Raw genomic sequence first — 109075 nt, forward strand, 5'->3', positions numbered from 1 at the left:
ACTGGCTGACCTGTTACATGTGCGCTTGGCAGCTGAAGACATCTGTGTTGGTCCCATGTTCATATGTGCTGCATTGCTGAGAAAAATTATGTTTTAATATATGTAAATTAGCCTCTAATAGCAACGGGGGCGTTGCTGTAAGCCGTGTACCGGGGTGGGCTCCCCAGGATACAGCGAAGTCACAGACAAGAAAAGCGACACTGACACCAGCTTTATATGCAAGAACAGAAACTTTACTTTAACAATAGTGAAAACACAACAATATAAGTATACACAGACTAAGTTATACCCCAGGCCCACAGTCACCGTCACTGTCCGAGGGACAGGCCTAGCCCGATGGTGCACACAGCAGAGCCTGCAAGTCGTGCTGTGCTGCTAAAGAGGACACACCTAGCCAGTGGCGGACGCATCAGAGCCTGCAAGTCAAATACTGCGCCGTAGTCCAGTACAGAAAGGCCTAGCAAAACATATAACCCTAACCATCTAACTACTATAATGGCCTAGGCTAGTCTCTGTTACTTCAGGCGCCACACAGTAGAATACAATCAGTAACCAGATGTACTGACCTGCGTCCGTTCTGGGCCAGAGGATGCCGCTTACCCGGGATGGCCACCAACCTCTCAGCAACCGTGCGGCCTTGCTTGATAATAAAACTGCCCACACGCTGTACACTGTCTTCTCTCTTTCAAAGAGCCGGATCCAGTAAGGGGACAACAGCTAATCTCCTTCCTCTGCTTCTACATTCACTCCCGGACATCCGCAAGCCAGGATGGAATCGGATTCAGTCTCTCAAAGAACATTGCTTCCACCATGTCAGATCAGCACTTCCTGGTTTTCAGAAGCAGCAAGCATGAGTCATCATCTGCTTTACATATGCAGATCCCAGAGTGTGCTGACTGTGCTGCAAAACAGTGGCCTCTAGTGCCCGGAATGCCAAATGACAGCTCCAATACAAATTAAACATGAACATTATACAGGCAGAGTTTATCCACAATCTCACATTGCCATTACACCTACAGGCTCCGCTCTCTCTGCAACTGCTGCTCCCTCTCCACATGAAGATGTGGCAGTTGCAAAAAGAGCTGAGCATCTAGGTGTAACGGCAACGCCCCCGTTCCTCCTAGGGGCTAATTTTTATATAATAAAACATCATTGTTCTCAGCAATGCAGACACATATGAACATGGGACCAACACAGATGCCTTCAGCTGCTCAGCGCACATGGAACAGGTCAGTTTCAGGGGTACAAATCTGCTGAAAGATGCCCTTTAAAACCTCATCCACATCGCTGTTACTGTAAAACACTGCAGATATTTGCAGGCAATGCTGCTGTGTTTATGCCACATGTGGATATGCCCTCTGGGCATAGAAAACGGCAACAGCTTATTAGAAATGTACCATAATGTTCCCATGAGCAGGACTCAGACGGTAACCTGGCAGTAGTGTAGCCTCAGGCTTTGGGTCAGTACCTTCAAGCACTGATACCTCTGCACAGAAGCCAGATATTAATATGTTTTTTATTGTGCCTTGGCTGCAATACTTTTTCCTTTAAAATGCAGAAAGGTATTTTGTATTTACTCAGCATGGGGGGGGGGGGGTTGACTCCCGACCCCCATTTAAAATGCAATGCAAAATAACTGTAAATCTGTATATTCTTTGTATTTACATGAATCATTAAATCCCTTGTGTTCACTGACGGAGAGAGGCTAAATGTCCCTAAAAATACACACATGGGGAAGCTATCATACATGTACACTAACGTGCCCTATTTCATTTTCCTATGGTGCTACATTTTTATATATCATCCAGTGGAATGAAGATTATTTTAGCTTTACTGTCAATGTGTCTGGCAGAAAATCTGATTTAATAAATAATTTGTTAAGGAAAAAAGAAAAAAATTCAGGATTTGTATTTGTAAACTGGTCGCATTTGTAACATAAATTTCTGTGACAATCACAGCCGGATCATTCACCATAAGGAATAATATAAATCACAGGTGGCTGCAAGTTGCATGGCATTTTTAAAATGTTTGCACTGAATGATGCTGGGATGCGACACCAGACACAGCCCACCGACAGGAGTGGCAAAACAGCAGATCCACTATTCTTATCTCATAGGGTCTGAACAGGGGCAAACATAATCACCACACAAGCCAAGCAAATGTTTGGGGCTCCAGAGATCAGGGGGCCTTGGCGAAAGGGTGGACATACTGCCTGTGCCTAGAGGAGGGTCCTTCCCAGTGGTAGAGAAACACAAGAAATGCCCAGGCTGTACAGCTAAGGCTACTTTCACACTTGCAGCAGAGGATTCTGGCTAGGGTTGCCACCTTTTCTTCAAGCCAAACCCGAACAGAAGGGAGGGAGGGCCCCCTTCCAGGCCCCGCCCATGCCCCGCCTCCAGCCACGCCCATGCCCCACCTCCACCCACACCCATGTCCCGCCTCCACCTCTGGTCGCTGTCACACCGCGATCGTTAAGCCCCTGAAGAGGCTCATTAGCATATTATAAGTCTTTATTTTAAGAGAACGGCGGCAGTGGCCGGCAGGGAGTTATAAAACATACTGTTATGTACTGCTGACATCAGCCCATCGCTAATGTCAGTCAGCTACATAACATAACGTATTTTCTGATGATTGACAGATTCAGAAACCTGTTTAAAGGGCTTCTACCACCAGAAATACCGTTATGTAGCTGACTGATATAGCGATGCGCTAATGTCAGCACTACATAACAGTATGTTTCTAACATTAGTCCCTGCAGCCGTTTTTGCTAAAAAAAACACTTATTATATGCTAATGAGCCTCTAGGTGCTATGTGGGCGTAAAATCAGCACCTAGAGGCTCCGTCCACTCACCCATTATCCTGCCCAGGTCCTGTGTTCTGCCCGCCCAGCTCCTCTTGATTGATGAAACTGTTCCCTGCATCGATGGCAAAATCCTGCGCCTGCGCCGTTCACTTCTGTCTTTGGCGCAGGCGCAGTGAGTGAATGATGTGATCCTGGTGTCGGATTCCTCACTGCGCTTGCGCCGACTACGTCACAGTGAGGAAGTCGGCACCAGGAGAGCGGCCCTCACTCACTGCGCCTGCGCTGAAGACATAGTGAACGACACAGGCGCAGGATTTTGTCAACGCTGCTGCGAACCGTCACATCAATCAAGAGGATCTGGGCGGGCAGAACAGGGGACCTGGGCGGGATAATGGGTGAGTGGACGGAGCCTCTAGGTGCTGATTTTACGCCCACATAGCACCTAGAGGCTCATTAGCATATAATAAAAGTGCATTTTTAGCAAAAACGGCTGCAGGGACTAATGTTAGAAACATACTGTTATGTAGTGCTGACATTAGCGCATCGCTCATGTCAGTCAGCTACATAACAGTATTTCTGGTGGTAGAAGCCCTTTAATAGCTGTTACATTTACACACTTCAAATGTTTTATATACCTTTTTAGAAGTGTCTATCTAGGACAGGTGTCAGGACTGTCTTGGTCACTGCAGGCAGGGCACAGTGGGCACTGGGCTGGGCACTACTTGGGCAGGCTGCTGGAGCTGGACTGGAGAAGAAGAATGATTTCAATTCTCCCTCCCTGCCTCTCTCTCTCTGATGTCACTTCCTGTGTGGACCTGACTTCCTTATCAGAGAGAAGGAGGGAGGGACTGGGAGGCAGAGGAGGAGCGAGGGAGACTGAAGCTGCTGAACAGTGAGTGAACACAGCGCTGCCTGGCATCACTGTAGTGTGTAGACTAGAGGAGGGAGGAGGGACTGGGAGGCAGGGGAGGAGCGAGGAGGAGGGAGGAGACCGGAGACTGAACAGTTAGTGAGCCGCTACACTGCCTGGCATCACAGTAGTGTAGACTAGAGGAGGGAGGAGGGGGAGGCTCGGCAGCGCTGCGCTCAGCTGATCACCCGGCCGCCGCAGTGAGTGACTGAATAATCCTGTGCCCGGGTCTGAGAAAGGCTTGTACCCGGGCACAGGATTACAAACCCGGACTGTCCGGGTCAATCCCGGACGGGTGGCAACCCTAATTCTGGCAGGCAGTTCCGTCGCTAGAACCGCCTGCTGGATCCAGACGCAAACTGATGGCATTTGAGAGACGGATCTTGATCTGGATCCATCGGACAAATGCATTGAAATACCGGATCCGTCTCTCCAGTGTCATCCGGAAAAACGGATCCGGTATAATTTTTTTTTAGCATTTTTAAAAGGTCGGCACTAATACACTTCAATATAAATTAATGCCGGATCCGGCATTCCGGCATGTGATCAGTATTTTTGGCCAGAGAGAAAACTGCAGCATGCTGCGCTATTTATTCCGTCCAAAAAACGTTAGAGGGACTGAACTGATGCATCCTGAACGGATTGCTCTCCATTCAGAATGCATTAGGATAAATCTGATCAGTTTTTTCCCGGTATTAAGCCCCCTAGGACAGAACTCAATACCGGAAAACAAAAACACTAGTGTGAAAGTACCCTAAGGCCAGTTTCACCCTAGCGTTAGACATTTCCGGCAGGCTGTTCCGGCAGGGAGCAGCCTGCCGAAGATGTCTTGATACGGCACTGCCAGATGCTACCTGAACCCCGACGGAGATATCGCTGCAACCCGGCAAACATGCAGAGAATTGGCTGGATGAAAACCGATGTGCGCAGTATTTTCATCCAGCCGATTCTCTCAGGTTGCGACCGGATCTCTGCCAGTCCCCATTATAGTGAATGTGGCCAGACACCGATGAGGTTGCTTCTGGCAATTCCGGAATGCAGAGAGATTCGGGGAATGAAAGGGATGATTACCACGTCCTATTGATTATGCCGGCTGAGGGGTTCCTCCTGCAGATTCTTCTCCCTGGCATCAGCCACCATGTGACAGTACAAAGCGCTCTTGGTTACAGTAACAGCACCACTACGTTAAAATATGAACAGTGTGCCTGCCCTTAAGACACAGGCAGGTAACTAGACATGTATATAGACGATAGGCGTAGCGTCCAGACAGCCATGTCACCAATAACTTTTTGTCTAAGGGAGTAAGGCTAGCCAAAAGGCAAAATGTGATTAGCAGATGGACCCCTTGCTGTGACATGTAATTTCACACTCTTCCAGTCTTGCGACCAATGAACAGAATGGGGGTCTGAATGTAATGTGCGGACCACTGGCGAGGTATCAGGCATAAAAGAAGGGAGTGGGGGCTGCAGCAAAGATAGTGGTAGTAGTATTCATGGTGGCAATCATTCGCCAGCTCACCCAGTGAAGGGACAGGCGCACCTCTTCAGTCCCCTCCGGGCACACCCTGGTTTGGAAGTCTCCTACCTGTTGGTGGTTGGGGTGCCTTAGATGTTAGAGATGTTGTTGTAAGGTTCAAGGTGATGGTATACAATGATGAGGCTGGTTCTTTACTGGCAATAAATGGTGGCAAAGTTAAAATACATATCCACACAGTAACAGTCTCAGGTTTTACCATGCATGGACTGGCAAGTATTACACATCCTATGGTCTTCACTATTCTTACAGTTCTAGGGGATGTAAATATGGTCGATAGCCCTAGTTGTTATCTCTCTGTGAAAATCATCCAGCATATTCCTTACTTTTGCTCTCTGATCCAGCCAGAGGGGAGAAATATATTTTTCCTTTTCACTAACTCTCTCTTCTTATAAAGATATGCACTACAAATATCCAACTGTAGGGTGTAGTCCTTTAGCAGATCTGCAGTCTGTCTCCAAAGTATGCCTGGATTTCTAAAGCCTTCTATTTCCCCAGACAAGTTGGCTATGGATTCAAAAGACTCTAGACAGATTACCTCCACAGTCTGTTTATCACACACCACCTCTCAATGGATGATATGCTCCAGAATATGCCTCACTTGCTTCCTCAGAGATTAGTAGAAGCCTCTCTCTTATATGGGGGGGTCAGAATATTGTGATGCAAAGAAATTTTTTTTTTTTTTTATTGTTTGTTAAGTATTAAAATACAATAAATAAAAAAACTATATAAATGTAGCATTGCTGGAATCCTACAGACCCAGAGAATGAAGGGAAGGGGTCAATATAAACCCATTGCCCCTTGCAGACACGCAGCTCCCAGCACTGGCGGGGTCACATAGCATTATATTGATTTATGATGCTATGTAACCCTTACAGTTCTGGAATGTTTTGAATAACACCGGCAGCATTACGTCAGTGTCATCTAATACATTCCAGAACTGTAGGGGTTACATAGCATCATAAATCAATATAATGCTATGTGACCCCGTCAGTGCTGGAAGGTCAGTGCCGGGAGCTGCACTGTGGACTCGCAGCGTGACAAACGCTTGTCTGGAAGGGGCCTAAAACTATGGTGGAATTGCATTTTTTTCCCCCTAATTTCACTGCATTTGGATTTTTTTTCCAGCTTGCCACTACATCATAGGCATTATAAAATGGTGCAATTAGAAAGTACAACTTTTCCCGCAAAAAAACAAGCCTTCATACAGCTATGTGAACGGAAAAAAATTAAAAAGTTATGGCTCCTGGAAGGCAAGGAATAAAAAATGAACACACAAAAATGGAAAATCACCCTGTCCTTAAGGAGTTAAATATCTTTGAAAACGAAATGGCTAAATGTTTTATTTCAAGTTACTCTCTTAGAATCTGGGTTTCCTAGCCTTGCAGTATGACTCACTACATGAACTCTTTGTGAAGAGCAGAAAAGAGTTGGCATGTAGCATTCACCGCATTATTGTCCATAGTCTTTGTTACAGGTCCTGTTCTCATTTTTTCCACAGCGCTGTCGTAATCAGTGCTGGGTCAGCAGATTCTAATCAGAAGAAAAGGAGTCAGTTTAACAATACATAAAAAGTCTCGTAAAAGTAAAAACACCTGTAATTCAATGACTGGGGTTTAGCAGCAGATATACAAGGGGTTGTCACGGCAGTAAAAATATACATACAATAGTCTTTACAATCAGATATGGAAATAATGTGTATTCAATCACGACTTTGGCCATCTAATCTCTAGCTAGAAGTTTATTGCTGAAGCAGAAGTCTCCCCCTGCTGCTGTCTGCTCGACTTGTCCATAGCATAATATATCCTGTATAAGAATTGCGCTTGCACAGGATATATTGGGGAGAGTTACAGAATTCCAGTCAAGTATATCTTAAAGGGAGCCTATCAGTTGGTTTGGGGCCACTAAACCACCAGTACACTGTTGTGCAGCTGGGATTAAGGGTTCCAAATCTGCCCATAGCAATCTGTTCGGCAAAAAGAATGAAAATGAAATTTGGACTTACCATTAGAAGAGTCTTAGAATCTTCTCCATTGTGGTGATACAGTTGAATATCGCAAAAGGGCACAAGAGCCCAAGGTTCACCCTCACAGGCCATATTATGAGGCAGTGTACAAACTGTGCAGGGATGCAGGCATCTCAGGCTGGAGAAGGCCTGTGTCCTGCATTGCCGATGATGCCATTGCCACCATGGAACGGGATTCAGTTTTTTTTTTTCTTTCCTTGGCCACCTAGGCAACATACTACTGGTGGCACTACAGGGGGAATTATTATTGCTGGACGCAGTATTGGGGCAGTGTTACTACTGGGGGCACTATTATCACAGGGTCCACTGCAGGAGGTGCATTATTACTACTGGGACACTATTTTTTCTGCAGTATAGTATTTAGGGGCATACCAAGCATAGTTTTTGGGGTGGTAGCAGGATGGGGACTGCGTGTTTAGAAGGTGGGGAGAATGATAGAAAAGTGAGAAACCCAAGATGCTTGTGTGGCAAACTCTGCCACAAGAGACATTTCTTAAAGAAGTCATCCTGGTGGTCTGGGCCAAATGGAGGAGATGAGGAAAGAAAATTTCATCCTGGATTAAATAGGTATGTAGTGCTGTATTTGATTATTCATATATTGTAACAGAAAAATTGATAAAGGAAAAATAATACTTTTTCATAATTTTCAGTTTTTCCTTCAATATTTTTATATTACCGGTATATGTCATTTAATGGCACAAAAGAAAGGTTTAATGTGTCCTGTGAAAAATATCAAATACATGCAGTAGGACCATTGTGAAAATTGAAAAATTGGCCTGGTAAAAAAGGGGGGCAATGAAGCGGTTAATTACTGGAGAGCACTGGAGGACGACAAAGTGGCAGCTGTTGGGGAGATGTGGGAGTTGTGTTTTTGGGACAGTATTTTGTGCTACACTGTGGTATTTGGTTCTGCTGAGGCAGCATTATGTGCTGCACGATGGCATTGCTGGCCCCATGTTCTGTCAACATGAGCCCACTTTTAGGGTCTATTCACACATCCGCAAAATGGGTCCGCATCTCATTCATTTTCAATGGGGCTGGAATGTGCTGTCCGCATCCGCGGATCCGCACTTCCGCATCCGTGCTACTGTTTCCGCAAAAAAATAGAACATGTCCTATTCTTATCCACAATTGCAGACAAGATTAGGCATTTTCTATTATAGTGCCAGAGATGTGCGGTCCGCAAATTGAGGAATGCACATTGCCGGTGTCCATGTTTTTTCTTTTTTTTTGTCTTACGGATGTGTGAATGGACCCTTATTGGGTTTTCTTCCCAGGGCCATGAATACAACACCCGAGCCTCCTGCAGTTCATCACAAGTTACAACACCATAACTTTGGTTGTGATAAGATCCGGGAGTAGCCTCCATAAAATGGCACAAAAAAGTGCAATGATTTTTGGTGTGGCTGAAAGACAAGACCAAACAAGCGTTTGCTTATTTATATTATTTATTGCCGCCACCTTTTACACAGGCAATTATCGGGAACAAGCGTTTATACAAACACTTGTCCCTCATAATCAACCTGATAATTGGTCTGTGTAAAAGAACCTTTACATAGGGAGAGGGAAGGATCTAATTATTTCTACTCCCTGCAGCCTGTTGGCGCTTCCCCCACTGGCCTCATCACACAATGCCTAATGTGACCTCCTATTAAGGGCTCATGCACACAAACACATTTTCTTTCCGTGTCCGCTCTTTTTTTTTTTTTTTTTTTTTTACAGGTCAGCAAAAAAAATAAAAATTTTTATATAAAGTTACTCCGTGTGCATTCCATTTTCGTATGTCCATTATGCAACTAAAATAGAACATGTCCTACTATGCATTATAGACAAAGATAGGACTGTTCTATTAGGGACCGGACGTCATACGTATTTTCTGCGGACCGCAAAATACATACGGTTGTGTACATGAGCCCGAAGACAGAAGAAAGATGTGGAAAGGATCCGGCAAGAGCAAGACAAGGATCAGCCATGTCCTACTGATCTAAACTGGACATGCACACCAGAAGATGAATGATGGTGGGAAAAGTAAGGAAAAAGATAAACATGAGGATAGAGTAAACCCACAGAGAAAAAATGAGCGCTCACTGAAGATGTAGAGGAGAGGAGACTTGGGCTATTTCACATTAGCGTTTTCAATTTTGCCATTGAGATCCGTCATAGGATCTCAAAAGCGGAAGAAAACGCTTCAGTTTTGTCCCCATTCATTGCAAATGGGGACAAAACTGAACTGAATGAAACAGAATGTACCAAAATGCATTTAGTTCCGTTTGGTTGCGTCCCCATTGCGGACAGAAAAATGCTGTGGTGAGGAGCAAGACGCATCCGTTCTGACACACAACGTAAGTCAATGGGGACGGACCAGTTTTCTCTGACACAATAGAAAACAGATCCTTCCCCAGTTGACTTTCAATGGTTTTCAAGACGGATCCGTCATGGCTATAGAAGACATAATACAACCGGATCCGTTCATGACAGATGCATGCGGTTGTATTATTGTAACGGAAGCGTTTTGCAGATCAATTAATGATCTGCAAAAACGCTAATGTGAAAGTAGCCTAATATGGGACCAGAGTGCTCCCTGAGGAAACCGATATCTAGTGGACCACCACTGATAGGAGTGCTGCCAACACCGCCTTTATCCATGTCACAATGACCATAAAATGAGCAAGCAGAAATGGAGTATGGTCCACGGAATATAGGAAAAAAAAAAAAAAAGACAGCAGAAGCAAAAAAGCATGAAGGGAACAAGTCTGAGGCAACCCTTCTAAGGGCTCATGCACACAAATTATTTTCTTTCCGTATTTTTTGTGGATCCGTTTTTTTTTTGCGGACTGGAAAATACATGCATGAGCTCTAAGGAATATAGGCAAGAAGAGACCTTACAGGAATTATATTTAGGTATGGGATGTCTGGAATGTCGCGGAACAGAGAAACGCTATGGCTGTGACAAACACAGACTTCCCCACTGGCGACAACAGAGGATTTTCACCGGCAGCCGGACTAGTAGGAGGCACCCTAGGGCACCCACTGGAGATATACCGGCATGCAAGTAAAAACAGATGCAAGGTTGCAGAAAATGGACTGAATCTGCTTTCTCCACGTATCCTGGCTGAGGCCTGACCATCATGAAAAAGATAATCCTGATAAACCCGAGTTTGAGGATGAAAAATGATGACTAGAAGCCTGAAAACAAACAGATATTTGATCAATGTATGTTTTGTAAGATGGCTGTCACCAACTTACCTGTCCATGGCAACTGAGCGCTCGCTCACCTCCTCCCTGTAGTGCAAACACACTGGGGGAGATTTTGTGATTTACTGTAGGTGTGTATTTAATGCGAGCCGCCCGGACTAGATTGCCCCTGCTTAACAGAGCATGCCTCCGCGTCCCACGTGGTTGCTTTCGTCTCTTACTGCTCGCTCACTAACTCCAGGTGGTCTCTTGCTCCCTGCTTCAGATGTATCAGGTATATCACAGCCTGAATTTGGTGCGCCTCCAAATATTTAATTTGCATCGAATTGGGGGACTATAATGGCAATGTATATGCCTGCATATTGGGCTACTTTCAACACTTGCGTTCCGTGCGGATCCGTCTGGTATCTGAACAGACGGATCCGCACCTATAATGCAAACGCTTGCATTCGTTCAGAATGGATCCGTCTGCATTATTAGACAGCTTTTTGAGATACTACGAACTGTGTACATAACTGCCCCCTGCTGCCTGGCAGCACCCCATCTCTTACAAGGGGCTGTGATCCACACAATTAACCCCTCAGGTGCCGCACCTGAGGGGTTAATTGTGCGGATCATAGCCCCCTGTAAGAGATCAGGTGCTGCCATGCAGCAGGGGGCCAGACCCCCCTCCCCAGTTTTAAATTCATTGGTGGCCAGTGCGGCTCCCCCTCCCTCCCCAGTATTAAATTCATTGGTGGCCAGTGCGGCCGCCCCTCCCTCCCCAGTGTTAAATTAATTGGTGGCCAGTGCGGCCAATCCCCCCCTCCCTCCCCAGTATTAAATTCATTGGTGGCCAGTGCGCCCCCCCCCCCCTCCCCCCCTCCCTCCCCAGTATTAAATTCATTGGTGGCCAGTGCAGCCCCCCCTCTCCCCCCCATCATTGGTGGCAGCGGAGAGGGGTCTGGCCCCCTGGCAGCACCTGATCTCTTACAGGGGGCTATGATCCGCACAATTAACCCCTCAGGTGCGGCACCTGAGGGGTTAATTGTGTGGATCATAGCCCCCTGTAAGAGATCGGGTGGTGCCAGGCAGCAGTTATGTACACAGTTCTTAGTATATTCTAACTTGAAGCGTCCCCATCACCATGGGAACGCCTCTGTGTTAGAATATACTGTCGGATCTGAGTTTTCACAATGTGAAAACTCAGATCTGAAAAAGCTGTCTAATAATGCAGACGGATCCGTTCTGAACGGATGCAAGCGTTTGCATTATAGGTGCGGATCATTCTGTTCAGATACCAGACGGATGCGCACCGAACGCAAGTGTGAAAGTAGCCGAATATGCGGGCATATACATTGCCATTATAGTCCCCCAATTCGATGCAAATGAAATATTTGGGGGCGAACCAAATTCGGGCTGTGATATACCTGATACATCTGAAGCAGGGAACAAGAGACCACCTGGAGTTAGTGAGCCAGCAGTAAGAGACGAAAGCAACCACGTGGGACGCGAAGTCCCAGTTTAATCGCTGGGGCTCCGATCGGTTACCATGGCAGCCAGAACGCTACTGCAGTTCTGGCTGCCATGGTTACTCAGCAATGTTAGAAGCATTATACTCACCTGCGCTGTCTGTGACCGGCCGGGCGCTCCTCCTACTGGTAAGCGAAAGGTCTGTGCGGCGCATTGCTTATAGCACAGACCTGTCACTTACCAGTAGGAGGAGCGACCGGACGGCCATAGACAGCGCAGTTAAGTATAATGCTTCTAAAATTCGGAACTCTCCGCTGCCACCATTGATTGGAAGGGGGGGGCGCACTGGCCACCAATGAATGTAATACTGTGGAGGGAGGGGGGGGGGGGGGGCGCACATGAATTTAATACTGAGGAGGGAGGGGGGCCCGCACTGGCCACCAATTAATTTAATACTGGGGAAGGAGGGGGGTCTGGCCCCTGCTGCCTGGCAGCACCCGATCAGGGGGTGAGATCCGCACAATTAACCCCTCAGGTGCGGCACATGAGGAATTAATTGTGCTGATCTCAGCCCCATGTAAGAGATCGGGTGCTGCCAGGCAGCAGGGGGCAGTCATGTACACAGTTCTTTTAGTATATTCTAACTTGAAGCATCCCCATCACTATGGGAACGCCTCTGTGTTAGAATATACTGTCGGATCTGAGTTTTCAGAACTAACTCAAATCCGATGGTATATTCTAACAGAGGCGTTCCCATGGTGATGGGGACGCTTCAAGTTAAAATATACCATCGGATTGGAGAAAACTTCAATACGATGGTATATTAATAGGGACTCCTGACTTTACATTGAAAATCAATGGGGGACGGATCCGTTTGCAATTGCACCATATTGTGTCAACGTCAAACGGATCAGTCTCCATTGAATTTTATTGTAAGTCTGGACGGCCAGGCGGACACGAAAACGCTGCAAGCTGCATTCGGGTGTCCGCCTGCTGAGCGGAACGGAGGCCAAACTGAGCCAGACTGATGCATTCTGAGCGGATCCGCATCCACTCAGAATGCATTGGGGCTGTACGGACCCGTTTGTGAGAGCCTTCAAACGGAACTCACAAGCGGAACCCCGAACGCAAGTGTGAAAGTAGCCTTAGATTAACTGCTAAATGCGTTTCGGCGTGTCCTCACTCCATCAGTGGCTTAGATAGAGGGCTAATGATGCCTTAATTTATTTTAAACCCTTCAAATTGGGGGCGTATTGAACATGATTGGATCCATATGTTGGTCATATCCAAAACCCTATAATGGATCCTATATCGAACATTGGGATTTATCAGAACAAAAGTACATATCTTATCCATTATTATTGTTCTTATACTAATCAACCAACTAGATATATAAAAAAATTGTGGGTCAAATATATCTAGCTCATACAAATGGAGAGGAAAGTTTATATTTAAAAAAAAAAAAAAAAAAAAAAAATAATTATAAAAAACGCATCTGCGACTTCCTTGTGTTTTTTTTATACATAACGGCGGTTTTTTTTAGGTATAGATGTCTTCCTGCCCATACATGCTGCATCATGTCAAATTTTGTCTCTCTAATTGCTAATTGTTATTATAGATGTCGTATTGCCCAAAACTCTTTAGGGATCAGGAAAAGTGTCAATTATATTTTATACCATTAGGTTATAATAATTATTTTCCATATTTACTTATTTTCCTATTTTATATGATGTGTAATTAATGGGTTGGCAGCCATCTTGATTAATTCTTCCCTAAGATATGGGTTTCCTAATGAAGCCTACATTTCCTATCATGTCTGGCTTTGCAAAGACAGAGGGGGCAGAGTCTCAACTCGCCATACTGCTCTGTATCCTCTAAGGCAGCCATGACAGATTCAGGTAAGAACTGCGGAGTGCACTGTGGGGGGGCCACTAGACAGCAAGAGCCACGGCCTTTCACACTCGCGTTTGGTGCGGATCCATCATGGATCTGCACAGACGGATCCGTTCAGATAATACAACCGTCTGCATCTATTCAGAACAGATCCGTTTGTATTATCTTTAACATAGACAAGACGGATCCGTCATGAACTCCATTGAAAGTCAATGGAGGAGGGATCCGTTTTCTATGCAAGCAGTGTTTTGGTGTCCGCCTCCAAAGCGGAATGGAGACAGAACGGAGGCAAACTGATGTATTCTGAGCGGATCCTTTTCCATTCAGAATACATTAGGGCAAAACTGATCCGTTTTGGACCACTTGTGACAGCCCTGAACGGATCTCACAAACGGAAAGCCAAAACACCAGTGTGAAAGTAGCCTTAGTTGGAGAGGCTTGGGTCTAGAAAGGAGCTGGTGCGACCAGTTTCCGTCACAGCAGCTTTAGACCCAGCAAGAGATGGAGAGCAAGAGAAGGAAGAGGTTGCCAGACATGGGGCCTTACAGACCGCAGCCTCCATTAGTTTAACCTAATTTAAAAAAAAAAAAAAAAAAAAAACATTTTGTGGGGTGAAATTGGCAAAAAAAGAAAAACAAAAGAAGGCAATTCCGCCAAGATTTTAACTTTTATGACATTCACTGTACGTGAAAAGTGACCTTATTCTGTGGCGGAGTAAGATTATGGCAATACCAATTTATATAGTTTCTATTATGTTTTACTACATTGCATTGTCAGAATGGCAGCCATCAATTTTTTTTAGATTGCTGTGTGAGTACTTGTTTTTTGTGGGGCAAACTAGATTTAATCGCACCATTTTGGGGTACATATGACTTTTTGATCACGTTACTCATTAGACATGTGGTCTTCTGATCGCTTGTTCCATACAACACAATCAAATACTATTGTAGTCTTAGGGATGCTGTAAGCCTGCTTTTCAGGCAATTAGCCATGACAGCCCTGGGAACTCTCACAAAGTCCCAGGCTGTCAAAGCAACCCCAACATACAGTTTTGTTGTGGTGCAGAACACCGCACTGGATCCAGGCAAAAGAGAAGGAAACCCCCACCAGCCAGGTATGTGGGCCAAGGTGGGAAAGGATGCTGGACACGAGGCCCGGTGGATCACAAACTGCTGCGGCCTCTATTAGTCTAATAGAACGGGTCAGAAGCAGGATCAGGAAGGCAGTTAAGGGAAGGTGGGGACGTGCTCCTTGCATTTTCGTACCACCGTGCCTTCTGAGCTAGGGAACAAACAGTGGGTTTAATGACCTGCTGGTCTCCCTGCTTGCTCGTGGGGTCTGCTGCCAGTATTCCCAGGGAAAAAAAAAAAAAAAGCAAAAATGTAGATTAAGGCCTCATGCACACGACCGTTGTGTGCATCCGTGGCAGTTGTGCCGTTTTCAGTTTTTTTTCGCGGACCCATTGACTTTCAATGGGTCCGTGGAAAAATCGGAAAATGCACCGTTTTGCAGCCGAGGCCGTGATCCGTGTATCCTGTCCGTCAAAAAAATAGGACCTGTCCTATTTTTTTGACGGACAACGGTTCACGGACCCATTCAAGTCAATGGGTTCGTGAAAGGACACGGATGCACACAAGATTGGCATCCGTGTCCGTGATCCGTGGCCGTAGGTTGCTTTCATACAGACGGATCCGAAGATCCGTCTGCATAAAAGCTTTTTCTGATCTAAGTTTTCACTTCGTGAAAACTCATTTCCGACAGTATATTCTAACACAGAAGCGTTCCCATGGTGATGGGGACGCTTCTAGTTAGAATACACTGCAAACTTTGTACAAGACTGCCCCCTGCTGCCTGGCACCACCCGATCTCTTACAGGGGGATATGATAGCACAATTAACCCCTTCAGGTGCGGCACCTAAAGGGGTTAATTGTACTATCATATTCCCCTGTAAGAGATCAGGGCTGCCAGGCAGCAGGGGGCAGACCCCCCCCCCCCCCCAGGTTGAATATCGTTGGTGGCACAGTGTGCGCCCACCATCGCCCCCCCCCCCTCTATTGTAATAAATCGTTGGTGGCACAGTGTGCGCCCACCATCGCCCCCCCCCCCTCTATTGTAATAAATCGTTGGTGGCACAGTGTGCGCCCACCATCGGCCCCCCCTCTCTCTATAGTAGTAACAACCATTGGTGGCAGTGTGCGGCCTCCCATTCCCCCCCCCCATCATTGGTGGCAGCGGAGTTCCGATCGGAGTCCCAGTTTAATCGCTGGGGCTCCGATCGGTAACCATGGCAACCAGGAAGCTACTGCAGCCCTGGTTGCCATGGTTACTTAGCAATAGTACAACAGTAGAAGATTCATACTTACCTGCTTGCTGCTGCGATGTCTGTGACCGGCCGGGAGCTCCTCCTACTGGTAAGTGACAGTTCTTTAGCAATGCGCCGCACAGACCTTTCACTTACCAGTAGGTGGAGCTCCTGGCCGGTCACAGACATCGCAGCAGCAAGCAGGTAAGTATGAATCTTCTACAATTGTACTATTGCTAAGTAACCATGGCAACCAGGGATGCAGTAGCTTCCTGGTTGCCATGGTTACCGATCGGAGCCCCAGCGATTAAACTGGGACTCCGATCGGAACTCCGCTGCCACCAATGGTTGTTACTACTATAGAGAGAGGGGGGCCGATGGTGGGCGCACACTGTGCCACCAACGATTTTTAACTATAGAGGGAGGAAGGGGGGGGGGGGGGGGATGGTGGGCGCACACTGTGCCACCAACGATTTATTACAATAGAGGGAGGGGGGGGGGGGGGGGCGATGGTGGGCGCACACTGTGCCACTAACAATTTATAACAATAGAGGGAGGAAGGGGGGGGCCCTAAGGTGGGCGCACACTGTGCCACCAACGATATTCAAACTGGGGAGGGGGGTCTGCCCCTGCTGCCTGGCAGCCCTGATCTCTTACAGGGGGATATGATAGAACAATTAACCCCTTCAGGTGCGGCACCTGAGGAGTTAATTGTGCTGATCACGGCCCCCTGTAAGAGATCGGGTGCTGCCAGGCAGCAGGGGGCAGTCATGTACACAGTTTTTCAGTATATTCTAACCTGAAGCGTCCCCATCACCATGGGAACGCCTCTGTGTTAGAATATACTGTCGGAAATGAGTTTCACGATGTAGCTCATATCCGACAGTATATTCTAACGTAGAGGCGTTCCCATGGTGATGGGGACGCTTCAAGTTATGTTCGGGTGTCCGCCTGGCCGTGCGGAGGCAAGCGGATCCGTCCAGACTTATAATGTAAGTCAATGGGGACGGATCCGTTTGAAGATGACACACTGTGGCTCAATTTTCAAACGGATCCGTCCCCCATTGACTTTCAATGTAAAGTCTGGACGGATCCGTCTGAGGCCATTTTCACACTTAGAAATGTTTTAACAATATAATGCAGACGGATCCGCTCTGAACGGAGCCACCGTCTGCATTATGAACACAAGTGTGAAAGTAAAGGGACTCCTGACTTTACATTGAAAGTCAATGGGGACGGATCCGTTTGCAATTGCACCATATTGTGTCAACGTCAAACGGATCCGTCCCCATTGACTTGCATTGTAATTCAGGACGGATCCGTTTGGCTCCGCACGGCCGTGGATCCTCCAAAAATCAAGGAAGACCCACGGACGAAAAAACGGTCACGTATCACGGACCCCGTTTTTGCGGACCGTGAAAAAAAACTGTCGTGTGCATGAGGCCTAACTCAGTGTCCTCCGGATGGGTATAGCTGATAGGAGAAGCTAACATTTTTTCTGATCAGTTTCACCTCCAAATAGCAGCAGATACACCCATGGTCTTCTTTATCCATGAATGACATGGGTAAGAAATTCTACATCCAGAAAATGCCGTTTGGGAAAAAATTGCCACAAAAAATAAAATAAAAATAAATAAGTAAATCTATAGACTTTTCAGCACTTTTCTATAGACACCAACATCTGGCCACAGTATCTGACAAAAAACATTTCCCTATTGCCATAAAAAAGGCTGCTGTGTGTGATCAGCTTTCATCTAGAATCTGAAACAATCCCTCCTATTCAAGACAGGAGTTAAAATTTCAATGATTGACAGAATTGACCAAGAAAAGCAATGTAAACAATTAAAAATTGCATTTTAATTCTACAAATGTACAAGAGTGAAAAATAAATACGTCAAAGACGTCAGTCCCTGCTCAGGTCTCAAGGTCCTCCTCTGGAATGAAGCAAACATTCATGGTATGATGTGGTAGTAGACACATCTGATATCGTACAGGGGTGTTTGCTGGGGCTTGGATCCCAAGTCCTCAATATTATGTACTCAAATCAGAAAATAAAGTCACTTTCTTATCCAGCACACTTAGAACTTGAGGCTGAAGCCAGGCCCTGCGGCAGAGGCCCCCTGATTAGTGGTGGTTAGGTGAAACCCAGTTTCCTTGAGGTCATCATCCCCCTGAAATAAAAAGAACAGGATATTACAAATGGAGGCCAATGCAAACAAGTGCATCATGTACAAGTGCTCCATCACATCCACTGCCAATGCTTATTTTGTAAAAAGAAAATTGAATACATATAAAACAAAAACTGTAGGGCTAAGCTGCTTACGGCTACAACATCTCCACATTTTCTTCCCCGCCTTCCAAGACCCATGACATTTATATGTTTTACCACTTTCACAAAAACAAAAACTTTAATTGTTTTCTGTCTCCATAGTCTGAAACTATTTATTTTTAAGTAGGAAAAACTGTAATTTTATTGGCATTTGATAATTTTTTTACTAAAATTGAAGAAGGTGAAGAAACCATTTGCCTTTTTTTTGTTAGTTTTTTTTTGGACAGTGTTCACCTTGCGAGATAATGTGACATTGTAACATTTTGGACATTTTCTAACTTTGCAATGCCATGAGAACCACTTGCAACCCTGACTGCATTTTTGGGGCGACTGGTGAACAGAGGGAGCCCCTTTCCTGTTTAACCGCTGAGATGCCGCAGTTGCTATTAACTGTGTAAACAGGGATCTGCTGCCCAGAAAGAATGAAACTGTATGGGGGATGAGCGATCAAATAATTCTGATCAGCAGGCAATTAATCGGGAACAAATGGTTGATTCCCAATAATTACCAGCTGAGGCAATTAGCTGGATTTGTTGTGTCCCTTGGCAAATGAATGCATTGTAGGGTACACTTTCCAATACACAAATCCAAAAGGTATACTGATGCATACAAGCCCAACGTATGTCAAAAGAACACTCTTGCTGGGTGCAGCCTATGGGTATGTCCATTGTGTGCAATAGCAGCTTTTCTAATGCACATGCTTATGGCCATGGCAGTCACAACATAGGACACGAATTCTAAGTCACCTGTCAGACTTTGTCACGCTACTGACACCTGTTTATTGTAATATTCCATATTATGTGGGACACTACCCTAGTACATCTGGTAAGAATTCAGCTGTCATGGATTCCTAAAGTCCACATTAACGTTCCCATTACAATAGGCAGGTAAAACTAGATTTTTGTACTCATCGTAAAATCTGTTTCTCTTCCATTCATTGGGGGACACAGGCTTGACCATGGTTATAGCTGTTGCCGCTAGGAGGCGGACACTAAGCACGCAGTGTAAGCTCCTCCATCTTCAGCTATATCCCTTCTTACAGGGACTAAGCTAATCAGTTTAGTGCAAAAGCAGTAGGAGAAGCCAGACATAAGAAAATCACATTATGTGCAAACCCAGAACCACACAGGCCCGAAAAGGCCCATAAACAAAAAACTGAGGGGGAGCTGTGTCCCCCAATGAACAGAAGAGAAACAGCTTTTACGGCGAGTACAAAAATCTAGTTTTCTCATCCGTCTCATTGGGGGACACAGACATTGACTATGGGACGTTACAGAGAAGTCCCTGGGGGTGGGCTTAACTACAACCCCCCTGCCAATCAGAGAACCGCTGTTTGCAAAACTCTATGCCCCAAAGAAGCGTCAGAAGATGCAAAAGGTGTGCACCCTGTAAAACGAAGAAAAACGTATGCAAAGATGACCGAGGTTTCCGCCTTGCACACCCTGAAGGGCCGAAGCCCTGTGATGTATCGCCCCAGAGGCTCCCACTGCCCGAGCCGAATCAGCAGTCACCCAGAAGAGCGGGGCCTGGTCCCTAACGCGGTACGCTTCCACAATAGCCGAAGTAATCCATCTGGAAATGGAAGTCTTTGACGCTGCCAGCCCTCGTCTCGGCCGCTCTGGAATCACGAACAGGGAATCCGTCCGCCTAAAAGATGCCGTCTGGGACAGATAGATACGAACTGCACGCACCAGATCCAGAGTATGGAGCGACTGTTCTCAATAATGAAGCATTATCTGCCGCAAAGCATGAGAGCCATAGGGTATGTTGAATAGCCACCAACAAGGCTGACGAGTGAGCCATAAACCTGTCCGCGTCCGAAGATGCTTCACGGATATATGCACTGGCATGCGAGAGCTGCAGGGCCACATCTGCAAGTTCCTCCGATGGGACTCCCGACTCAAGACCCTGACGTAAGTTATTTGCCCACTCCCCCATAGCCTTGCTCACCCATCTAAAAGGTAAACACCAGCTGCAGCGCTGTGCCCACTGCTTCCAAGGCAGATTTTGCAAACACTTCCAGCTTCTTATGTTTGATATCAGAAAAAGAAGCCCCATCTGCCATTGGTAAGGTAGTATGTTTAGCCAAGCAGGAAACTGGCGGGTCCACTATAGGTGGAGCCGACCATTTCTTAGACCTCCTGTATACGAACGTTTGCGCCCCGTGGCAGTGCTGCAGGCCGCAATGCATGAACACCGACCGTTAGGCAGCCGCAGTGGATCGCGGACCCATTCACTTTAATGGGTCCGCAATCCGCCCGTTCCGCAAAAAGATAGGACACGTTTTATCTTTTTGCGGAACGGAAGTACAGGACGAAACCACACGGAAGCACTATGTAGTGCCTCCGTTCCGCATCTCTGGATTTGCGGACCCATTGAAGTGAATGGATCTGCATCAGTGATGCAGATGGCCCACGGAACTTCGCCCGTGTATTGCGTATCCGCAAATTAAGTCCACAATACGGCAACGGGCAGCACACGTTCGTGTGCAGGAGCCTTAGTCAAATCCTCCGGAAAAGGATAAAGGACGTTAAAGCGTTTTGGCAACATAAAACGTCTATCTGGAAAATTCCACTCCTTGGAGAGAAAAGAATCAAAACTCCTGGTGGTTGGGGAAACACTTGTGCGAGCGACGGGATTTTTTAAAAGGAAAAACCCGAGCTTGCAGATGATAAAGGAGCGGGATCTTCAAACTGCAATATCTCAATAACTACCGTAATTAAAGGGAGTCTTTCACCGAATATGACCATTACAGACCACTCAGATCAGGTTCTCCATTCCTTTCCCCAGATTACTATGGTACCTTTCATATTGCAGTCCATCGCCGATTTGCTCCCAAAAATACTTTTATTCCATATGGTAATTAGGTTCTGAAGGTGTCCAGGGGCGGCGTTCATGCGGCCGGTGCCCAGGCCCCTGGGCGGTTTGCTTACCAAATCACTCCTCTTTCACCCCTCTGGCCCGCCCTTGTTAATTCTGATTACCCCCTCCTCTCTGTCTGAAATCCCGCGTCCTAGCAGCTCCACACATTCCCGGCGCGTGCGCACTGCATTGCCCATTATGGGCAGAGGAACAGGGACTTTCAACGCGCATGCGCCAGCCTGCACAACCCGATGCAGCCGGCGGAGGCATGGGATTTCAGTGTGGTGAGACAACATCCTCATCTGACCCTCTCTCCTTGGAACATGCCTCTTCAGCTGAGGACATGTCGGAGTGAGACTCTCTAGCAGGAGGAGGAGAGGCCGAGGACACAGGAGACACAGGGGAGGAAGTTCTGGTCCGTTTTGTGTGGTGGCCGCGATGGGCACGAGCCCCATGATACCCAGTCGGACGGACCGGTCAGAGGACTGCCTTGCCAACAAACGCCCCAATATATCCACAATAGCTTTTTTGGTATTGGAGACATCCAATACTACCCTAGACAGGGAATGCGCCCATTCCGATTCTTCCGTAGGTTGGGCAGCGGGAAGCAATGGGTCCGGAGTCAACCTGCTTGATGACGGGGCAGCACGCGCAAAGCAGAGGGAGTCTGACTGAGGGGATGGAAATTTTGCGCGACATGATGCGCAGGCAAAATGGCGCACCAACGGGACCAGCCTGCTTCGAGAACTGGGGCCTAGGTTCAGACATAATGACACCCCTGTCACCCCAATGAGGCAAATAGGAAGGTTAGGCCCTGCAAGAAGGGACAAACAACACTTACCCAGCCTGTGTCCCTTCAAACACCAGTCACACCCTCATTTCCCACCAGGAGCTTTAAATATCCGGAAATGGGGGGTGAACACAAGGTAGCCGCAGCAGACGCGCGGAGTGTACAAAGAAAGCAGCCACCCCCTTGCTGCAGCAGCGTCCCAGGTATGTGAGCCCTTAAAGGAGATTGCTGCCCAAGTCCCACGTGGGGAGGAGAGAATACTGGCTGGGGTCCTGGAGGGGGGCACTGGAGGCAGTACTGAGGGGTGCACTACTCCTACTCCCCTGTCCCCCCGACTCCAGCCGGATGCCCACCTTTGGTGGGTGGCCCCTTGGTGAGAGACGCTACACCGGAACAGAGGGGACTTTCGCTGGGGCGGCCATGGTGATGCGCTTGCTGGCGGGAGACAGAGGTTTTTACAGGGACCTCTGGCCCTCCTTTTCTTCTAGATAGTGGGAACGAGCAGGGGGTTTGGGTGACCCTCTGGTCTCCCGTCTCCTGGGTGGGAGTGCAGGCAGTTTTTACCTGGACTGCCTGAAGCTTCCGCTAAATATTTTAAAAAAAGACAAAATTTGTAAATCAGCAGACCTGCAACACAGGAAGGTCTGCCTCCTAAAACTGATTAGCTTGGACCCTGCAGGAATGGATATAGCTGAAGAGGGAGGAGCTTATACTGTGTGCTTAGTGTCCGCCTCCTAGCGGCAACAGCTATACCCATGGTCAATTGGTCAATGCCCGTGTCCCCCAATGAGACGGATGAGAAAGGTCCTTTACAAACATTAGCACATCATCATTCTCCCCACGTGAAAGCTCAGTTTGCCCATGTGATCTATACTCAAAGTAAGAACTACATTAACAAGCTCACCAGCTGAGCGTAACCGAGTCCCCCTTCTGGGGGGCGAGGGCTTGTGCCACGTTTCACCCTCTGCTGTTCACTTTTTGCTGGCCAGGTAGGAAACATGGATGGGTCAATTGGCAGAGGAGTCTCACAGAAATATTCATGTTTTAAGCCGTCTTCTGCAGTAATTCTTTTTGCGGGGCAGTAGGTCAGGAACCTGAAGGAAACAGAACACATCATTTTTGGGGTGGTAAAAGGAACCAGCCACTACACCTCTCCAGACCTCCTCCATTATAAATGGCGTTCAATGTCACATGCAACTTTTTATTTAAGAAAAAAAATAAAAAAATAATGAAAAATGAAATACTCACTTGTTCATGAGGTCAAATCCTTGGTCTGAGAGCAGAGCTCCAAATCTCTTCCGGAGGTTGTTGTAAGGATATTCAGAAAAGGTCATTTTCTTCACTGCTGGAAGCTCGTTATAACCGGGCCATATCTTCTCACTTGGGGTTCCAAGATCCTAGAAAATAAATTTGTTACAACTGACCGATAGGAATTGCAAAGCCAATGTGGGTACATGGATAACGTATCCCTCATGCTTCCCACCAAAAAAGCAACTGTGCACCATTAGATACAATAGGGTGATTTGCTAGTCACAAGAATTACCGTTTACACTAACATCGTGAAAAGGTGCATGTAACAAGACTGCTATAAATTCAGCCTCCTACACACATTGCACAACTTAAGTACAGAATGCAAATTATTGGAGATGTTTTCTCACCAACATATCATAGTGGTGTCTGACCACTGGGACCCTCTTCCACTAGGCCAAAATGGCAGGACTAGGAAAGTGAGGTGCAACGTCATTGTTTGTTGACTCATCTCGTCTTTTACCAGATGGCTTCATGGGTTGCCATTACAGTCAACGCCCAAAGCAGAGCCAACAGAAGATGAAGTGGTACAGCGCTTTCGTAGCCCTGCCACCACTTTTTACTAGTGGTCAGAGTCGGTTACAGTGGTTAGATTCCTGCTGATAAATGTCACAGTGTTGGTGGTGCAAAAACCCCTTTCAAAACAATCAAAGCCAACTTTACCTTAAATATCTTGTTGATTTGATCAATCTCAGATTTTCCTGGAAAGAGAGGCTTTTGTGTCAGAAGTTCTCCAAATATACAGCCCACGGACCACATGTCTATGGCTGTGGAGTATTCCTGTGTAGAAGATTTAAAAAATTTATGAAAATAATATGCTCCCGATTGTAAAACCTTCATGCTCAAACCACAAACAAAGCCCTGTGTAGTCCGATCCTGCCTCTTGCTAACACACATTCGGTGGGGTAGCAAAAAACGAGATTTTTGTATAACTTACCAGTAAAATCTCTTTCTCGCTCTTTCCTTGGGGGACACAGAAGACCTTGGGTATAGCTCATCTCCATAGGAGGCGTGACACTAAGTGAAAACTGTTAAGCCCCTCCTCCACAGCTATACCCTCAGCCTGGAGAGAGAGACTGCCAGTTGCGTGTCCAAGCAGTGAGAAAAGGCAAAGTCCAACAAGGAACCAACAAGCCAACTACCCAACGGGTAACAAAAACTCGGAAAACGCACAGAGAAAAAACAATTAATGGGTGGGTGCTGTGTCCCCCAAGGAAAGAGCGAGAAAGAGATTTTACTGGTAAGTTATACAAAAATCTCGTTTTCTCGCCCAGTTTCCTTGGGGGACACAGAAGACCTTGGGACGTTCAAAAGCAGTCCAAAAGGGGGAGGGACCACAGCACCAAGGAGAAGCACCCGAAAGGCATCAATGAACCGCCGCCTGTAAACCCAGGCGGGGTAAGGCAGCATCTGCCAAAGTCAGAGTATGCACCCTGTAGAACTCAGTAAGACGTGCAAGGCAGACCTGTGGCCGCCGTGCCCAAATGCACGGCCGAAGCCCAATGCCTCCGGCCCAGGAGGCACCGACCGCTCTGGTGAAAGGAACGGTGACACCAAAGACAGAATCCTGCCCTAGGTGCGGTAACCTCAGCAATAGCCAATCTGATCAAGCGGAGGAAAACCACCCTGGAGTCTGTCAACCCTATGCACAGACCTCCTGGAACCCCAAGAGGCCGAACGACTGCAAGAGTCGGAGATCTCCAAGTAAAAAACGGCCAGGCCCAAACAACGTCCAAATAGGCGAGGTGTTGAAGCGAAAGGCAACACCACCTTCAGAAGGAAGGAAGGAAGAAACGAGATGCAGAACAGCCCTGTCCTGGAAAAGACAGAAAGCTCGTAACAAAAAAAGGAGGCCATGCCGGCACCCGTCAGAGACACGACTGATACGGAACACAACCGTACAGGACAGAAGGATAGAGAGAACTCCTGTAACGGCTCCAAGGGCAAGATTGGAGCGCCGAGAGCTCAGGATATAGTCCCCAGGGCGGTACCGAAGGACAGTACAGAGGAACCAAAGAGCCACTCCGAGGAAGAAGGTCTTGGCAGGCCCAGAGGGCCGGGAACGCTGGAAGAGGAAGAACAGCGCCGACACTTGACACCTCAACTAAAAGACAGAACCACGGGGAAAGAACTTCAGAGTGGGGAATGCACAGCTTCCCACAGAACCCCAGACAAAAAACCCTAAGTCTTACGACAGATCCTGGACGAGACACAGCCAGGAGTGGACAGCAGTGAACCCGCTGGAGTCGCCTGGCAAGCAGGCGAAAACCCAATGAGAACAGGCGCAGACCAGTAACACGGGCAGGGTTGACAACCCTCCTCGGAGGGTTGACAAAACTAGCCCCGTCGGCCCTCGAACAACGTTGACCCGCATCCACCCGAATGGGGGAGCAGAAGGACAGATGGAAAGAACCCAAAGGATCCGCCAGATGCCAGGAGAAGGCAGGCTAAAGTCCATGCTGATGTAACCACGTTGTACAGCCCCTGTGTGGGATCAAAGGACAATCTGAACCGAAAAGGTAGTCCCCCCAAGTTATCGAGAAGGTAAGTCTACATCAGGACCATCGTCTTAGAACGGGCCACGCAATCTGCACCCAGCGGGAGGACAGAACGCGGTAGACTCGGTAAATAAGCACACAGCTAATACAGCCAGCGTGAACAAGGGAGACAGTACGAGGCCAAAAAGAACACCGGAACCATCCACAGGAACAACCATGCTCACCCCAGAGGGGAGGACAGTGAAAACACAGCCTCCGAAGTCTGGCGGGAAGCCACATCGGAGTGATCTGTATAGAGCGGGAGCCAAACAAAGCCGGCGAAAAGAGGCAGTCGAGACAGAGGCCGACATAACACCCTCCAACCGAAAGGAGGAGGAGTGGGCAACAGGGAAGCCATAGGACAGCTCAAAAGCAGAACCCGCTACACTGTGAGACGCCCGGTCCACCGCATCGCAGAAGGCGAATACCTTGAAGAACCCAAGGCGGAGGTCCTCCGGACCTGGGTAATCCAGCACCCAAGAGAAGTTGGGTGACCGTCCCGAGAAGAGCAGCCCGAACCCGGTAGCAGATCAGACAGAAGCGTAGAGGCGCCAAGAGGAAGGACTCATACCACACTGCATCCGAAGAGGAGGAAATTGCGGCAGGCAAGGGAACCGCAGTCCTGCCAGCGCCAATGAAGAATTCGAGAGGCGCCGCAGACAACAGCACTCTCGACCATGTGACCACTAGCGCAGGGAAGCAATGCTGCAGAAGGACGCAAAGGGCATGCATCTAGGACCCACGAACACTCCCTGGAATGAAAGGCCAACTAAATGAATGAGCACCACCCAGCTCGGTGCAGCAGAGAGAAATAGAGCCTGTCCGGTCAGGAGGACAGAATGAACTCCCTAGGGACGAGTGCAAGGCTGGCGGCAAGCATCGTCTCCCAAGAAACAAAGGTATGCCGCAGGAAGCAGGTGAGGCATACGAACGAGCAGCCCCGCAAGCAGCGAGAAGGCCAACCCACCTAGAAAAAAGGGGGGCTCGTCCCAGAGCGCCACAGCATGTACGGAATCGCAAAGTGCAACCTGAAAGGGAGTTATGCACAAAACCAGTATAGCATGCGATGGAACGCAATCAGTCCACCCCGAAAGGGGGGAAATTGTACCTGGCCAACTGCAGTTGGCAAGAGTGCAAAGACCCGTCCCAAAAGGGAGTGATGCCTAAGGCCGAACCTACTTCAGAGAAGCAGGACATACCCTATAAACCAGCAGGAACGCAGGAGGTCCACCTAGTGAAAGGGGAACATGCACAGGGGCATCCTAGCATTAAATGAGTGTGCAATAATACACCCAACACTGAACTCAGCGAGAGAGTAACTACTCTGCCAATGAATGGGGACATGTACAAGTCCAGCCCAGCCATATAAGGACAGCCGTGAATCCCATGAGCGTGCCAAATTCTGCCCTGAAGTGAGAGGTGGTCACGCACAAGGCCAGCACCGTATCCAATGGAAGTGCAAGCGTTCCACCCATGTTAGAGGGCCATTCTCATGGCCAGCAATGTATCCGGTGAGAGTGTAGCACACTGCCCAGAAAAAAGGGGGTAAAGCACATGGCCAGCATCTCCTCCAGGGAGAGTGCGAGCACACCGCCATGCATGGGAGTCATACACATGGCCAGCAACGTACTGGCGAGAGACAAACACAGTCACTAAGAACGCGTGCATGTCGCCTGAGGAAGGAAGGCATGCCCCTGGCTGGCAGCGAATCCAGCAAGAGTGCGTACACCGCCTACGGAAGAGGGGTCATGCCTATGGCCGACAGCGGATCCAGCGAGAGTGCAAGCACCCTGCCATGTATGGGGCACATGCACGTGGCCAGCAACGTACCTGCAAGGAAAGACCCAAAGACAGAGGGATGTATGTATGCTGCCTGAGGGAAGGAGGCATACCCAAGGCCGGCAGGGAATCCAATGAGAGTGCAGCATACCGCCTAAGAAATGGCCGGCAGCGCAACCAGTGAGAGTGCAGCACAATAACATAGTACATAAGTACATCATAGCACATCAGCGAGAGTGCAGCATAATAACATAGTACATAAGTACATCATAGCACATCAGCGAGAGTGCAGCATAATAACATAGTACATAAGTACATCATAGCACATCAGCGAGAGTGCAGCATTCCGCCTATGGAAGGGGGTCGTGCACATAGCCAGTACCGTATCCGGTGAAAGTGCAGTATCCCGCCTAAAAAAGGGGGGCATGCACATGATCGGCAACAGATCCAGTGAGAGTGCTGCGTTCCGCCCAGGAAGGGGGTCACGCACATGGCCGGCAGCGAATCCAGTGAGTGCAGCGTTCCGCCCACGGAAGGGGGTCACGCACATGGCCGGCAGCAAATCCAGAGAGTGCAGCGTTCCGCTTATGGAAGGGGGTCGTGCACAAGGCCAGCACCGTATCCGGTGAAGGTGCAGCATTCCGCCTAAGAAGGGGGTCATGCACATGGCCAGCCAGGGAGAGTGCAGTAGCCCGCCTAGGAGGGGGGGGGATGCACATGGCAGGCACCATAACTGGAGAGATGATGAATGCTGCCTACAGAGGGCCGAATGCACTTGGCCAGCGCCGTATCCTGGAAGAGGCAAGAAAACCGCCTAAAAGGGGAAATGCCCTAGCAGCGACGCAGGCTGGGAGCGCAACACCATGCCTGCCTGTGGAAAGAGGTCATGCAGACATGCAGCATTACTGATGAGGCTGCAGCGTCAAGCGCAGCCCAATAGAAATCATGATCTATTATTTTTATTTCATTTCATTTTTTTTTTTTTTTATTATTATTTAAACTCAGCCTCTGAGGCTAAAGGGGAGCCACCATATAGGGGCCCTGAGAGACAGAGAAAAAAGGGGGGCCAACTATACAGACCCATTTTTGGGAGCCGGCCTGCACCCAAAGGGTTAACAGGGATCCGGCCTGGAGGGCGGCGTGCGATCCCCTGGGGGCGGAGGAACCTCCAGGCGGGAAAATTCGCGCCTGGAGAAGTTCCCGCCCCCTCCACCAGAGGCCGGAATATTGCGGCCTAGTAGGGGGCTAAATTGCGGCGCCCGGCCCGTCACACCGCCGGGACCTGCGGCGGAACGGCGCTTCAAACCGGCCGCGGGAGCCCACCCCGCGGGCCGGTCGGGATTGCGGCCCAGCAGGCCGAAGCCTGGGACCAAAGTAGCGGAGCCCCGCCGACCGCCACCTGCTGGGGCATAGCCCAATGCCGGCCGCGGGAGCCCACCCCGCCGGCCAGAAGAGACAGGGGCCCGGAATGGCGGTTTGCCGGCGCGGGAGCCCACCCGGCCGGCCGGAAGAGAATGGTGGAAGTAAGGGGGCCTGGAATGGCGGACCGCCGCGGAGCCTAAAATCTTTTGCGGCGCCCGGCCGCACCGGATATATTAGTGCTGACCGGACCGGTGCCCGTGATGGGTCAGGGGCAGCAAGGCGCGGGCCCTCTGGCCCTGAAGCAGTGGCCGGTAAGAGGGAGGGGGACCCTGAGACCGGGTCTGTGAGGGTGGGAAGCCTGCCTAACCCCTACGTCAGGGGCAGCTAGGTGCGAACCTCTGCAGCTCCCCAGGCATTCTTCTTGCAGGAAGAAGGGTGCCAATGTCCTATGGGAGCAGAATGTCGCCCTGTGGCAGCCAGGGGCCAGCCTAGGGCTAGCAGGGACAAAAGGGTCCAGAGGCCCTGTCAGTATGGGGGTCAGGCACGCAGGAGACCGGGGTGGGGTGAGGGGGGGGGGGGACGTAGGGCTGGAGAAGCCAATCTCTCACCATAGCCGTCTTCACCCTCGGTCCGTTCCAGCAGGGTCGCCCCTTCAGCTACTGGCACCGTAGTGGCAGGACGCTGGAAGAGGGACTTGGCGTGCGGGCGACCCTTGTGCTGGCGGGATGTAGGGGAGCTGGGCTGCCCTGATCCACCTTGCCTTCTGTGGGGGAGGCAGCAGTGCGGATGACCGGCACTGGCGCAGCTCGACCCCGGGAGAAACAGAGAGGTCTAGTGCGTCTCTGTTGTCCCTGATGTTCTGGAACAAAAAGAAAAGAAAAAAGTAAAAATCAAAAATTAAAACAAGGAGAAAACAGCCCTGCAGAGCAGGGAGTGTCTTGCCTCCTTGGACACTAAGCAAAAACTGGCAGTCTCTCTCTCCAGGCTGAGGGTATAGCTGTGGAGGAGGGGCTTAACAGTTTTCACTTAGTGTCACGCCTCCTATGGAGATGAGCTATACCCAAGGTCTTCTGTGTCCCCCAAGGAAACTGGGCGAGAAAGTAGGGGAGAAAAGGAAGAGAGACTAAATTGGCTAAATAAAAATTTGCAAAGTTGCTTCATATTTTAAAGCAATAAAAAAAACTAGTTGCAATGGTGGACATGTGCCATCAGTCTTTGAGTGCATGTTACCTTAGCGCCAAGCAGAAGTTCTGGAGCTCGATACCACAAGGTGACCACAATGGGAGTATAAGGCTTTAAAGGAGAGCCATATTCACGGGCTAAACCAAAATCTCCAACCTGAAAAGAAGACATCCAATTAAATAAACGCATCTAGGACAGTGAGATGGCGAAAAGACGGGTAGGTCCCACATACCAGTGAAATATCATTAAACCTATCCCGTTAATAAAGCATGCCCAAATAAGTATATCAAATTCTAGAGCAGTGACTAGAATTAATAGTACACCCACTTTTGTCTTTGATAGGAAACACTGATGTTCTTTGCTATCAAAGTTTGTATTCTTCTTCATCTACACATCAGGGAATCCTGCAAATAGCACTTTGCCTCCTTTCAGCTCTGCCTAACTTTTTTCCAGGAGGCTGCACGGAGATGAGACAATTTATTTAACGTGGATGGATGCCCTACCTTTAATATACCGGCATGACTGAGTAGTAAATTGGAGGTCTTCAGGTCCCTGTGCAGAATCCAGTTGTCATGCAGGTGACGGACACCCCTTAAAAGCTGAATCATTAGTGTCTTCACTTCACCTGAGGAGGGAGGAAATGGTAAAATGATGGTCATTTGCTTTTCACTTTGCTAAAATGAAATCTGGTTGAAATAAATGGTTGACTACTAAGTAGTAACAGATGTCAGCTGGAAAAACACAAGAGGAGAAAACTTCATGGAGGGATTAAAACATGTCCAAGAGTTTAAGGAATTGAATTTCAATTCCGAGAACTTTTTAAAACCTGTTCTGGTTTTACAAGGGCATCAGAGCTAAACTGTGGGACGTTCAAATTTGTGTAGATGGAGGAGGATTGTGACAAATAACAGTGAGTGGACCTCTGGCAGTGAAAGAGGGGGTGACAGATGATCATAATCACCAGGTATCCTAGAGGGCTTAGTGAACTAGACAAGATCTGCTTTACCTGTAGAAAAATTGGATATATTCCCCCTTAGGCCTCATGCACACGGACCGTTGTGTGCATCCGTGGCCGTTGTGCCGTTTTCCGTTTTTTTTTGCGGACCCATTGACTTTCAATGGGTCCGTGGAAAAATCGGAAACTGCACCGTTTGGCAGTCGCATCCGTGATCCGTTTTTCCTGGCCGTGAAAAAAATATGACCTGTCCTACTTTTTTCACGGCCAACGGTTCACGGACCCATTCAAGTCAATGGGTCCGTGAAAATCACGGATGCACACAAGATTGTCATCCGTGTCCGTGATCCGTGTCCGTTTTTTCCTATCATTTCAATGGCAAACTTGACTTAGATTTTTTTTTTCTTTTTTCATGTCCGTGGATCCTCCAAAAAACAAGGAAGACCCACGGACGAAAAAACGGTCACGGATCACGGACCAACGGAACCCCGTTTTGCGGACAGTGAAAAAATACTGTGAAAAAATACTGTCGTGTGCATGAGGCCTTAGGCAGAGTTCACACTTCAGTGATTTGATCAGTTATTGTGAGCCAAAACTAGGTGCAGGTCAAAAACGCAGAACAGGTGCAGATCTTTCCATTACACCTTATGTCTGAGTAGGCTTCACTACTGGTTTTGGCTCAAAATAACTGATGGAAATAATTGACCAAATAACTGAAGTGTGAACTTACTGTTCACTATTTAAATTGACAATGAAATAGAAATGTCAATTTACCAGGGTCATCCATGATTACAAAAACATGACAGCATCAGATCGGTCTTTGGGTTTTGTCTAGGATTGCAGCTCCACTGTTGTGATTAAAGCTGAGCTGCAATACCACACACAACCTGGTGACATGTGTGGCGCTGCGTCTAGGAGAAATCATTCCTGTTCTTCTAATTTTGGGCAACCTCTAAAGATAATGTATCGTGTGATTATGAGGGCAGCCATCTGATCTGCAGTTATGGTTTGTGTAGATGCTGTTTGCCGCCCTAGGTTTGGGATGTGACATCTGATTTCACTTGCAGTACCGACTGGATCTCTACACGCCATTCTCCTAATCAGACGATCCATCCATGTAGAGGTTTGTCTCTGTGCACCTCTAACTATCATTCCAGTTCATCTTGTTCTTCCAACCCCCGAGACACAGAACACTGAACATGATGCGGACATCTTGACGAAGTGATAAACCAAGGTCTCTGAGTTTATTCTGTCCCTCAGTCTGTGACAAGTGGAGATAACTGGCACGTCAAGGAAAAGGAGGCAACGCACAATCATCCCACACGACTTGATCTGATTTTTGAGGTTTCATGTGGCTAAAAGATTTTGCTTTCAATCTGGCTTTTATGCTGCTCCCTCATGCCACAGATTGGAGCCAGGTGCTTGAAATTGTAATCATCTGCAGATCATAGTGAAACCTGCTACTGCATCGGTTTGCATGATCTTGCGGCTTGACATTCCTGGTGTTGCAATTTCAGTGTTGAGGTGCACAGTCCCCTGTGCCCAGGTGATGGTGAATATCCTATTATCCTCTTCCTTCACGTTACATAGAGGCTCTAGACAGGGATGTCCCATCTTCCCATTGCTTGACGGATTCAGCATATCTGGGAATCGGGATAGGCTCTCGGGAGAATTGTATAGGGCTGTACACTGACGGCATGGCTTTATTTAGGGCCATCATAAACCAGTTTGGTGATTTCTCAACTCCTGATCAATTGGCAAAAGTCATACTTCATGCCCTCACATAGAAATAATTGTGGCTGCGATGTGGAGTTTTGTGGCTTACAGGTGACTAACCATTCTATGTATCTAGGGGTTAATATAACATGTGATAGTTCCTTATCTTGTGACTTGAATAGTCACCCTTTATTAAAGTATCAGAGTTTTTTTTTTTTTTTACCATTTCGAGGTTACTGCCTCTTTCTGTGGCCCGTACGAGCAACCTACTGAAAATTATAGCGCTTTGCAAAACGTTATATAGCCAAGTGCATGCTGAAACTTTGGTACATAAACATTTTTTCCCTAGTTAAGGGCTCACACTAACTCCTTGGTCAGTTTTTTCCATTAGTTTTTGTGAGATAAAACCAGGTGCAGATCTTTCCATTACACCTCATCTCTGAGTAGGTTTCACTACTGGCTTTGGCTCACAATAACTGAAGTGTGAACTCAGCCTGTGTCTTCATCATTCATATGGGGATAAGGTAGACTTACCATGCTCCAAAGGCCTAGACGGGGGGCTGCCTTGCCTGGTTTATTTTTGGATTACTGTCCCGAATGCCAGTCTCATGAATGACGAGAGAAGTAACTGACTTCCTGTCCTGTGTCAGTTGGAGTGTGCTGTTCCAGCCTTTATTCTTGTATTCTACAATTGTTGTGTTTGCATTATATCATCATTTACTATGTTGTGTAACGCTGCCACCCTGTGGTTATTCTTATAATACCATTTATAGTGTGTTATGTAAATTTCCATTGCATTGCTCTCCTCCCTCTTTTGTGACATCACATCCTCTGTAAGGTCCTTCGTACTTCCTCTTTGTCGCAGACCTTCAAGATGGTGAGAGCTATTCTTTTTGACCTCTAATATCCTCTAGCATACCCTCATTTCCCTGCATTTGTTTCCAAGGCAAATCAATAAATGATCAAAGCTTCACCATTGTATTCTCCTCACTGGATCATCACATGCAACTGGTGCCTATATCTGGAGATATTAGTGAGTTCAGCTATCTACCATTGCTTGTACAGGGGCTATCACTCACAACCAATCAGGGGATAATCTCTAACGTACATCTGTGGCAGAATATGGAGATCAGAGTGCTGATCACATGACACAGCTGAGGATCAGATGCGAGGTTATAACTCACAAATGCAGTCACTGGTACGAAGATTACCTTCGCTACAGTTCACATCACGTAACTTTTTATCAGGTCAGAGAATAAAAAAAAGTTTAAACGGCGATCGTTTCCACTCATTATTGTATTTGCTATTCTTTAGGTTTGTCATATCTTATTTTGTGGAATAGGTAGATACCTGTGAAGAACTATACGACTGCTTTTGTGACATACAGATGTTGATGACCTCACAGCATGCCATTAATGTCTGGACTTTTGAAATGTTACTTGATATCTTTTGGCTCTGTGAATCTATTCTTTAGGATTTTTATGTAAGATTTGGTATATTTTGTAGTTTCAAGATTCTGTTTTCAATAAACCTATAAATATTGGAAATCAGGTCTCAGGAACTTCCCGTTATTGAGACCTGAATTCCAATATTTATAGATTTTTTTTTTAAGTTCAGAGGCTAAAGACACACAGAACAGAAAATAATTCTTTAATTAACTCACCAGGTAGGAAAGGTTGTTTCATGGTCTCCATTAGGCTCTTCAAATCGTGCTCCACATAGTTCATTACAATGTAAATTTTGTCCATATTACTCCCAACAACAATTTCCTGTGCGGAAAGAAGAGAAGCTGTAGTAGCAGAATGAACAGAGCCATCTTCCAGCCATACCTCTCAATAGTATGTTAACCCTTACATGTATGGAAAGATACTAAAAAGGGTTCCCACATGACAAATGTTTACTCCATGCTGACCAGATATAAAGTTTGAATTGTAAGGGGTCTTATATATCCCATAAACAGGGAGGCTTCTCCCCTATTGCCTGGGCTGTCACTCTCCAATATGGTCAATAGAAGATAAAGAAAGGACTGAACCATGCTTCACTGTCTGCCTCATCTCCCATAGATTTGTATGGACAGTGCAGTGACTGTGTGTAACCACTTTTATGCAGGAAATGAGGAGGTGCCAACGGTTGGACCATAACCGTATCATGGGAAAAACCCCTGAAGTAAAATTTAGCCAAGGCAATAAATAACCTATGAAGAATATGAGTATATGTAATATTGCTACCACAAGACATTTGAACTCAAACACACTCCATATTCTGTACATATAATTCCAGCTGCCACCATAAGTAATGGTCTGTAATAGCAGCAATCTGGAAGTGGTTGAGACTAGGAACCAATGGCCATCATTAAAATGTGGGGAAAGGAAAATAAATAAAAATAGCACAAAAAAACCAAACCAATTACTAACACGAGTTGATCAGTACCCTTTCAGATGCTTACCCGGACCCTGACAATATTGTCATGCTGGGCTTTCAATATGGTGTTGATCTCTCGAAGGGATGTTATAGGGAATCCTTCCTTCTCTTTTTCCATTTTTAACCTCTTGAGAGCAACAATTTCATCTAGAAAACAATATAATAAAAAAAAACAAATAAGTGCAATGTCCTAAAATGATACTGCTACACAGTGACTCTGACAAACAGTCTAAATGGTTTTGCCTAAAATAGAACAGTGTCCACAAGTGGGCAAGGTTTAAAGACACGGGGGTCATTTATCATCCAGAAATACGCAGATATTAGGCATATTTCTGGGGCAGATTGTGGCGCAAATCTGCGACTTTTCCCCTGCTTATGCTAGATCTAAAAAAGTGGTTTGTGGCGTGGGCGGGGAAGGGAACAGGTAGGCCGGCCCGTCTCATTCATAATTTTCTACGCCTGTTTTAGGCCTAGAAAATGGTCTAAATGTAAGACAGCAAGGAGGCCGTCTTATATTTAGACCAGCGCTGGATGGGTCAAAGTTATGTAGCGGCCTGCCTTAAATGCCGGTCTTAATAAATGAGCCCCACAGTTTTCTAAGATGGTACCACATATGCACATACACAGTTTCTGAATTGATTTAGCTTAAAGAGATAGAGTTGCATTTACTAACAAATACATATGCACATCACAAAGGTTTACCGACCTGTCTTTTTGTCCTTTGCTCTGTACACAACTCCATAGGTTCCTTCCTCGATCCGATTCAGGCACTGAAACTCCTCCACACTGCGGCAGCCCTGGAGAAAAAAAAAAAAAAAGAAAAAGCAAAACCATTAATTGATAAAAGCAATACATTAGCCCCAAAAAAGCTTGTTTTACATGTGTGTCCCTCATTTTACCTGCAGTGCCGGAAGATATTTAGGCAATTCCTGCTTCAACTCAACAGGTGATATGACCGGAGAATCAGGGACATAGTCACCATCCGTCTGAGCATTTGAATGTGGGCTAGCGTTCCTAATTTCTTCTTCCTCTTCTTCTTCCTCCTCACTTTCAGCAGAATCGTGATCAAATCTGGACTCTGTAACTGCAAAATAAACAGAGTTTCTGACAAAGCTACAATGCTGAATGTGTTAATGTAGTAAGGAGAATCTGTCAGTAGTGTTGGGGCTCATGGACACAACTTTATATATTTTGCGGTCCGCAAAAAAAACAGATGACTTCCGTGTGACGTCCATGTTGCATCCGTTTTTTTTGTAACAATGCCTGTCTTTGTCTGCAAAATGGACAAGAATAGGACATGTTCTATTTTTTTTGTGGAACGGACACATGGACACAAAATTCACACTGAGTCATTTCTTTTTCTTTTCAAGTCCCATTGAAATGAATTGTTATGTATACGGACGTTTAAAAAAAAAAAACGCAAATAGAGAAAAAAAAAGTTTGGGTGCATGAGCCTTTATGGTGCTGAGGGCGAACTTTCCTCCTTGTACTGGGTTCTAGGGGTAAACCTTCTGCTGGGTCCCCTTCTTTGATGTTCTCTAAAGTGAACACAGTAAAATGATTTTTTTTCCCTCAAAACCTTGGCCTCTCACTGGCCCTTGGTCCCGCTCCGGTCCCCAGCCCCCTCACCTTCCTCCAGGCCCGGTGATACTCCAGCGCTTGCAGGACTCCTTGGGCGTCGGTACGCCCGTTCCTGGTCTCCTCTGTTCAGGGGGCAAGATCCCTCTGACACCCCTGCTCCCTCCATGCGCTGCTCTCCCAGCCGGAAGTTCTTCCGATCGGCCGCACCTGTACGCGGGTCCCCGACTCTGCGGCGTACTATGCTCCTGTTTTGGGCTTAGTTCCCATCGCCCTATAGCAGTGCCCCACGTTCAGGCTTACACTGTGTCCGCTCTACAGCTACAGCAGACCCAGTGGCACAATGGATAGGTGGCGTGCTTGCCCTACCACTAGCTACTTACGACTAGGATACTGTCCATCCTGTAGCATTACCCCCTTCCATAGGTGGAGTACTTGCACTGGATAGTCCCCTGCATAACGTAAACGGAACGGATCAGTTTTGCAGCCCATAGACTTCTATTACGAGGGAATGAATAACGGAATGCCTCTAAAGGCATTTCGTTATGCATTTAGTCATAGAATTGAGTTATGGTCTGTGGTAACGGAATCCATAATGCAATTCACCTTTTACCAACAAACTAAGTGTGAACGAATTTCATAAGCGGAAATTCGCTCATCTCTAGATACTGTACATCTTGTACCATTACCCTCCTTCCATAGGCAGAGTATTGGCACCATCACTGGATGATATATTCCCAGTAGCATTGCCCTCCTTCCATAGTGGGTGTATTTACACTTCCACTGGGTACTGTACATTCTGTGACATTATCCTCATTCCATGGAGTAATTGCGCTACCACTGGATCCACTACAGACTGTAGCATTACTCTCCTTCCTTAGGCAGCGTAATTGCACTTCCACCGGAGAACATATGTTATGTCGCATTACCGCTTTTGTAGGCGGAGTACTTGCACTAATCCTGGTTATCTTCTGTCCGGTTGGATTTCCACCTTCTATAGGTGGACTAGTTGCACCACAATTGCACACTGTAGATCCTGTGGCATTACCCTCCTTCTATTGACAGTAGTTGCACAACCAGTATGGTCATCTGTCGGGTTTCCCTCTTTCAGTCAGCAGAGTAACTCCACTACCACTGGAAACTTTTTATCCTGTTACATTATCCGTCTTTCTTAGGTGGAGATGGGTACCACACCTGCATACTGTAAGATCCTGTAGCATTACCTTCCTTCCATCCACGGGGTAGTTCCACAACCAGTGGTACTTGTTCCACCAGTGGATACCGTACATCTTGTCGGGCTCCCCTCTTTCCATGGGCAGGGTATTCCCACTACCTCTGGAATCTTTCGCCCTATCGCATTATCCCCTTGTCGCATTCTATCCCATTCCAAGGGTGGTCTACTTGCTAGACACAGACAATCGCCTTACCCCCCATCCATCATAGGCGGCATTTTGGCATTACCACGGGATACTGTGACTTCTTTCACACTATCCTTTTCCTCAGGTAGTCATTGTACGGATTGGGGTTGGGCATCTACGTGGCAGACTGTCTTTCCATGGTGTTGACCCATGACATGTCTCTCTTCGTGCCTTGAGTTCCCATGCAGAGGATTCTAATTTTGTTGCTTTTCCTTGGCACGCTCGGCATCCACACTCCTTCAGAAGGTGGAACGTCTGCATGGGTTGCCAGTTTTCTTCTTTCCCCGGTGGAGTATTGCGCTACCAACAGTTCATGTTGGCTACTGCTGTTTAACCTAATTTTCAGGTGGAGTCTACCCTCTGGAGAGGCCATGGGTAGTCTTTACGCTGGCCGTAGATTTTTAGGCTACTCCTGTTCCGTGGCTACTACTATGTGACCCCTTCCCAGGGGGAGTTTTTGCTTTCATCCTTTAAATGCAGTCACTGGTTCTGGCTTACAGGACACATTGTCAGTGGGCGTGGCACTGGAGGTTCTTGCCACATCCCCTTCCTCCATGTGGGCTATCGACCATGGCATTTCGTGTGGTTTTCTGCAACACATTTACCAGGCATGGTATGTATGGTGTTCCTGAGGTGTTGGCTGATAGGTTCACTTATTTCTTATGGCGCTGGTCAAATGCCCATACCAAGCCATGCTACATATGATGGGTTTGCTCACTTCTGGTGGGCGGTAGTGCGTTTTTCTGTACCTGACATAACCTACCGATTTCTGTGGTGCTGGTTAGCGCCTTGTTCCCTTCACATGTCCTGCATTGCCTCTACATTCTGCAACAGTGACAGCATCAGCGTTCCCTCCTTGTGAAAGTTTGGGTATGTACTTATCCAGTTTGCCTCTGTGAGTTGTCTGCACCGCTTCCCTCTCCGGGTACAGTGGTCATACTGTCCTTGTTGTCACCACTTACACTAGTTCTATATCAGCCTCTTCTACTTCTCCCCTTCCGCAAGGCGAGTAATTGCACTTCCCCAGATACTGTTTCTGCTTGCTTGGCCAGTTTCCATAGCCGTTTGGTTCTTGTAGGCCTCCTTTCTGCTGGGGAGTATCTGCACAGGTAGTATGGTTCAGTTACAGCTTTTTTTCTGGGACTTTGTGGCGTTAGACGTCCGCACTCCCTTCCTGGTGCAGTATTTATCCCATATCTGGTTCCAGTCTGGCCGTTTTGTAGATTCCCCTCATTGCATCATTCTCTTCTTTAGGTGGAGTTGGTCCGCAGTGGCGGTCGATAGTGTCTGATGGGTTTATGCAACTTTTATGTTTTCAGACATGTACGTTGTTTCTACCTGTTCCCTTCACCTTGATACTTTTTCTTTAGATTCAGGTTAGGTCTGCCAGTTCAGACAGCTTGTCTCTTCTCTTGTTATGGAGCTTAAGGTCCTCCTCTCCATGCCTCCGCTTACCACATTGTCATTCTCCTTGAAGAACATTCTTATGAGAAACCCCTTGGTCGTAGGTCTAATCCCTGGGTAGACTTTTCCTACCAGGTTACTTAATTTTTTTTGCGTGTTTTTGGGGTCAGGTCCACTGCCTTGTTCTCATTGTGTCTTTTCTCTCCCTCGATATTCTTTTCTTGTGGGCCATGGTCATGCCTGACATCCAGGTTCTCTACCCTGAATTTGTTAATGGTTCTGCTGGAGTGTTCTTCTCCTTTGACAGCCTGGTATGGAGTTGGGGGTTGTGCTTTCTGACACCTCTACTTCTTCCCCCAAGATCTTCCCCCAAGATTTGTCACGTCCGCAGTTTTCTGGCCCATGGTATCTTAGACACCATTTTCAGTTTGTTTTCTTCTCATGCCATGACTGTTGAGCACTCTAGGGGGGGGTCTTTTCCTGGGGTGCTAGTACTTGGGCAACACCTTCCTTAGAAGTCTTCTGGGCCCAGGCTATGTTTTCTCTCTCCGGTATATTCCATAGTCGCCCTGTTTGTTCTGGCGCCTGACTTGTTTTCATTCTTGTCCAACTTGTGAATATTCAGTGTGCTCTTCACTTCTTCCGAAGTCTCCTAAGCGGTGGCTTATGTCCCCGGGCTGTTGTTGTTCTGCCAATCCGGGGGATTCTGGGTATTCACACGCTCTCTGGCTGGCCTTTCTGGGAATGGCTCTTCCTGTCCTTTTTCAGGGGTCCAGGCGTGTCCTCCCTCCACAATTCTGCGTGGGGCCTTATGACAGGCCTTAAAATCGTTCTGGTCTTGTTCCCTTCCCATGGTACTGCTCATTAACATCCCATGGTCTTCTGTGTCCCCCAATGATACGACCGAGAAAGTAAGATTTTTGTCTTACCTGTAAAATACTTTTCTCGCTGAGTTCATTGGGGACACAGCTTCCACCCCATAAGTACATTGTTAGTTCTCCTTGATGGGTCCCTCCGATTCTTGATTCTGACCCATCTTCGCCTTTCTAACTTTTTATTATTTGCTGTTGGCTTCTCCTGGCTGCTCCTACTGCTTTTGTACAAACGGATTAGCTCAGTGTCTGCAGAAGGGGTATAGCTGAGGTGAGGAGCTAAAACATTTTTGCTTAGTGTCGCCTCCTAGTGGCAGCAGCTATACCCATGGTCTTCTGTGTCCCCCCAATGAACTCAGCGAGAAAAGGATTTTACAGGTAAGGCTACTTTCACACTAGCGTTCGGGCGGATCCGTTCTGAACGGATCCGCTCATAATAATGCAGACGGAGGCTCCGTTCAGAACGGATCCGTCTGCATTATATTAGCAAAAAAAAGCTAAGTGTGAAAATAGCCTGGGACGGATCCGTCCAGACTTTCAATGTAAAGTCAATGGGGGACGGATCCGCTTGAAGATTGAGCCACATTGTGGCATCTTCAAACGGATCCGTCCCCATTGACTTACATTGAAAGTCTGGACGGATCCGCACGGATCCGCACGCCTCCGAACGGCCAGGCGGACACCCGAACGCTGCAAGCAGCGTTCAGCTGTCCGCCTGTCCGTGCGGAGGCGAGCGGAGCGGAGGCTGAACGCCGCCAGACTGATGCAGTCTGAGCGGATCCGCCTCCATTCAGACTGCATCAGGGCTGGACGGCTGCGTTCGGGTCCGCTCGTGAGCTCCTTCAAACGGAGCTCACGAACGGAAACCCGAACGCTAGTGTGAAAGTAGCCTAAGACAAAAATCCTACTATTGAACAGCTCCAGCGCAGTACGAGTTGGCGTTTGGTGGCGTTATTTCCATCCCAATTTTACTTGCACAACCGCCTCTCTGTAATCTAATACTAACTTACCCTGCCTCTGTGTATTTACCCATCAGGATTCTTTTGTATGTCCTGACGCTTAGAACTCTTTAGGGGCAGATTTACTAATACGGTCACTTTTTACACTGTCTAACAATACAAATCACAGTCTTAATATTAGACAAATTTACTATACTGGCGCATAGACCTTTGTAAATTTGAAGTATCGTAAATCATGCAGCAGATTTACGCTAGAATTCCGATCGAGCGCCAAAAATTTGTTCATGCACCAAACTGTTTAGTCTAAGTTTACGCCACCTATAAGTTGAGGTAGTTTCATTCCAAAAATGAGGCAAAATTTTGCTGCACTGAGAAGCATTTAGGCCATGCCACTTTCCTGTGAAGCCACGCCCCTTGTCAGCCAAGGCATCTTAAAGGGGTTGTGCAAGAATGAGTGGGCAAATCCTCTGCACTTCACCGGACCAGTAAAGGGAAGCTTACTTACCACTCGCTCTTCTCCTGGTCTGTAATGCTTCGCTGGGCTCCCAACCTGTCAAAATCCTGTTTGACATCACCACAACCAATCACTGACCTTGACCGGGACCAGATGCCCTTGCGTCATGTGACCATTTGTCATGACTTAAGGGGAGCTGGTCACCACCGCGGACAGTAATTGGCTGCGGCGATGTCAAACCAGATGTTGACATCGAAGGAGCCCAGGCCTGGAGAAGGAACAGGGAGCCAGCACTGGGAAGCAGGTAAGCTTCCATTTACAGGTCCAGTAAAGTGGGGGAAGGTGGGGGTGTAAAGCTTGCCAATACTTCCCCGTTCTTGCACAACCCCTTTAAGCGGCAGTTTGAAAATGTATGACTATAAAACGTCCGGGAGGTGGATCTCTATCGCTGAATGGACGTTTCTGAACGTCCATTCAGAGACGGAGGCTGCACACTAATCGTGCAGCTGCAGAGCGGGTTGCCCGCTGTCAGTGACAGCAGGGCAACCCTTAGAGAAGGCAGGGACAGTTCCCAGGTGTCCCTGCCTTCTAGATCACTGTATACACAGCGCTCACATGCGACTGCCAGGGCAGGGGGAGTGCAGGAGCTGTCAGGTCTTCTACAGACCCCGATCAGCCCTGCACTGAGGCTGTACAGCGCTGTATTCTGCTGTACAGCCTCTCTGGGGGGTGTATTTCCCCTGTAACTGCCCCAGGATAAATCAATAGTGGGAAAAAAAAAAGTGAAGTTAAAAGTCCCCCAGAGGTCTTGTATGACCTTATGGGGGACGCAAAGTGTAAAATAAAAAATAAAAATAGCACCAATCAAACTGTCACCTCATCCCGTAAAAATTTGACCCTAACTAAGACAAATCGGTCAAAAAATAAAATAAAAAAATACGGCTCTCAGACTATTGAGACACTGAAACATAATTTTTTGGGGTTTCAAAAATGCTATTATTGTATAAAACCTAAATATATAAGAAAAAGTATACATATTAGGTATCGCCACGATCGTAACGATCTGCTCTATAAAAATGTCACATAACCTAACCCCTCAGGTGAACGTTGCAAAAAATAAAATAAAAACTGTGCTACAACCACCAATTTTTTGGTCACCTTGCCCCATAAAGTGTTATAATGAATGATTAAAATATCAAATGTACCCAAAAATGGCACCAATAAAAACGTCAACTCTTCCTGCAAAACGAGCCCTTGCACGTCTTATGCAAGGGCTCGTTTTTTGCAGGAATCGGCCTAAAAAAATCGGCATAAAAAAAACTTTAAATATATAATATGGCGTTCAGATTATGGAGAGACAAAAAACGAGATTTTTGTATAACTTACCAGTAAAATCTCTTTCTCGCTCTTTCCTTGGGGGACACAGAAGACCTTGGGTATAGCTCATCTCCATAGGAGGCGTGACACTAAGTGAAAACTGTTAAGCCCCTCCTCCACAGCTATACCCTCAGCCTGGAGAGAGAGGCTGCCAGTTGCGTGTCCAAGTAGTGAAAAAAAGGCAAAGTCCAAAAGTGGAACCAACAAGCCAACTACCCAACGGGTAAAACAACTCGGAAACCGTGTAGAGAAAAAACAAAGAATGGGTGGGTGCTGTGTCCCCCAAGGAAAGAGCGAGAAAGAGATTTTACTGGTAAGTTATACAAAAATCTCGTTTTCTCGCCCAGTTTCCTTGGGGGACACAGAAGACCTTGGGACGTTCAAAAGCAGTCCAAAAGGGGGAGGGACCACAGCACCAAGGCGAATCACCCGAAGGCATCAAGAAACCGCCGCCCGCAGACCAGGCGGCCCAAGGCAGCATCTGCCGAAGCCAGAGTATGCACCCTGTAGAACGCTGTAAGGCAGACCAGTGACCGCCGCGCACAGACGCATGGCCGAAACCAAATGCCACCGGCCCAGGAGGCACCGACCGCTCCGGTGAAACGAACGGTGACACCAAAAGCAGAACCCTGCCCTTGGTGCGGTAACCACAGCAACAACCACTGTGAGAAAGCGGAGGAAAGCCACCCCGGAGGCCACCAACCCGTTGTGCGGACCTCCTGGAAAACCAAGAGACCGAACGTCGACAAGAGTCGGAGATCTCCAAGTAAAAACCGCAAGGCCCAAACAACTCCCAAATCGGTGAAGTGTCCGTTCCCGGGGGTGGGAAGGGGAGGACGAAAGCCCCGTTAAAATGAAAGACAAACACCACCTTCAGAAGGAAGGAAGAGACGGGATGGAGAACAGCCCTGTCCCGAGGAAAGAGAAGGCTCGGAACAAGAAGGGCCGCCACCCAGGCACCCGCCAGAGACACGACGGCTACGGAAACATAACCGTACAGGACAGAAGGAGTAGAGAGAACTCCTGTAACGGCTCCAAGGGAAAGATTGGAGCGCCAAGAGCCCAGTATGCAATGCCCAGGGCGGTACCCAGGGGCAGTACGAGGGAACCCCAAAGCCGCTCCACGGAAAAGGGCCCTGACAGGCCCAGAGGGCCGGGGAACGCCGAAAGGGGAAGGACAGCGCTGACACTTGACACTTCAAGCAACAGAGTCCCAGTCCCAGATCCAGGTCGGACTGGAGAAAGACAGAACCATGGAGAGAGAAAGGCAGAGTGGAGGAACGCCCAGCTTCCCACAGAACCCCCGGTAAAACCCCTAAGTCCTACAACAGATCCTGGACAAAACACGGCCAGGAGCGAACACTAGCGAGCCCGCTAGAGTCGCCTGGGCAAGCGGGTGAAACCCAATGTGAACAGGCGCAGACCAGTAACACGGGCAGAACGGTCGGCAAAACTGGTCCCGTCGGCCCCCGAGCAACGTAGTCCTGTAACCACCCGGAGTGGGGGAGCAGAAGGACAGACGGAAGGAACCGAAGGGTCCGCCCAGCAACCGCCAGGACAAGACAGGCTAAAGTCCATGCCGATGTAGCCACCACAGGAAGACGTCCTACAGTCCCGGTGTGGGAGATCTAATGACAATCTCGACCGAATGGGGGTCCTCCCAAGTTACAGCCAGAGTGAACAAGGGAGACAGCACGAGGCCAAGAGGAACATCAGAACCATCCACATGAACAACCAAGCTCTCCCCAGAGGGGAGGGCAGCGAAGGAACAGCCACTGAAGCGCAGGCCGGGGCAAAAGCCACATCGGAGGGAGCCGAGCCAAACCGAGTGGGAGCCAAGCAGAGCCGGCGAAAAAAGGCAGTCGAGACAGAGGCCGGCATAACACCCTACAACTGAAAGGAGGAGTGGGCAACAGGGAAGCCATAGGACAGCTCAAAGGCAGAACCCCGCTCACCGAGACGCCCGGTTCACTGCCACGCAGAAGGCGAGTACCCTGAAGAACCCAAGGTGGAGGTCCTACGGACCTGGGTAAGTGAGCACCCAAGAGCAGCTGGGTGACCATCCCGAGAAAAGCGGCCCGAACCCGGTAGCGGACCAGCCTAAAGCGCAGAGGGGGCGCCAAAAGAAAAAACTCATACTGCACGACACCCGAAGAGGAGGAAAAACAGTAGCAGGCGAGGGAACAGCAGTCCCGCCAGAGCTAACGCAGAAATCGAGTGGCACTGCAAACGGCACTCTCGACCCAGTGACCACTTGCGCCGGGAAGCGAGTGCACGGGAGAACGAAAGGGTACGTATCAAAGAACCACGAACACTCCCCAGGTGGAAAGGCCAACGGACATGGTGGATGCCGAAACAACGGGACCACAATATACAGGCCAAACCAGAAAACGAGCACCACCCAGCTCGGCGAAGTAGAGAGCAAGTAGAGCCCATCTACTCATATCTAAAGAATACACCTTTGAATACAGCAGGCATACTTGTAATGCTTGTATGACAGCACCCAAGGGTTATACAGGTGGACAGAATGATCTCTTTAGAGAAGAGTGCAAGGCCCGTGACAGCACCACATCCCAAGAGAAAAAAGGGTATGTCGCAGGAGGAAGTGAGGCATACGTACGAACAGCCCCGCAAGCAGTGAGAAGGCCAACCCACCTATGGGAGGAGAAGGCATACACGGCCCAAACAACGGACAGAGCGCACCAGAAAATTCCGCTCACTGCAAAAAAAAAAATAGTCACCCAGTGAAGGGGATCAGCCACAGAGCCCAACAGTATCAACGGAAGTGCAAAGTGCAACCTGAAAGGGAGTGATGCACAAGACATCAGTATGGCATGCGATGGGAACGCAGGCAGGCCCCCCAGAAAAGGGGGAAATGCATCTGGCAACACTGCAGCTGGTAAGAATGCAAAGGCCCGTCCCAAAGGGGGGTTGCCCAAGGCCAGTAACAACTTCAGAGAAGTAGAACATACCATAGTTCGCCCAGAAGGTGACTAATCACATGGCCGCACAGTACCCAGCGGGAACGCAGGAGGTCCGCCCAGAGAAAGGGGGACATGCACGGGGTTATCTTACCATAAAGCGAGTGCGCAATAACCCACCTAACACCGAATACTGTGAGAGTGCAACTACTCCACAACGAAGGAGAACAAGCAAGAATCCCGCACAGCATTTCAAGGACAGCCATGGGTCACGTGAGGGTGCAAATTCTTGCCCATGGATGAGGTGGGCCGTGTATGGCCCGCAACATATCCGGCGAAAGAGCAGTATTCCACCCAGAAAGGGGCGGGTAATGCACACGGCCGTCATCGCATCCAGCAAAAATGCAAGCACCCCGCCAAGGATGCGGGACATGCACATGGCCAGCAACGCACTGGCGAGAAAACAACCACAGTCAGTGGCGTTGTGCATATGCCGCCTGAGGAAAGGATACATGCTCATTGCTGGCAGCGATTCCAGTGAGTGCAGCACACCACCCAAGGAAGGTGTCGTGCACATGGCCGGCAGCGAATCCAGTGATAGTGCAGCAAACCACCTATGGAAGGAGTTCATGCACATGGCCGGCAGCAAATCCAGAGAGAGTGCAGCATTCCGCCTATGGACGGAGGTCATGCGTATGGCCGGCAGCGAATCCAGAAAGTGCAGCATTCCGCCTATGGAAGGAGGCAATGCACATGGCCGGCTCATGCATATGGCCGGCAGCGAATCCAGCGAGAGTGCAGCGTTCTGCCCATGGACGGAGGTCATGCATATGGCCGGCAGCGAATCCAGAGAGAGGGAGCGCAGCAGCCCTCCTTTGGACGGAGGTCATGCGTATGACCAGCAGCGAAGCCAGAGAGAGTGCAACATTCCACCTATGGAAGGAGGTCATGCATAAGGCCGTAGCGAACCCAGCGAGAGTACAGCATTCCGCCTATGGAAGGAGGTCATGCATATGGCCGTAGCGAACCCAGCGAGAGTGCAGCGTTCCGCCTATGGAAGGAGGTCATGCATATGGCCGTAGCGAATCCAGCGAGAGTGCAGCGTCCCGTCTATGGAAGGGGGTCACGCATATGGCCGTAGCAAACCCAGCGAGAGTGCAGCGTTCCGCCTATGGAAGGGGGTCGTGCACATGGTCAGCATCGTATGCGGTAAAAGGGCAGTATTCCGCCTACAGAAGGGGGTCATGCACAAGGCCAGCCCGCAGCCAGAGAGAGTGCAGTATGCCGCCTATAATGGGGGGTCATGCACATGGCCAGTACCGTGACTGGAGAAGGCGACTAATTCTGCCTATAGAAAAGGGCGGCCTGCACCTGGCCAGCGCCGTATCCCAGGAGAGGGCAAGGGTCCGCCTAGAAGGGGAACATGTATACCTGGCCAGTGCCACGGAGCGCAACATGCCGCCTATGGAATAGGGGCAGGCATACGGCCAGCGCTCTAAGGTCAGGCTGTAGCATCCTGCGCAGCCAACAAAAAAAAATACAGATACCTCATATATATATACACACATACTGTTAATTCTTATATTATTTCTGTATTTATGTTTTTTATTTAATTTTATTAAAAAATATATATATATATATATATATATTTTTTTTTTTTTTTTTTATTTTTTTTTTTATTTATTATTCTAAAACACAGCCTCTTTGAGGCAGGAAGGGGCCACCATATAAGGGCACAGCCTCTTTGAGAGGCTAGCCATCCTAGGGTCTCCTCCAGATGGGAGCCGTCGGCATCCAAGAGGTTAACAGGGATCCGACCTGAGAGCGGTGCAGCGATGCCCTGGGGGCGGGGGGACCTCCGGCGGGAAGAATTCGCGCCTGGAGAGTGCCCGCCCCCTCCAATCGAGGCCGGAAATTTGCGGCCTACTAGGCCGCGAAGCCGGGGCCTAAATTTTCGCGGCCGCGAAGCCGGGGCCTAAATTTTCGCGGTGCCCGGAGGTACCGGCCGGGACCTGGAGGGAGCGGAGCGGCGCGTGCATAATACCGGCCGCGGGAGCCCACCCCGCGGGCCGGAACAGTCAGGGGGCCCGGGAAGGAGCTGGAAAGAATCTTTCTGCGGCGCCCGGCCGACCGGAAACAAGGGCCCTACGCTGCAGCCGTCAGGAGAGGGCCTCTGGCCCTGAGCAGCGCACCGGTAAGGCGATAGGGGGAGGGGGGGGGGGAACCCTGTGACCGGGTGCCCGTATAGAGGCAGCTCCCTGGGCGGCATGATAGGGACGCCAGCATAACCCCTCAGTGGGCACCTATTGTGGAGGGGAGGAGAGGGAGCTAATAAAACAAGCTAGGATGGGGCCAGCCTAGGACCAGCAGGGACCAATATGGGGGTCAGTCACGCAGGAGACCTGGGTGGGGGGAGGGGGTCGTAGGGCTGGAGAAGCCACTCTCTCACCACAGCCGTCTTCACCCTCGGTCCGTTCCAGCAGGGTCGCCCCTTCAGCTACTGGCACCGTAGTGGCAGGACGCTGGAAGAGGGACTTGGCGTGCGGGCGACCCTTGCACTGGCGGGATGCAGGGGAGCTGGGCTGCCCTGGTCCACCTTGCCTTCTGTGGGGGAGGCAGCAGTGCGGATGACCGGCACTGGCGCAGCTCAACCCCGGGAGAAACAGAGAGGTCTAGTGCGACTCTGTTGTCCCGTAATGTCTGGAACAAAAAGAAAAGAAAAAGTAAAAATCAAAATTAAAAACAAGGAGAAAACAGCCCTGCAGTAGCAGGGAGTGTCTTGCCTCCTTGGACACTAAGCAAAAACTGGCAGCCTCTCTCTCCAGGCTGAGGGTATAGCTGTGGAGGAGGGGCTTAACAGTTTTCACTTAGTGTCACGCCTCCTATGGAGATGAGCTATACCCAAGGTCTTCTGTGTCCCCCAAGGAAACTGGGCGAGAAACTTCTTTTTTTTTTTAATGCTTTATGTTATGTTATGTTATGTAAAACTGAAACAAAGAAAGTAAATCTATTTGATATCATTGCGTCGGTAACAACCTACTCTATAAAAATAACACATGATCTACCCTGTCAGATGGATGTTGTAAAAAATAAAAACAGCGCCAAAAACAGAAATTTTTGGGTTACCTTGCCTCACAAAAAACGTAATATAGAGCAATTAAAAATAATATGTAGCCCAAAATTGTACCGATAATACTGGCATCTTATCCCCTAGCTTCCAAAATGGGGTACATTTTGGGGAGTTGCTACTGTAAGGGTGCATCAGGGGGGCTTCAAATGGGACATGGTATGTAAGGCTATATTGCACACGACCGTTGTGTGTTTTGCGGTCTGCAAATTGCTGATCCGCAAAACACGAACGGCACGGACAGCCTTTAATATAACTGCCTATTCTTGTCTACAAAGCGCGGACAAGAATAGGACAGGTTATATTTTTTTTTGCAGACCACGGAATGGAGCAACGGATGCGGACAGCACATGGAGTGCTGTCCGCATCTTTAGCGGCCCTATTGAAGTGAATGTGTCCGGACCCGAGCCACCAAAACTGCGGCTCGGATACGGACCAAAACAATGTCCGTGTGCATGAGGCCTAAAAACCGGTCCAGCAAAATCTGCCTTCCAAAGACCATATGGTGTTCCTTTCCTTCTGCGCCCTGCCATGTGCCCTTATATCGGTTTATGACCGCAGAACCAGGGTAAAAAATAAAAATAAAAATAAAAGTTGGGTTTGGCTGTTGGATGGATTAAAATGGAAAATCTGCCAAAAGAGTGAAATTTTAAAATTTGTAAAATCAGTTTTAAGTAACTTGAGGGGTGTAGATTCTACAGTGGGGTCATGTATGGGGGGGTATCCACTATGTAAGCCCCACAAAGTGACTTCAGACCTGAACTGGCCCTTAAAAAGTGGGTTTTGGCAATTATCTGAAAAATTTACAGAATTGTTTCTAAAATGCTAAGCGTTCTAACGTCCTAAAAAAAAAAAAAATATATATATAAAAAAATAAATAAAAATATGACATTTACAAAATGATGCCAACATAAAGTAGACATATGGGGAATGTTAAGTAATAAATATTTTAGGAGGTATCACTTTCTATTTTAAAAGCAGAGAAATTGAAATTTTGAAGATCAACCAAGACTTACCAATAGGAACGTGAATCCCGTTCTCCCTTTCATCTTCCTCACTCATCTCTTCATCACTGACCTCCTCTGCAAAATAACAAGGTTACTTACATGAATTGTGAACCTACCAACATTTCTTTACCAAAACAGGCTGCCAGAAAACGAGCAAAAGACAGTTCTTAGTCAAGATTGTGTAGGTCATGTCAAAACGGACAGTTTGTTCCCACAGATGTTCAATAAAATGACCCTTTCCAATGTTTCCAAGCTGCGTTTTGTAGAAGTGAGGTCCCTGTAGTAGCTACACACACATTATTACCTGCAGTCTGTTCTGATGCAGCCTCTGAATTGCTTCCAGTCTCTTCCTCATCTTCCTCCTCTTCTTCCTCCTCCTCCTCTTCCTCGGCTTCCTCTGATACCTCAGAGCTGGTCTCCTCTTCCTCCTCTGACCCAGACGCAGAGCCTGCTGAAATTAGATTACAAAAGAATGGTCAAGACTTAATACAGGCAAAGGTAAAACAGAAGAGTTGTCACAGATTGGTAGAAGCCGGGTAGCTTACAAACGGCACTGACAATAGAATCGTACCTGTTAAAATGATCTAAAACATTTGATGATGTGAACCGTGTACAGAGCCGTGCAGCGACATAATTGTCATAGTAGGTCATAGCCCATAAAGCGACCAACACTTAGCAACTGAGATTTTCAGCTACTCAGGTTTGTGTAGGAGGACGAAGTACGCAATAAGCATGGCCGAAAAATAAGCTGCCATTTCTCCATAATTTACTGTTCGCACTTCGATCTATCACACTGCTATACTGCCTTAACCCCTTCTCGCCTGTATACATTTTGCACCTTAGTTAGTGACTAAGAAAAATGTTTGCCCCATTTTTGATTGGCGCATTTAAAGAGCTACAACTTTTTATTTTTCAGTTGATGTTGCCATATGAGGGTTTGTTTTTTACAGGACAAGGTGTAGTTTCTTGGGTGCAAATAGCTTTTATTAACTTTCTGGGGAGGAAGGCAAAAAAATAATAATAATAATAATAATAATAATAAAATAAAATAAAAAGCAATATCGATATGGACTTTTTAAATTGTTGCGGCATAAATAGGTGATAGGCACTCCATTAGGCTGCCCTGCGGCACAGACTTATAGGACATATACACAGGGCAGACCTGGGGTCCTTTATTAGTCCCCTAGCTGCGGTGTACAGATATCGGGGCACCCTGCATCTTATTCTCGAGGGTGTCAATGCCTGACAGAAGAAGCCCCTCCCTCGGAAACCATTTAGAGGCTGTAGTAGTTATTGACTGCAACATCTAAGGAGTTAAAAGGCCGTAATCTGCGCCTCTGCTGGCCATTACAGCAAGAGCCCGGCTGTCATACGAGAACAGAGCTCCTGCTCTCTGCTGCACGGGCCCCCTAACAACTGCCGTAAAAACGAGTATTAGTGGCCAATAAGGGTTAAAGAGCTTTACTAACATGTTTATTTCAATAAAAACATGCATTGACATAAAATACTTCTGGAGCATATTTTCTTGGAATTCTACAATGTCATTCTTCCTGGATGAAAAACTTGACAACTGGGTGTTACATTCACTTCTGTCAATAGGCTTTGTCCCTACATAGTGCGACAGTCAGTATATAGCGACACATTATTTTCTGATGTAACATAATATCTTCACATGTAGTAACTGGGGAAGACTTTACAGTCCTTTACTTCCAATAATGTGAAGAATTACTCGCCGTCAATGATAAGAACCCCAGTACCTGTGGAGGAATCTGCAGAACTTGTTTTCCGCTCGCTGTCACTGATATCCTGCAGGTCAGACAGAAGATCCCTCACATCTGATCTTTCCTCTTTCCCTGAAAGAAGCAAGAGCAATGCTAAGTCATAAACCCAGAGCATCACTTCCCTGCAGTCTGCTTGTTCTCAGAGGTTCGTAAATGTCAGTCAAGATGGAAGTGTATGGCTCAGTAAAACCGGCTATCATCAGAAACAACCCCATTCAGAATGTGGCCCCCAGGGAGATCAGCTGAGCCCGGCACACTCAATTTTGCCGTGGAGAGCCGTGGCCAGCCAGGCACTTTCCCACCATCGGCCACTAAAGGGAAAAAGTATATTTGAATTCCATTCAAACTGCTGTTATCATCATACAAGGCAGCTTAATTCCACCAGTACTGGTGCTGTTTGTATGGGCCCCCTCTATAATGTCCATATGCCTCAATCAGAATGGGGAAAAAAAGAGGTAGAAATCAATCAATCACTGGCTGTGACAGTGACCCTTTTTCAAAAGATTTTACCAGCTGGACAATGCTTACAATAGCTCCAGCTATGGAGCCATCTATGGAGGGACTGACCCTTTGGTTGGATGGCCACAGTAAGAGGGGGAAGAAAATAAAAGGGCTTTTTTGGCGCTTACCTATAAAATCCCTTTCTCGCCTAGTTTATTGGGGGACACAGGAGACCATGGGTATAGCTGCTGCCACTAGGAGGCGATACTAAGCAAAAAAAGTGTAGGTCCTCACCTCAGCTATACCCCTCCTGCAGACACTGAGCTAATCAGTTTGTACAAAAGCAGTAGGAGCAGCAGGAGAAGCCAAGGGCAAATAAAAAGGAAGAAAACCGGAGATGGGTCAGAATCAAGAATCGGAGGGACCCATCAACGAGCGCCAGCAATGTACTTACGGGGTGGGAGCCGTGTCCCCCAATGAACTCAGCGAGAAAAGGATTTTACAGGTTAGCCCATTTTCTCGCTCGTATCATTGGGGACGTTAAAGAGCAGTACCACGGAGAGGGAACAACAACAGAACAAATCCAAGGCCGGTCATATTGCACCGCACATAAATGCGGGGGGAGGACACATCCGGAACCCTGAAAAGGGACAGGAAGAATCATTCCCAGGAAAGCCAGCCAGAGAGCAGCTGAACACGCAGAGGCTCCGGCTGGGAAGAAGAAAGGAAATAAAAGCCACGGCTTAGGAGACTGCAAAAGATACAGGAGAGAGAGACCTAGCCTGGATTCAGAAGACTTCTGAGGAAGTGATATCCATGGGTCAGAACCCCAGAAACCAGCTAGAGCCATCAACAGACACAACTTGGTGTGAGAAGAAAAAAAGGGAACCACTCAGTGGAAAAGGGATTGGAAGAAGACGAACTAAAAATGGCGTCTGGATATCAAGGGAAAGAGAAGCATAGACGTTACAAAAATCTTGCCCCCCACGGGGGACAAAGTAGGGGTGCCAGAAGGCAAGGCCCCAAAACCATAACAGGCTGCAAGAAGAGAAAACCACTCCAGCAGGACCATGATGAACAAGGCAGGGCTAGAGAACCTGGATGACAGGCATAAAAAAGTTCTTGAGGGAGTGAAGAAAGTAAATGGGAACAAGGCAGTGAAACCGACCCAAACCACAAAAAAGAAGGGGAGTAACCTGGTAGGAAAAAAAGTGTGCTCCGGAAGCAAAACCACCCGCTTCAGACCTACGGCCAAGGGGTTTGCTGCATAAGAGTGTTCCCCAAGGGGGAACGCCAATATGATAAGTAGAGGTAGGTAGAGAAGGACCTTAAATTCTAGAACAAGAGAGAAGAGAAGCCGTCAGATACGCCAAAGAATGCTGCCTGAACTGGCAGACCTAACCGGAAGCTGAAGAAAAAAACACCTAGGCCAAAGGGACGAAAATATAAAGGTTGTGTCATCAGACACTGTCGACCGCCACTGTGGAACAACCCCACCTAAAGACGAAAAGAATGGTGTTATCTGAGGAATGCCCAAACGGGCCGAAAGGAACCAGAGATGGCATAAATACTATGGAAGGAGGGTAATGCTACAGGCTGTACAGGGTCTAGTAGTAAGCGCACATATTCCGCCTAAGGAAGGAGGGGAATGTGACAGGACTTACAGAATCCAGTACTCGTGAAACGACTTTCCCTATGGAACCACAGGGAATGCAGTATTCAGTGGTAGTGCAAAACTGTTGCATATGGAAGGAAAGTTGCGCTACCAGACGTATGTATCCAGCGGTAGTGCGAGCATCTAGCTGTAGTGGTAAAAACTCAAATCTAAACCCCCAGCTGTCTCCAGTCCAGAAAGCATTTTTGCCCAGCGCAGTAGTACTGAAGGCAAAGAAAGGGTTAAGCCCAGGGGCAGGGCTTATTGGCCGCTGGTGGGAGGAAGAAATGGAATGACAAATCTTTCGCTCTGATAGAACAGTTCCCGCCCCTATGTAGACTATAGAACCTACACAGAGAATTGCCAGACCGCTTATGCTATTCAAAATCTTTATTACAAAAAATCACAAATATTTGCATGATTAAACATAAAAACAATACAGTGCAGGAGATAAAAACGACATCACTGGAGGAGATCTACAGCGGATCTAAGTCCATAAGTATTCAACATGATTTTCACTTTTTTAAAGTGCATGTGCAGCAGAATGACAAATAAATGTATAATAAATATTAAGTAAGTCTTTGGACATTTACCCATGCTGTTTCTCCTCCAGGATGGCGCCAACCCCAACGCGCGTTTCGGCGTACCTTCGTCTGGGGGTGATGTCGTTTTTATCTCCTGCACTGTATTGTTTTTATGTTTAATCATGCAAATATTTGTGATTTTTTGTAATAAAGATTTTGAATAGCATAAGCGGTCTGGCAATTCTCTGTGTAGGTTCTATATATATATGATAGCTGCCATAGGCTTAGTCAATTACTTGGATAGAGTAATCATCCCTCGGTTGAGGTGGATATCGGATGTTGCCCTATGTAGACTGCAGAGTCGGGGCAGTGCAGGGAAGGGAGCGGGAGAGCAAACCTGAGACATACCCTGGCCGGGAGTTCGAGAACTGCAGCGAGGAGCCGGATTGGGAGGGGGAGGGGGGTAGGAAGACATGGACCGGAACGCTGGGAATAAAGCAGAAGGTGGTCTGACATGAAGTCTCCAGTCGGGTCGCCAGCTTCGGTGTGTTACCCCTTGGTGAGGGTAGCTACACCAGTAACAGAGGAGACTTGAAAGCCGGCGGGATACAGAGGCTTTAAGAACCTCTGGTCCTCCTTGCCTCCTGGAGACCGGGAACGAGCAGCGGGCTTGGGGACCCCCTGGACTCCCATCGCTTGGGTGGGAATGCAGGCAGCTTGGAGACTGCCCTTAGCCCAGCAAAAATAAATAAAAAGAGAAAAATGAAAAGAAAAAAAAAAGATAAATCAATAGACCTGCAAAGCAGGGAGGTCTGCCTCCTATGCACACTAAGCTAAGACTGATTAGCTCAGGGTCTGCAGGAGGGGTATAATTGAGGAAAAGAGCTTTTTTTGGACTTAGTGTCGCCTCCTAGTGGCAGCAGCTATACCCATGGTCTTCTGTGTCCCCCAATGATACGAGCGAGAAAAAAAGGTTTCTACAGTAAAAACAAACCCTCATTGTACTATTTTAAAAGGGGCTATCAACTTTGATCAACCCTTTCTATCGCAACGATGTTAACTGCAGACAGTTGTGCTGGGAATCACCAATATAAGCTGTTATCACACAGGAAAGCATCCAAGTCTTCTTCTAGAAATAAAGTAATACATGCTTATCCACTGACTCCAATAAGTCATCTATCTACTACATGGATGCGCTGGTTCATCCACAGGAGGGGCTTTCCACTCTTGCTAAATGATAAATTGAGGCTTCTTCTTCAGATGCATCCTAACATCCCTTTGGCCTCATATGACACATGGAAAGGAGCTGCCTGCTTTAGGAATCATACACACAACCGTATTTTTAATCCTTGTCCTATTTGCTTTTTTGCGGATCATACCCATTCATTTCTATAGGATCTCAAAAAGTGAGGAGAGCACATTGATGTCATCCGTGTGTTGTCTGCATCCGTGCGGCCATTCTGCAAATTATAAAACATGTCCGATTCTTGTCCGTTTTGCAGATGAGAACCGGACACAGGAAAGTGCGGGATGCACATGGCCAGTATCCATATTTCGCCTTGAGGCGATTTAGTTTGCAATTGTAGCGCTATACAAGTTATTCATTCATTCATGTTGTCATGTGCATATCGCCTTGATGACATTTCTCCTGCTATCATCATAGCAGCAGCCTTCTGTATTACTTTGACAAAGCTTACCTTGTTTCCTCATCTCTCCAGCTTCAGCCCTTTCCCGTTGCTGACGGATGGGACTGCGACTTCGGTAATTTGGTTTATTTTTATCGCCATGCTCCTCTCTTGCGGTTCTGTGATGAGCAGCTACTGCAGAAGGAACCATTGTCAGGAGAAAACTAAAATTAGAGTTTTAAACTGAAATCTAATGGCGTTTAAAAAAAATAAAAATAATTGTACACAAAGCTTAACCTTTGCATAATACCCATCTAACATACTGTAGGTTTTAAAGGGGTTTCCAAATCTCAAAAATGTGGGCAGCCCCTGCAAATGTGCTAAAAGAACCAAAAGAAGCCATATTTAACCCCTTTCTCCTCTGCCGCTTCCTGTGTAAGTCACTGGACCTCCCCATTGCCGTTTGCTTTCCTGGCGGCAGTGACCATGTCCTGTGCACACAAATCACTGGCCTCAGCAGTATCCAGAATGTCACTGCTGAGGCCAGTTACTGGCTGCAGCATTGACCTGTGTGTACAGAACATGACTGCTGCAGACAGGAAAACAAACAGCAGTGGTGCGGACCAGAGCACAGTAAGGAAAGCAGCAGGGCAGAAAAGGGTAAATGTAAGTATGGTTTCTGTAGTGATTTCAGACCATTATCTTTAATTCTCCCGTTCTCCGCTTACTGTCAGGGAATGGAAACATTCAACGCCAAATTATCTGTGCTGTACTTGTAAAAAAGAATGTTTACATTCACTGACAACAAACAGAGACCTAAAAACAGTGAAGAATGTTTCAGTTAAACTTTATATACCAAGAAAGTTTAATACTGCTTAATGCAGGTTTCACCGTAGGACGAGATTCAGCTAATCACTGTATACTGTGTAACGTAACTGCATATAATGCCATTGCCAAGTATACACGCTTGACAAGGCTCTCTCATCAGTGAGCCCCTTACAGAATGCGCTCCCCAGGGGGATTCGTTGATTGCCTCAGGTCCCTTTTCTCGCCAGTGAAAGCCGTGATCGCAGCTGGATCTATATAGTATTACATGGTGACCATTCAGATGACTGGAAAGCCACGTAATCAGAGGACACCTCGAGTCTGCAAGAATGGGAGCAGCAGTTCCTCTTTCTGGGTAAAACAGGGGTAACATGAGCAGAGGATCGCCCTCTATGACTGCAATATGCCGTAATAGGACATATGGATGGAGATTACTGTTCCATACAGATTGGATCCATCATTTTTGGAAGTAGATACCATAGGCCTGCTGTCCTAGAGACGTTCTACAAAGGAGCAACATAAGAACATACTAAGAAAACCCTACAACACATACATGACCAATGCCTATGCCAAATGCCCTAAATGTACTTTTTAGATTAGGCATGCTGCGAGATATATTTGTATTTTTTTAACTAGGAGGGATATGAAGTCCACAACAGCCATGTGAAAACACAACATATATTAAAAGGAAATCTGTCACCAAGAAAAAGCAGCGTGACTGCAGGCAGCATGTGATAGAGCAGAAGGAGCTGAGCAGATTGATATATATTTTATGTTTTTCGGAATATAACTGATCATTTAAACGGGTTTTACAGGCGTAGAATATTGATGAATTATCCAGGTCATGAATATCTGATCGGTGGGGTTCTGACTGCCAGCACCCTGCCGATCAGCTGCTTGAAGAAGCCATGGTGCTCTTGTGAGCATTGCGACCTGCTCACAGCATACCAAGCACAACGCCATATATTGTATAGTGGCAGTGCATGGTATTGCAGGCCAGGTCTGTCCACATGTATGTGACCGAGCTGCACACGGTGACTGATGAACATGACATCACTGGTCTTGGAAGAGGTTGCAGCAACTCACTGGAATGCAGCGGACCCTTCAAACAGCTGATCGGCGAGAATCTGACCGCCATCAGACATTGATGATCTATCCTGAACAGATAACACCAGGACTGAGTCCGGACCCATTCATTTCAATGGTTATGTGCACACGAGCATTGTTTATCACTGAACATCTCTGCATTCAGGAAAAAAAAACGCAGCATGTTCTTTATTGTGCATTTTTTTTTTTTTTTACAAAGCTCAGGCTCCATAGAAGTGAATGGGGCTTGTATGAAAAAAACAGAAGGCATCCGGATGCGATGCGTTTTTCACAGATGGTTGGTAGGAGGGTTGAGTGTTATTCTTCAGTTTTTCTTCACACACATAAAAAAAATGCAGCAAAAACCGATTTAATCCGTGCGGAAAAAACTGAATGCAATCACAGACAAAATGGATTCAAACGTCAGTTTTTTGCCCTGAACAGATCCTGACACAGTGAGTGAAATAAGGAAAGTGTACAGTGTATCCAACTTACTACAAAGAACAGGGCGAAAACAGCAAAGACTGATGGAAATTAAAGGGGTTCTGCAGTTTGTTTAAACTGATGATCTAGTCTCTGGATAGATCATCAGCATCTGATCGGCGGGGGTCCGACACCCGGGACCCCTGCCGATCAGCTGTTTAAAAAGGCAGTAGCGACGCAGCCTTCTCGCCGTTTACCGCAGGCCCATTGACGTCACGACTAGTATCAATGGCCTGGGCGGTCACTTGAATGGCGCTTAGCTCCGCCAAGGCCACTGGATACTAGTCGTGACGTCACTGGGCCTGCGGTAAACAGCGAGGCGGCCGCGGCAGTACTGCCAGCGCTGCTGCCTTCTCAAACAGCTGATCGGCAGGGGTACCGGATGTCGGACCCCCACCGATCACATGCTGATGATCTATCCAGAGGATAGATCATCAGTTTAAAAAAACCTTTAAAATTTGTCAAGTTAATGTACAACAGGGCTAAATATGAGTCACACAGTGGAAGTAGGCGGCATCACGGGGAGAGGACACATAATGGTCATGTCCATTTATCGGTATACCATGCACTTATGACTGCAGAGCTCTACATTATTTGCAACATGCAGTTTCTATATGAATTTGAAATATGATTTATAGATTGCAAGACATTTTGCACAAGTTGATAGGCGACATCACAGCAGGTAGTTAATGCCTAGAACATGTTGCAAATTACATAGAATATTATATGGTTATTAAAATAATGGCAAGTGAACTTTAGTACACGTATTTGCTACTTATGCATACATTATGGCCACATCCTCTCCCTCTGTGATACGGTTATTCCAACTTGTGGTACATACATTAATGACGTCAATTAATTTCATTCCATTATCCTTTGGTGTTTTGACCCAGTTCTTTATTGAAAGCAATTTTCATATGATTGGGCTTGCCTTGTTATAATTTCCATGAAGAAAAAGTACATTTTTGTAATTAAATTCAAAAAGTGAAACGGATTCATTACATACAGATCTGATATATTTCAAGCAGTTGTGGGATAATGTATTAAGACCGGCATAACTTAAAAATAACCTGTCACCGGGATTTTGTGTATAGAGCTGAGGACATGGGTTGCTAGATGGCCGCTAGCACATCCACAATATCCAGTCCCCATAGCTCTGTGTGCTTTTATTGTGTAAAAAATAAAAATAAAATAAATGTAATACATATGCAAATTACCCTGACCCATCTCACGTACAGGACTCATCTCAGGTTAATTTGCATATGGATCAAATCTTTTTTTTTCACACAATAAAAGCACACAGAGCTATGGGGACTGAGTATTGTGGATGTGCTAGCGGCCATCTAGCAACCCATGTCCTCAGCTCTATACCCAAAATCCCGGTGACAGGTTCCCTTTAAGGAGTCTTTCACAATGTGCAATGCGTGAAGTGAATGCATTGCACCCGCACTGAATCCGGACCCATTAATTTCTATGGGGCTGTGCACATGAGCAGTGATTCTCACGCATCACTTGTGCGTTGCATGAAAATCGCAGCATGCTCTATTTTGTGCATTTTTCACATAACGCAGGCCCCATAGAAATGAATGGGGTTGCGTGAAAATCGCAAGCATCCGCAAGCAAGTGCGGATGCGGTGCGATTTTCACGCACGGTTTCTAGGAGACGATCGGGATGGAGACCCAATCATTATTTTCCCTTATAACATGGTTATAAAGTAAAATAATAGCATTCTGAATACAGAATGCATAGTACAATAGCGCTGGAGGGGTTAAAAAAATAATAATTTAACTCCCCTTAATCCACTTGCTCGCGCAGCCGGCATCTCTTCTGTCTGTCTTCTGTGCTGTGTGCAGGAAAAGGACTGTGGTGACATCATTCCGGTCATCACATGATCCATCACCACGGTAAAAGATCATGTGATGGACCATGTGATGACCGGAGCAACGTCACCACAGGTCCTTTTCCTGCACACAGCACAGAAGACAGACAGAAGAGATGCCAGCTGCTCAAGCAAGTGGATTAAGGAGAGTTAAATTATTTTTTGTTTTTTTAACCCCTCCAGCGCTATTGTACTATGCATTCTGTATGCAGAATGCTATTCTTTTCCCTTATAACCATGTTATAAGGGAAAATAATACAGTCTACACAACCCCGAACTTCTGTGAAGAAGTTCGGGTACCAAACATGCCGATTTTTCTCATGTGATTATGGCTTACAGCTAATGAAATCTCAGAAAATTAGAATAGCATATAAGACCAATTACAAAAATTATTTTTAAACACAAATGTTGGCCTACTGAAAGTATGTACAGTATCTGCACTTAATACTTGGTCGGAGCTCCTTTTCCATGAATTACTGCATCAATGCGGCGTGGCATGGAGGTGATCAGCCTGTGGCACTGCTCAGGTATAATGGAAGCCCAGGTTACTTTGATAACGGCCTTCAGCTCGCCTGTTTTGTTGGGTCTGGTGTCTCTCATGTTCCACTTGACAGTACTCCATAGACTCTCTATGGAGTTTAGGTCAGACCAGTTTGCTGGCCTATCAAGCACAGTGATACTGTGATTATTAAACCAGGTACTAGTACTTTTGGCAGTGTGGGCAGGTGCCAGATCCTACTGGAAAATGAAAATCAGCATCTCCATAAAGCTCACCAGCAGAAGGAAGTATGATGTGCTCTAAAATGTACATGGCTGCACTCACTTTGGACTTGATATAAACACAGTTGACCAACACCAGCAGATGACATGGCTCCTCAAACCATCACTGACTGTGGAAACCTCATACTGCACCTCAAGCAGCTTAGATTGTGTGCCTCTGCACTCTTTCTTCAGAATCTGGGACCTTGATTTCCAAATGAAATGCAAAAGTTACTTTAATCTTAAAACAGGTCTCTGGACCACTGAGCAACAGTCCAGTCCTTTTTCTCCTTAGCCCAGGTAAGACGCTTGTGATGTTGACTTGGGGTCATGAATGGCTTGACACAAGGAATACGACAATCCTAGCCCATGTCCTGCATACGTCTGTGTGTGGTGACTCTTGAAGCACTGAATGGCCTTTTCTTGACAATCCTTTCAAGGCCGTAGCTGCTTGTGCACCTTTTTTCTTCCACTCAACTTTCCACTAATATGCTTGGATAGAGCGCTCTGTGAACAGCCAGCTTCTTTAGTAATGACGTTTTGTGGCTTATCGTCCTTGTGGAGGGCGTCAATGACTGTCTTCTGGACAACTGTTTAGCCAGCAGTCTTCCCCATGATTGTGTAGCCTACGGAACCAGACCGAGGGACCATTTAAAGGCTTAGGAAACCTTTGCAGGCGTTTTGTGTTGATTGGCTGATTAGAGTGTGACACGTCACAATGTTCTAATTTTCTGAGAGACCGACTTTTGGGTTTTTATTAACTGTAAGCCTTAATCATCAACATTAAAAGAAATAAACGCTTGAAAAAGAACACTCCAAATAATGAATCTATAGAATGAGTTTCACTTTTTGAATTACCGTATATTTCGCTCTATAAGACGCACCTAGGTTTCTGAGGAGGAAAATAAGATAACATATTTTGAACCAAAGAGTGTGCTTTTGGTGGGTTTTGAACTAATGATGGATGACACACTCATGGGGAGGGGGGGGGGGGGAATCTGTGGATGACACGCTGTCATAGGGAGGGGGGGGGGGGATCTGTGGATGACACACTGTCATAGGGAGGGGGGGGGGATCTGTGGATGACACACTGTCATAGGGAGGGGGGGGGGGATCTGTGGATGACACACTGTCATAGGGAGGGGGGGGGATCTGTGGATGACACACTGTCATAGGGGGGGGGGGGGATCTGTGGATGACACACTGTCATGGGGAGGGGGGGGGAATCTGTGGATGACACATATATAGCATCTTATGCTATATATGTGTCATCCATAGATCCCCCCCCAATCACAGTGTCCCGCAATACACCGGGCCCCTCCTCTCAGAGCAGTAGTCATATGTAAACTGTAATCCTTAACCTCTTCTTAACTTTATGAGGCAACACTAAATGCGTCTTATGAGGCAACACTAAAATAAATGAACTTTTTCATGATATTCTAATTTATTTAGACGCACTAGAACACTTGAATGAATGTAGGCACCGTTCCTGGATCTACTATTAGCATTAGTGTACTCTGTCTACTTGCTGGTGGGGTATATTTAAGTCGGCAGCTGCAGGTAGGTCATTTACAATGATATTACAATCAGAAAGACAATTGCACATAGCTGTACCGCTCATGTATAAGGAAACACCAAAGAAATCAAGGCTCCTAAACAATTACAGGAATCTACAAAGTAATTCAGCTGCTTGCCCGAGTGCTACAGACTCTTCTTTCTTGGGGGCTTTCTTACAACCAGTTCCTATATAGGCAAGTAAAATTCATACAAGCAATCAAAAACTGAGGGCTATAGTAAGTGACATTCTACACGATACTAATAATGGCCTCAATTATTCTGCCGCTCCATTCAAGTGGTACAGTACAGTGCTCGGAGTATCGATCAGATACTTAAGCCCTATCCTGTGAATATGGAATGAGTTAATAAACATGGCTCAACCCCTTGAAAATGAATGCCATATTGGGCTGAGTTCACAATGCCATCTGAGGCTCTGTCTGAAGTCTCTGGCTGCAGGTCTGTCACATTTGAAGGCAAGAATACCACTGCGTTGGAACCACGAATGATCCAAGCGTCACAGATGGGCATCGGTAGTAATTATATTATCAAAAGTTGGAAAACTGCCCCCTGCTCACCTGACCAGACGGCTATACACACAGATCGAGTATTACAATATTTCTTGCTGACATGTGAATTAATTCATCAAACATTCCTTGGTGTCAGCTCGTCTGGCTGAGAAAGGGTTAAGAAGATATAATGCAGTACAGAGCTGCTACAAAGTTAATGCCACAGAAATGGTTTAAAAAGCCAAAACTTACTTTGAGTGCTAAATTCTACAAGTATTCTTGAATCTGCACTGTAGTGCATTTTCTCAGTGTCTTGCAAGAGCCCTGGCTTCCTGCGCTCAGGAAGCGCAGATCCTGCGAGCCCTGGAAGGCATGTTGTACAGGTTGGTACACTAAATCGGCAAAGTGCATGACTAGAAATTACATGTGTCATTACTACCAATTAACTGCTACAAGTTCATTTTGTGGAGAGAAGAAATAATGGTGTTCTATACTTTATTAAAGGGCATCTGTTATCAGATTTGCATCTATGACACTGGCTGACCTGTTCCATGTGCACTTGGGCAGCTGAAGGCATCTATGCTGGTCCCATGTTCATATTTGCCCGCACTGCCTTGATTCATTCTGGTCTTGACTACTGTAATTCATTACTAACTGGTCCCCCTCTCACTAAACTCTGCCCCCTTCAGTCTGTCCTTAATGCTGCAGCCAGGCTCCTCTATCTGTCCACCCGCTATACTGAGGCTTCTAGCCCATGCCAGTCACTTCACTGGTTGCCCATCCACCACAGAATACAATTCAAACTTCTCACCCAGAAAACTCTCCACAGTGCTGCACCTCCATACATGTCCTCCCTCATTTCCGTCTACCACCCTACTCGTGCTCTCAGTTCTGTTAGTAATCCAAGATTAACATCCTCCATAATTCCTACCTTTCACTCCCAGCTTCAAGACTTTTCTCGAGCTGCACCTACTCTTTGGAATGCTCTGCCCGGATACCGTATATCAGGTTAATTCCCACCTTCCCTAACTTCAACCGTGCCTTAAAGAGGACCTTTCATGGGTCCATACATTATGAAAGAAGTAGAAGGTTATGTAGGGCATAGAGCAGGGCTCTAAGAGTGCTTACTATTTTTTCTGGGTGCCGTTCCGTTCGCCCACTGTGCCCCTGTTCACGTCTTCCGCTTGGTATGCTAATGAATAGCATTGGTACAGGGAGGAGGAGACTACCCTGTTTCTCAATGGGCGTCTCCTTCTCACTGGCTGTAGCACGGTCCAATCACAAAAGAGTGTCACAGCCAGGGAGAATTTTTTATTTTTTTTTTAAAGCCAGTCTCCTCCTCCCTGTTCCGATGCTATTCATTAGCATACCAGGCGGGAGAATTCAACAGGGGCACAGCATGATAACGGAGCAGCGCCCAGGAAAAATACTAAGAGCTATTAGATCCCTGCTCTATGCCCTACATAACCTGCTACTTATTTCATAATGTCTGGACCCATGAAAGGTCCTCTTTAAAAACGCATCTGTTCAGGCAGGCTTATCAGGCTTCCTAAACGGACTGTTCCCCGAGTAACCCCTCCAGCCTGAACTCGATCTTCTAACAGTCCTACACCCAAAGCAGATCAGCCTACACCACTGCTTTCAGTACAAAAATGGCTCAAGTACTACATTATCACAACCAACTACCCTTTGTATCACCCCCATTTCCTCATTATAATATTAGCCAGTTATGTTGCGATGTCTTGTTTTGCACACGAACCCCCTGCGGAATGTAGCGGCGCTATATAAAGATTATTATAATATGTAAATGAGCCACTAGGAGCAACAGGGGCGTTGCAGTGACACCTAGAGGCTCCGCTCTCTGCAACTGTAAACATCATCAATGCCTGGCCCTGTCAAAGTGGAGGCCGCGTGGCAGTTGCAGAGAAAGTGGAGCCACTCGGTGTAACTGCAACGCCCCCGTTGCTCCTAGAGGCTCATTTGCATATAATAAAACATTTTTCTTAACAATGCGGCCACATATGAACATGGGACCAACACAGATGCCTTCAGCTGCCGAGTGCAACTGTAACGGGTCAGCCGGTTTCACAAGTACAGATCTGACAGATGCCCTGTAAATAGGCTCGAGTTCTTTACAACAAAATCTCAACCTGGGTCAGAACTAATTATTGGTGGTAAATGTGAGGTTCTTGTAAAGTGCAACTATAGGAGAAATCAAGCATTAAACAGTGCCTACTAAAATCAATGAGCAGCACTGACATACTGGGTCCTCATGCTCTTTGTAGCCTCTCTCCTCTGACTGATCGCGGGGGCCCCCCAACCATCCTCTATTAACTCTAATAGCGTGTTTGAGAAGGAATTTTCTGAACAGGCAACCTTTTTACTTCTACCTATGTTCACCTACCTAGGGCTCACTAGCCGGGTCTGTATTGTGTATATGTTGTGGATCATGTTTTGTTTATATAGGTGGGGGAGCCACGGGGTTTGATTTTGTATTTATTTATACTTGTTTTTCCATTACTTTTAATGCTATAACTTGCTGTGTCTGTCTTTGCCAATTTATGCTATTTATTTGGTTTATCGATTTCAATAAAGATACATTTTTGGATATACACTTTTGTATTATATCTGTCTATATATGCTGAGTGTCTGGGTTGGTCCCATCTAGGAGCTATGTTCACCTACAGCAAAAGAAGTGTCATAAAACCTTCCTAGATCAGGATCCATGTAATCTATACATCCTATCCATATAGCACAGTGTACGGGAAAGCACCAAGGGTTACAGTTATTAAGTGATTTACGTCACAAAAGTCGCTGATTTTGCCATACATGCCATTTCTGCAGCAATTTTTTTTTTGTGGTGTGGGGAACAGGGAGCGCAGCGGGTCCCACACATCTGTCTTCATTAATGTCAGTTTTTTTGGTGCGAATAAAGAGAGAAATCGACGTCAGCTAGGACGCTGCTGTAGATTTCAGACTGTCGCATGGCAAGCAGATGGAACTATTACAGAACTATGAGAGTCGTGCACCTATAAATAACTTTGTGGTGGCGCAGGAGCAAACGGGCATAATAAAGCCGGTCTTGATAACTTCCCCCAAATGTTTATATACTTAAAAGCAGGACTTATTCTAAGAAGTCCTGCAGTGAAGGGCACCAAACCCACTTGGTTACTTTACAAAGTAAACTTTTGATAGTGTACTCACAGGGGCAGGGTGGCGGAAGGACTGACCTACAACTGCCTTCACCTCCAGCAGGTAAACACTTTGGAATTCCTCTCTTACATATCATTTACTTGATGGGGTTGGCAAGAAACACAAACTGACTACCATTTTTGAGTTTTTCTGTCAAAAGTTTTGATTGGCGGTTCGGCTGTGGAAATCCCCATTAATTGCTAAAACAAAGGGTCAGAAGCACTCAGCTTGACTTGGCTCTCCTCACGGAGAGGTGTATGGGCCCCACAAAAAGTCTATGGCTTGTACACCAATAACCATGCCTTTCCGAGCAAAGCAGATCACTTCTGCCCCTTCGAAAATAGTTTCTGCTACCATCATCTTCTCTGTAATGTAATAATCTAATATGTTACACAAAATCACTACCATGTTGCTGGTACTTGCCCTAAAAATACATAGCATATTCATACAACCCAACATCAAAGTGAGCGGACCATTAAGGTACAGGTATCAGTACCTTCTCTCCTGGACTCCCGCCCTTTACGTCTCTCCTCTGCTCTCCTCTGACGTTCTTTCAGTTCCCTCTGCTCTTTCTGCTGTTCCCTGACTTTCCTTTCCCGCTCACGATTACGTTCCAATTGTTCCAGACGGTCACTGCACAGAACAGAAAATACATTTTGGTTAGAAGGGTCATAGTGTCACACTACTAGGGTCTCCAGCAATTAACTGTAAACTGTGGGGGAGCATGCCATCGCAGGAGTAGCAAATCACTATACAATTCCTACCTAAAAATCAAGGGGCGTATGAGTTCTCCTTAGTGAGAATTTCTTGGCAGTTCCTCTTTACTGGAGCCAATATCTGAACGTAGGTTTTCCACAGCAGATAAACCAGGACCTATTCCCATTTTCACCCAAGCAGCCCAGCTGATATGACGGAGCATTCCATGCTCTCCCTGCCCTGCGCTGTATCATGAAAGCTAAGCGCTGGCTTCCGTCTAGCAGTGTTCCCGGTGACGTCACCTGCACTAATGGGTGGGCTTTAACAATGCCCTAGCCATTTTACAGGCTAGGGCAGCCCAAAACCCCTTCCATTAGTGTTGGTGACATCACCGGGCTCACTACTAGACGGAAGCCAGCGCTTAGCTTTACCCATTGAGAGCCCTGCACTCCGATGGTCATGTCAGGGGGGCTGCCTGGGTGAAAATAGGGATATGTCCGGGTTCAGCTCTGACCTCGGACAACCCCTTTAAGGCATATTTTACATGTCGCAGAAATTTCCATACATCTTAGTGGGGTTGTTTTGGCAGCAAACACATTGACTTCTGCAAACTACATTCACATAAATGGGACGGCCGGAGAAATTCTGCCAAACAGATCTGCCATGTGTGAATTCACCTTTAGCGGTTTTCGGAGACTTTAAAGGGGTTGTCCACTTTTACCTATTGATGACCTATCTCTAGGAAAGGTCATCAATATCAGTTCGGCGGGGGCCCAATTCCGAGAACCCCCACAATCAGCTGTTTGAAGAGAAAGCACTGCTCGAACGAGCACTGCTTTCTCTTCAAACCGCTGATTGGCGAAAGGTCCGACACCTGGGATCCCCGTTGATCAGCTGTATGAGAAGCAGTGACACTTGGAGTAGCGCTGCTGCTTCTCACAGTGGTGCCTAGGCCAGTGGTGACACATTAATTGGTCACATGGCCTAGGCACAGCTCAGCCCCATTCAAGTGACTGGCGCTGAGTGTGATACCAAGCACAGACACTATACAATATGCGGCGCTGTGCTTGGAAAGAAGGCAGTGGCGCTCATAGGAGAGCTGGTGTCTTATCAAACAGCTAATCGGCAAGGGTCCCGTGTATCGGACCCCACCGATCAGATATTGAAGACATATCCAGAGGATAGATCATCAGTATTAAAGTCTTAGAAAACCCTTTTAAAGTACATCAGTTTAAAGGGGTTTTCTGAGACTTTTATTCTGATGACCTCTGGATGCTCACAGCAGAGCCGTGGCCTTTACGTAGCTTTGCCTAGTGGCGCTAATTGGTCAAAAAACCTAGACACAGCTCAGCTCCATTTAAGTGAAAGGGGCTGAGCTGTGATACTAAGCACAGCCGCTGTACAATGTATGGTGCTGTGCTTGGTGAGCCGCGAGAAAGCAGCAGTGCTACTGGGTGCTGTTGCTTTCTCACACAGCTGATCAGCAGTGGTCCCAAATGTCAGACCTGCAATGATCAATGTAAAAGTCTCGGAAAACCTGCTTAAAGTGGACCATTCAGCAATCATGATTGCTTTAGTAAATAAAATGAAATGCTGTGATGTACTGCCCCTATGTTACCCTACTAAAAATGTATGGATAATTTTTGGGGAAAACTGGGTGTTACCACCACTGGGGGGGGGGGGGGGGGGGGGTGTCCCTGTAAATCCTGACACTGTCCAAGCAGTGGTGACAGCATCAGACTGTGCAGAGACACACCTCTTTGATCCAGTGGTCAATTTATTCATTTATTTCTAGTACAAAAAACAGTCAAATGCAGAGTTAAAAGAAAAGTTGATCCAGGATTGTTATTTAATGGGGAATTCAAGCATTTACCATAGGCGGTTTAACTTTTTTTAAAGCTGTAGTTTTTGTGGTGGCTTTTCATCTTTTTTTTAGCCAAAGCCAGTAATGGATTCAAAAGGAATAGGTACTATAAAAGGGAAGGACTTACAATTCTCCTTCCTGCTGGTTCCGCTTCTGGATTTGGCTTAAAAAAACAAAACAAAAAAAACGATGTCAAAATCAGCTGTGTTTGAAACCACTGTAAAACATACATGTCTGACACTCTTTCAGTAAAATAACATGTACATAATGCAGTCTAAGGTCATTTATAAAGCTCAAAATGCCAGATTTGTGCAGTTCAGTGCAACAGGCCACATATAAGACTAACACATCCAATCATAGTCACAGTTGTCTGGGAAGTGCAGATCTGGGGGCTTTCTTGTACAGGGTCCTCACACTGAAAAGTTACTTAAACCATACATGTACCAATTAAAAAAACACAATGGTTAGCAGCCCTCGTTCAGTCGTACACAACACAATCATGTATTACAGCTCCCACATATTACAACAGTACTGTATTTGTCATGATGGATGCTGCTTTTGGAATATGGATGGACCTTGCTGGACAACCCATTTGAATGCAGCTTACAGACGGAGAATGGAAACAACTAAGACATTCTTAACGGATCAAACAGTACTCAGGTCTCCCTTACCGTTCCCTTCTAGAATGCTCCCTGGCCAGCTCCCTCCGCTTTTGTCTCTCCCGATCACGACGGACTTTATCTTGTTCTTCTCTGTGTCTTTTTCGCCTTTCATGGTCTCTGTCCTTCTCCTTCACCCGGATGTATTTACCTATTCCATAACAAAGATAACAGTCTGGTCAATGCAAGCTATCAGTCTGTATCCGTACATGCAACCGCTTTACACAGCTATCAACCATCTGTGAACCTTCAAAACTGCAGGGAGTACTTCTACGTAAACAGGTCTCCTAAAATTAGTGGTCCAGTCATGAAAGAACACCTCTATACCAAGTTCATAATCATCATTTCTAACACCTTGAACATATTATGTTTACCTAGGCACATTTACAACTTGATCATCATTGTTAAAGGGGTTGTCCGGGTACAGAGCTGAAACGGGACAAACCTCCATTTTAATCCAGGCAGCCCCCCTGACTTCTGACTTGAGCATCAGAGCAGTTCATGCTCCGATGCTCTCCTTTGCGCTGCGCTAAATCGCACAGAGCAAAGGCTCGTTTGTTTACAATAACACACTGCCGGGCAGAGGCGTCGGCCCGGCAGTGTGTTCGGTGGCGTCACCGGCTCTGATGGGCAGGCTTTAGCGCTGCCCTAGCCGGTTTACCGGCTAGAGCAGCGCTAAAGCCCGTCCAACAGTGCGGGTGACGTCACCGGGCTCCCTGAGCAGCCGGAAGAAGAGGATTCAGCGCTCCTGCAACGGGACCCGGTACGTCACTTCCCGCGAAGAATTTCCTATAAGAAAACGGGGCTTCAGAAACACGTGGAAAAGGTAGGACATGTATGTATGTCTTGTACTAACGGAACAAAGTCCTCAATCCCGGACAACCCCTTTAATATTTAGGTTTTCTTTAAAAAGAAATTGATTTGTAAAGAAAACAATGAGCTCCACATAGGGGCTTGTTGCAAAAGCTTACTGTGACAATTTATTCAAGCGCCTGCCTGCTTCACTTTCTTTTAGAGAAGTTTACTGCTCTTGAGATCACACACACAAACTATTATTACTATAGCACAGAACTACCACCTGTCCCTTCGGCAGAATGGCTGCGGTGTCTGCGTTTCTCTTTCCTCTTCTCATCTTTTCTATGGTGAGATTTTTCTTTTCGAGAAACTTGTTGTGGAGGTTTAATAGCCAAGGAGTCATCTTCTTCACCTCTGAAAATAAAGAAATAATAGAGGAAGGAAATGAAAAGATTGAACTTAAAGGGGTTATCCACTATCTATAATCCCCCTCATATGCCCGGGCCCCTCACAAAGCTTGTACTTGCCTCGCTCCCCGACATCAGCCTTCTGATGTCGGCACGGCCGCCACTGCATCTGCCTGTCTCGCGGGTGAAACACTCGGTGCCGGGGGGGGGGGGGGGTTAGGCGGTGGCCAGCCAATAGCAGGCCATGACAGGAATAAGCTTCCCTAGCGTCACCAATGATGCTAGGGAGGCTCATTCCTGTTGCGGCTATTGGCTAAGCCCGGCATCAGAAGCGACGCGGGTGCCGGGGAGTGAGGCAAGCACAACCTCTGTGAGGGGCCTGGGCATATGGGGCATTATAGATCTTGGATAACCCCTTTAAGTTGGGTTCACATATGAGGCAAAGTCTCAATTTTTCTGTCTCATTGATGCAACAGAAAAAGAAAATTAAAAATAGATGTGCCACGTCCAGCACATGCTGGATTTCAGTAACTATAACAGGATCCACGATTCTGCCACCCAAAATACTGCTGCTGTTTTGCACTGTATTTTTGCCAGGAACCCATTACTGAGCATTCTATAAGGACCCCAAAACTTGTATTCCCGGGGGTCTACTGAACTTGGTTGACATCTCCGATGGACCCTAGGAATTGTGGGTTTGATGTGGACTCAGATATGTTACTGTATTAAAGCCATCTGAAAATAACTTTATTCCGGAAGGATTAGCTAAAGCAAAAATAGTCATAAAGAGAAAAAAATAATAAAAAAAGTGTCATCTAATAAGCATTCCAAAAGCTAAAGTTTAAACATTACCGACTCCTGCTTTTTACATATATATCTACACAAGTAAAATTGGTATGACGGGTCACTTGTCTGTACCTGTCCTCCATTGAATCTTCGCGTCTGTAAGGGGAATTCCTAATAGTAATCTCCATTTTGTGATCTCTCAACTCCCCTTCTTCCAAGGAATCTCTTTTGGAATCACGATCATCAGCCTGGGAAGAATATAACCGGTACAGTAATAAAGACATCTGCATATGCTTGATCCTCCAAACTTATCGTCATTACTACAGTAATCCTACCCCCCCCCCCCCTTCCATGTTACCCACCTACAGATTCATCAGTTTTCTTATTGTTACCCTTGTCTACGTGTAAATGTGATCCCCGAGTTATAACAAATATATTTCAATTGTGGTTTCCAGCTACAGTGTATGTGAACCTACATATTGTATGAAAATATGATTATCCTTGTACTACTTGTTAATGTTATGAGATTTTAGTACATTTTGTAATACTTTGCTACTGCTTGAATAAAAAGAAAATTGGCAAAGACATCTGCATATTGTGTTATAGATAATCTATCACTTCTGAGGAAACCCCATGAAGATCCACAACTATCTTGATAACAGAGGTCACCAAACTAGGTGACATGTGTCCGTCATATGAGGCTGTGACTGAACACAGGAGTGGCAGGATTGGTGAAACAGTGAACTTGCGGTGCTATCTGCTATGCCATTTCTGTACCATTTAAATGTGTAATGAATGAGAGCTACACAAACAGCGTAGCACAGTGAATTCGGCTGTTTCCATAATCCTGGCCCTCCATGCATTTAATTACAGCCTAGATGTAGCAGCCAGCCACAGCTTAGGATCCATTCACACGTCTGCAATCCTGTTCCGCATTTTGCGGAACGGCATTGCAGACCCATTCATTTCTATAGGGCCACACTATGTGCCGTCCGGATGCGGATCTGCCCTTCCGGGTCCACAATGCATAATCTTGTCATATTCAAGATTATGCATTTTCTATTATAGTGCCGGCGATGTGCGGTCAGCAAAATGCGGAACGCACATTGCCGGTGTTCGTGTTTTGCGGATCCGCAAAACACATACGGATGGGACCTCAGTTCTCAAGATGGGTGTGGATCACAGAGATTAGACCTGCATGAACATGTCAGAAACGTTTCTCTATTTAAAACAGAGCCAAAATCTGAGCCGAACTGGACTTGAAATCAGCTCCAGCATATGTTTTAGCAAGTAGTGAAACTCTGGGGAGATTTGTGGTGTTGCCTGCGCTCTGGGGTTTTTCCAAGTCCTTTACAGAAGCCCATGAGGAAAAATCCCAGAGCGCATGCTGTATTAAAAAAGAAATAAAATAAAAACTACCAACCATAACGTCGAGTGAGAACGGATCTGATAAAAGCAGGGAGGATTTAATCTGGGCTTCTCACGGTCTACTTTACACTATTTCACCTGCTTCTTACATTTTTTGGATGCTTCGGATCGGATTTTTCTTCTTGCTCCTTCCTCCTTTTCTTTTCTTGCAAAATTTCATCCAGTGTTTTCACTTTCCAGGTGTCTTTTTCATCCCCCATTTGGTGTGGGTCAACCTTGCAAAACATACAGGAAACCGTTTACTACAAAGCACAGTACTCCGCTATCTCTGTCAGTCTTATAGATATTCAATGGAGAGGCAGTGCACATGTGTGACCATTGCGCCGTTAAAACAAGGGACTCGGGACCCCCGGGGCCCAAGTGGTCAGACCCCACTCCCGGTAATCAGTCATTTATCACCTGTCAACGGCCAATATATGCTGTTTGTGGATCACCCCTTTAAAGTGCTTGTCCAGCCTTTTTACAACTGATGCCCAATGCTCAGGCTGGCTGTCAATATCTGATGGGCGGGGTCTGACACCCTGCGATCATCTGTTTCGGGATTGCTCCAGCATCAGATCTACACGGTTCAGTGCATTGTGTAGTGGATACAGCTGGTTACTGAAACAGCTCCAGTCACTTCAGTGGGAGCCGCCCTGCAGTAATCAACTGACATTGCACTGGGCTGTGTAGTTCTGGCGCCTGAGCTACCCCGAAACCGCTGATGGACCGGGCCCCTGATGATCACATAGTGAGAGCCTAACCTGAGGAAAGGCCATTGATCGTAAAATGCTGGACAATCCCTTCCAGGACATATTTAGAGGTCATTGATTGAGGGGGTCCGACTTCTCTAATGCCAACTGAACCTGAAAACACAGACTATGGCGCTCACTTCACCAACTTCTCAAGAGGGGCAGGGTAGGAAAAGCAGCAAAGTCCAGTGACCCCCTGCCTCTTCTTTCATGGTACAGATTGCTTGGCCCTACGACCCCACAGGCACAAAGATGTGTACGGGTGTCAGCTACTAGTAGGCCTGAGGTTCAGACGTGCAACCGCTGCATCCGTACGGCAACTCCTCCCCCGGTTACTGTCCTAACCCCACCCATCCTGGAATAGCATTATAAACACGGAGGTAACCAAGAGAACGCGCTACCTTGAGTTTTCCTCTCGATTCGCCTCTCACCGTTCTGCGCCCCACACCAGAACGAAAAACATACGAGGCCCTCCGGCGCACTCTGATGACGTCACTTCCCGCTGCTGGCAGAGCGCTGCACTGGCTAAGGCCTGAGACTGAGTGCTGCACAATCGAACCAACTGTGTTTCCGGCTGTCTCCGCTGGGAATAGTTTCTCGGCTTTTTACGCCAGAACCACGTTGACGGTGTTTTCTAACGTATTGCTCAGTGTGTTCAAACAGAAGTCAGTCATTCCATAATCTACTCGCGTGCTCCATGTTAATTAACATAGAGGTCCGCAAGTATATTAAGGAAGGACTGACTTCTGTTTGAACAGTGTTACTATCTGAATGCTGAATCCAGGTGAATCTACAAGTGCCTTTCATTACCTTACTATCATATGCTATGTCTCCATGGATAGAATAAAAAGGGGGTTCTACTCATGGAATCGGATTGGAAGCTGACAACACACAGCTGACTATAAACCACTATATTTACCTTTATTGCTATGGCCAACTTTCTGCAAGATTAAAACGTAACTCCAAAGATTATTGTCGATAGTGGAGACTTAGTCAGTTACATATATTTACCTATTTAATATTCTGATTTTGATGTCCCCTGAGTAGCCCTGTGATTGAAGGGGCGAGACGCGTTGGAGCAGGGTTATCAATATATTGGAGCTATTGTGGGGCATTATAGTGTCCCTCTATGGGCTCTTTCACATCTGCGTTATTGTCTTCCGGCATAGAGTTCCGTCGTCGGGGCTCTATGCCGGAAGAATACTGATGAGGATTATACCCATGCATTCTGAATGGACAGTCCGTCCTTCAGGATGTCTTCCGTTCCGGAACGGAACGTTTTTTCGGCCGCAGCAAATAGCGCAGCATGCTGCGCTTTTTGCTCCGGCCAAAAATCCGGAACACTTGCCGCAAGGCCGGATCCGGAATGAATGCCCATTGAAAGGCATTGATCCGGATCCGGCCTTAAGCTAAACGTCGTTTCGGCGCATTGCCGGATCCGACGTTTAGCTTTTTCTGAATGGTTACCATGGCTGCCGGGACGCTAAAGTCCTGGCAGCCATGGTAAAGTGGGGAGTGGGGGAGCAGTATACTTACCATCCGTGCGGCTCCCGGGGCGCTCCAGAGTGACGTCAGGGCGCCCCAAGCGCATGGATGACGTGATCGCATGGATCACATGATCCATGCGCATGGGGCGCTCTGACGTCATTCTGGAGCGCCTCGGGAGCCGCACGGATGGTAAGTATGCTGCTCGCCCGCTCCCCACTACTACTATGGCAACCAGGACTTTAATAGCGTCATGGCTGCCATAGTAACACTGAACGCATTTTGAAGACGGATCCGTCTTCAAATGCTTTCAGTACACTTGCGTTTTTCCGGATCCGGCGTGTAATTCCGGCAAGTGGAGTACACGCCGGATCCGGACAACGCAAGTGTGAAAGAGGCCTATGTGTTGCTTTGAATGAGGAGTTGGTTATCATATAGTGGGGGATGTTCAGGACCAGCCTATGGCTATACAGGAGGTTCCTGATACGGGATCGCCCCTATCGGGGTGGCCATTCCGTTTTGTAGGCAGGGCCCATTGAGAAAAGGGTGAGACTCGGGGACGGAGCCCAATTTTACAATCAGTCTAAACGTATACAAGTACCATTTAAGGTAGACCAAACTACAAAAAACAAAAAAATAAAAATAAAATCAGTCTACACCCAGAAATATACCACTTACCAATAGAGATTTTTTTTTTATTATTTTGCCATCTTTTTTTATTTGATTTTTGAATTTGGTGGGGCTATTTCATTTTGATGTAATCATAATAAAGGGAAAGAAAGAAAGTTCAGCAGCATTCACCTGCCCTTCCTCCAGCTGTGAGCACGGATAACCCGAGTCAGGCAACGGGTAACTGAGTACAAATAGGTTTGAAGAAATCCAGCTCCACTTTAGTATAGGAATGTAAATTTATTTTGCTTGCGGTAATTTTTTGTAACTGATGGATGAGATTTGCGGTAAAAAAAAAATTGTAACTGATGGATGAGATTTTACCGCAAGCAAAATAAATTTACATTCCTATACTAAAGTGGAGCTGGATTTCTTCAAACCTATTTGTAATCATAATAAAGGCTACCTTTTAATGGTGGTAGTCTGTGAAATATTATTTGTAGCGGATTGCGTTTGGCTACTATCCACTGTCCTTAATTTTAGCTGTCCATAACGTTTATTGTTGCAATATTATGTTCAATTCCCTATGGTTCGTTACTTGTAAGACAAAAAGTAATCAGTGACCTGCTGAGCATTCGTCTGGTTGTTCGATAGAAACACAATGGATGTTTCAACTGTACTATTGATTGGATTACTTCTCAGGCTGAGGGGAGGGAATGTGTGGGCTGTAACCAGTTTGTGATTGAAGAGCGTATCATTTTCTGTGAGTGTCTGCCTTGCATGGGAGAGTTGCATAAAAGCAGGGTATGTGGCATTAAACAGGGTTCTCCTCCTGATACTGTGTGTCGTCCAGTTATTGGGAAGAGTGATGGGATATTCGTGGAGGGTTTTATTTACTACTGATGCTGTTCTTCCTGTGCTAACTACTTGACCCTGAAGTAACCCGTGGAATACCTGCGGAGAAAGCCTATGTCGCACTAGAGCTCCGCTACATTTGGTTGGCAGCAGAGGGATCCAGAACTCACAAGGGAACAAGTAATAGGGAAGGCAGCACTACCAATGCATTGCAGATGGAGATCGAATATTTTACACTTAAAGGGAACCTGTCACCAGGATTTTGTGTATAGAGCTGAGGACATGGGCTGCTAGATGGCCGCTAGCACATCCGGAATATCCAGTCCCCATAGCTCTGTGTGCTTTTATTGTGTCAAAAAAACGATTTGATACATATGCAAATTAACCTGAGATGAGTCAGAGCTTCAAAATATGACTCTATCTGGTCACACAAATAAGATATAACTCTTCTATGTTAATTTGCATATGTATCAAATCGGGTTTTTTGCACAATAAAAGCACACAGAGCTATGGGGACTGGGTATTGCGGATGTGCTAGTGGCCATCTAGCAACCCATGTCCTCAGCTCTATACCCAAAATCCCGGTGACGGGTTCCCTTTAAGCGCTCCATGTTAAAGGATCTCCTGGAAGCAAAGGGTATTCTGACCAGCAACAAGAAAAAGGCTGTTCTTGTTACAGAAGTGAGCACAGAATACCGAATGGAGGGCGGTTCTGTTCCCGAATGGAGCGGTTCGATTAACAGGAACAGTCTAAGTTCCAAAGGGAGCTACAATTCAGGCTGTCGTTTTATGGCGAAAGGCCACCAACGGATATAATCTCCCGAACCATGACAGAAGTTCAGGAGTTTGTACTGAGGAGGACCTACTACAGATGCTGTTGCTGGAACAATTCTATGACGGGCTACCAACAGATATCCAAGAGTGGGTAAGGGGCCGCAACCCTACGTCCCTCCCCGAACCGGACAGGAAAGCAGACGAATATATGAATGCCCGCAGGCAACAGAAACTTGTACCAGCCAGGACATTCGTAAGACCCATCATGGGGACTACCTACCCCACCGGCTCAGCAGCACCACCTCGGCAGCTTCCACCCCCACCTACCCCACAACAGCGGTTCCGGAAACCCAACCCCGGACAGTGCCACCAGTGCCAGAAATGGGGGCACTACAAGAGAGACTGCCCATAACTCCAAGACCGAACACCATGGATCCGGCCAGGTCCACTACCACCCAGAGCAGCAGCACACTATTACCAGACCGAGATACCAGCCCCAACCGTAGAACAGTGGGAAGTGCTACATGAAGCCGATGCACTCCAGGCAAAGGCAGATAATCGCCAACACCATCGGCAGACGGTCTATCTGGAAGGAAAAGCAGTAAAAGGGATCTGCGACTCGGGAGCCACCATAACACTGGTAAAGAGCAACCTAGTGCCCAACAACGCCAGAACCAACAAAACCATGGTCGTAAGGGTACCCGGGGGAGCAGTATACTGGCTACCCACATCAATGGTACATTTACATTGGGGAGCGGTTGGCAGAGGTTTTGTTGGGGAACGATCTGGGGAAGCTCACCTCCACTTTTGAGCCCCAGACAACCGCCATTGGAGAAGCACACCCAGTTGTCACCCATAAACAGACCCGCACCTAGGACCATAACTCACACCCGGAGGTTCAGTTAAGAGATCCTTCCTTAGAGTGTGTCCCCTGGGCTCCCCCTAGTGAATTTGAGGCAGAGGTGATCACTAACCCCACGTTACAAGTATAGAGAGATAAGGTCACCTCTGACCAGCACGGGGTGGAGGGGGAGAGATTTGTATGGGACAAGAAATTGTTATACAGGGAGTCTGAGAAAAGAGTAGGTGGGTCAGACCCGATTATCATTAGGCAGCTGGTGGTACCGCAGTGGTACCGATCAGAGTTGCTCCAGATAGCACATGATATTTCTCTATCCGGACATTTAGGGGTCATTCGCATCCGGTATCGATTGACTCAGGGTTTCTTCTGGCCAGGAATCAGTCAAGAAGTCAGGAAGTACTGCAATACCTGTGACACATGCCAGAGCGCGGGGAAGAGGGGGGACCACCGGAACGCCAAGTTACACCCCTTACCCATAGTCGAGGAACCGGTCAGCCGAATAGCGGTGGATATAGTGGGTCCCTTTTGCCAAGCCTAGCCCCTCTGGCAAAAGATTTATCTTGACAGTGGTGGTCTACGCTACCAGATATCCAGAGGCGGTGTGTCACGGTAAGTGGGGGAAAGGAAGAACACCAAATAAACAAACTACACCAGTAACACAGACTAGGCCCCAAGGCTAGTGAGGAGGGGGATGGTAACCTCCTAGTTATCCCTGAGCCTCTCCCTGACTACTGACAGTATGTGAAAATCCTAATGGTGGAAGAACTCATACACCGGAACCTAAGACCTGCTGAAACTGTCACAAACCCTAAATTAGGGAGCGGGGATGAGACTGCCAGGACCTTCCACCGTGAAGGGACCACCATCTCCCTGAGACATAGCCACAACGCACACACAAAGTAGAAACAGGAGGACTTAGCTTGAGATGAGTAAGAAGCAGGAGAACCTCAAACAATCAGCTTAGAACTCCAGAAGTAAAATAACAACCGCAAGCTCTGCAGTGAAAGGTAGGCTCTAATAGAGCCACTAAACAGCAAATGAGCAGAACCTGTGGAGAGGTGAGATCCTGCCCACAGCAACAGACAGTAGGGAAAAACAGAAAGACCTGTCAGATAGACTCACGTGCTGCAAGTCTATCTGATCTTCTCAGACCTTTCACAGGGCAGGCAGTGACACGGTCGCTCTATCTAATATCCACGCTGAAACGGTAGCAGGGGCTCTCATGCGGATTTTCTCCAGGATGGGGTTATCCAAAGAGATCATCTCGGATCGGGGTACTCAGTTCACCACAAAAGTGACCCAGCACCTCTGGAAATTCTGTGGCATTAAGCCAATAGTTAGTTTCCCCTACCATCCCCAGACCAATGGGCTATGCGAACGATTTAACGGAACGCTGAAACAGATGCTCCGAACCTTCGCCGAGACCCATTGGGACTGGGAGCGATTCCTGCCCCATCTCCTCTTTGCATACCGAGAGTGGCCACATGAATCCACAGGGTTCTCCCCGTTTGAGTTGTTATTTGGGAGGCGGGTGCCATCTCCCCTAGATCTTATCAAGGAACATTGGGAGGGAGGCCATAGCACAGATGGTACCCCCATCATACCATATGTGCTGGGGTTCCGGGACCGACTGGAGGAACCAGTTTGGTACGGTAAAACCTTCAGGCGACCCAGACTCGTCAGCACACATGGTATGACCGGGGAAGCCAGGGACCGTAGCTTTCAGGTCGGGCAGAAATTTTTAATTTTAAAACTGGTCCAACATGATAGGCTATAGGCTGCCTGGCAAGGCCCTTATAAAGTGTTGGAGCATAGATGTGACACCACATATATAATCGGTCCATGTGCAGGGTCAGGGGGTCGACATATGCTCCATGTGAACATGATGAAGAACTACCAGGAGGTGACTGCTAAATGCGCACCCACCTCTTAGGAGTTTGACAGCCTTCCCCTTCCAGACCTCGTAGTGACATAGAGGAGATCAAATTAGGAGATCGGTTGAGCCCACAGGAGTGCATTGAGGTATAACAACTGTTAAGAGAGAAGCAAGACACCTTCTCTAAAGCACCTGGATACACTCCTCTGGCCACTCACCGAGTAGAGACACCAGGTCAACTCCCACTGCCCCAGACCCCATACCGTGTCCCTGAGGTGGTATTGGAGAGCATGCGCAAGGAGATGCACAAGATGCTCCCCAGTAGTCCTTGTACCCAAGCGGGACAGTATGACCTGCTTCTGTGTGGACTACCGGAGGTTAAACAAAAAAACAATATCTGACGCCTACCCTATGCCAAGGATAGATGAACTGCTAGACCGGGCGGTCAGGCCCAATACCTCACTACCATTGATCTCTGTAAGGGGTATTGGCAGATCCCCTTGGCCCCGGACACCATTCCTAATTCCACCTTTGTCACCCCATTCAGTTTATACCAATTTAATGTAATGCTGTTTGGAATGAAAAACGCTCTGGATATCTTCCAAAGGATGGTGGACTGGCTCCTACATGGGTTCCAGGGCTACACCTGCGCCTACTTAGATGATATCGCCATGTTTAGCAATACCTGGCAGGAGCACCTGGCCCATATAGGTGTGGTTCTAGACAAGATTAGGGAAGCAGTCTTAATGCTGAAGCCTGCCAAATGCAACATAGGAATGGCTGAGGTCCAGTACCTCAGGCATCAAGTAGGCTGTGGGAAGCAGAAGCCTGAGCCCACTAAAGTGAAGGCTGTAGCACAGTGGCCAAACCCCTGAACCTAGACACAGGTGTTAGCTTTCCTAGGGACAGCCGTGTATTATAGGAAGTTTGTTCCCAACTATAGCACCCTGGCCAAACCCCTTACTGATCTTACCCGGAAAAACCTTCATCGCCAAGTAACCTGGACTCCGGAGTCTGAGCAGACATTACAATTGAAAAATGCACTTATGAATGCCCCGGTCTTGGCAGCTCCCGATCCAACCAAACATTTCTAGTTCACACAGACGCTTCTATGTTTGGATTGGGGGCAGTACTAAGCCAAGTTGTGGCCCATGGTGGAGAACATCCTGTGGCTTACATAAGTCGGAAGCTGTTACCCAGAGAAGTAAGCTACACTGTGTAGTGCATTTTCATAAGTGTACAGTATTATCTGATGATCTAGCCAATGCTCATTGCCTTTAAGAGTGAAATCAGCTTGAACCAAAGTTCTGTTATGTGGCTGAAGAGGCCAAGATGAGTTCATGGCAAATTCAGTTTATATAAGAGTCATAGTGAATATAAAAGACATTGTATTTTAAAAGTTATTGCTAAAAGATATGGGTTTATCTATAGGGAGTATACTGGCTTCTCCAGACATGTCCGTCTGAAGGGAACAATGTTTGTTTCATGGCTAATCCATGACAAGTTAAGAATTTATATCCTTAAGACACATCTGGTGTGTAGTGTCTATTCATATATTCACAAGTATTATACATATTCATGTGTGTATTTATTTAGCTTTTTAGTATGAACATATCAATAATGAATGTATAATATGCAATATTTATATATAGCATAACCAAATATTAATGTATACTTTATGCCGTGTATATCTCAGTGAGTGGATATAGTCTTAGGAGGTGTAGAAAATACTAAGGTTTTCTGCTAATGGAAGTTTCTCAGAAAAGCTAATGTTATTCCAGGCGTTGTTACTCAATAGCTTGGACAGTTAGATATACAAACCCACGGTACAAGTGTAAAGCCCATTGTCTTTCTTATCAAACAAATTGTGAGGAATATGGATTAATATTTACTGTCAGCCATGTCCTCACACCCCCCATTTGCTGACAGACAGCAGAGGTAGGGATTTCCCTGCTTCAAAGCCCCCCAGCCCTGATTGTAATTTTATGCATCTCTTGGCATGACTCAGGGTACATGCAAAATAAGTTTACACCCCCCATGTGCTGACAGATTGCAGAGGTAAGGAACTCCACAGGAGGGCCCTGCTTCAAGGAAAAGTTCACACCTCCATGCACCAGTTTGGAGCCAGCTGAATCTTGCAGGAACCCCCCCCCCCCAGCAGGGGGTATCTGCTTTTGCCTGGTTCAATGAGATTTCCTAGACATATTGGCACCTACCTCTCATAAGGAATTATGAATCACCTGGCCACCGCAGACGCAAACCGGATACATATTTGTGTCCCGGTGGCCACGAGGTACGGTCCCATGGTCTTTGTTTACTCGTACCCAGTCGGGGTAGGGAGATACCCATATCTCCCCATAGAAGCCACCTACCGGTACCAGGTTTGGGCTCTAATTGTAGCCGGAACCCAGGCAGGTCCATTAGTCCCAGAACCATCTCCCTGTGACCCTCTGGTCTGGAGCTATGACCCCTAAAGGGTTTTGTGGGTCATTCACCGTCAGCCCAGAAGAGGGGGAGTTAACCCCTCCCTGAGGCAGGGAGGGGATGGACCAGCTACAGGTTAAAAGCCTGGTGCCAGCAAGTAGGCGGCGTCTTTTCTCTGAAGAGGGGTCACATTCTACACATGTGTTTAGAGGGACCCAGGAAATAGCAGGAGATCACAGCCCCTCGTGTGGCCTCTGGTTCAGGACATCGCCAAGGAACTTTCATCATACTTGGTAACTTACTTTCACACTGCTTAATCCTATTGTAACCATATACCCTGTAATCTGTAACCTCAGACCACTGTATATATATTGTCTGTGTATAGTGTATTATATCTAGTGTGCTCTTATAGCGATTAAATCTATAATTTAATCTTGTGCTATCTTGTATCTCGATCACGAATCCCCACGTCCGTGTTTTGGCCTAGTTATAAGCTACCGCAGGTTGGTTTCTGACCCTATATAATCCCGTTAGCGGACCGGGCTTATATCAAACGAGAAACTGGTGGCAGTTACCCGGGCTGAGTGTGGGCTGTTTCCACTGCGGCAGTGAAAAGGCCCTTCCAGCTTGTTGCCTCTCTGTGCCCGCGTGGACAGGAGGTGTGTGTGTAAACTATACCAGCCTGACCTTACGTGCTCCTCTGGAGGGCGTAACTTCACGTTTTTGGTAAACCCCGTGATCATACCAGGTCTCGTGAGCTCGACGTGGTTGACGTCAGCGGACACGAGGGGTGGTATTCATCACACAAATAAATTCAAGAGTCTGGGAAAATAATAATGGTACCACTAAGTCTGGGAAAGATTACTTCAGAGTGTCAGAGAAGTATCCCTCCTCTTTGATATACATTGAGAAAGGTTAAAAATGTATACATTTAAAATAAAGCTACGTTATCTAAGTTTTCACTTAAAAGTCTGATGTTAATATGTTATACAACAGTGCCATCTGGAGGCAGATGGACAATATTATATTATTTTACATTTTTTTTTGTCAAAGGTTAATATGACATTATTGTGTTATTAGCATATGAATACACCCACCTTACCTGATTGGAAATCCCTAATCCAGAAGGGGGGGAGTTCTTAGATAAGGTGGGGAATAATTACTCGTGTGCAGAGCATCAGGGGGTCTCACCAAAAAGAAAAACTCACAAAGGAAACTGACCACAAGAAAGATATACCAAAAGAAACTTGGATTATATTTTGACTACTTGAGAACTGGTCCCATCTGAAACTCTGTCTATCCTTGACCCGGTAACTTATACTGTGCTTATTGATTGTGATATTAATAAGATATTTCTCTCAGTATATAGCCAAAAGTCTCCATACTGTGGGAATATATAGTGTTAGGCGCCTCCATAATGCTGATTATTCTCTTAGCAAAGATGCATACTGCTAATAGAAGATCTGGCATTATTGGAAAAGAGGACTAAACCCTTGGGAAGTTATATTCCGTAGTCTGATTGCCGAGCTGGATATTTTGTCATATTAATATCATATATTTTTGATTGGTCATAGGGAAACAGAGTCAAGGGATAACATTTAGTCTTACTCAGGGGCGGATTAAGTGCATGATGGGCCCGGGGCTCTCTACCCAACTTGGGCCCCTCCCTCTATTTTAGTTTAGTTGTTTTTTCTATGTGAAGAGGCTGTGGTGCTTTGTGAGTGGTTGGGGCTGAGCTGCAATACCAAGCACAGCGCTATCAAATGACATTGCTGAACAAAGAGGCTGCGGAGCTTACTGGAACATCGCGGTCTCCTCAAACAGCTTATTGGCCAGGGTGCCAGGAGTCGGACCCCACCAGTCTCATATTGATGACCTATCCTGAGGATAGGCCATCAATATATAAATCCCAGAGAAACCTTTTACCTTATGCTATCTGTAGTGTTACATAGGACTGCAAAAATACCCAGGAGCCATTGGGTCCTAAACTGAAAAATTTAGGAGCAAAATTAATTTTTTTGTTGCCAAATTTAAAATGCATACCGTATTTTTTGCTTTATAATATGCACCTGGATGTAAGACACACCCCAGGTTTAAAGGAGGAGAATAATAAAAAAATATTTTCAACCTAAAGGTGGGCTAAAACATGTGCAGTACATGGGTTCATATCTATGGATGAAGGGGGTTATAGTCATATAATATAAACACTGTTAAGTGTACCGTAATTCACCTGTGTTATAACCCCCCCCCCCCTCATCCATAAGAATCTTATAGATGAGGGGACTTATGGTCACATTTAATATACACAGGTCATTATGGTACAATTCCTGGACAGTGTTAATATTAAATGTGACTATAAGCCCCTTCATCCATAGAAATTCACTAATGCACTGCTGCACATAGGTGTTTTCCTATGAATGAGGGGGGTTATAGTCACATTTAATGCAAACACTTAGGCCAATAATAGTACAGCTCCTGTACAGTGTTTATATTAAATGTGACTATAGCACCACTCATCCTAAAGGGTGCACCCATGTACCCATGCTGGGCATTTGGGTCGGCGTTGGGCCCCCCAGCGATGTCGGGCCCGGGGCTACAGACCCAAATGCCCCAATTATAATCCGCCACTGATTGTATCTCGGTCCAGTGGAAGCAGATACAATTGAGTGCAGGGTCCGCAGTCAGAAAACGGCGGCCCTAAACATCTACCGCTCCTGCTGGAGCCCCTTCAAACACATGATCAGCGAGGATGCCGAGAGTCAGACCGCCACCGACCTAATACTGATGGCCGATCCTCAGGACAGCGGTAATAATAGTCTTTCATTGGCTTATAACGTTACACTTAACCCAGCCGGTGTAAATACAGGGGGTCGGTGGCAATATTAACCCTTTAAAAAAGATATGCATCCCAAGTGGATCCATTCTGTGTGGATGTGCCCAAAACATATGTGACTACATGTGTCAGCCTAGTGAATGACTACTACTCCCCACAGGCAGCGTGTAAAGAGGCGCAGGCGAGTTGCGGGTATAAATGGCGCAGACACAATGCAGGAGCAGAGGACGTGGCAGGAAATCAATACGGTCTCGCTCCCGTGGCAGGGGTTCAGTCAGCAGTATGGGGTGCGTCACAGTCTTATCTACCTATAGGGAGGTATGTACTGAGCTCCCCCTGGTGGTGGCTGCAGGCAGCCGGACGTTTTCAGCTGAATTTAATGAATACAAATAGGGAGCAATATTCAGACACCCCCCCCCCCCCCCCTTCCTTGTGGAAAGCCCAAGGGGAGAAAAAAAAAATCTGTGTCACGTGTAGCCACCATGGCAATATATATTTATACACTAAGCCAAGCCTATTACTCCACCCAGTGGCAGCACTGTAAGAATGCCTCATTTATGCCTCTTTATAGTATGATGTACCCTTAGTACTCCTCAAAAAGTATAAGGCCTCCATAAGTGCCCCCTATACAGTATAACACCCCCATAAGTGCACTCCACACAGTGTGAGGCCCCTTAAGTGCCCTCTATAAATTATGTGACACCCCCAAAAGTGCATTCCACACATTATGAGGCCCCCTAAGTGCCCCATGCATTCCTAACTTTGAAATAAACCCATCCCATGTTCCCACAAGGAGCGGTGCAGAGCAGGACTGCTCTTCTCCCGTCTACGTCATGTGTGGCCCAGCACAGCAGGTTCGGTGATGTCACTGTATCGGTGGCTAAATGGTGGAGCAGGAGGAAGCTGATGGTTCCTTCTTCACCGCTGTGTCCTGAGGATCCACATACAGATGAAGTCGGAATATGCGGCAGCTCTCAGGGACCGGAAGACAGAGAGCGAAACTAGGGACAGTCCTGCTGGATCTGGAATGGTCGGAAGGCAAGGTCATACTGTTTATAGGGACACTGTGCTGACACTAATGATGGGGGTCACGCTAACAGTGCTCTTAATGGAGGCACTATGGCTGTTTTTGGGGTGCGGCTGTTACTCCTGGTTGGGGTCTCCTTGTACCATGTGCATAGACCTGAACTGCATAAATAAAAAGGAACCAAAGAACTTAGAAAACCCAGAAAGATTTTATTAACTAAGTTCATTAATAATATAGAAATTCTGGAGATGTTAGTGGAGCTCTGCATCATGGATATCTAGCAGGATGGTGGTCCTCTGCATCTTGGAGATCTGGCAGGATGGTGGTCCTCTGCATCATGGATATCTGGCGGGATGGTGGTCCTCTGCATCATGTACATCTGACGGGATAGCGGTCCTCTGCATCATGTATATCTGACGGGATGGCGGTCCTCTGCATCATAGATATCTGGCGGGATGGCGGTCCTCTGCATCATGGATATCTGTCAGGATGGCGGTCCTCTGCATCATGGATATCTGGCAGAATGGCGGTCCTCTGCATCATAGATATCTGGCAGGATGGTGGTCCTCTGCATCATAAATATCTGGCAGGATGGTGGTCCTCTGCATCATAGATATCTAGCAGGATGGTGGTCCTCTGCATCATAGATATCTAGCAGGATGGTGGTCCTCTGCATCATAGATATCTAGCAGGATGGTGGTCCTCTGCATCATAGATATCTAGCAGGATGGTGGTCCTCTGCATCATAGATATCTAGCAGCATGGTGGTCCGCTGCATCATGGATATCTGGCAGGATGGTGGTCCTCTGCATCATAGATATCTAGCAGGATGGTGGTCCTATGCATCATAGATATCTAGCAGGATGGCGGTCCTCTGCATCATAGATATCTAGCAGGATGGCGGTCCTCTGCATCATGGATATCTGGCAGGATGGCGGTCCTCTGCATCATAGATATCTAGCAGGATAGCGGTCCTCTGCATAATAGATATCTAGCAGGATGGTGGTCCTCTGCGTCATAGATATCTAGCAGGATGGTGGTCCTCTGCATCATAGATATCAGGCAGGATGGTAGTCCTCTGCATCATGGATATCTGGCAGGATGGTGGTCCTCTGCATCATGAATATCTGTCAGGATGGTGGTCCTCTGCATCACAGATATCTGGCAGGATGGTAGTCCTCTGCATCATGGATATTTGGCAGGATGGTGGTCCTCTGCATCATAGATATCTTGCAGGATGGTGGTCCTCTGCATCATAGATATCTAGCAGGATGGTGGTCCTCTGCATCATAAATATCTAGCAGGATGGTGGTCCTCTGCATCATAGATATCTAGCAAAACGGTGGTCCTCTGCATCATAGATATCTAGCAGGACGGTGGTCCTATGCATCATAGATATCTAGCAGGATGGTGATCCTCTGCATCATAGATATCAGGCAGGAAGGTGATCTTCTGCATCATAGATATCAGGCAGGATGGTGGTCCTCTTCATCATGGATATCTGGCAGGATGGTGGTCCTCTACATCATAGATATCTGGCAGGATGGTGGTCCTCTGCATCATAGATATCTAGCAGGATGGTGGTCCTCTGCATCAAAGATATCTAGCAAGATGGTGGTCCTCTGCATCATAGATATCTAGCAGGATGGTGGTCCTCTGCATCATAGATATCTAGCAGGATGGTGGTCCTCTGCATCATAGATATCTAGCAGGATGGTGGTCCTCTGCATCATAGATATCTAGCAGGATGGTGGTCCTCTGCATCATAGATATCTGGCAGGATGGTGGTCCTCTGTATCATAAATATCTGTCAGGATGGTGGTCCTCTGCATCATAGATATCTAGCAGGATGGTGGTCCTCTGCATCATGGATATCTGGCAGGATGGTGGTCCTCTGCATCATGGATATCTGGCAGGATGGTGGTCCTCTGCATCATGGATATCTGGCAGGATGGTGGTCCTCTGCATCATGGATATCTGGCAGGATGGTGGTCCTCTGCATCATGGAAATCTGGAAGGATGATGGTCCTCTGCATCATGGATATCTAGCAGGATGATGGTCCTCTGAACGATGGTGTTCCTCGGGTATGATTAGGTAATTGAATCAGATCTGTGATCCTGTGCTGTATCCGGTGGTAACACATCTGAATGGACGGTGGTATTTGTGTAATCTTCAGCCCATTCAGGACCCACAAAACAGATGTTCTTAAAGAGATTCTGGTTTATTTCTTCAATGTCGTTTTTGTAGACTTCACTATAAGGCACAGGAATTGCCTGGTTGAGAAAGTCACTTAGATCATCAGCCGGCAATGTTACTGGGGACTCGCTTCTTCCAGCCTCCAGGTCCGCCCAGTTGATAGATCAAAAAAATGTCTGCTGTGTGGAAGACGCCATACCCGTGGACTAGGAAGGGACACTCGTTGGAAAGCCTTAGGATGTATCTCTCGGTAAGGTGGGACTTTAATGACTTGGATTTTGACTGTATCTTAATTGCCACCTGCTCTCTACGGACGACATCCGTCGCCGAGATGACTTTGCCGAACCCACCCTCTCCGAGTATGTGATGGTAGCAAAACTTATCCGCACTTAAAGAGGCGCAAACTCTCTGGAGGCCGGAGCAGGACTGGCTGAGAGCTAGCACAGGTTCCTCATTTTTGATTTTTATCTCACCCTGTCTGGGTTCTCTGGTTTTGCTACCGTCAAGTTGCTCGTTTGATTTTTTCCTCTTTGGCGGTGATGGACTGGACGGCGTTTTTCCATCTGGTGCTTCTTTTTCGGTCCCAATCCTGGGTCTCTTATGTGGAACTCGCTTTGAATCTTTCTCCTCCTCATTTTCGGCCGCAGCCTCCTCTTTCTTTCTTCCTCTACGTCTTTTCCTGGAGCTCATTGTCAACGATTCCAAAAGACGTTAAAAAATAAAGTCAATTTACATCCAAACTCGCAAATAACACAGAAGTGTCGCGCCAGTTTGAAGTGTCTGGAAAGACTGAGCTTCAGGAGTCTCGGAACTGTAAAAAGGAACTCTATGATGTCATTGGTGATTGTGATGTCATAGTCTGCAGGAGGTTGCCAAGTCCTGGTTTGTGATGTCATCTGATTTGCATATTCAGTGGATGAAGGAGGGCACTTGATTGTGATGTCATGGGATTTGCATATTCAGTGGACAGAGGTCAGCAGTGGATTGTGATGTCATGAACTCCATCTTGAAGGGAAGGGGAATGTACAAAGTCTGTGCGGATTAGGCAAACCAAGGCCCATCACTAACATATCTGATCTTATTACACTGGTTTCCAATGGGGGCAACATATAGTAACCACATGCCGGCTCACAAGACCCCAACCCCCTGAACTGAGGTGTTGTGAGGGTATTTTACATAATTAATCCCTCCATGACCAGCCTGTTTAGGGCCCTATTGACCAAGGGATTTTTTAAAAAGAGCTATATTTTTTTTATTTTTCTGTCTATGTAGCCTTATGAGGGTTTGGCTTTTGTAGGACAAGTTGCAGTTTTTAATGGCACCATTTTGAGGTACACATAACTTTCATTAACCCTTTCTGCATGGGAGCTAGGAAAAAAACAACAATACTAAGTTTTTACATCCTAAATTTTTCATCAATCACAAACAACATGATGAGGTTACTCTCTGGGACAGTACCGTTCCTAAGAATGCCACGTAGAGTGGGTTCACACTAGTGTTAGGGATTCCGTTATGACTTTCCATTATAACATGGTTATAACGGAATCCATAAGACGGAAGGACGACGGATCCATTCCTCTGCCCATAGACTTCTATTAGGACGGAAAGGAAAATTAATGCATTGGGGACCGCAATTTGCGCTCCCCAATGCACGGGCATCATGTTCAACTTGAATGGGTCCGTGATCCGTCCTACTACATGGTGACCTGAGGAACGTGACTTTCTTCATGCATGTGCCTCAAAAGGTGCAGTCTATTGCAAGCCCCCCATAAAACCATTCCCCATCCCTCCAAGCCAGTAGGCCCTATGAGGGTCAGGGACAGGTGGCCCACTTCAGCCAAAGCCAAGGAAGAGCTTGTTGTTGCTCTGGCTTCCACCTCAGGTGTTAGCCAAGAGCTTAGGGTCCTTCTTCTTCTTGGACCGATGAGCTGACATTTTATCAGGAACGAAGCAGATGCTCCTGATAATCATCAGCATTTACATTCCTCGCCGTATGGGGACAAGAGAGCAATACAGCGACCGCTGGTCCCCATAGAAAGTCATTGTTCCAGTGCAGTAGATCATTGTTTATACTCCACGATCTGCTGAGCAGGAACAATGATTTCTGGTGCTGCCGGAACAACAGAATCACCTGACGGTGATCGCTAGCAGCTTATTGGGAATGGGCATTTATAGAAACACTCTTACCTGATAATCTGATAGATCACTGTATTGAATGAAAGGACCCTTAGTCGAGGTGTGGCTCCCCCCCCCCCCCCAGAGGCGAAAGACAAGGGGTTGAGGGGGGCGAGGAATCTAATGGCCATACACGCCCATCCCCAGACCTCAGGGGATAACCCATAAGGGTGCCGGACCCTGCAAGTCCTTGTGACGGACAATGTGAAAAGTTAACACACAGTGAAACAAAATAAATAAATAAAGTGTGCCTTATAAAAAAAATTATCATCTTTGCCCAGCCTGAAGACCCGAGCAAAGAGAGGTGAGTACGCTTCAAACGTGGGAACGTGAAGGGAGTCCAAATGTGCCATCAATGGACTCTAACCTCCAGGTCACCACTCCTGGAGCACTTCTCCACCTCGGGCTTTTAAAGGCCATTCAAGTGGCTGTAAACGGGCTGTGTCTGCTGGAGCAGGAGTTCCGGAATTTCAGTGGCTGTGCTCTAACTCATAGAGAAGGGCCCAACACCTCTCACATTGAGGTGCTCCACAACCTGAGGAACATGATCGGATGAGTACAGGATAGATGAGGTTTCCCTGGATTTCTCTTCCATCCCAAGAAAATATCTGCAGCGAATACCAGTCACGCTTCGGTGTGGGAGGGAAACACCACACCAAGCATAGGAGGGAAGGGGGAAACAGGGAATCAGGCCTGAGAACTAGGGAAGGAAGATGGACACCTCCTAGTGAAACCCTAACCAAAATATTAGGGATAGGGCACATGCAGAAAAAAGGGGATGGCTGTCTCTACTCACTTGTGGTCAGGGCTAAGGATGGTGGAAGTGGGAAAGGGGGAACCCTTAACCCTGAACCTAGTGGCTGCGGTGTGCTGGGAGCCACGTACGCGGGTATGCCAAGAAAAGGGGGCATACCCAAGGTGAGAGTGGAAAAAAAAAGGGGAGGGAGGGGCACTCCGCTGGAATGCCAGGCTGGAGAGGAGGTGAGTGCCGGCTTAAATGCTGCATGCCCCTCCCACAATTACAGGCTGCGCTGCAGCCTTAACCATTTGTGGTATATAATTCCAGGAGGGGAGAAGACCCGATGGCAGCTGGGTCTGCTTGGATTTCCGGAGGCCACCTGGCCGCCAGCCAGTGGGACCTGAAGATGGCGGCAAAGCCGATGGAACCGGCTGCGTCCGAGAAAATAATCGGGGAAGCCGAGTCCCAGCGGGGAACGAAGAGGGAAATGCCGTTCCATTCTGAAAGGAAGGTGTTCCACATGGCAAGGTCCGAGATGACGTGGCGGTCCAGGTGGACGACAGAATCCTGGTCATGAACCGTGGAAAGAAGATGCAACAGGCTGGCCAAAAAAGACCGTCCCTGGGGCATGATCTTCGTGGCGTGATTCAGCAGACCCAGTAAGGACTGAAGCTCCGCCTTGGTCAGGGACAGAGCGCTGACCGCCCGAGAGATGGCAGAGCGGATCCTGGTCAACTTTTCAGGTGGCAGACTGGCCTCCATCTTGGCGGAATCTAATGTGATGCCCAGAAAGGTCACCCTGGTGGCAGGGCCCTCGGTCTTGGAGGAGGCCATGGGCACCTGGAGGAGGGAGAAGAACTCCAAGAGGGTAGATGAGGGTTCTCAATGAGCAAAAAGTCGTCCAGGTAATGAATTACCATGGGAAGACCTCCGTGATGCACCAGGATCCAATGGTGAGCCCTGGCAAACTGGTCGAACAGCCAGGGGCTGCTCTTGGACCCAAAGGTTAAGCGGTTGGTAAAATAAAACCTGTCCGACCAATTGATACCATAGTACCTCCAAAGATGCGGGTGGACCGGGAGAAGCTTGAAGGCATCGGCTATGTCTACCTTGGCAAGCCAAGACCCAACCCCCGACTGGAGAATTAGCTGAATGGCTTCCTCAACTGATGAGTATTGCATGGAATACTCCTCAGAGGGGATAAGAGAATTCAGGCTTGGGATGGATGACATATGAGGCGCTGACAGGTCGTAGATGAGGCGTTTTTTATTGGAGGATTGTTTCACAACCAGCCCGATAGGGTTGATCCGCCAGGACTGAAACGGAATGTGGAGAAAGGGACCAATGATGAAACCCTTTTCCACTTCGGATTGAAGGAGGGCATCCACGGCCTCCGGGTCACCGAACGCTGAGTCGCAAATTGGGACCCTCCCATGACCCGTGAGGCAGGGTGATGAGCCCTGTATGGAAGCCCTCCTTGAACCCGGCCAAGAGGAAGGCCACGAAGAGACGGTCTGGGTGATCCTGCAGCAGAACAGCCAGAAGGTCTACATCAATGTCGGCTAGTCAGGAGCTCTTGGAAGATTTCCTGGTACAGGCCGAACGCGGATGGGCCCGAAAACATGCCGAGCAGATGTGAAGAGCTCGACAGGCGTTAAAGGCACAACCCCCCGCATTGAAATTGTTGCAGACCTGGCTGCTACCTAAATAGACAATTGGTCTGCCTAGTTTGTCCAGAGTTGCCGAGGACTTGGTGGCCCCGGAAGTACTAGGAGCAGCTTCCAGCTGGGAAGGATGAGCCTGATCGGGACACCAGTCAGAGGAATGGAATATGGACTGGCAAGAGGTGCAGGAGGGAGCTCTGAGACCGGCGAAATGACGGCAGAACAGCTCCATGTCGAGATCAGCCCAATTAGTCATGAACTGAAAGTGCGACAGGGCTGCTGCCGCCTTAGCGGGAAAGGACCTGTGGTAATCGTAAAACGCTGAGCCACCGTACTTGTGGCCCAGGTCCGACACCCGATACAGGTAGGTATCAAGCTCCTCCCTCCTGGACGGATTGGCAGAACAAACAATGTCCCGATACAGGCTAAAGGCCAGGACAAACTCGGGAATGGACAGTTTGCGGTTAAGTCTGGCGTCTTTGGCCTTCAAGACCACCGAAACCTCCCCGCAATTAATGATCCGATTCTCCGAGATGTCCTGGGAGGCGATAAGGATGGAGGCTAAATTCACATCCATCCCAGCCAAGATGTCCTTCTTGATATGCTCGGGGATGAAGTGAGATGGGGCAATCAGAGGACCAGAAGCTGGCCTACCTGCCACATCTGGAGGTGGGGAGGGAGCCACCGCTGGGGAGGGTGGGATTGCCGAGGGTCTGGACTCTAGGGCTGCGACCCTGGCCTGAATGTCGCATAGAGAACTGGCAAGCCCGCTGATAGAGGACTGAATCTGGGACAAGGTTTGCTGGATGGAAGGAGAGCTAGACTGAGTTTCCACTGAACTCGGGGCCGTCATCAACAAGCGGTATAATTCCGCCTTGCGGGCTGACGCGGGATGACGAATCCCCCTGCGGTTGAGCTCGGTGATCAGCCTAGGCACAGTCCAGCTCCGTAAGGAAGCGCTGACGGAGTGACCAGAAGCCGATGTCCCAGGAAGGGAAATATTGTCATCCATCTCTGACACGTGCGACATCCTTGACCTGCGGGAAAACGTAAATGAGAGAAAAACGGAGCTGCGGACGCGAGGGAACAGCCGAAAACGAAGATGAAAGTAAGGGACACGAAACCATTTAAAATACTTACCAGAAGAAGCCCGAGATCAAGGAACAGGAGATCTGAACCCGATAGCGTACCGGAAAGCTAAAGAAAAACCCAGACCTTCAGAAGAGAAGAGAAAAACAAACAAAAATACGGTCCTCAGAGGGACCGAACATGACCTGAACTTACCTTGGAAAGGATTTAACCCTTGACTGACGTGAGTCGAAAAAAACCGGACCGAACCTGTGATCTGAAGATAATGTATATGAGGACCAAATAAGCAACAGCTGGGAAGAGAGACGGGAGGCGATCCCCCAAAGGAAGTGGTGACAGGTAAGACGCCAAAGAGGAACAGTCGACCAGGCTGGCCCAGGGGACGAAAGAGCCTGACACATGACCCAGGGGTACAAGGGACATGCTGTAACGGATCGGCAGGGTGGTTCCATCTGGAGCGCAGCGACTGCTCCGGTCATCACAGCGGCGTTTGCGTTCCACGCTGGAACGCAACGTGCGCGATGATGTCATGGGCTCCTCCCACTGGGCGGAGCTAACCCATATAAGCGCCGAGGCAGCTATGCACAGCGTTCCACTAATCTGGAGTGTGCGCCGTGCATACTGCTACATGAAGCCTTCCCCATAGGCACTTGATCCGGACCCCAGAACTCCTGGGAACCTTACTCCTCACTCCGCTAACCTCCCTGGCAATCCGGGACGCTACTCAGGATTCTACCAAACCGCAAGTATAGTATTTTCAGTGGCTGAATATAACCTGGACTATCAATACCTTCCAACTAAGCAGTAATATTTAAGGCACTCTGTTCTCTGTATAAGTTATGCAAGTGAGGTGTGTGTTATGCAAAACATGATTCATGGACTATAACTGTTGCCTACACCAAAATGAATTACTGCATCCACCTGTAGGGCGTATAGCATCTCGCCATTAATAATACATTCAGAGCAGGGAACAGGTGTATGATGTTAGGATCCCTAACTCTCCGCTCAGTTGTATGAGAGAGCCGCCTGGGAATCCACTACTGAACCTGATCTATAACCTCACTTTCCTTCTGGGTCTTGGGCACTGGTTAATGCAACACGATTCCGCAGTTGAGATCCTCGCAAAACAGCTCGGTGCATTACACATGCCGACTAGAGGCAAGAAGCATGAACAACCCACACCCGTAAATTGCAGAGAGACCAGGTGGCCGAGACACTGAAAAAACAGACCTGGGCGATCCAGGAGGAAGGAGGAACCCCAGGCGAACTGGGGCGGAGACCTGGGCGATCCAGGAGAAAGAAGAAGAACCCCAGGCGAACTGGGGAAGAGACCTGGGCGATCCAGGGAAAAGAAGAAGAACCCCAGGCGAACTAGGGAAGAGACCTGGGCGATCCAGGAAACAAATACGTGAAACGGGCGAACCAGAGAGAGAGACGACCTTGGGCGATCCAAGGCTTGAAAAAGGACGAACACCGTGTGAGAGAGAGAGCCCGGGCGATCCGGGAAGAGCGAGTGACGACAGGGACTGTGGCGAGAATGCTGCGAGCCGGACACTCGGAGGGACCGAGGGCCGCAGTGCAAGAGAAAGGACAACCTGAGGTGAGGCCCGTGATACATGTACTAGCAACTGCGGAGGCTGACATACACGGAGCACTGGACAAGACTCCGCAGTAAGTAGCTGGAGAAAGAACATGCTACAGCTGGGGGATGGAAAATGGCGTTAATTATGCGCATGAAGCCACACCCCCACCTGTAGATTGATTAAACCGTGACCAGCAAAATGCACATGCAGACCAAAGCCTCAACCCACCGCGGGAAGGTGGGCTGCTCAATGTTGGGTTCAGACCTGAGCGTCCAGAATGTCGCGCTCTGCAGGCGTGAAGCCGCAGGCGTCCGACATACTCAGCTTCAGAACAAGCGCACGCCTATTGTCGCGCGCCCCCGGCAAGTCTATGGGAACGTGCGACAATACGCCACAAAAGACGCACAAGAACCTCCTGGGGCGTCGGGCGATCCACAGCGCGAACGCACGCGCTGCAAAAACGCCCAGGCGACAACCATTCCAGGGGATCAATGGCCCCCGCCTGATGAGCATCCCACAGCAAGCAGGAGCGTGCTGCACAACACCCAGGCCCGAACCCAGCCCAGGTGAAAGGAGAGGAGAAAAATATGTGCAGCAGTGAAGACAACAGTGGACAAGGGGAGCGGACAGAGGAAGATGATGAAGGGGAGAGGACCAGAATCCTGACCAGGCAGACGTGGGATCTGAGACCCTGGAGGCTGATTCACCCAGGCAGCGTGAGGTGACCGGCAGAACCTGCGCTTAACCTACCGAGATATCCTTGAGACGCCGGGAGCGGAGGAGAGCCGAATGCAGGAATCGCAGCGGGAGGAAGCTGAGGGGGCGGACCCGGAAGTGAGGAGGCCACTGCTGAGGACCGGACCGAACTGCAAGCTGCACACGCCGCTGGAACGCCAGGCTGGAGAAGAGGTGAGTGCCGGCTTAAATGCTGCATGCCCCTCCCACAATTACAGGCTGCAGCCTTAACCATTTGTCCCCGAGCGCTCCCATAATGAAGCCAAGTAGACCCGGCCTCTCCTGTGGAACATCGCAGGTGGTGCGATGATGTCACCACGCCGTCTACGTCACCACGCCGTCTACGTCACCATTGATACCCTTTTTCTGTCGACGCTGCTGTATGCTCAATTGTATCCAGGGGCAGATTAAGTGCATGATGGGCCCGGGGCTCTCTACCCAACTTGGGCCCCTCCCTCTATTTTAGTTTAGTTGTTTTTTCTATGTGAAGAGGCTGCAGTGCTTCGTGAGCGCCACATTCTCTTCCTAGGCCATATGACATCACATTCATTGTTACTTGGCCTAGGTGCAGCTCAGTTCCATCTGAGTGGTTGGGGCTGAGCTGCAATACCAAGCACAGTGCTATCAAATGACATTGCTGAACAAAGAGGCTGCGGAGCTTACTGGAACACCGCAGTCTCCTCAAACAGCTTATTGGCCAGGGTGCCAGGAGTCGGACCCCCACCAGTCTCATATTGATGACCTATCCTGAGGATAGTCCATCAATATATAAATCCCAGAGAAACCTTTTACCTTATGCTATCTGTAGTGTTACATAGGACTGCAAAAATACCCAAGAGACATTGGCTCCTAAACTGAAAAATTTAGGAGCAAAATTAATTTTTTTGTTGCCAAATTTAAAATACATACCGTATTTTTTGCTTTATAATATGCACCTGGATGTAAGTCACGGTATGGGCAATCGAGGGTTACTCACTTTTCTGAGGAGAACCCTGGGCAGGCATGCGACAGTGAAAGAGAAGCAGACACTAACTAGTTCCTCTGGGGCACACTCTGTAGATAGGGACCAGGCCATGGTATGTGAGGTGCCCTGGATGTTGAGTGCCTTAGGTAAGGTCCCTTTAAGGATCGTGACGCCAGTGCCTGTAACGGTGGCACACCGGTTTGCAGGAGGATTAATAGAGTACGCAGTTGGTAAACCAAGCGTTGCTTTACTTTATGGAAACAGTCCAACTTTATACATACAGTTGCAGTAGATGAAAATAATGCAGTCCTTTCTAGTACAAGTGCACAGCAGGTTTACTTCACAATATGGCAGGTATAATCTTGCAAGATACTTGGAGGGCAAACATGTTTTGCAGTACAATGCTGCTCTATCCCCTCAGCTATTCTAGCTGGCTGGATCCCAAGGCCCGGATGCCTAAGTGCTGGATTGAATACTTGGTATATAATCCTTCCTCCAGTATTGGCACTTGACTAGATTACAATACCCCCTTTTCCTGTCTGTCTTGTCTATTGGAAGGGAAAGGTGGCTGCAGGTCTCTCCCAGGAGGTGCTCTCCTACTACTGGGGTATCTCAACTGAGCTATCCTTAGCCTCAGGAGCTTCAGGCTGACTAGGTGACTCCTCTAGTCCCCTGGAATACACTACACCTCCCCTGTCTGGGCCGTCCTATATATAACTAGGGCTCTCTAGCTCCCTCTAACGCCTGGGAGGCTAAACTGCACCCTGACAGGCCTGACACCCAGTTAATACAGGGAAATACATGCACATGACATTCAATGCAATAAGACACATTAACCCCTTTTGTGTAGTGCCCACCTTTACCTAGTGGGACACTACACAATTCCTGGACAGTGTTAATATTAAATGTCACTATAAGCCCCTTCATCCATAGAAATTCACTCATGCACTGCTGCACATGGGTGTTTTCCTATGAATGAGGGGGGTTATAGTCACATTTAATGCAAACACTTAGGCCAATAATAGTACAGCTCCTGGACAGTGTTCATATTAAATGTGACTATAGCACCACTCATCCTAAAGGGTGCACCCATGTACCCATGCTGGGCATTTGGGTCGGCGTTGGGCCCCCCAGCGATGTCGGGGCCGGGGCTACAGACCCAAACGCCCCAATTATAATCCGCCACTGGTCTTACTGTATAATCCGTGTTCTATCATGTTATAGCCTGTTTGATAAACAGAAGATCCTCCTCCTGGTATATAAATCATTGGTCTGTTTGTTAAAAGTATAGCATTGGCATTTTGACATAGGTAACTTTAAGTTGTACTGTGCTGGGGAGATAGTGGTGTGTTAGCACCACCGTGTGGCATATTTTGGGTATTATTTTATAGCTTCATTGTTTGTCTTTGCAATTGTATTGATTTTATATTCTTGGTTTGTATTGTGTATAATAAATTACATATGCATTTTTGCATAGACAATTGTCCCTTTGTTTCACTGCTTGCACAAAACAAATTAAGATACTCGATAAAAGAACTTAGAGGCGATTATGTCTGCCTGAAGGATCATATAATTTTTATATTTTTTTTATCCTCTCTTTTATATGAAGATTCTTTTTATATAGAAGATAATCTACAGCTGCCATCGAGAAGGAGAGCCTGGCTGTGGTGTGAGCCCTGAAAAAGTTACAACCCTACTTGTATGGACAGCCCTTTTCTTTGCTCACGGATCACAAACCGCTGGTCTGGCTAAACCAGGTGGCTGGGGACAATGTCCAGCTGCTGCGCTGGAGTTTGGCGCTGCAGCCATTTGACTTCAACATCTAGTACCGCCTGGAAAAACAAAACGGAAACGCTGACGGGTTGTCTAGCCAAACTGACTTTGAAAAATTATCTCTGAGCAACCCTGGACATCCCCAAGCCGATCCGTGATGGATCAGACTATGTATGCAGGCTTGTGGGCAGGCGGGAGCAGTGTAGAGGATTGTGTTTGGCTACTATCCACCGTCCTTAATTTTAGCTGTCCATAATGTTTATTGTTTCAATATTATGTTCAATTCCCTATGGTTCGTTACTTGTAAGACAAAAAGTAATCAGGGACCTGCTGAGCATTCGTCTGGTTGTTCGGTAGAAACACAATGGCTACAATAGATGTTTCAACTGTACTGTTAATTGGATCACTTCTCGGGCTGAGGGGAGGGGATGTGTGGGCTGTAACCAGATTGTGATTGAAGAGTGTATAATTTTCTGTGGGTTTTACCTGTTTGACCGATAAATAAAGTGTCTCCTGTTGTTCAAGAGCCGGATTTTCTCCTTTTGTTGATTTGCTGTTACGGCCGTGTCCAGGCTGGTGCCGTGCTCACCACAGGTGCAGCAGGTGAGAGCTGCTCAATCTTCTCATTTACTCCTTCAAATTTTCTGTGGGTGTCTCCATTTCATGGGAGAGTTGCATAAAAGCAGGGTATGTAGCATTAAACAGGGTTCTCCTCCTGATACTGTGTGTCGTCCAGTTATTGGGAAGAGTGATGGGATATTCGTTTTATTTACTACTGATGCTGTTCTTCCTGTGCTAACTACTTGATCCCGAAGTAACCCGTGGAATACCTGCGGAGAAAGCCTATGTCGCACTAGCGCTCTGCTACATTATTGTTCTCCATACCACTAGTGCTGACCGCACCTTCTGGCAGTTTATTGCTTGAGCTATGAAATTTTGGGTATGCAAAAAGGACAACAGAGGGACATGACACTACAACACACAGTATGGAAACCATAATCTATTTCACAGCGTCAGGACTGTGATGAGAGGACATCCTCTGCGTCTGGAGGAAAGAAGGTTTGTACACAAACATAGAATATTCTGTGCAGTATGTTCTTCCAAATTATCAGAATTTTCCTTAAACAGATTATGTTCTAGGTATACTAGTAACATCGCTAAAGATTTGGTTCCTTCCCTTAAGGATGAACTCATAGAAGTTATTATACAAGAAATGTGGTCTGCTCAGGAAGGTTTTTCAGTTTCTGAGACCTCTCCCTATTGTTCGACTAAAAAGAAGGAGACCAAAATAGTGATTTCTGACTCTTCATCCTCGGATTCAGAGGTAGAGTCTGTAGAGTCTGAAGATTCATTCGGATCTGACTCTGAGTTTAAACATTATCTGTTTTCTTCTGAGTGAGGACACCAGAGAGCTTATTAAAGCAGTCAGAACAACTATGAATCTTTAAGATGAAATAAGTGGTTTAGAACAAAAGAAAAGGAAGGTTTTTTCCTGTTCACATAAAACTGCATGCCTTGATAAAATGTGAATGGAAAGTTCCAGATAGGAAACTTTTTATTCCAAAAACTATTAGCCGTAGACTCCCCTTTAGTGATAAGGACGAGACGTTATTAACCCAATGCCCTAAAGTGGATGTTTCCTTAACAAAACTAGTCAAAAGCTCTAATGCACTTCCCTTTGAGAATATGGGTTCACTGAAGGATCCCATGGATAAGAAGGTGGACGCATGTCTTGAAAGATCCTGGGATGCTGCGACGGCCTTGTTTAAACCAAATCTGTCTGCTAGGTCATTAAAAAATGGTTGTGCCAATTAGAAACCCTTTTGAAAGATAATACCCCATTTGACACTCTCAAAGTCTCTTTTCCATTACTTATTAAAGCTGTTGATTTTCTTTCGGACTCCATTGCTGAGTCGGTCAGGATGACCACTAGGTCTACAGCACTTACAGTTTCAGCTAGGAGAGCCCTCTGGCTGAAATCATGGGCAGGAGATCTATCATCTAAAAATAAATAATGTAGTATTCTCTTCCATGGCAAGATTTTGTTTGGTCAGGATCTTGAAAAAATCCTGGAAAAATCTTCAGATACCAATATTTTTTTTCCCTTGGGCAAAATGAAATTTCCTTTTCGCAAATATAGAAGAGGAAGTTTCTTTCCACCAATAAAAAAAACCTGACAAAAATAAGAACCAGAAGTCTGGAAAGAGTAGAGGGTTTTTGTTTAACACCAAAACCATTCCAAAAAATGACGCCAGATATTCAGTGGGGAGAAGATTAAGGCCCCTTTCACACGAACGTGACGGATTAGGTCCGGGTGAGGTCAGTGAAACTCGCACCATTTTGCAAGCAAGTTCAGTCAGTTTTGTCTGCGAATGCATTCAGTAAATTTTTTTGATGCGTTTTTCACGCGCGTGATAAGAAACTGAAGGTTTACAAACAACATCTCTTAGCAACCATCAGTGAAAAACGCATCGCACCCGCACTTGCTTGCGGATGCAATGCATTTTTTAACGCAGCCCCATTCAATTCTATGCGGCCAGGCTGCGTAAAAAACGCAGAATATACACACCGGCGAGTTTTCCACGGGGGGTGCAATGCGTGAGGTGAACGCATTGCACCCGCACTGAATCCGGACCCATTCATTTCAATGGGACTGTGTACATGAGCGATGTTTTTCACCCATCACTTGTGCGTTGCATGAAAATCGCAGCATGTTCTATATTCTGCATTTTTCGAGCAAGGCAAGCTGAGGTGGATGAGGTGAGTTATGTTTTTATAATTTTTTTAACCCTCAAGTGACATTATACTTAGCATTCTGTATTAAAGAATGCTATTATTTTCCAGTATAACCATGTTATAATGGAAAATAAAATCTACAGAACACCGGACACAAACCCGAACTTCAGTGAAGAAGTGCGGGTTCAGGTCTGGGTACCAGATTAAATTTTTTCTCACGCGCGTGCAAAATGCATTGCACTCGCGCGGAAAAAAAACTGAACAACGGAACACAATCGCAGTCAAAACTGACTGAAATTGTGCGCCTACTCGCACGATTTTCCCTGAACGCACCTGCATCGCATCCGGCCCTCACCCGTGACGCCCGTGTGAAGGGGGCCTAACATCAAACCTATGGGTTTTAGGCATCTTTCACACAAGCATGACGGATTGGCTCCGGATGCGTTCAGTGAAACTCGCACCATTTTGCAAGCAAGTTCAGTCAGTTTTGTCTGCCATTGCGTTTAGTTTTTTCCGCGCGAGTGCAATGAGTTTTGATGCGTTTTTCACGCGCGTGATAAAAAACTGAAGGTTTACAAACAACATCTCTTAGCAACCATCAGTGAAAAACGCATCGCACCCGCACTTGCTTCTGGATGCAATGCGTTTTTCACTTCTATTAGGCCAGGGCGGCGGGAAAAAAGCAGAATATAGAACATGCTGTGTTTTTCACGCAACGCAGAACTGATGCGTAAAAAAAAAGCTCATGTACACAGACCCATTCAGTGCGGGTGCTATGCATTCACGCTCGATCGTGTGAAAGGGGCCTTAGACATCATAAAATCAGGTTACAGGATTACCTTCAGCCGCCCCCCTCCACTAAATGTATTTCAAGTAACTCCAGTCCAAAATTATATTTTTCTCCAAAATGAGTTAGAAAAAGGCATAAAGGAACTTTTAAGTTTAGGCTCAATCGCCCTGGTCCCCCAGTGGAAAATACTACCTCATAATAAATCTAAAAAGGGTAAACAAATTCATCAAATATCAGAAATTCAAGATGGAAACTATTTCTTCCACATTGAATCTTCTAAAAAAAAAAAGGGGACTTTATGGCGTCTCTAGACCTGAGAGATGCTTATTACCATATTCCAGTCGTTGCTTACCTAAATCGACAAGGGGGTACAAGAAGCAGGGCTTTAAGCCATATATCGGAAAAGATTTTTACCTGGGCCGAAACACATCTGAGGTCCTTGTCAGCGGTTCATCTAAACGGGCATTTGAACTCAAATGCGGAATTTCTCAGCATTCAGTTGCTATCGGGTGAATGGGGCTTACACCAGGAAGTATTCCATCAGATCTGCATGAAATGGGGATTTCCTCAGATAGATCTGTTTGCGAACCATCTAAACGCAAAACTTCAGAGATTTTTTCCCCTAAACCCAATAGTCAGGAATGTGGGAGTGGATGCCCTCTCGCAGACGTGGGACTTTTCCCTAAACTATGCATTTCCTCCCCTTCTGCTAAATCCAAGAGTGTTGAGAAAAATTCAGGAGGAAAAGCTTGAGTGATCTTCATTGCTCCCCTGTGGCCAAAAAAGGCCTGGCTTCCGTTACTGAAAATCATGTTGGAGAGCAGCCCCTGGGTTCTTCCTTGGAGGAACGATCTTCTGAACCAGGGTCCAGTCTTTCTTCCATATGTGGAAAGCTTACATCTTGCTGCTTGGAATCTGAGAGGTTAACGTTAAAATCTAAGGGTCTTTCAGATTCCATAATCAACATAATGCAGGGCTCGACAAGTCCCAGGCGCCAGGTCGCATTGGCGTTCACGAATTTTGTCCTGGCGTCTGGGTATTTGCCCTCACATGGCTGCCCCCCCAGTAATCCACCGCCTTTACGTGGACTTTTCGGACAGTCTGGCAGGGAAGGAGTTACCCACACCCGCCTCTCACTCGATGCTGCTCGTGGCTCAGGCCAGGTGGTGTGACCCGCGGGCGGAGAGCAGGGTGGACAGGGTGGCATCAGGGGAGCGGAGGAGGTAGGTAGGACACAGTGGGTCCGCATCATGTGAGTGTTCCTTCTCCCTGGCTGTAGAGCTGTCCAATCGCAGCGCAGCGCAGGAAGAATGAACACCCAGTAGAGAAGCTGATTTCTCCTCCCCATGCTCCAATAGTAATTAGCATATGGAGCAGGAGACAGTAATGGGGCACGGCGGGCAAACAGAGCGGCGCCCAGGAATAATAGTAAGTGCTGGGACATCGCTGAGCGCCGCTCTGTGTAGCCTAATACTTAAATTCTGGACCCATATAAGGTTGTCTTTAACACATAATACAGGAGGCGGGTGCCGGCAGCAGAATCACATAGCCAGCACCCTGCCTCTGACAGGGAGCTGCGATCAGCGGCAGTTAACCCCTCAGGTGCCACACCTGAGGGGTTAACTGCCGTTGATCTGCTGCCAGTACCTGCCTCCTGTATTAAGGGTTAATTATCATTGGTGGCGCAGTGCCCCCCCCCCTTCCCGGCACCCCATTAAAATCATTGGCACAGTGCGCCCACCTCTCTCAACCCCCCAGTATTAAAATCATTGGTGGCAGTGGCCACAGGGTCCCCTCCCCTTCTCATTGGTGGCAGTGGCCACAGGGTTCCCTCTGCTCCCCCTCATCGGTGGCAGTGGCAGCTTCTGATTGGAGCCCCAGCAGTGTAATCCTGGGGCTCCGATCGGTTACCCAGCGAGAATGCTACTGAAGCCCTGGCTGCCATAGTCAGCTCCCTGCTGCCCTGTGCACAAAGCACAGAGCAGCAGGGACAGTGTGAATTCCTATTCACCCCGATAGAGCTCTATTAGGGTGAATAGGACAAGGGATTAAAAGATCCCAGGTTCTGGCCCCTAAGGGGGGAAATAGTTATTAAATAAAAAGTGTAAAAAAACTAAAAAAAACTAAATATTAAGTATAAATCACCCCCTTTCCCAATTTCACGTATAAAATATATAAACAATAAATAAATAAACATATTACATATCGCCACGTCAGAAATGTCCAGACTATTATAATATAAAAAAATCTATGCGGTGAACGCCGGAACAGAAAAATATAAATTAAACTGCACGATTGGCCATTTTTTAAAAATGCGGAATGCACGTGGCTTTTTTTGTTTATTTTTTCGCGTGGTATCGAGTATCGCAATCCTTTTTTATGGTATCGAAATCTAATCAAAAATTTGGTATCGCAACAACTCTACTCTGTACACTGCCACTGTATATGTGTGTGCGATTCTGTACACTGCCACTGTATATGTGTGTGCAATACTGTACACTGCCACTGTATATGTGTGTGCAGTACCGTACACTGCCACTGTATATGTGTGTGCGGTACTGTACACTGCCACTGTATATGTGTGTGCAGTACCGTACACTGCCACTGTATATGTGTGTGCGGTACTGTACACTGCCACTGTATATGTGTGTGCAATACTGTACACTGCCACTGTATATGTGTGTGCAGTACCGTACACTGCCACTGTATATGTGTGTGCGATTCTGTACACTGCCACTGTATATGCGTGCAGTACCGTACACTGCCACTGTATATGTGTGTGCGATTCTGTACACTGCCACTGTATATGTGTGCAGTACCGTACACTGCCACTGTATATGTGTGTGCGATTCTGTACACTGCCACTGTATATGTGTGTGCGATTCTGTACACTGCCACTGTATATGTGTGTGCGATTCTGTACACTGCCACTGAATATGTGTGTGCTGTTCTGTACATTGCCACTGTATATGTGTGTGTGCAGTACTGTACACTGCCACTGTATATGTGTGCGGTACTATACACTGCCACTGTATATGTGTGTGCGGTTCTGTACACTGCCACTGTATATGTGTGCGGTACTGTATACTGCCACTGTATATGTGTGCGGTACTGTATACTGCCACTGTATATGTGTGTGCGGTTCTGTACACTGACACTGTATGTGTGTGCGGTACTGTACACTGACACTGTATATGTGTGTGCGGTTCTGTACACTGCCACTGTATATGTGTGTGCGGTACTGTACACTGACACTGTATATGTGTGTGCGGTACTGTACACTGACACTGTATATGTTTTTAATGCCCATGTTGTTTTGTTCTAGACTTCTTTATATGTTAATTTAAGAGGTGTTATTTTTGTCGTTGAAAATAAGGCTTTATAAGGTAAAAAAAATATGCTCCTAACTTTTTTAGCTGGCTCCTAGATTCCAAGGAAATTTGTCAAGCCCCGACATAATGGCTGCTAGCAGAAAATAAGTCACCTCAAAATGTATTCTAAAGTTTGGAAGCGATTCTTTTCTTGGTGCTTAGAGTCTACAGGTGAAACTTGAAATATTAGAATATGGTGCAAAGTTCATTTATTTCAGTAATGCAACTTAAAAGGTGAAACTACTATATGAGACTCATTACATGCAAAGCGAGATATTTCAAGCCTTTATTTGGTATAATTTGGATGATTATGGCTTACAGCTAATGAGACCCCAAAGTTACAATCTCAGGTACCCTTTGCTCAGGGGGTATGGATTAATTAGCTGACTAGAGGGTGACACTTTGAGCCTAGACTATTGAATCTTTTCACAAAATTCTAATTTTAAGCTGCATTACTGAAATAAATGGACTTTTGCACGATATTCTATTTTTTCGAGTTTCACCTGTAAGTTATCCCCGTCCTTTTCCATCCAGGCAGTTTTGGAGTTCCTTCAGTCTGGGTTTAGGCTTACGCCCTAATACTTTGAGAGTCTATATTGCGGCCTTAATCTTCGTGTTTGATATTCAAATAGCTGACCATCTGTGGATAATGAGGTTTCTCAGAGGAGCAGACAGATTTCATCCCACAGACCTATAGTGCCCCCCTGAGACTTCAATTTAGTTTTGTCAGGCCCCACAGAATCCCTATTTGAACCCATGTCTAAGGCCTCCCTTCGATTGATTAGGCTCCAAACGTTTTTCTGGTAGCCATCACCTCAGCCTGTAGAGACGGTGAAATCCAGGCTCTAAAAATGATCAAGCCATTTTTCAGGTGTTTCCCTGACAAAATAGTATTCCGCCTGGATACTTCCTTTCTTCCAAAAGTGGTGTCCAAATTCCATTAACAGCAAGAAATTTTCATTCTCTCCTTTTGTAAGAATCCAAGATCCTCGGGGGAATGTAGATTTTACTAACTTGATGTGAGACGGGCAGTACTCCAGTACTTAGAGTCTACAGGACCATTTAGGAAGTCTGATTACCGATTTATCCAGTTTCAGGGTGGCAATAAGGGGTAAAAAGGCTTCTAAAGGGTCTATTTCCACATGAGCAAAATCCGCCATCACTGAGACATACAAAACATTGGGGAAAGATCTGCCAGGGTTCCACAAAGCTTGCTCTACTAGATCAGTTGGAGCTTCAGGGGCTGAGAAAGCTGATGCTTCGATTGAACAAATTTGTAGAGCAGCCACATGGGCGTCTCCACATACTTTTATCAAACACTACAGAATAGATGTTCGTTCTGGGCACGATTTAGCCTGTGGCCGAAAAGTGTTGCAGGTTATTGTCACTCCCTAATTTACATTATCTGTTACGTCTCATGGTATGCCGTCGTAGAGGATGAAATGGAAAAACTGGATTACACTTACCGGTAATTTCCTTTTCATGAATCCTCCATGACGGCAGGGGATTTACTTTTAAGCTTCCTGTCCCTACCCGGTTGGATTAGGGTAATCTCTCATGGTAAACTGTCGTGAAGGATTCATGAAAAGGAAATTACTGGTAAGTGTAATCCAGTTTTTTGTACTAGAAGATGTTATAAGGGGGTATTTTTTGTATTGACAAACAGAGTATTTTTGTACTGGCTCACATAAGGGAGACTTCACATAGTAACATAGTACATAAGGCCGAAAAAAGACATTTGTCCATCCAGTTCGGCCTGTTATCCTGCACCTATATTTTTCCGTTCTTCTGATCCGAAGAGCAGAAAAAAACTGATCCTGTAAAAAGGGGGTCATATGCATCAGTTGTGCACATTCGGCATCCGTTTGAGCTTTTTCCGTTTTTTGTTTTTTTTAATGGAAAAAAGTCCTGCATTCATTACTTTCTTTTCATCTAAAAAAGGATACCAAACTTGCATAACTGATGCAGGTTCTGTTTATTTTAATAAAATAACGGTGATGTGAATTCTCCCTAGGTGCCATATTTTTTTTGTAATGGCACACATTTTAAGGGGGCATTTTGTGTACTGACACACGTTATAAGGGGGTATTTTTTGTACTGGCATGTAGCTTTAGGAGAAGCGGCTGCTACGGGGCCCAAACGCAGAAGGGGCCGTCCGGGAGGACTAAAATATTTTATTGTCAGGGAAAAAAGTATTATACAATAACATACGGTATCTTCTGGAAAGAAAGGGATGCAAATGAGCTCTTCGTTCTCCAGCACATGGCCGTTCCTTGCATTGGGGACCGCAATTTGCACGGGCAACATCTGTGCAGATTCCGCAGACGGATCCAGACCCATTCAACTTAAATGGGTCCGTGA

At 47.0% G+C, this 109075-nt stretch overlaps 1 protein-coding gene across 7 annotated transcripts; it reads right to left on the reverse strand.

Moving 5' to 3' along the window:
* Positions 1 to 17951: 17951 nt before the first annotated feature.
* Positions 17952 to 74659, reverse strand: LOC122928750 (cyclin-dependent kinase 11B). Of its 7 annotated transcripts, XM_044281922.1 has the most exons (22): positions 74555 to 74659; positions 73512 to 73637; positions 72127 to 72242; positions 71085 to 71215; positions 70019 to 70157; positions 69475 to 69510; positions 67284 to 67420; positions 63848 to 63958; positions 56572 to 56694; positions 52232 to 52327; positions 50779 to 50925; positions 50484 to 50549; positions 36257 to 36441; positions 36064 to 36154; positions 35383 to 35504; positions 34600 to 34705; positions 30769 to 30890; positions 30314 to 30421; positions 24069 to 24185; positions 23346 to 23494; positions 23002 to 23191; positions 17952 to 18287 (listed from the first exon to the last, which is right to left on the reverse strand). In XM_044281922.1, the coding sequence occupies exons 2-22, from the start codon at positions 73620 to 73622 to the stop codon at positions 18195 to 18197; spliced, it is 2496 nt and encodes an 831-aa protein (XP_044137857.1). In that variant the 5' UTR covers positions 73623 to 73637; positions 74555 to 74659; the 3' UTR covers positions 17952 to 18194. The 7 variants fall into 7 exon arrangements, with proteins under 7 accessions (XP_044137857.1, XP_044137858.1, XP_044137862.1 ...); XM_044281923.1 differs by lacking the exon at positions 69475 to 69510; XM_044281927.1 differs by lacking the exon at positions 63848 to 63958.
* Between the last annotated feature and the right edge of the window lie 34416 nt (positions 74660 to 109075).

The sequence above is a fragment of the Bufo gargarizans genome, chromosome 2 (assembly GCF_014858855.1).
Source record: "Bufo gargarizans isolate SCDJY-AF-19 chromosome 2, ASM1485885v1, whole genome shotgun sequence".
Classification (NCBI taxonomy): Eukaryota; Metazoa; Chordata; class Amphibia; order Anura; family Bufonidae; genus Bufo; species Bufo gargarizans.

Bases quoted from the DNA above. Each gene is read 5' to 3' on its own strand.
- LOC122928750 (XM_044281922.1), bottom strand. From the start codon at position 73,622: ATGGGGGATGAAAAAGACACCTGGAAAGTGAAAACACTGGATGAAATT. The intron at 67,421-69,474 runs GTAAGTCCTTCC...TGTTCTGTGCAG, and splicing joins AACCAGCAGGAAGGAGAATT to TGACCGTCTGGAACAATTGG. The intron at 30,891-34,599 runs GTGAGTTAATTA...CTCCCTCCTCAG, and splicing joins GAAACAACCTTTCCTACCTG to GTGAAGTGAAGACACTAATG.